Source organism: Mesoplodon bidens (genome assembly GCF_964165515.1).
Source record: "Mesoplodon bidens genome assembly, chromosome: 16".
Classification (NCBI taxonomy): domain Eukaryota; kingdom Metazoa; phylum Chordata; class Mammalia; order Artiodactyla; family Ziphiidae; genus Mesoplodon; species Mesoplodon bidens.
Genome location: NC_138173.1, coordinates 47,489,795 through 47,633,973, shown reverse-complemented (window position 1 = coordinate 47,633,973; position 144,179 = coordinate 47,489,795). Strand labels below are relative to the sequence as shown.

Below are 144,179 nucleotides of genomic sequence, written 5' to 3'. Positions count from 1 at the left end.
TGATGCCACCAGTATAGCTCAGCTGAGGAAGATCTCTCTTTTGCCTCTCTTGCACTTCATCAAGAAAATCACCTGCTAAATTCTGATTCTAGGGTCTTTATTATTGGAGATGATGCGTGAAACAGGAAGACACGAAGTGAATTATACACACTGGGCTGGGCTTTCAGTTGGGGAAATTCAAACCAGAATTGATGTGTCTTCTACTGGAATGTATGTGAGGCAGAAGTCAAGGCTTGAAAAGACACAGGAAATGTCCTAATGACAGTGACACCTTTAGTCTTTCAGGTGTCACTTTTGTATGTTCTGAAGGAAGAGGCAGCTTTGCCCCAGTGGGTAGAACTTAAGGGAACTGTTCCCAAGGCTAGGCACATTGTACAACAATCCCTTGCTACCTTAAGTGCTTTCTTTCTTTTTAAAGACAAGGTCATCCCAAAGAGGAAATGAAACGGAAATTTCTCCAGCTTTCAAACTAAGGTGAAAACCACATTAACATCTGTTCTGTAAAACAAAAGAAGAGCCATTTTGTCTCATATATTTTTTATCTCCTTCTCCTCAAATCAGGCAGAAACAGTAAAAAGCAGATAATTTATACATTAGAAAGAAATAATCACTTACCTTTGACTTTAGTTAAGAAGTATTTACACTTGGTAGAGAGTTAACATCTCTAGTAGAAGTCAGCTTATGTTCTGGTTAAGAATAAAACAGAATTGTATAAATTAGTGACAGGAAAATTATAAATTGATTTCAAATATTATTTTAGTAATTACTATTGTCTTAGGGAGCCCGTCTCTATAGCTCAATGCTTGTCGTTTACATCATTTCTTTGGTTTTCTCTATTTTTTCAGGCTCCTACTCGTCTTTGTCCTATTTCTCTATAGGTTTTTATGAAGACCTCTTCTGCTTCTTTCCATTCCCCTTTTGGTTTTGTTTTGTTTTGTTTGCTTTTATCATTTATCTATTCATTTATTGAGCATCTATTATATACCATCATTGAAGGTGCTCTTGCTTTCTTTCCTTCTCCCACTCTCTTTCTCTACCTCTAAAATTGCATTTTCTATGCCTTTTCTCTTCCCCACTCATCTCACACATCCTCCCTTCCAAAACACATATGCGCATTCACACTCAGACAATCATATACATCCCTCCTTTTGTTAGTATAGTAACTCAGCTGTCACTGGAACAAGATATGGTGTGGATGGCTGACCTATGGTGTAGATTGCCATACCTACTAGGACTGGCCAATATAAAGCAGTAAAGGTCCATCAGGACAGCTCGTACACAAGACTATTTAGGGAACCCAAAGAACAGGCAGTAGTAATCAGAGAATTCTGTGTATTAGAATTTCAGAGGACCATGGATTTAGGAGAGTCAGGGGGGCTCTAGAAAGTGGCAGCCAATGACAACTCAACACTTGGAAATATGTGAGGGACCCAACCACAGTAAATACATGATTTTCCCTATTATCAGTAGGGAGAGTGTCAGTAAAGGGCCTCCAATTTTTGAAAAATCAGGGTCTTATGCAGAAACCAACTCAAGCACAGAAATATCAATAGATGAGAGAGAACTAGGTACACAAATTAGTGTATTGGGGCCAGCTGGGTGGATCTCACTGGCCCAGGTATGCTTAGTTGCCAAGTTTTTGGCTTTCTCCTACCTCTGAGCCTGAGCAGGATAGGAATATGAGTCATGGGTAGAAGTTAAGTGGTCATAGCACAGGGATCAAAAGGGTGCCTTATTAGAGGAGGTGGCCACAAGCACACCTCTCATCTCCACTTGCATCCTTGATGCTTTCTATTCCCAGGGCATGTCAGCCTGTTGCTTCTGTATTGGCCACCTAGAAGTTGGAACTTGAAATTAATATCTAACAAGGAAAAGGAGCTGCTTACCAAAGATTTTTAACAAGGGTAAGGAATATGTCCTGAAACCTTGAACTGCCAAATCTGTAAAACCACTGTGACCCAAATTTTGTGTAGGAACTATTTTCACAAAGCATCCGGTTCTATCTTTATGAGATTTACAGGTTGAGAGTGATGAATAAACTACTGATTTGTGTGGACATAGGGACTTCGGGTGGTTTGTGAAACTCACCTGTAAGCTAAATTAATTTATGCAATACACCTTGGAGTGGAAAACACACCAAACCTTTAAATGTTGGAAATATCTCTTTCCTACTTGCCCTCCTTGAATTACCTTGACCAACTATATACAAGTATGCAAAGAATGCGAAGAAACTGAGTTGAGGGTTTCAGTCTCTTCTATTTCCAGAATTTCCCCAGCCATTGCCTATTGTACATAGCACTCACAGTACCCCTGGCGTTCATTTCCCCCGGGTTCTTTGACTTCTCTTTGGCATTAAAACTTCGTTCCCAATTTTCACTTCAAGCCTCTAGTTCTGATTACCATTTTATGCACAAGACTTGTCCAACCCTGGCCAGAACTCCTTGCTTTCTTATGTTCACATGTTGTGACTTTGGGAAAGACACATTCCCAGTCTTCTTGGCCTTGGCTCTTTGGTAGGAGGCTCCTTGGTCCACCCTCTGCCTGTCATCCTTGACATGCACAAATAGTTCAATTAATAGTTTAACTAATCATGGTAACACGATATTGCCTTACTAAAAATATTCACCCTGGGTGTAAGGGCACAGAAATAATTAGAAAAAAAAATCTCTAAATGTAGGTAGTGGAAAAGGACAACTGAAATGTATTCATATATTCATGGTATGATAATACAATGAATAGTATCCACATACACATACATTTAGTGTGATTAAATACTATATAAATACATATGATTATATAGCTAGAAGTACAATTCGATAATGTCAAATTTTGTTCTTTATGCTCACTTCTCCATTGCTGGTGGGAAAATGAATGGTACAGCACTTTAGAAAACTTTCTTAGAAAGTTATACATACACTTACCATATGAGCCAATAATCCCACTTGTAGGTGTTTACCCCAGATAAATGGAAACATTTGTCCACACAAAGACGTCTGTGTAAATATTCATAAAAGCTTTTTCACAATACCCCAAACTGGAAATAACCCAGAATTCCATCAACTGAAGAATGGATAAAAGTATTGTGCTACATCCATACAATAGAATACTACTCAGCAATAAAAAGCAACAAATTACTAACACACGCAACAACGTGGATGAATATCAAAATTATTTTGCTACATAAAAGTAGTCAGACATGAAAGGTTTTATACCATATATATGACCATTTATATGACATTCTCAAAATGTTAGCTATATCTGTAGATTTTAGTGCCATAGAGCTTCTGGTATCAATTCCTTTGAAAAGAATTATGGACAGTAAAACTTAATATAAATTGGAACACTTATTAACGTCAAAATATGTGGTAAACTAACACAATACACATTTATATTCTGAATACTTTTGAATCCTAGAAACATAGTATTAGAAGTGGAAGGGATCTTAAAAATCAGCTTGTCCAGGGCTCACATTTTAAAATTCTGGAAATAACATCTACAGATTTACTTACAGTCCAATATTTGCAAATATTCTTACTTAAGGGTGTAGACTTTGATAGAATAAATGCTCAGTTTTTATTCAGGAAGGATCACAAGACAGCTTTTAAAGTAGGTTTTCTAAAGTAGGCTTTTCAGGAGGTTTTATTTTTTGAAGATGATCCTAATTTCAGTTGTGGCCACAAATTTTGACTTGGAAGTACAGATTGTGTGTGAAGCAAATAAATAATGAAAAACTGAAAAGATTTGCCGGAAGAAATAAGTAATTCTTGATGTCATACTGGTGGGATGGTAGTTCCATATCTGGTCCCTGTATTAGCACATAGTAAGTACTCAGTAAATGGTTGCTAAGTAACTGAATGAAACCAAAGGCTATTGCTTGACAATTTTACAGAATAGATATTTCACACAAGAAATAATTATGCTAATGGTAAATTTGCTTGGATTCAATACATTTTGGTTTTACTTCTGTTTTTGGCTCTAATTATTTGCATCACATGAGACAGCATGTACATTTATACCTCAGTGGCTTCATCTGTAAAATGGTGATGAAGATGCCTGTACTCACTAAAATAGATTAGGTCAAGGAGAGATATGATTTAGTTAGAAGAATTTTCATAACATTTTGTATTTTTATAAGACATGTGACCTATTCAAGGTTTGTATTAGAAAATCAATCACTACGTTTCCTTCTAACTCTATGAATTTAGTTTAGAAGTAGATATAAAGTCCTGATTATTCATACTCATGAAGAGTTTTGATGTTATTGAGAAAACAAAAATATTGATACAAATATAAATATCAAAACTACTACAATAGTGTGTATACATGAGTACATATACATTATTTTTATATTTTTAATTTGCTACTAACACTTTACTAGTTGAATCTAAAGACGGGTTTGTATTTAATAAACACATTATTTCAGGGCTAGAGATTCACAGAATTAAGCAGAGGGGGAAATCAACCTAACACCTAACATTGAGTTATTTTTGGATGGGATTAATTCTTGGATGGGATTCCAGTGGCTAAGATAAAGAGTAGCTAGTTTCTGAGCTACACACTATCAAAGAAATAATTTACTTTGTGTTTAAACTAAATTATATTTAACTCTTGGGAAGTCTCTATTTTTATAAATTCTCACATTACTTGTCTGTTTCCTCTCCCTCCTTCAGATCTTAGTACAGTGAAATATAGAAATACGAAAATGGCCCACATTGCATTCTTTCCCCTAAACAGATCCGGAGCATGGGAGTGACATTACTGAATAGCTGTTTTTTTTCCCAGGCACTGGCCTAAGCATTCTGCGTGTATCTCTTATTTAATCTCACTACAACTTTATGAACTGGGTATTACCGTCATTTTACAGCTGAGCAAACTGAGGTTTTAAGAGGTTAATAACTTTTTCAAGGTCACGCGGCTACTAAGGGGCAGAGCCAGGTCTAACATACAGGCAAATCCAACTCCATCCTTGGAGCTCTACATAATACACCAGTGGTTCTTAAAGTGTGGTTCTAAGACCAGCAGCAGCAGCATCTTCTGGAAACTTGTTACAAATACAAATTATTGGGTTCCATGATGGAAATACTGAATCAGAAATCTGGTGGTGGAGAGGGTAGGTAGGACCCAATGTTCTGTGTTTGCACAAACATTTTGGATTATTTTGATGCTAAAATTTGAGAAACATACGTCTTCCATAAAAGCAACATGGTTGACATTCATAAACAATTCATATTCAAAAGGCTCCATAACCATTTAACTGGTGGACTTCTTACCTAGAGAAGCTCAGTAAATAGCATCAATAGCACACATTCTTGTAAGAATGGCAGGCGAGAAGCTGCTTGGGATCCAACTGAAGGTTAGTGTCTTTTGCACATCATTTTATTCAGTGATTCTATGGGACTCAAACCACTTTTCCAAGAGGAAACAGATTGGTTATCCATAACTTATGGGAAACCTAAGTGAACATCGTTACCTGATTGATTTGGCCTCAGCCAGTTAGCGTGTCACTAATGAAAACCGTAATAGCCAGTAAGGGTGGTGCAGTAAGTAGATTCACAGTTGACTGGGTTGCTCAGATACTCATAATTTTGATAATTTCACATGGTAAGGGATGGAGAGGGTGGGAGCAGGGACGATTCAACTATTAGAGAAGGAGGCAAGATGCAGTAGGAAATACTTCCTTCCACACAATTAAAATTCCGGCTTCCTTGTTAGGTATGTATGCTTCTGCACTGCCCATCCCCCAGCTCCTGGACACCAGAGTCTGGTCAATACGCTATAAATAACCTATATTAATCTTGGGAATTTCATGCTACTGAAGTGGGTTTGGTGCAACCAGTGTAGTGGTACGTATTTCAGAAAATAAGAGAGAGAGAGAGAAATAGAACACAGTTTTGGTGAAAGCATGCTTCTTAATTCATATTAACTGTCTATTAGGATTGTGCTCACTGATGTGAAAGCTTTGGAAAAACTATGTGAGATATCACATTAAAACAGGAAACAGATGGTGCTTAACTGGGTATGCAGGTGAGGAAGCAGGAGCTTCCTCATTTGGCTGTGGGATGCACGACAAGAACAGCAGCGACCTGTTTGTTCTTTAGTCCGAGTCCGAGGAAAATATCAGTATGTTTGTGAATTACAGTTCATCATGTTTAAGATGTACTAATTTACTTACATAGAATCTAACACGATAACAAGAATATAATCTGACCATGAATTCAGTGAATTGTGGTTTATTCTCGCTATTACAATTATTTCTGAATATCAAAACGGTTCCTTCTGATGTTAATATAGAGCATACTGGGTTTTAGAGCATGAAAGACTCAGTGCAAATTTAACCATTTGCAAGTCAGGTTAATGCTGGAATAAACTAAAATAATTTATAGAATGTACTAAAACTGAATTGCAAGGAAATTTATGATAGGTAGTCACACAATAATAAAAAACAAAGCTTAATTAACATAAAAATTCTAGCTGTCATATTTCTCTAAGTAGAAATAATTGTAATGTAATTTTATTTCACTGATTGAACCTCCAACTAGGTCCTGGGTAAAGTCAATATGAAAATGAAAGACTATGAAGGGCACCTTTAGGCCGGAAGGAAAACAGGACATGATCTCACCAGCTTCAGAGTTAAAACCATTGAATTACTTGCTACACACACACACACACACACACACACACACACACACACAGATATCCTTAATGATATTCATTATTGCTCCCAAAGGATGGGAAATTTGAAAGAAAAATGAATGAGACTTTAAAAAGATCTGTCTAAACTATTTTTGGAAATTGTGAAATAACTGATGTATAGAGTTTCATTTAAAATAACTCAAAAACTTTTGTTCATTTCACGAATTCTTAAAATATCGAAGGATCAGGAGCAAAAAGAATTCTTTTATGGAAACTGTAACCAAGAAACTAAATTATTGAATTAAATTATTGTCACAATCATGTGTGGCATTTTTCTACTCACAAATATTGAGAAATCACACTATACTCAAAAGTTTGAATAATTAAAAAGGTAATAATCTTAGCTTTTCAAGCATAGGACTTTTACTTTCCAAACAAATGTCTAGATTACTGAAGGGACTGTATTTGCTTTCTACTCCATCTTTGTATCTCTGGAACCCAGTGCCTGCTGCACCTTAGCTCCTCAGTAAATGTTGGTTGGATCAGATGAAGTAGTTTTCTCATAGCACATTGGTCCGGCCCACTATATTTAGGACTGTAATGTTTCTGAATGAAGAAAACTCACCTTTCGAGTCATATAGGCATTCATCTGAGGCTCATAAACATACTGCAGGGACCTGGTTGTTTTCCTCTCCGATCCTCTAATGATGGTGAATTATACTGCTTTTCTAGATGTGTGCATTTGCACCTTCTGTATTTAGGATGACTTGGGATGGATTTTTGTGATTTAAGCTTATTGTAGAAGTAGCCACCAGAGGGAACCCACAAAAATGATCCAGAACTTTATAAATATAAAGATAAGGCAATTCTGTGCTTCTTTTGTATTAGATAATAGCATAGTAATCACTATTTTAACTATCATGTGCTTTTTGGTTAACTCTCACATTTTTGGTATAAATTCCTAAGAGTTGGTCTATAAAATGTTTAACTTTGAAGAAATTTAGTCAAACAGCACTATTCAAAGTGACATTTGCCCTTATGTAGTAACTGAAACTAATACTCTTCTCGCCCACCCTCTACCTCCTACCTCCCAAAAGCCTCAAAAATCAAGAGACTTGGATTCCGGTCCTGTATCTTGAGATCTTGGGCAAGGCCATTTACATCCCTGGACTTTTGTTTTTTTTCATCTGTGAAACAGTCCCAACAAAACCTATATCATAGGGTAATGATGAGGTTTAAATAGAATGAGAAACGATATGTAAGAATGCTTAGATATTTAAAATTTTACATAAATGCAAGGTAACATTTTGATGATAAGGTATTAAACCTTGAACATCCAGAACGTCAGTGAATGAAAGGTCTGGGTTCCATTAATTTTCTAGTTAACTGAAGATGAAGGGAAAACTATTTTTCAATCGTTATTTTTTAAAACATATATCTGAAACAAATCAATTTGCTTTCCTGCAGCACTATAAAAAATTAAGTCTTAAGATTAAATGGGATTTAACAATCTGTTAAACAGTAACTCTAACTGTAATATTGTTGTAGTTCATTCTGTAGGAGTTGGATCTGAAACTATCCTGATCAAGGATCCTTAGGAATTTTATTTTTGTTTTGTACTTAATGCCTGAAATCAGCTGATTTTTTAGAACTAATTTCTTTTTTTTTTTTTTTTTTTTTGCTGTACGCGGGCCTCTCACTGCTGTGGCCTCTCCCGTTGCGGAGCACAGGCTCCGGACACACAGGCTCCGCGGCCATGGCTCGCGGGCCCAGCCGCTCCGCGGCATGTGGGATCCTCCGGGATAGGGGCACGAACCCGTGTCCCCTGCATCGGCAGGCGGACTCTCAACCACTGCGCCACCAGGGAAGCCCGAATTTCTTTTTTAATAAAAGTATACTGTAATGAAAAAACTGTTCATGGTGACTTTACCTTTAGCGAACACAGGTTTTTGTAGTGAAATCCTATTCTGTAAATATATCTGATTTATTGTCAAAGCATTGGAAAATATCAAGACATCTGGGGCATTTTGAATTTAGTTTTAAGTTCAAAGAAATTGAAAGAGTGAATCTCTACCTATCACCCCTGTGCAAGAATTTACCAAATTCATGGGCTAATTGGATTCAGTAATTTAAGTAGCATTTTCCAAAGACAGAGAATGGTTTCCACTAAGAAACTAAAATGAATGGACTTGTGTCTGGGTTGGAGGAGCCCACAGTCTTTGTAACACTCAGCTTTTACCAGAAGCAGTTTGTCCACTTGGGGTAACGTAATTTAATTGTGGGATATATGTTACCAGAATGTAAGTTAGATATGTTAAAATTGTGCCCTACTGTATTTAAAAGGAGCTGAGTGGTATTTTATTTTTATTGTTAAAACATCCACATAGTGTTGACAAGAGCATCTGTTTTTAATTATGCCTATAGATAGAACAAGACAGTATCTTTTATCATTAACTTTCTAAGGTGTTTATTTTAAATGGAGCTTTTCTTTTTTAAAAACTTTTTCTTGTGGAGAGATAGATGATAGATAGATTTGTATACAAACACAAATATTTAAAGCACATTGTTTGGTAACTGTATATCTGCTTCCTCTCTAAGAATATGAGCAATTTAAGGTCAGAGACCATTTTCTACTTGCTTGTGTGTCCAGGAAGATATTCAAAATTGTTAACAGGACTTCCCTGGTAGTCCACTGTTTAAGACTCCATGCTCCCACTAGGGGGCACAGGTTCGATCCCTGGTCAGGGAACTAAGATCCCACATGCTACTTGGCGTGGCCAAAGCCAAAAAAAAAACAAAAACAAAATTGGTAATGGACAGTATGTCATGGGCACTAACCCATCAGAGCTAAGAACTGGCCTAGGTGCTAGAGCTGGGGCCTGGAGAACTCCTGCTGTGTGCCTGGTATTAATCTTTTGTTGCTGGACCATAGAAAAGTCTGAATTCCAGGGGGGTGTACAAGATGGCTAAAACAATGGCTGGGGTAGGTGGAGTGCCCAGGGCAAGATTTTAACAACTAGCATGGACATAATGCTGAAAATTTTCACACTGGCTGAAAATCAGCTTTGTTTCTTCAATGCTTAGCACAGTGCCTCATACATAGTAATACTTACTAACTTTGTATAGAATAAAAAATAATAAATTTTTTCCACACTTACCAATTAAAGCTGAGAGAAGCCAGTCTGAGAGTATTCTGGGTAAGAACAGAAATACAGTCATGTTTGAAAATATTGCTGTAGATAACCCACAAGGAAACAGGACACAGTACATATACGCACAGAGGCACACAAACATGGTATTGAAAATGAGTTGTACATAAAGAGAAAAAAGAATGATTATGTACCAATGATACCAACATCCTTTATTTTTATAGTGAGGGGTTTTCAACCAGAAGATCATCCAAAACGTTGGGTGAGCTGTAGACAAAATGGCTGAAAGTTGTCTGGATTCAATTGCCACTATTCTCATGTATCCCGATTTACCATTTGCTAAGACTCAGGAGGAAGACACAAAGTTCTAATTAACACTCAGCCAAAATGAATAGCAAAAGGTGAAAGTTCCTAATGTCTTAAGTTGGGGGCAGAGGCCAAACAACTGACAAATGTTAGAAATAGTAAAGAATTATCATAGCCATATAAGCAACAGAAAATTAGTGATTTTAAGCAAAAGTTACAGAAGGAGTATAATTTGTGCTAAAATTCACTACACTGCTTTGGCCAAAAGAAAAAAGACAAAAACTTATTAAAGAAGAAAGGCTTTCTAAGAACCAACTACTGAAGCCATTTGGGCAATACCTAAGAATTAAAGAATATCTTGTAAAGGAATGATCAGTATCAGTAATAATTATTCTGCTTCACGAACATAAGCTCTAGGTAGATTTCCTGAATTCTGCCCATTTCCAACATAGGCTCAATGTCATTTACATTTTCTAGGTGTCTTCTGAGACAGCTTCATAGACAACAACCTACTCATTGTAAGCTTTAGAGATGAGCACAATTTTACAAATGGCACCTGCATATCCAAGCAGGAAGTGTGAAATGCATATGTCCAATCCACTACATCTATGCCTTTAGGTGAACCAACTTCCAACGCCTCCTTGAACAAGATCTGCACTCTTCACATTTCTACTTAGAATCTTCTTTATCTCTAGAACCTCTTTCCCCATTGTTCATCTCTATCCTTTTATCCTCAGCCTATTCACACCTTTGCTAGGAAAGCCTTCCTGACTTCCCCAGAAAAAAATGTATCCCTCTTGCGCTTTTCTGGATATGGTGCACAGTATGCTCGGCCTTATGTTGTTCCCGTGTGATCGCCCTAAGTTATAAGGGCCATGAGGTCAGAGCCTCCTTCTTCATCTTTGCATCCTTCATTCTATCTTGTAGAGTGTTTATACATAGAAGATTCTTGACCATTTTTACTGTTCAGAGCAGAAAAAAGAGCATGAAAGTCAGCATTTCTAAAGGTTTCTAAGACATGTGCAAACTCAGGACTTCAAAATCCCACATATTTCTGCTCCAGTGGGCAGAGATTTCTTAAAGAATCTCATTGTAATGAATAGAGCACAGGAAGTGGGATGCCACCATGGCTCACAGTCATGCAGTGGACTCATTCTGCAGCCTTGTTGCCAGTCTCAGATTACGACATTCAACAAATCACCTGCTGTCCATAGCGTTGTGTATTTTGTAGAATAATACCTCAGCTACCCCCCACTTGAATGATTTATAACTTATCATTAACAATCACCGTTCATGTTTTTAAAAATCACTTCTATAAGAAGCTTTGATCCAGAAATGAATAAATTCAAGGCTGCTTTCCACAGTTGACCCACTTTCCAGTGACCCATCTTGCTCTTTCACAGACTATACAAATGACTATTTCATACATTAGAAAATAACACAGAAAACAGATATTAAAAAATATAGTAGTTATATAAGTATATATACATATATATGATAATTATGCTTCCCAATGTAGTAATTCCTAATCAGATTTGTTATCCTGTTTGTCTTCTTTGAAATCTTGTTTATGCTTTTTTCCAAATTAAATCATAGCAAAAACTTAGTGATGGACTAAAAATATTCAAATAGACGATATCTCAAATGTATAATTTCTTTATACTTGCATGCCATTTAACTTGACTAATTAACAGCGGTTTTGATGTTTGAAAAGCACTAGTCAATGAATGCTAATCTTTTAAATCATAGATTTGTAATAAATACATGGAAATGGAGTTAAGATATCCAAATAAGCCTATCTGCTTGTGGCACTAAAAAAAATCCTTATAAAGAAGAAAAATAAAGCACAAGCAAGAGTAAATTGCAGGTAAATGACCACATTTTAAAATAATAGCATAGATTCTACATTTGTGTGTGAATGTGCCATCAAGGCTAATATAAACACCTAGCAATTCTCTCCATACAAAATCACACTGTATTTTAAAATCTAGATATTCAACAATGATGAATGTCATCAAAAGCAGCCATGAGAATGACCCTCATGTCTATACTTCAGAACCTTGCCAAGAAATGTATTCCCCATATTGTCATAAACAATCTATTTGACTTCATTATCTCTGATAAACATTTCCCATCAATTCTTTTGAAGTACATAACTATTGACATGCTTCCAGATAACAATAGATAGACTAGAATAACATTTTCTTAACCCTCTTTGTCAAGGTCTTCCTTCATAATAAAATATACTTTTAAAATTCATGAAGAATCATATCATTGAAATATTATTTTAGCCACAAGCTTCTAATAAGTAAAGCTGTGTGTTAAGCAAATCAGTCTTTTCAAATGCTTTCAAACTAAGCATCGCATTTTTTCTTCTGCAATGAAAAGCCCCTGAACAAATTAGCAAGTCTGTCTGAAAGCCTGTTCAGAAGTAGTATTTTATCAAGTAACATTTTAAAAAATTGACTTAACTGTTAAAGATCACATCAGTGTTCCTACCCCAACCTTACCACTAGTTATCAACAGACTGTTCATCTGTAAACTCATAGAGCCCTGAATCTACAGACTCTATTTGTCAATCAATTTACCTACTTTGTATTAACCACAGGCTTTGTGGCTAATGTTTACTATGCTGGGGAATATTTGCTGAATTAAGCAATGTTGTCAAAGTGATAATAACCTTGTGTCATCAGTATTAATATTGACTCATCATATTTCCAAAACATATTTTAATAAATTACTTTTTCCTTGAGGAAAACAGAACATACTATAAGTTTAATTTAACATAAAATCAAGAAAATCCTGTTATGTTTATTATGGGAAAGCATTGGTGGAGCTAGCCTCTAGGAAAAAGGGAGGATGACACATACGCTTTATCCTCTTCTACAGAGGCCTACTGTCAACTGACTGGAAGTTTACTGTCCATCACTGAATGGCTAAGAGAGACACCTAACTTCTAGGCAGGCTACCATCCTGTGTTGTGCGCTTTGACTGTATTTACACAAACACAGATGACACGAACTAAAGTCCTTAGTGAGAAATCCCATGACTGGCTTGCATAAGACTATAGGAAGTTGGCCCAAGGTGAATGAAAACTCTTAAGGAAAGTCATAGCATGGAGGCCAAGTTCCTTCTAGGCAGGACCTGCATTAATGCACTTACCTGAGGAATTGCTGGAACTCTTTACCTTGATGGGTCAGGCATGGTGCCACTAAAGCCCGGGGTTCTTGCTCTGCACACCTTCTGGCAAGTCAAAAGCAGAGACAGTCTAGTTTCACCTGTTTCTCAAGATAGTAACAGCCTGGTGATGGTTAAGAGTATGCATTTGGGTATCACACAGATCTGGGTATAAGTACTAACTCTACCACCTACTAGCTGGGTGGCCTTGAGCAGTTTACCTAATTTCTGAGATTTAGTTTACCACATTTGTAAAATGAGGATAAAAACAGAACTTACTTCATAGGATCACTGTGAGATTAAATGAGATACTGTGTGCAAATCAGTTGTTAGAACCTAGGAAATACTCAAGTTAACTATGATGATAACAATGCCCCAATTTAAAAATGCCATCTAATTCACAAAAGTATTTGTGGTGAATGTTCATAATATGTCTATTTTGATCTCACTGTGTCATAAGACTCAAGATAGGTTACTGAAGATCATAGCACAGGGAATTATCAAGAATACTGGGCAAGGGTTATAATTACAGTGGTGAGCAAGACATTCAAACTCATTTAGAGCTTCTAGTCCCATTGGGAGGAACAGAAGTAAAAGTCAATTTCAAGCCAATGTAATGATGACAAGCACTGTACTCTATGGACAGTTGTAACCGAGACTTGGGTGTTAGTGTGTGGAATGTTCTGGAAGGCTTACTGAGGAAGTGACATGAAGACAAAAGAGACCTGAGAATAAGTAGGGAGTTAGATACACATGCAGCGTTGGGGAGAAGGGGAGTGGGGGATGAAGGATAAAGGTGATGAGAGAGGTTACATATGGCAGGAAGCCACCATTAGAGACAACACGAATAATATATGCAAAGGCCCAGAGAGAAAAGACTGTTGCAAATGTGTGTGGTGGCTGGGAGCTAGGGGGTAAAGCACAGTGGCAGAGTTATGATCTTATGTTTGTTGGTGGCTGACTAGATGGCAATGTGGCCAGGCCCAGACCCTGGAGTCACATTACTTTGTGAGTAGGGGAGGGTCAGGGCTTGGATTCCACCCTCAGAGATTCTTATGCAATTGGTTGTGGATGTGGTCGAAGTGCTTATATTGTTTAAAGACATTCTAGGCAACCAGTATTTAAATTTCAAATAATCCGTATCAACCTATCAAAAGGGAGCTGGAGCATCTGGTAATGGACCTTCATTCTGAGTCAAGGAAAATGGGGTTGTGATGACAGGTAACGCTTTCATGACAACTGCTTACAGGTACCTTCCAAACCTCCTAGGAAAAAATGCCAGTGATGAATCCTCAGGGCCACACAGCAAATACTCACAAACACATCTAGGATTACATCCTTGTTTTCAAAACCAGCCATGGTTGTGTCCCAGGTACCCATTTTCATTTATATCCCAAGATGCATCTTTTGGCTATAAAATAGAAACATTGGAAATTAACTTTGCTAGATAATGATAATCCCATCATTAACCTATTGCAAACAGTTGTTACTGCACAGGTACACTCAAGAAAAACTAACAGAAAAGAGATGCAGGGCGTGAAATTTGCTCTATTATTTTTTGCAATGTGGCCTGTTTACTCTTTCCTTGTTTGTCCATGACCCAGGATCCATGGACATGAGCTAAGTCATAGGCATAATTTATTCTTAGCACTCATGAATTGGCCATAGGTGGTAGCATGTTGCATTTATATGAAGGGAGCTCTGCTTTTAGTTAGGTGGGAAAAGTACCTCCAAATTTGTTTCTCCAGGGTGCCCACTGCACTGGGGTTCTCAGTCATGAATAATTGCTTATGTGAATAGTAACATTCTTTTCTTATACAAATTATCACCACACTCCCACCTATCTACCCTATTTGAGTTAGAAACAGTTTGGTGTGAGATTCAGCTTCCATCCAGACAAAATTATTTCAGCTATATTTTATACTCACTTTTCTTTTTCTTGGAAGTAGAGAAAGGGGCCCTTGAGCTGTCTTCTACGATATTCCCACCATTCATTCTCAGCCTTCAATCTCCCACGCACCTCAGTGCTCTAAACCTTATATCCAGATGCTGCCGGCTCCTGACTGTCCTTCAGAGAGTTGAATATAGAGACCTTGTCATTCTGTGTAAAGTCATTTGTTCACAGTGGGGACCTGGGTCTTGATGTGACTGAGGACAAATTCAAAAAGCAATATACAATCAAATTATTAATGAAATCAGATCATCTTTTTCTGAAATTTTATAAATAAAATATGACTAAGTATTTTAGCTAATATGCTAGGTAATTATTTAAGCAAGAGAAAACAGGTACATTTTGTAATATTTCTGCAAAGGAAGGAAGAAAAGCTGCATAAGACACTTATTTCTGACGTTTAAGTAAATTCACTCAAAAGGAGTTATTTCACTAAGACCATAGCTTTAGTCATCAATCAACAATAACACAAGTCCCTAGAACAGAATAAAAGCTCCAGAACCCACTGCTCAAAACCTGCCAGGAAACACATTCCCCAAGGAAGAAAGGTAAAAATATCAGAGGGAAACTGGCAATATCTCCCAGGGATCTACAAGATGCCTAGAAGTGAATGTCATTTTCTCACCAATAATCTGCACTTTAATCTTACATGAAACAATTTTTCACAAAAAAAATCTCTGTTCCCTTGTGTTTGATAAAGAAAAAGAATTAGAAATAGGCCCAATTTCTTTTAGAAATGTAGGTTTCTTCAGCTTTTGATTGGCCTTTCTCATGACCCCCTATACAAGAAGACAGATAATAAATATAATGATTTATACTGAAAAGAGAGCAGTGAGGATAATGGCCCAAACAGTGCTGTCTTTTATTATGTTACCATAGTAAATAATAGCAGTACACTCACACCGTTATACTTAAGGTTGTAGCCACAATTCCATTATAATTCTTGTTTTTCAGAAGTTTACAACTTGGTCTTGACAATATACTCTAGCCTGAAACTAGCCATGTTTTTGTTTTTGTTTTTGTTTTGTTTTGTTTTCTTCAGTCAAAGGCTGGTTTTCCTTGATTGTCACACGGTTATTGAATAATCAAATTGGAAACTTAAATAATACTTTCACTGTTTTCTGGCTAAACTTTGCATATATCGAAATCCTCTTCTGTAGCACACACACACACACACACACACACACCCTCCATTGGTTTGCCTATACATTCAACACTTGTGTTTAGAAAAATGAAGAACATGCAATGCATTCAATGTTCTTTAATTGGTATGACCACTATAATAACTTACTACAAAATACCTAAAATGACATATATTAAAATGTTTTTATATGCAATTCTGCAAATAATACGATACTTTAAGGTACATAGTCCCAGATGAAAACAGAAACACAATTCTACTAAAGGTGGGCAATCAAATTCAATAGAAGATATTAATAAAGAGGAAATCAAATATTTCGATAAGCCCGAGTGACAATGGGCAGTTTTTTCATTGTGTTCATTTTATACCCTTAACAGGAGGAGAGAATATTTAGACTCTAAGTATAGTTTGCCTTAATTTGTACTGTCCGAAAAATTTACTCAATGGGAGACAAATTCTTCTAGTAAAATAATAAATGTTACCTGTTCAGTAGTAGCAGAAGGAGAATTAGGAACCATGTAGAAACTTATAAACAGTGCGTAACCTGTGTCCCCAAAAGCCTGAAACTTATAACAATTTGGCACTGATGTTAATTCTGCTGACTTAGACCAAAAGAGTCTTTTGGTGAGAGAAAAAATGTCCTGTGAAAGAATAATTAGGAGGAAAAATTCTGACACTGTAGCTCTTGTTTGGACCTAAGAAAGCAAATGCCTAAATCCACATAGTTCATTGCTGAAAAGAGAGATTCTCTTTAGACTAAGAGCTACCTCAAATATTCTGTCTTATTCATTCTTTTTTTTCACGCCTAAGAAATACAATTTTGTCTTATGGAAGAATGGAAAATGGAAACTTGACTTTTATAGTAGGTTGCCCAAGATTTAATTTGCAAGCCTTAACAACTCTACCGTAGTTTTCTAAGTCAAACAGGAAAAAAAAGAAAATTTCTCAATTTGAGCAATTCTTTGAAATATTTTAAGTTGAAAAAGAATTGGCTAATTTTTTGTTTCAATTCCAAACTCAAGAGATCCTTAAAAATGGAGGAAAAATAATTAGCTTGAAAAGAGTGAAAAAAATCTATTAAAATGGCAACATTCTTCTAGCTATTGCTTATCAGACCCCAGCTTATAAGAACTATAAATACAGGTAATACTTGTAATTTGGATAGAAACTTACCAAAAGATCTAAATGAAGGAAATCAGCATCTACTAGAGATTCTATTCAGAGAGTGATCCAGAAAAATCAAAGACACTGGAGAGAAAATAGGCAGCATCTACAATGGCTGCATTGGAACCATGAAAGGGAAATATCTGAAATCAGAAATTTTAAAATATCCTATTTTGTAAAAGTCTTTTGTATAAAGCAATAGGATACTAAAATATGAAGGTAAATTAGGACGAGTGTTCAGTAATAAACAATACATATGTAAAATAATCTGTATTTTAAATCACAAAGTCTCATTTACTTGTCCTTTTCCAACTACCCAAATCCATTGTGATAAGCAATAGAGGAAGACCATCAGGAGTGCTTTGCCTGCCTTCATGATGCCAACACCAGAACATGCAAAAGCACACCTGAAATCTCATGAATAACTTAATGGGTATGATAAGGAGACTCAGATATGTCCCAAGTGTGGTTTTAAATTTGGGAGTAAAAATGAGATTAAAAAACAATAGCAACAGACAAACAATTAAAGCACTAAAAAGCCAAAGCAGAGAATGGAGCAAAAGACATGGTTAATCAAAGAGAACTCTCACCTGTGGGGGGCAGGATGGTTTAGTGATTATCAGTACAACCTCTGCAGTCATGCTGCCTCCTGAGACTTTGTACTACTACACACTACCTCTTTCATTTTTCTACCATCAGACACTTGAGAGTGAACAAAAATGACCCTTGAAATTTTGTCATCTTCAAAAGTTTGGGGATAAAAGAAGAAAAATGACATAAAATGGAGCTTCCCAAGACCTAAGTCTTCTGGAGGACCTGACAACAGTTCTTTCACTGTCTGTCCTGAGGGACTGGCCTCTGGACACCATTTGGGGCTCAGTGGGATGCAACCTCCAACTATATAAGGAGTCAAAAGCCACCCTTGGAAGGGAAAATGTTAACTCACCAATCTCCCCCAGAAAGAAGCTATTATCCTCAACTTCTGGCTGTGAAATGTTCACTATTAATAGTCACATAATACTAGTAACACTCTTCACCAAAAATTATTATTTGCTTTAGAAATATATTTCTGGTGCTTCCCTGGTGGTACAGTGGTTGAGAATCCTCCTGCCAATGCAGGGGACATGGGTTCGCTCCCTGGTCCGGGAAGATCCAACATGCTGAAAAGCAACTAAGCCTGTGTGCCACAACTACTGAGCCTGCTCTCTAGAGCCCGCAAGCCACACTACTGAGCCTGTGTGCCACAACTACTGAAGCCCAAGCACCTAGAGCCCGTGCTCTGCAACAAGAGAAGCCACAGCAATGAGAAGCCCGTGCACCACAATGAAGAATAGCCCCCGCTCGCCACAACTAGAGAAAGCCCACGCACAGCAACGAAGACCCAATGCAGCCAAAAATAAATAAATAAATTTATTTTTAAAAAAAAAAATATATTTCTGCAGAAGAGCTAATATTGGTTATGAATATGTTTCTGTTATTACTTTGATTCTATCACACAATATTATGATTCTTTGGACAGTACTGGAAAGATGCACTGCATTTTAAAAATGATCATTAAGACAGCATAATTACCATCAATTGTTTAAAGAAATGAACAGCTATTTATTATACAACACCCTGGCACATGCGTGTGTTTTCATGTTCAATTTGTGTTGATTTAAGTGCTTATTATAGGTGAAGGATATTGATAGAATACTTTGCAAATGGCCTCAAAACATGGAGAGAATTTCTTTTTGTTTTTTACTACCACAAATTTCAACATGAAATATTTTGCCAGTATGCTATGAGCACCAATAGTATAACATAAACCATGGAAGAATTCCAGGCTGTGTTGACGTATTTTATGAATGTTATGGGATGGCAGATTGGAGGTGTACATCTGCGGGGGTTGGCCAGTCATCCCACTGCCGTCTGTGTATCTGTATGCTTAAATGAATTAGCTAATATAAAAACAGTGCATAAACAAGTTCAATGCCATAGAATTTCCTTTATAAGGTACAGAATATTCAAATCTGAGTAAAGGAAGAGAAAATTATGTTCAATTGCTATTACTTGGGAATCTGGTATGTATAAAATGGAAAAGCTACAGCACCCAAACGGAAAGGCCTTATGAATACTGCTTGGCTGTTCTCCTTTTTCTCCCTTTCATTGTATCGCCCTGTTTTACTGGCAGCATTGTTTTTGCAACCTAGGATGTGGGCAATGATCTTTTATCAAAGGACTGGGGAGACCATTCCACACCTCAAGGTCATTCAGTGACTACCAAATCCCTTCTTGGGGAAAAAACAAACCATAATATGCAACCCTCAACCCTAGATTCCCATCTCTGAATTACGCTTTATACAACATACATTGTAGTCACTTGTCAACAGAGGCCCCCCTGGTAGCTGAACTAAGAAAAGAATCACTTAGCAATGCAACATTCTTGTCCTATCCTTTACATACATATAAAAATCCCTCAACGATAAGCTCCAGCTACAGGGCTTGATGTCAACAGCTTCACACTGAATTCTCTTTTCGCCCCTTGAATTTAATTCCTTCATGATGCCTCTTACTGGTTAACTAGTGTAAATGATTTTTCTGGTATATTAGCTGTCTCCAACTTTCATTATGTTTTCTCTTAATTCTTAAACATTATTTTGCTTGTCATTATTTCTCCATGGGTTCATTATTCGCTAAACAATTGTGTGTGTGTGTGTGTGTGTGTGTGTAATAACTACAAAAATGAATAAAAAGAAGCAATAAATGATCCCTTAGGGAAAACTATACATACAAATATACAGTACGTATAATTGGTGTTAATTTTGATGGTGGGATTTTTAAGTTAGACAAGAAACAATAAAACTTTTATTTTTAGCTAACAGTTTGTGGGCTAATTTAGTCCTTGAAATCCTTCCAAGCATGATAGCTTAAAATTTGCCCCAGATGGACTTTCTCTTCTGTTCAAATTGCTCGACAGCAACATAACAGCCATTTATAACAAAGTCTGCAGAAATGGGCTGGCGCTTCTAGTCTCCCAAATACAAATACATCGGTCTGTTTGTAAGGAGAGTGCCCCCATAAATCACCATGAATTAAAGAGGAATGCACCCGTCCCAATCAAAACATCAGGAAGAAACCATTGCGCAATAGATAAGAACACAAACAAGTGCAAAGCATCACTTGAGTTTTTATAGAAGGCCCATATTTTTGGAAGGCAACCAGTGCTGTTTCACATGCTGTACTTTTTCTAATCTGACTGACTCACAGTCTTGTGATAGTGAGATAAGCTAGGTAGGCAAATTTTTATAGAGTTGCAATTACTGAAATTGTCATTACGCTGCTCACTGTAAAATAAATATAGATAGAAGTGAAATTATGCACAGGCTAGAAGTAGAAAGTGTTTTGCTTCTGTTTGCTAAATTAATCTCTTCCTAAATGGCTGCAGGCCAGGTAGGTTAGCATTTGTGGTTTCAAAGGTTTTCAGCGCTTGCAATGAGCCATGAAATTACTGCATGCTGCTGAAAATGGCAGCTGATGAAAGGAAAAGAGTGAATCCCAAAGGCAGAAAGACAGGAGGAAGCAAAATTACAGGCAGAAAGTCTGATTTTTGATGTTGCTCATTGTGAAATGTACACCCAAACTTTTAATAAAACATAAAACATTAATAAACCTGCTAACAATTCCTTACAATTTCTTTTGAAGTCTGAGTATAATTTCTGAATACTTATTAAAACAGGCAACGATTCAGAGGGGGCTGAGCAGTTTTCTGTCTATGGTATGTGCTGTATTGGTAGAGACTCTCCTTGTGACTTTTGAAATAAGATTTTTATTGATGTTTTTAATTGAATCACACAAAAGGATTGATTTTCAGTTAATAAAAGTACCCAGATCCTTTTAGTTTTCTGTTAGGATTAGCTAGTCTTAGTTATGATACTGTCACCAGCATATACTATCATCAGGGCTGCTATCCTGTTTTAAATCGTCTGAATTTCCTCAGAATAAGAGGATACCTGAGTCTTCATACATAGGTTTGAAAACTCTCCAGGCCAGAACACTGTGTCCCAACAGTCTTCACCCAATTCTCAGAAAGAATGTGAATCAGTTGGATTTTATAAAACCACACATGCTACTACATCTTGCCATAGACAGGCAGATTATTCAGGCCCAAAGTAAACATTTTCCCAATCCCCAGACTTTGCCTCTTGAGCACCAATTTCAAATTGAAGGTTGTAACAGTTCTTAAATATATTTATAAAGGTATTTCCCATCTTGCAATGAAAACCAGTCTTTAAGACTTTAAGGCATTCCATAGCCAGGAGAGGTTCCTGAAAAGTGAAATGATCAGCATTTGGAAATCCAAATTTCTGTATATTTGACAGCCTCAGTCTCTGTACAACTGGAGTTCATCCATACTAAAACAATCATGCCACAGCTAAGGAATGCAAAATCGTTACACATTCTCAGAGATTCAAGGCACTTATACTTGCCTGATTTCATAGATTAATTACTAGGAAGACAGAGGATTGTAAAAATCTTTGGATGAAATTCTGTTATGGAAGGCATAAATAATCTAATGATTACTATGCATGTCTGGTCAAACAGTTCCTGTCACCAAGTTATTGGAGTGCTTTTTTCACTTCTAGCGAGGAAATGATCTGAACTGCAAATTGAGCTCAGCTGTAAGGAAGAGATGCTTCAATCTTAGCCCTCAATTCTTCCACAAAGAGGGGAGTGGCCAAGTTAGCAACAAAAACACAAGAAGCATTCACTTATTCATACAATATTTAAAAATAAAGCCCCCATATGGGAAATACCTAACTACCTCCTGCAGTAGTCTTTGCATTCATTTTTAAATGGCCATAAAAAACTTTCCTTCCAATATTCATAGTGTAACCCCATTTAAAAATAATAGTCACAGTTATGTGATTTCAGGCAGAAGTGGTTTATCGGAAAGTGTATTCGGTGTGGAGTGGAAAGAACACAGATTTGTCACTTAATAGCCATGTGATCATATGGCAAAGGGCACTACCTTCCTGGGTCTGATTTTTTTTTTTTTTTGGCATCCAAATAACAATAGAAATATTTAACCTAATAGAATTAAATGAGTGCACTTTCCACTTTGTAAACTAGAAACTTCTATACAATTGTGAGAAATGATTTGAAAATGAATTGTTTGAGACATCATTGGTTTTCAAATAAGATTGATGAGGAAAGTAACCAAGGAGTCTGGAAAATTAATGAAGCTGAGGATATAGACTAAGTGGCCATGTGTAACGGGGCTTCTTAGGAGGAAAGTGACACTGTCACATACCTGAACTGCTATTCCCACCTTACTGAATTTTGAATTGAGCTACAATTTTCAAGCAGTCAAATTCAAACTGAGTTGCCATAATTCCTGATTTACCCCATCTTGTGTCAGCCCCAAAGCTTCAGTGACAAAAAAAAAGAAAGCTATCATGCTCGTCCCTTGCTCAAGCCATCTTGAAAGCACATTTCCCCACATCGTATTCACACAGGAATCAGAAAAGATGTTGACCTTAGAAAGATGGGCTGTAAGTTTTACCATCCAGTTCAACTTATTCTCTGTCATACCTACCGTCAAGTTTGATCTAAAGTCAAATTGTAAATTCAGAAGGAGTGGAACTAAAGGATACTAATCATACTGATGACAACGGAGGTATTTGAAAATACAGCCATTTCCCATTAATGCTTCTGCTGTAATTGGTATGTTCACAATGATTCAACAGAATTCTATTTTCAAGTAAAAAAAAAAAAAAGTCTGTTACAGAAAACCCCCAACATCCAAATAACATCAAAAGCAAAGATTTCCCTCAACCTCAGAACTAATGATTAGGAAGTTAAATGCTCAGTGATAGACAATCCATGAATTAAAATTAAAATTCTGTTGTCAATGTGAAGGATATGTGAACCTGCCTTGGAAAATTTCTGTCTAAAGGGATTATTTGTACATTCATTCAACAAATGTTTATTGAGAGTCTAGTATGTCCCAAGTGTTGTTGTAAACACTGGGAAGCATATCAGACAAACTCATCTCTATTGGACCTTAAATTCTAATGAGCCTGGGTATATGACAGGGACATAAATCAATTTCATTTTGATTGTCTATGCACATTGATTAAAGATGAGCCTAGGGAACTATGTTACAAAGAACTATGATAATATATGCAAGTTCGAGAGGAAAGACTGCCAGAATTGACTAGTGATGTCTGTCGTGGGAGCAGGATAGAGAAGTATTGGCACGCATGCCATGCTTTTGCTACTCCTACATTCTAGGAAATGACCATGGGGCTAAAAGCCTCAAATTCAGAACTTTTACCCATGGAAAATATTGGTGCTAACCACATATGCCAGATCGACCTTCTTTTGTGCTGTCTTTTTCAAGGGAAATAAGAGAAAATTACCTACTTACATTTCTATGTACCCCAAGGAAGGCTCCTGAGTTTTCACAAAAGAAACCTTTTCTTTCTTTTGGTTGTTCATCAAAACATAAGTCTATGCCCTTATAGAAAATATTTGCCCTTCACAGTCTTACCAAATTATGCCAATTTCAAACTCTCTGCTATCTTATAGTAACCAAATCCTTGATCACACTTTCAGGTTAATCTTACATTTGGTGGGTAGCCACAAACCAAATTTCAGCCAACTTGATAATAAAATACCTATGAAAACATAAAGGCAAAGGATATTCAACTGACGATTCAAAGAAATATAGAGGCAATGAAACAAATTTTTTAAATCTTTGACCACACTAGTAACCAGGAAAATGCACACTGAACAATAATGAGTCACCATTTTTCCATATCAAATCGGCAAACATTTTAAAAGAATGGATCATATAGCATTGGCAAGAGTGTGAGATAAAGAGCACACTCACACTTAAGCAATACCAGCAATACTGCTGCTTTGGAAAACAATTTGTCAGCACTTAAAAACATCTAAAATATGTATACTCTTAGCATTTCCATTTTTAGGAAGCACACAGGTACGTTTGCACAAGCATATTTATTATCATGTAATTTACAAGAATAACAACTTGTTCATCAATATCAGATTGGTAAGACATAGCATAGTAAATCCATACTATGGAATAAAATGCACTCACTGAAAAAATAAGTTCAGTAGACTTGTAGTGAGATAATATTCACTATATATCACTGAGAAAAAGTGGATAGAAATACCATCTTTAGCGACATTAAAGTCTCATTCAACCTTTCACATTTCAAATTGACCAAAAGTAGTGACATAGTAAGTAAATGAAAAGACTTAACTTTATCATTTTTTCTATATGAATTTTACCTCAAAGTAACCAAAAAGATGATGAGGGGAATTTTCTTTACATGAGAAGTAAATTAATAAGTAAAGATAAAATAAGATAAAAATATAGTAAATAGGGCTTCCCTGGTAGTGCAGTGGTTGAGAGTCCACCTGTCAATGCAGGGGAGATGGGTTTGTGCCCCCGGTCCAGGAAGATCCCACATACCACGGAGCGGCTAGGCCTGTGAGCCATGGCCACTGAGCCTGCGCGTCCAGAGCCTGTGCTCCACAACGGGAGAGGCCACAACAGTTAGAGGCCTGCGTACCGCAAAAAAAAAAAAATATATATATATATATATATATATATATACACACACATATATATATAGTAAATAAATTTTTAAAAATAAAAAATAAATATGTAGAATAAAGTAAAAATATTACTATTTTGCAACTCCTAATGAATGGAGCTGGGTAATGATTAAAGACCGCTAACATCACAAAAAGCAGCAACCAGGCACTATGTGCCTTCTGCTGGAAGAACTTACCACCACCAGTGAAATAGTCCTGCTTGAAAAGAGAAATTGAACCTGAATCTGATAAAGCATTTCTATCTAATTACCAAATTACAGGAGATAGAGGACAGAGAAACATTTTAAACCAGACCACAGGGATGCAATCAGCAAAGTACAGACTGTGGGAAACTATAAACAAACAATTTGATTTCTTCAACAAACAAATTGAGAGGAAAAAAATACCAAGATATGAAGGAGGAATGTATAGCTTAAAAGAAGTGTGGGAAGCACAAAATCCAGTCACAATGCTTAAATCCAACAAACTGTTAAAAAAAAAAAGAAAAAATTATGAGGCAGTTGGAAATTTGAACACTGACTGGGGGATATTTGATATTGAATAATTATTGCTAGTTTTATTTAGTTGAAATACTAATATTATGTTTTCAGAGTCCTACATTTTAGACATATACACTGAAGTCATTATAAATAACATTTTGTAATGTCTAGGATTTACTTAAAAAGAATCCAGAAATGGGGTACATATTGAGGTAAGGATGAAACAAAACCAGCTGTGAGTTGGTAGTTATTGAAGCTGGGTGTTAGGGAAAAAAACAAACAAAAAAAAAGGATGTTTATGGTACTATTCTATATGCTTCTCGAAATGTTCAGATTTTTAAAATAATACCACAGCTTAAAATAGGAATATAGAAAATTCAAAAAATAAAAATGACATGGTTGTACCAGTGCAAATATTTCCCTTTCAAATACCTTTGGCGCATTTACAAAATTAATCATTTTAAGGGTACAAAGATGATCTTAATTCAAAAAAAGAAACTATTTCACAAGCACTATTCACTGGCAATAATACAATATTACAAGAAATTAATATCATTGGGGAAAATGTCATTTTTTCCCAAATTAATTAACAGATTTGACCATTTCAATGAGATTTTTATTGAGAGAAGCCTTTAGAAAATTCCTCTATATTTCATCCCGAATTAAAGTTTAAAAATAGTAACAAATGCAATTATAAAAAATGAGAGAAAAAGAGGGTTGCTTCCAACAATTATGTAATAAAATTAAAATATTATGTAACTGGCATAAGATTGACAGATCAGTGATATAGAATAGATAACCTCAAAATAGACCTTAGTGTAAAGAAGGTTTTAATTTTTTTCTTTTTTTTTTTTTTGCGGTACGCGGGCCTCTAACTGTTGTGGCCTCTCCTGTTGCGGAGCACAGGCTCTGGATGCACAGGCTCAGTGGCCATGGCTCACGGGCCCAGCTGCTCCGCGGCATGTGGAATCTTCCTGGACCGGGGCACAACATCGGCAGGCGGACTCTCAACCACTGTGCCACCAGGGAATCCCTCTTCCTGATTTTTTTCCAGATTTTCCAAAGCTATCATCTCCCAGATTTTCCATAGTAATGGTCAAAATAGTTGGCTGCTCACTGTACAAAGAGGAGTCAAGGCTTGAGAGAGTATAGGTTCTGATATGTGAGTTCATACCGATTTCCTCCATGCCTCCTGAATGAATGCTGGGAGTAAGTGCCAGCTCACAGCTCATCAATTTCTTTCCTCCTGTGATTGAAAATGTTTAAAATTTACATTTCTGTCAAGAATCCTAAACTCATCTTCTCAAACAGAAAGAAAGTGCTCTTCCTTCTTCACTGATTCCTAATCTAAATGCAGTTTATAGCTTGCTCTATACCAGACCTGCTATATACTATCCATGAAATATAGAGGAGTATAACATATATTAAACTCACTGCTTTGAATATGTTGTATAAGTCAAGGTGCTCTGTTCATATAGAGCCCAGCATCATGCAGATACACAGCACAGTCAATGCTTCCTTAAGCAGTCAGTGCTTTCAAATCCACACAGGCTTTGGGAAATCATGTAGCGAAGTCTTTGTGAATATTTACTGGAAGCCAGGTATCTTTTCTTAGCTTTGAGAATGGGGGAAATATTTAGTGGCATAAAGTCAATATTGATTTCTTCAGGACCTCTGCAGCATTTCTTTAGCCTTGTTGTAAACCAAGCACCCAGAAGTGGGTTCCATGATGCATTGTAGCAGTCACATTCCTTCCAAAAGTAATCCACACAGACAGTTGCTTTCAGTGAACAAAATCATTCTGGGAACATGCTAAATTAGTTCATTCTCCTGTATTATCTTCACCTTCTATGATTTAAGAGGGATGGAGGGAGGGAGGATAGAGAAATGGGGGGAGAAAGGAAGGAAAGAAGAAGGGAAGGAAGGAAGGAAAGAAGGGAGGGAGGGAGAAAGGGAGGGAGAAAGAGAAGGAGGAGAGGGGAAGGAGAGAAGGGAAGGGGGAGGGGGAGAGAAGGTAAAAAAACAAATTGCCCTCCAATAGGTTAATAAGAACTGCTTGATTTCAAATCTGAAGACAAGACTACTTCTCTAATGTTTGAATACCTCACTGTACAATGAGAATAGTAATAGATTGAAGGCATGCAAAGTTCTAGTGTAGTGCTTGGCATATAATAAGCAGAAACAAATGTGGTATCTCTTTGCACCTCCTCAGATTCTTCTGAGGCTCAGCCACTTGCTCTGATACAGTCACAACCATCCAACTCAGCTTATGCTCTGGTGCTCCCTTGTCTAGAGTCAACCAATCTGACCAGACGCAAACCTGGAATCTGTGGTTTTTCTCACCACTTCCAGACTTGAATGTAACGGCACACTGAGGAGTATAAAATCTAGGTTCTGAGCAGCTGTCTAATGGGTAAGTGTGTTGGCTGGGGTGGGGTGTTTTAGTGGAAGAAATTTGACCAATAAGAAAGAAGAGAGAGGAGATGCAGACATCAGTCAGAAAAATTCTGTCTCCCTCTTTTCTTCCCACCTACTCTTCTAAGGCACTTTCACCAAGTCGTCTGATCAGAGATACCAAGTGACCAAGTGGATGCACCTCCCAAGCCACTGTCTTTGTCTCTTTTAGGTTTATCCTAAAGCAGAAGCCCGCGAGGTAACACTTCACCTACTATTGCTTCCCACCCTTAGCAACTTCACTTCCCCCTTTCTCACTTTCACTACCCTGAAAATTGTACCCCCCAAATGAAGCATCACCTCTCAATCCTTGACTCAGGCTCTGTTTTCTATGGACAGTTGAATATGACTATTTTTATTAATAAAATATTTCTACCATTTACACTCCCATGCCCAGCCCTCAACAATTGGTCAGGCCATCTTTATTTTTAACTGTACTTAAACCAGTTAAAGTCCTATAAAATATCTGCCATGTCATGAATCTAGTGCTCCTTGGGGCATTATGCTAGAATCCCACCCACATATTAATATCAAAGAAAAAAAAAAGCTTTCTTCTGTTTCAAAATATTTCATTTAGGAGACGCAAAATTCACACTTTCCCTGTCTTTTCCAGATGTGATTAACTACCCCTACTAATCCCTTTTGCTCTTTTAAACACTTTTTTCAAAGCCCTTTACTAACTCCCACCTTCAAGTCCTAGCCGCTGCCAAAAATAACACCCCTGCCCACCTCTGCCAGCTATCTGCTTCCCATCATTCAGTCAGGCTCTGAGATAAGACCTATTCCAGAAGGCCTCTCCTGCCTAAAATGATAGGGATTATGTAATCACTACCCATGCTGCCCCTAGCACTAATTTATACTTTTCCTTTATATACATATCACATATGTCCTTGCTCCAGTGTTTCATGTATTGATTCTAGTAAAATACAAAACATTTTTGTAGTTTCTATGAGTTATACTTAGATACTCACCTTCCATGATCGCCAGCACTGGAGCTACCAAGACCTTGATAATAGAGGGAAAAAGCAGCCTTCTGGAAAGACTCTCCAGATATTATGATTAAAATTCAGTGCATAAAAGCTAAACAATTATAATTCTTTCATTGATGACCATCTTGAAATATCTCTTTTCTATTAGAATTCTGACAGACTGAGTAGAGATCAAATACAGTGCAGGCTCTACCACTTATCAACTCCTTCCTGACAGAAGGCAAATCACTCAACATTTCTCAGCCTCAGTTTCCTCCTTTGCAAATAGAGATGATTGTACGTACTTATGCACCTGCTGTGAGGAAAAAATGTACCTTAAATTTAAAGCACTTGGGGACTTCCTTGGAAGTCCAGTGGTTGGGACTTTGCCTTCCAATGCAGGGGTTGTGAGTTCAATCCCTGGTCGGGGAACTAGGATCCCACATGCCTCGTGGCCAAAAAAACAAAACAAAACATAGAACAGAAGCAATATTGTAACAGATTCAATCAAGACTTTAAAAATGGTCCACATCAAAAAAAATCTTTAAAAAAAATGTAAAGCACTTGGCAGTCATTATTAGTGGTATGACTGGTAATAGTAGCATTTTCAGAAATCACCCAATTTCTTAACTATCACTAAAAATTTTAATGACTTCATCTCAGTGAAATATTCTAATAAACGTCCTATTCATCATTTGAATTTAGACTGTGCTGTTTTTAAGTTTACGGACTTGTATCTTGTTTATTTTGCTATTTTTTTTGAATTGAATTGATTCCGTATTTAATGAATTAGATAATACTTGAAAGTTTCCCTTATTTTAGGCTGGCTCTGAATCTAAGACCACACTGCAATGGACTATTTCCTTATCTGTTGGATAATTATTCTTACCAACTAATGGACTTTGACAGCTCTGTAAGACAGCTAAGTATAAAATGCTAGACTTTAAGAATCCATGAAGAGGACTTCCCTGGTGGTGCAGTGGTTAAGAATCCACCTGCCAATGCAGGGGACACGGTTCGAGCCCTGGTCTGGGAAGATCCCACATGCCACAGAGCAAGTAAGCCTGTGCACCACAACTACTGAGCCTGCGCCCTAGAGCCCATGAGTCACAACTACTGAAGCCTGCACGCGAGGAGCCCATGCTCTGCAAGAGAGAGAAGCCACTGCAATGAGAAACCCATGCACCGCAATGAAGAGTAGCTCTCACTCACCACAACTAGAGAAAGCCCGCACGCAGCAACGAAGACCCAACGCAGCCAAAAATTAATTAATTAATTAATTAATTAATTAATTAATTTTTAAAAAAAGGCCTCCCGCGTCATGTCGGCCCAGGGCGACTGCGTGTTCCTGGTGCAGCGAGCCCGCGAGCTGGTGCAGCAGGACCTATGGGCTGCCAAGGCTTGGCTAATGGCCTGCAGCCTCTACTCCGCTGACTTCAACATCCAGGTTTATTTGAAACTCTTCCTGGTCGGGTCCAGTGTGAAATGTTACTACAGGTTACAGAACAATGCTTCAACACTTTGGAACGATCAGAAATGTTGGTTCTACTTTTGAGACGATTCCCTGAAACAGTGGTACAGCATGGGGTTGGCCTTGGGGAGGCACTATTGGAGGCTGAAACTATTGAAGAGCAAGAATCTCCTGTTAACTGTTTTAGAAAATTATTTGTGTGTGATGTCCTTCCTCTAATAATTAACAACCATGACGTTCGGTTGCCCGCCAATTTGGTGTATAAGTACTTGAACAAAGCAGCTGAATTTAATATCAATTATGTCACTAGATCTACTCAAATAGAGAGTCGGCGTCAAGGTGCCCAAGGAACGTCTGATTTAATGTCACCGAACAAACGTAGCTCTCAGAAGTACATAACAGAGGGGCTGACTGAAAAATCATCCCAGATCGTGGACCCTTGGGAGAGGTTGTTGAAGATTTTGAATGTTGTTGGAATGAGATGTGACTGGCAGATGGATAAAGGAAGACGAAGCTATGGTGATATTTTGCATAGAATGAAGGATCTCTGCAGATACGTGAACAACTTTGATAACGAAGCTCATGCAAAATATAAAAACCAAGTGGTTTATTCTGCTATGTTGGTCTTCTTTAAGAATGCATTTCAGTATGTCAACAGCATACAGCAATCTCTGTTCTAAGGTCCTAATAGCCCTAGCCAAGTTCCACTGGTTCTTCTGGAAGACATATCCAATGTATACAGTGATGTAGAAATTGATCGCAATAAACACATACATAAAAAGAGGAAACTAGCTGAGGGAAGAGAAAAAACCATGAGTTCGGACGATGAAGACTGTTCAGCAAAAGGAAGGAACTGTCACATTGTTGTCAATAAGGCAGAACTTGCTAACTCAATCGAGGTGTTGGAAAGCTTTAAGCTGGCCAGAGAGAGCTGGGAGCTGCTCTGTTCCCTGGAATTCCTTGACAAGGAATTTATAAGAATTTGTTTGGCGTGGAAGACGGATACTCGGCTTTGGTTGAGAATCTTCCTCAATGATATGATCATCAATCAGGGTCAATATAAAAAGGCCATAGCGAGCCTGCACCACTTGGTGGCTCTCCAGGGACCACTTCCTCAGCCACAGATCTCGGGACAGGGGACCTTGGAGCATCAGAGGGCACTCATCCAGCTGGTGACCTTCCACTTTGCCTTGGGGGAGTACAGAATGACCTATGAGAAAGTCCTTGATTTTTTTTTTAATTTTATTTATTTATTTATTTATTTATTTATTTATTTTTGGCTGTGTTGGGTCTTCGTTTCTGTGCAAGGGCTTTCTCTAGTTGCGGCAAGCGGGGGCCACTCTTCATCGCGGTGCGCGGGCCTCTCACTGTTGCAGCCTCTCTTGTTGCGGAGCACAAGCTCCAGACACGCAGGCTCAGTAGTTGTGGCTCACGGGCTTAGTTGCTCTGTGGCATGTGGGATCTTCCCAGACTAGGTCTCGAACCTGTGCCCCTGCATTGGCAGGCAGACTCTCAACCACTGTGCCACCAGGGAAGGCCCAAGTCCTTGATTTGATGTGCTACATGGTCCTTCCCATCCAGGACGAAGGCAAGTCACAGGAAGAACCCTCAAAAATAAAGCCCAAGTGTATAAAAGGTTCATATCTGAAGCTTCAGCCTTGTACCAGCAAGGCTATCGTGCCCTATTGCCTGCACTTAATGTTAGCTTGTTTTAAGCTTAGAGCCTTCTCAGACAGCAGAGACGACATGGTGCTGGGGCACATGATCGTGCTGCTTCAGCAGGAGTGACCGTGGGGAGAGACCCCCTTTTCTTGAAAGCTGTCAATAAGATTTGCCAGCAAGGAAACTTCCAATATGAGAATTTTTTCAATTATGTTACAAATATCAACATGCTGGAGGAATTCGCCTATCTGAGAACTCAGGAAGGTGGGAAGATCCATCTGGAACTATAGCCCAATCAAGGAATGCTGATCAAGCACCACACGGTCACCCAGGGCATCACCAAGGGCTTGAAGGAGGACTTCCGCCTGGCCATGGAGCGCCAGGTGTCCCGCTGTGGGGAGAAGTTGATGCTGGTGCTGCACAGGTTCTGTGTCAACGAGAAGATCTTGCTGCTCCAGACTCTGGCCTCACCGGCCCTCCCGCCAGAGGCAGCCCACAGTCGCGGGGCTCTGAGGAGACATAAAGCGCCGCTGAGCGTTGCAGTCATCGCTCTTCAAAAGAAGAAGACCATCGGTGTTTTAACTCATTGGCTGCTTAGAAGTAGTTCCCAACAGTCCAAGAAGCTATTTCTATTTTTGTCATATTTTGTAATTTTTGTAAAACAAAAGAACCTGTTTTGTAAATAAAATCATCCTAAATTTGAAAAAAAAATAAAAGAATCCATGAAGAAATAAATTGTACTTGTTTGTTCCCAAATCAACCAAAAAATTTTGTACAGAGCCTGTCTGGCACATACATTAATGACTGAATAAATAAAAGAATAAATGAGCAATTGAAAAAAATATATCCTAAGTGTAGGGGGAACCAGTTTGTGCTTACATCCATTATTAATTATTTGTGATTTAGAGTATCTTCCAAATCCATTTTTGAAACAAACTAAGGACACCAAAGTGTCAGTCAAAAAGACTGTCCCCACAGACTCCTGGTTGAATGATACTTATCTTTGCAATTTTTACTCACTGATCATAGCTTTAGATTCAGTGGAAAGGAAAAAGCTGTGAAGCACTCTGAATTGACCCCAAATTAAAACTTTATTTGGCTTCTATTCAGGAATGCAGAGAATGAAAAACCCTGGCTCTTCTCTGAAGCTTTCCCTGACACATACACTCCCACCCACTCCCCCATTCATCACACCTCTGGCTTACTCTTATCTTTGCATGTATTATAAAGCAGAACAAATACTTGTTCCATGTTCTGTGAGCAGCTGGAGGCCAGGAACCAACAATGAATCCATTTCTTTCTCCCTAGTGGCTGGGATATATATTGAATTTTGGAGGTGGGGGGAGATTGACTGGGTCCTCAATAAACATAGAACTGTTGAAACGATCAAGCTTGTGATCTATCTTCTACTACTAATTCCACCTGCTTCTTGATGAAAGCTCAGTAAGCTTACTGCAGGGTGGATGTGAACAGTAATTAAGCATGATGGCAACTGTTGAGCCCTTAAGGTATACCCATCTCCAAATTAACATGTAGATCACTTATTAACACTTATGGAACAGTCTAAGAGATGAAGCCTGCCTGGAACTCAATCTTCAAAATGTTCCCAAGGTCCACCTCCTTCATGAAGCCCTCGTAGACCAACCCAACCACTTTACTCCTATCTAAACGCTTAGCATGGAATCTTTACATATTTATGAAACAAGAAGGTTATTAAACAAACAAATATAAAATAAGCAAACACATTTATTGTTTATATCATCTTTTAAATGTTTAATTGTATGCTATCTTATGATGACTTTTTTCATTATTATAACTTCTTGAAATGTCTGTTTTTTTTTTTAATCTTATGATTAACTTTTGATGTATTAGGATGGCTGTTGCTAACTACCGGATAACTGAGGATAAGGACCGTATCTCCTCTTACTATGTTTCCCTGCCTAGAGTCAGCGCAAAGCCTTGTCTATATTGAGAGCTGGTGTTAAATGCATGTTTGTTGAAAGAAAAACATGCATGAGAAATCTCTCTTTTTTAGTAATTCACATCGAATGGAAGAAACAGCTGTCTGTAATGAAGAATTTTACATTCTTTCCCAAATTCTATTTCTATAGATAATGCAAAGTAAAGAGATATTTGACTCTTGCTCTTAGGTTAGCAAATCAAATCGAAATTATTGTCAAATCCTTTGAAAATTCACTTAAGTAATATTGCTAACGTTTTCTCAGTGAAGGGAAAAATGTTCAAGGTAATAATAATGCATTAATAGTTGTTGTGTCCTTGCTATGGATCGGTACTTTATTAGTGTTTCATAGTTCTCATAACAACTCTATGAGATAGCTACTATTATTGATGTCATTTTCACAGATGAAGAAACTGAGACCCAGGAAGGTTAAGGAATTTGTCTGAGATAGTAAAGCTCAGACCTGATAGGACTGGCATTCATTCAAACCCAGCAGTCACACTCTACCACTCTTGTTCTTAACACCACACTAAATCTGTCTCAGAGAAGTTTCATTCTTCTCAGATTATGCCGATTATAGTCACAATATTATTTAAAATTCCCAAATCAAATTTGCAAAATCACTAATGTACAAGGCTGAATGCTATGTTCACTGCTGTCTGGGTGGGGATGTTACATAAGGTTTACAATTGTCCAACTAGCAATGTGATATACATTCTTTTTGTTTGTTTGTTTTTGTTTTGACTGCACAGCCTGGCTTGTAGGATTTTAGTTCCCTGACCAGGGAATGAACCTGGGCCCTCGTCAGTGAGAGCGCCAAGTCCTAACCACTGGACTGCCAGGGAATTCCCAAGCATATGATATACATTCTGCTTTGAGAATCAACAGTGAAGGTAAGCTTGTACAATTAAGTTTACATACCCCTTAATTAGACTTGTCTTTAAATTGTGGTAAGGAAACATCTATAAGCACTTTTAAGTTTAGAAAGTCAGAGCAGTGATATAAATTCAAAATCTGAGAGTTTATACAGACCAAAATTGAAAAGCATAAAGAGTCTGTCTACATGAACAGTCTCCATGGTGATAATTTTGCAAAATACTGGAAAAAACATTCAAGGTATTTAGAAAGACTATAAAGATGTTTTAGGAAGATGGCACAAAAAATACTTTCTCATGAGCAGATAGGGAGTCTAACTTGGAATTTCAAATTACCTTTTTGTATGATGCATTATTTAATAAATGTTAGCATTAATTTTTAAAGAGTTTAATTTGCATACCATTACTGGGCCAAATGGTTGACGAGGATCACAATTAAAGAAAGATGCACCATTCATTTTACTAAGAAGAAAAAATCCAACGAAGTCAAATCTTCATCATTAAACTGAATAAAGGCAGCCTATAACTGCCAAAAATGTAGAACTCCCTGGCAGATGCAATTTAACTCCCGTGATTATTTAAATCAAACACTTTTATGTATGACCCTAAGCAAAAGCTCAATATCTTCTCAAGGAATATGTATTTTTTAAAATACTATGGACTTCAGAGGGGAAGAAAAGGCATTAGAAAAGAAAAGCAAATTAGGGAATAGGGTCTGGGAATATAAATATAATTTGAAAGAATATGCCATCACAGTGTTACACCATGGACAGAAAGCACTCATGCAAAATGGAAGACACTTCAGTAGCACATTAAATAACATTTAGTTCCAACATGATTCAGTCTGTGTTTAGTCCAGAGAAGTTATACAGGAAACAGACCTAAAAACCACTGTCATGTAGTTTATCATCTAAACAAAATTTATTGTTATTACATGCACCCCTCCCATAATCTTCTAAAGGAAAACTTACTATTTACAGAGTTACTATGTGCTAGGCAAAGGACTGATATTTATATGCTGAATGACAAACACATGGTATATATGTGGTATAAGTTACTGTATAAATAACTAACTAACTAACACATGGTATAAGTTAGTGTACGACCTGCTTGTAATAAGCTGCCAACCAAGCATACCTGGAGGGCTGGGGCAGGGTCTGGAAGTACCTGTCCTGCAAGATGTCAATCCTTCACAAGGATAATCGTTCACACCCTGGTTCTGAACATTTGTTGGGCACTAAGTACAATTTGCCTGCTGTAATGGATGCTTGTTTTCATCATGAGCTTTGTGTAGTTGCTAGACTTAAAAAAAACTCAGGATGCATTGTCTCAACTTTAGCTGTGTCTATCAGAACACAGAATAGGTGGAGATTCCAATGGTATGGAAGCAAACATCTCAAGCTCACACCACATTGGAACCACAATGGCAATGACCCCATATTTAGGCAAAAAGCCCAATACCTTTTGTGGGGGAGGGGTTGGAGAGGTCCTTTTTTGTTTCAAATAACTTTAAATTGTGAACAAAGTAATTCATTTTCACTCTAGGAAAATTGAAAAATAAATGTTTGAAGAAAAAACAAATCATGATAGCTATCAAGAGACAACTACTAAAACATTTTGGTGTTAAGACTCCCAAGATTTTTTCTATACACACATGTGCAGTAGAATCACTTCTATCTGATAGCCAGCAGTCTTTGGTTAATCAGAAAAAGGTTTTATAAGGTACAGAACCTTTAAAAATTATACATACATGATATGTAAGTTTAATTTAATTAATAAATAAGTGTTTCTTCACTAATTTTAATCTGTAATTAGGCTTTGTAATTATAGGACCAAGGAAAATGATATTAAGATATAAAAACACATCTGACTCCAAATCTATATATAAATCAACAGGTGTAATAAAAATGTGGCTATCCTAGGGAGCTGCCAGCTCTCCATAAGTATTGACATCAGTAAAGATAAGTTACAAAAGAAAGAGGGAACATTTGATGCTTCTGTTAAGTAGAGGTCAGGTAAAAGAGCTTCTCTACATTTAATTTTATAAATTGGGATCATATGCTCTATCATATATCAACATCAACATATTCTTTTTAATCATCCACATATTTTGTGAGAGTTTTCCCACATCACTGATTATATAAATGTGATTTTTTACACAGCAGTGTAGAATCTGTTACTATACTATACTATACTATACTATATAAAATATTATACACTATAAAATATTCAACTAATCCCCTATTGTTGGGTATTTAAGTTACTGCTGCTTTTTCTATCACATAATACTACAGTCTGATGTGTACTTCTATTTTCTTAAACTATATTCCTAGAATATTGAATTAATCAATGAAGTAAATATTTTAAAGGCATTTGATACCCATTTCCAAATTGATTATCAGATATTTTTATTATCTATCATCACTACTCTGTGAGATTGCATGTTTACAAACCTTAATATCTAGTATTAATCTATTTCTTGCCTTTTCCAATTTAGTATTGAAAAGACTGCGACACTAAATTTGCATTTTAATTAAAATGAGTTTTTTCATTTTCTTGTTAGATATATGTTATAAATATGTATTTTCAGGTGGTTCTTTGCTTTTAGTTTTACCTATGGTGAATTTTATTTTTATGTCAATAATATTTTAGATTTAGATTTTACTTTTATGTTATGAATTTTTAGATTTCTTAGATAGTCAAATGCCCATCAATCTTTTTCTTTCCGTTTTCTTTTTAAGCTTTGAAAAGCATACTCAAAATCAGATAAATACATCCCACATTTTCTAATAATTGTATAGTGTTATCATTTTAACTCTGTAACACATTTTGAATGCATTCTGTCATAAGCTATAGGGTAGAGATAATTTGACTTTTTCCAAATTAATAAATTAATTTGGGGCAAGTTGACATGCTTACTGTATTATATTCTCATTCAAGAACAAGAAATTTCTGTCTTAGCCAAGAATATGTGGAATAATTATCTATAAATATTAGGCCCCAAAATAAATTTTAGTTAAGTAAAATTTAATAAATTTAATAAAATTTAAAATTGTTAAAGTATTTTAAACTCATGTAAATTTTCTTATTTTTCTATGTCTGAACTAAGTTCTATTTCAAACCACTATTCTCAGTCTCTTTAAGGGGGTCTCAACACAAACACTCTTTTCGGCTTACAACCAAGGACTTGCAGGTCTGGAATCTTTTCTATTTCCAATCTCCTCTCAGAGGATGAGGAATGAGAGGGCTTTTAAATTCACCCTCACCAGGAGGGGCTCAAGGACTCTGCAGTGCCTCAGGCCCATCTGCCTAGAAATCCCTTTCTTTCTGCTCCTCTGATAAGCTAAGTATTGGGAACTCTATAAGGCTGGCTACTTCTCAGAGTTCCACCCAGAAAGATATGCACAAGTCACATTGTCTTTTTAATTGTAAATCTACCGGGGTTCTATTGGTTCACCCGAACTCTGGGATTTGGCCTGGGAGGAGCTGAGCACATAGTCCCTTCTCAAGGATTCATCACCTCAGAGCCCTTTCACTCTTCTCTGCCTTTTTCTTGCACCACCCATGAAATCCTTATCTAGACTGGATGTGAGACCATCTGGCTCTTCATCTATTTACTCCAAATACTGTTTTTTTGCATAAACTTTGATTGCTTTGAGTCCTTTAACGTTAAGAACTTGAAATTTGAAAAAACCTAGTTTCTTGTGATTTAAATTCCTTTTCTCTCAACACTGTTAGCTCTGTCATGAGTTCCAAAACCAAAACTTGACAACTTTGATTTCTGTTCTGTTTTGGTGTTGATGATCTGAAATAATGAGCATGGAATAGCTCACTCTTTTATGGACTGGAGTGGGAGGAGTGAGAAGGGTCATCAACTAATAGGAATTACCAGGAATATAGAACACATTATTAAGATAAACTATTGCAGACATATCAATTATCTCTTAAAACTGAACTATAGATTCAATGCTTTACCAGTCAAAATCCTACCAGATATTTGAAAGAAATTGACCAGTTGATTCTAAACTTGACATGGAAATGCAAAAGGCCAAGTTTAACCAAGAAAACTCTAAAGAAGTTCATGTGGGTGAATTAAAGACATTTTATTAAAAGGCCTTCTCTAATGTCAACATAATTTACCTTAGAAAGGAAAGGTCTTTCTCCCTGCTTGCCCCTATTTGAGCTGAACCCAGCCATGGAGGTAAAGAAGAGACAGAAGTAGTGGCAGGTGTAATATCAGTAGCAGAAAGAAGGGTAGAGGCAGAAACTGACACACCTATGATAAAGATACGTGATTAATTAAGGGTCTCAGGGCACCATTACTCTCCAGGGTCAATAACTTTTCCTCTCTAAACTTCATTCAGTAACCTCACACTTCTACTTTACCTTCAAGCTGTAGTCTCAGAGAAGGTCCCAATACATTTACATTATGTTGTGAAAGAATGAAATTGATCATAATCCTTCCATTCCTCTCTATCCCTACCCTGCATTCCTTTGTTTATCTCTTCTACAAACATTGAGGAAATAATGTTCATTCTATGTCCTTCATTGCTTCCATTATAACCCACTTTATTATTTCTGAATAAAAGATGTGGAATTCGAATTTAGAGCAATAACATACTCAGAAAATACAATCCTTTGAATTCCATTCTTATAATTAAAAGATATAAACCAAAATGTTCAACTTTAAAATCTGAGGTAATGTCTTAACTACTGATGGTTTCAAGTTGCCAACAACAGATGAGTGGATAGCCAAAATAAGCAAGTAAACATTGGGAAATTCTGAATCGCATCACTTACGTCCCTCATAAAGAATGTAACTCTTCAAAAGTAAATTCATTTTCCATAGGGAAAATATGACTCACACTGACCACATTAATATAAGGACAATATTAGAGGTATCTATGGAGTACTATGCTTTTTCCTGAAGCTTGTCAGACCAAGAATCATTCTCATTACTTCTATGGAAAAACAACCTAAGTTACGAATAACCAACTTGAAGTAAAATTTTTAAATTATTTTTTCTGATTTGCCAGTGGATAGTTGTCTAACCAGCTGGAGCTTAAAATTTTCTCTGTTGAATTAAAGTTAGAAGCCAGCTTGTTTTTAAGGCAGCCACTGTGCAAATCAACAATCGCTTTTGTGTGTATGTGACTTTATTCCATAGTTAAGGGTGTACAGGCAGAGAACCAATGCTTTAAAGTATGAAGGCAGAACAAATATCCAGTTTTACTTACCTCCATAAAACAATTCATTTCTCTATTTTATTGTCTAAGTTTCTTGAGTTACTATTATGATAGTAAGATAATAATTTTAGTCAATTACAAAGTTGCAGCACAATTTACATGCAGGCATGGAAATGTTTTTAATTTGAACTAGTTACTGGATGAAGCTTTTAAGTGTCTGTAATATCACAGAGACAAGATATATGACAAATGAAAAATGAATTAAATTTTGTATTATTGAAGAAGTTGACACAATTACCAGAGTTGCAGTCTGGTCATCTTTCCTTAAAAATAACTGAACTTGCATAACAGAGGGCAAAAGTTCACCAGTTTCTGAACTGGAGGAAATTCATTTCAATGAAATCAGGAGAGATATGTATTCAACTACCAGTGGTGCCAAGGAAATTTTTCAATATTTGGCTTACAATTTTAGAAATTACTGTAAAATATTTTAAATATGCACAGTAATTTTAAGAATAAATTAATTAACCTTAAGGAGAAAGAACAGAGACCAGGAATCAAATTCTTATTTTGGCAGCAAGAATCTGTGTGACTTTGGAAAATTTCTCAAGAGGTCTGGTCTTAAATGTCTTTATTTGTATAACTAAATAATCTTTTAGGTCCAATGAAGCTTTAACATGTCAGGATTAGAACAAATTATACATTCTAAAGGAAGGGGAAAATAACATATATAAATGGTGGTTTCTGTAACATAGGAAAGACAGTCAATCTTTATGGGAATACCTAATATTCTGAAATATGTTTGTCTCTAAAAAATTACTTATGATATTAGCAGCCACAACAATAATAATTATAATAATAATGGCAGCAGCATTATTGCATGTCATTTATGTGCCAGGCACTTCAATAACCATTTCACATAGGATACCTTTTTAAATCTTCGTAATGCAATATGAGGTAAGTAAATTAATATCTCTATTTTATAGATGTATAAACTGAGGCTTGGAGAGGTTAAGTAAGCTTCCTAAAGTCAGCCAGACAGAAAGTAGCAGAAACAGTTCTTAATCCATATCTCTCTGACCCAAAATTCTTTTATCACTGATGTCAGTAGCCTCTCTGCAGAGAAAATTTTAGTATTTAGTATTTAGTATATACCTTATTTATTCATTGGCTTTCATCAAAAAAAGTAGGCATCTCTACTCTGAAAGTTAAATTTTCTCTACAACTTAGTATTATGTTTTGTTACTAAGCCTCTAAAAGAATATTTAAAGAGAGAATAATAATTTTTAAATATATAAGGATGTTCAAAAAAGTAAAATATACTAATTTTAAGGTAGTATAACGTTTAGTTGAAAAAATGTCAAGTCAAAATGGTATCAGTTATCTGAATACAACATAGCAGAACTTAAATATCCATTTTTATCAAACTGTTATGTGTGATCAGAGTTTGAATTCCAAGTCAACCACTTAGCATCTGTGTGATTTTGAACAAGTAATTGATCTTCTCACACCTAAATTTGCTCCTATATGAAGTGAAGATGAAAAAATGTATTTCAAAAAATTCTTTTGAAGATTTAGTGGCATAATATATATAAAAGCTCTTTGCAAAAGTTAAAGCACTAACCACACTGTTAATTGAGAGAACACCATGCAAGACTTTTTGTCTTTCTGACACTATTTCTCTGTAGAGGTTTCTGACTTAGAATGAATAGATTAATCATTAAAAATATTGACAAAGCTAGAGTGAATCTGAGGACATTAGTGTTCTCCTAAACTGTTGCTGGGGTCTCAATTGATATAAACTTTTGACAATGTCTTTTGAAATTTTGAAATATGCCTAGCCTTTGATCCATCATTTCCACTATGTGAATTTATCCTAAAGGAGCATTTGCCAAGTTTTCAAAGTACTGAAAGGTTTTTTATAATAACAAGAAAAAAAGGAAATGACATAAATGTTCATTAAAAATTACAATGCGGCCATATAATGGAACATGATACAATATCTAAGAAAGAGGAGGATCTTATAAACACTATAAATATGAAGTCCAAAATGTATTTTTAAGTAAAAAAAGAAAGTTATAGATTTGTATGTATATCATAATGTAATTTTTGAAAAACATTTTTTTTCTTGGGTTTGCTTATTTATTGGCAATGGTCTAGAAGGCTATACAGCAAGTCATTAACAGTGTCTGCCTGTGTGAACTGAGATGCGTGATATAGGGGGGAGAGTACGGAGAACACTTGCTATCTTATATGTCCTGGTTTTGCTTAATTTTCTTTATTATGGACGTGTATTTTTTTGAGAATAAACTATTTTAAATAGGTTGCTGCTATTAAATAAAATGTACAAATGGTAAAGATAAATGAATACGTTGACCAAGAATGAGGCAAGAGGAGGAGAATGGTGGAATGGGGTTCAGTGAAGAAAATGCAGTATATGGATGAGAATATAGAAGAGTCCAGATGAAGAAGAGGTTTGCCTTTGGATGATGGACCAGAAGTTCCGGGATTTAAGGCATCATGCCATTACTGGATTCCAAACAGAACTTCCCTCATCACTGATGCTTTCCTCTCCTAATACAAACACGCCCATGTTAAGTCATTCATAGAACAATTCCACCTAAGTGCAATTTCTTTCCTTCCAAATAGAGCTTATCTTCTTTATGTATAATCTAGAATCACCACCTTGGGTGCACTGACACCCTCACAAATTACCTATCAGCCATGCCTGATGTCTTAAAATAGCAACTGTGGCTATGGTCTCATAGTGCCAGGAAAATTTCAAGGCTCTACTTCTCAATCTCTTCCAAAGCCCCCACTCAGCTCTTGTTGACCTGAGCATTGGTTATCAGGTTAACCAATGCTACACTCTCAGATGTAGCTGACCCTGCTTGTCTGGTTAAGTTTAGGATCAGACTTTCACTGCTTCCTCATCTTTCCTTCCTTCAACTGATCACCCCTCTGCAATGTGACTTTTGCTCATATCAGTCATCACCTCTTCTGAAAACTTTTGCAATAACCTCTTAAACCTCATCCTAAGTGTCACTTTATTGCAATACATTCTCCATAATGCTGTCAGGTACTTCTCTATAGATCTAAACATATCACTTCCTTGGTCAAAATCTTTACTATCTCCCCACTGTTTAAATAATAAGGAAAAAATCAATTTTTGAGGAAATAAAACTCTTAATAATTATATTGTTTAAGAGACAGTCTTTCAGAAAAAGAACTATATATTAAAATACATAGAATGTGGTCAAAGCTATTTTTTGTGATAATTAAATGTCTTACTATAAAATAAAAAGAATGAATACAAATACTAGGAATTAAAAATAGGAGCTAGAAAAATAGAAATAAAAACCTAAAATATAAGAAGAAATTACAGAAAATGGTAAATAAATGTAATAGCTGCCTCTTTGAAAAAAGAACAATAAAGAGGATGTACTCTGGTAAGCTTAATTTAATAAAAAAGAGAAAACACTAACAATATAACAAAATATGCAGAGCATATTTGAAATTATAGCAGAATAACAGATTTAAATCAATTTAACTTTGTTCTTACAAAGCAGGAAATCTTGGCAAAAACAAACCATCCCTAATAAACAATCTCATGAGAAAATACAAATTAACAAAACTAACTCAATAATCCTAGGAGAACTAGGGAAATTTGTCAAATACCCCCAAGAAGGTGAATGACCCAGGTAGTTTCAAAAGCCAATTATCTTAAAATATCCAATGAATTTATGCAATTTTATTAAAATGTTTCAAAGCATATGATAAGAAGGAAAACTTCCCAATTTATTTCATAAATTAATTAAAACTCTAATAACAGAATTTAATAAAGATAGAGCAAAGAAGAAAACAAGTGCTTAATCTCACTTTTAAAAATAGAGGCTGAGGTCTCACATTTAAAAAACAATACATAAAAAGCAAGCATATTTTTTTTACCAGTATTGCATCACAGATGATTTAACATAGAAAATCTATTAATATAATTTATCCTATTCAAAAACCAAATTTAAAAATCCATATGATCATATAGTTATGTGCCAGCAGATATTGCTTGTGAAAACACTTGGCAAAACAAGAATATAATATACTTAGTAAACATGGTAAGGACGTTCTATTCCAAACCAACAGTCCATCATCATACCTAATAGTGAAACAGTGGATACACAAGTCATGAAATCAGGAAAAAGCCTAGGGTCATTCTGTTACCACTATTATTTACTATAATTCTAAAAGTACTAGTCAATATTATCAGGCCAGAAAAGAAAAGAAAAAAAGTTTTTAAAAAGGTATAAATTTATATTTACTAGTGACATTGACATTATTTACATGAAATAAAATTTGCCAATTTTAAGTGTACAATTCAGCAAGACTTGACAGACTTACATAATTTTGTAAGTCTTTTGTACATAATTTTGTAAGTTTTCCTGAAGAATATTAAGTTAGGGAATATTATGTTTCCAGGTGGCAATACCAATAGTATAAAATAAATTTTCTCTCCAAATAGCTCTACAAATTTTATTTAGCACTTAAAATAGCAAAGCCAAGCAATTGCCTTGAGTGACACTAAAATGCCACATGATAATACTTTATATTTTTTCTGAAAAAAACTCAGAAAATAGGAATAAAATAATATTGCTTTACATAATAAACATATACCTCAAAACAACCACTGTATGGTAATAATGACAAAACAATAAACGTATGGCCATTTTTCAGGAAAAAAAACCTGGAATTCTCACTATTGCCATTATTTATCATTGTTGCCTTAGCTCTAACCAATGCTATCAGACTAAGAGCTGGAAAAGACGACCCTATAGGTTTAAATAAGAATTATAGACATTGGAAAGGAAAAGATAAATAACGTAATTTACTGATGAGGTAAGACAAATTACTTCTTTAAAAAAAGATCATCAACTAAAATATTGAACAGAGTATCAGCTAAAGTATAAAAGTAACAAATCAATTACACCAGAAAATATAATGGTTATTTTAGTTCAACAAGAAGGAAAACTACACTGTGTTATTTACAGATGTATAGTTCTAACATAAGAACTATAAATAAGGCCAAGGCAATAATCATCACAAGTCAAGTTACTGACCATCTTGGAGGAGGAAGAGGGTCATGGTAGGGGAGGGGCACATAGTGGGTTTCTAGAACACTTAGAAGTTATGTCTTGACCTCAGTGGTGGTTCAATGAGTGAACACTTTATAAATAGTAGTTACATTTTCTGTAACTTTTTATTTTATTTTTATTTATTTATTTTTTGCGGTACACAGGCCTCTCACTGTTGTGACCTCTCCCGTTGCGGAGCACAGGCTCCGGACACGCAGGCTCAGTGGCCATGGATCACGGGCCTAGCTGCTCCGTGGCATGTGGGATCTTCCCAGACCGGGGCACAAACCCGTGTCCCCTGCATCGGCAGGCAGACTCTCAACCACTGCGCCACCAGGGAAGCCCTGTAACTTTTTTAAATGAATGTTTCATTTTTCAATGCAAAATTAAATATACATATATGTGTGTATATCTGTGTATGTATATACAGAAAAAACCTCATTCATAATAACCCCATACACAAAAAAACATGAGAATAAACAACAGCATTGATTTGCATTTCTCTAATAATTAGTGATGTTGAGCCTCTTTTCATGTGTTTGTTGGCCATCTGCATGTCTTCTCTGGAGAAATGTCTATTTATTGTAGGTCTTCCACCCTTTTACACTGTTGGTAGGAATGTAAATTGATACGGCCACCATGGTGAACAGTATGGAGGTTCCTTAAAAAACTAAAAATAGAAATACCATATGACCCAGCAATCTCACTCCTGGGTGTATATCTGGAAAAAACCATGGTTCGAAAGGATATGTGCACCCCAGTGTTCATTACAGCACTATTTACAATAGCCGGGACATAGAAGCAACTTAAATGTCCATCAACAACAGAATGGATAAAGAAGATGTGGTACATATATACAATGGAATATTACTTAGCCATAAAAAGGAACGAAATTGTGCCATTTGCAGAGACATGGATGGACCTAAAGACTGTCATTCAGAGTGAAGTAAGTCAGAAAGTGAAAAACAAATATCGTATAATATCGCCTATATGTGGAATCTAGAAAAAATGATACAGGTAAACTTATTTGCAAAGCAGAAATAGAGACACAGTTGTAGAGAACAAACGTATGGATACCAAGCGGGGATGTAGGGGATGGGATGAATTGGGAGATTGGGATTGACAAATATACACTACCATGTATAAAATAGATAACTAATGAGAACCTACTGTATAGCACAGGGAACTCTACTCAATGCTCTGTGGTGATCTAAATGGGAAGGAAATCCAAAAAAGAGAGGATATATGTATACGTATAGCTGATTCACTTTGCTGTACAGCAGAAACTAACACAACATTGAAAAGCAACTATAATCCAATAAAAATTAATAAAAAAAGAAAAAGTAAATGGGTAAAATAACTGTAAATTATGTAAACTTTTCATGAGCATCATGAAAGAATCCTTGACTAAATGAAGAATTCTTTTTTAGATTAGCAAGATCAATATTATGTAGCTAAAGATTCTCACTAAATTTATAAATTTCATGTAGAGTCTCTGAAAATCTTAATGGATTTAAAATTGGAATGAGGGAAAAGTATTCCAAAATGTATATGATAGACTAAATACTGTAGAGACATGTTCTATCTGTTATTAATATTTATTTTTAAACACTACTGAGAGAACATATCTATATACAAGAAAATATTTCAAATTGATAGAGGAAGTAGAAGGGTTAAAATGGATTTGGGAAAATGCAGAAAAAAAAGAGAAAAACTCTAAATGAATTAATGACCGACTTCTAGTTTAAAAGAAAACACTCTAAGAAATTTTTTAAAATAGTTCAATAATTTTAGGGTGAAGAAAAATCCTATAACAGAAAGGATATCAAAAGAGATTTGTAGATTTTTCTACTTATTTTTTAAATTTAGCTCAGTAAAATCACCATAATCAAAATTAAAAGTCAAGTAAAAATCATGTATCAGACAAATCCTATAATATATAAAGAATTCTTCATTAAAGGAAAGATAGGAAAGATGAACAGTCTAATAAAAAAATGGGCAAAGTACGTTAGAGGGCAACTTACAAGTGAAGAAATAATAGTCAATAAATATTAAAGAATAATCAATCTCACTGAATCTAAGGTGTATACTTTAAAATATATTTCACCTATCTTATTGGTAAAGGTTTAAAATATTGTTATATCTAGTGTTGTTAGAGTGTAGGGAAATGGATATTTGTATATAGTACTGATAAAGGCAGGAATTGGTATTTATAAGAGACAATGTGACTATATGCATAATTTTTGGCCAAACAATTCCATTTTCAGAGAAGAATATTAAGGAAATAATTGGACAAGTGAGCAACACTCTATATAAGGATGTTCATCACAGCATTATTATGTAATAGCAAAAAGATAAGAAACAACATAAATATTCAACAATAGGGAAATCGTGAAATACACACAATAGAACATCATTTTCTCATTAAAAAATTTTAGAGGAATATATTGTTGGTGAAAAGTAGCATGAACTGTATAGTCCAATTTATTTTTAAAACTCATATGCATATATGCATTGAAAATTTTCAGAAGGCTAAGCAGCAAGATTTTTTTTTAGCACCAGGATTTTAACATAGTTATGTCTATATGGCAGCATTTTGAGTGATACTTTCTTCTTTATAATTTTCCATTTAATGTAAAGAGTATTAGAAAATACAAATATCAAAAAAATGTCTTCCATCTACTAAGCTGACAAAAGGTTTTTAAAACGTAAATTCAGTGTTGGTGGGAGAATGGGTAGGTATGCTCTCTCATATGCTACTTGTGGAATTATAAATTGATAATTTTCAGAAAAGCAATTTTTCACATGTATCAAAAACAGTATTGAAATTAATAGTGAAAAATTAGCAATTGTATTGTTAGGAGATTGGTTAAATAATGTAATAGCCACACAGTGGAATTCTATGCAGCCATTAAAAATCATGATGCATATTTATTCTTAGCAACATGGTAGAATATTCACAGCACATGTGAGAAAAGTCATACATAAAAGAGTACATTTATGAAATCTAACGATTAAATATATATCACTATCAAGTATGTGTTAATAATTATCTCTAGATTGTGGACACTGGTGGCTTTAGTTTTAATTTTCATGATCATACTGTGAAAATGAAATACTTATGATAAAAAATAATTACATGTGAAGCTCTTGTTATCTCCGATTCCAGCTCTGTTCTACTAACAGCAGTGGTCTTGAGTTCAGATCAACATCCAATTCACAAGATAGAACTAATTTCACCTGGCACTGTTTGGTAAGTGTTAGAAAACAGAGAAGGAAAAAGTGCTGCATGCAAAGCAGAGCATAAAAAGGGGTCTGGTGACTTCCAGGCAGAGTTTCTAATGTCTTGGTCATTCAACAGTCTAGTTGTTTGTATTCACAATAGACAAGGCTCATTGTGTGTGGATAATTAGGAAACACATGGGCTCTGGGGTGTCTCTGGATTTTACACCTAGCTGGCCATGTAGCTCCCTCAAAGGTGCAGAACTAGCACTTACTCTCTAGTGTAGCTCCATCTTATCAATACTGGCCACTCGGTACTAAATAAACATCTGGACAAAACGTACAGGTGTTTCTTCTGATACCTAACCCTCAAATAGCTTCTCATTCATCTTGGATCCAATAAAGGTAAGCACCTGACAATTACTTGAGTTAATGTTTTAAGAGAGATTCAGACCTCCTGTGTCCTTGAAGCTAGGGTAAAAGCCACAGCATCAACTGCCTACCCTTTCCTTCTGATATGTCACTGAAGTCATTTGAAAAATCAGATTTCACTCTTTCCCACATACTGCCCGTCTCATGCATTTAATATGTGATTAGATTCTGGAGCTAGTCTCATATGGCCAGGATATTTTCATATTGCTCACTCTCCCAAGAAGACTATTCCATCCTAGTCTGATTAGCATGAACATCTGGCTTAAATCTAACCTCCTCTAAACCCACCTCACCAAAATGATCACTTCTTACTCCATGTTCCCATCCGTCTCTGTTCCTACTTTATATTAGAGGCTAATTCATATTTTCATGCTAGCATCATCACACAACCTGGCAAACAGCTCCACCAATGTTTATTTTATAAATTATGAAAGACAGTAGAAAAAATAATTCCATAATACAAGCAGTAATCACAATAAATACTGGTTTCAGAAAGATGTTGATGGTTTGTTACATTATTTCATAAACATATACAATATGTGTTTTTATACTCCTCTTCCCTCTGTCCTAATTATGAGTTCTCAAAAAAATGCAGTAACTGTGAAAGATACATTAGCTTTTAGGTCTTCAGCTTCACTTAAGCTAAGGGACATAATAAAAAATATAAAACAAAACAAACACACAATTGGCTTGTATTCTTAGGCTGTGGTTTTGCACATTTCATTACTTGGCCAATGTTTCTACTTTGACAGGAGTGAGGATTGCAAGATTAGGTCCAGAGAGAAAATACGTTTAGCTGAGGTCTGGAGAATCACTTAATGAAGCAGACAGTGGAGGAATCAGAAAGATTTTGTATTGTTATTTGGTTGGCTTTTTTTTTTTTTTGCCTTTGGCAAACATTCTTGTAGTAATAATAGTAATGCCATGTCTCCAAAAGAAATTCATGATTATAGCTCACATTAGTTTGTATTAGCATCTGTAGAGGACAGGTCCCTCCCTGCCAGTGCTCACACACTCATAAGCACAGAAGCAGCTGAGAGAAACCTTCTCACTATTTGTTAGTTAGTGATACTGCCTCTGGCAGGGTAGAAACAAGTCTCAGGGGAAATTGCTGATGTTACTATTTTAATTTGCAAACCACATTTCTCTGGATGATGATGACATTGCAAATAACCTAGACAAAACAGACCCTAGCTTAACTAGCTGAAAAAATACAAGCAAAAAAAGCGAATTAAAATATTTTTAGCCTTTCTCTCTAATGGTATAATTGAAAATCAACTCTTCCAAAAGCGTCTTGCAAGGGTAATATCATAGATACAGGCACTGATTTAAAATAGCATCTATGGTGAGTCCCAATCCATCCACTCTATTGTTTAACCTAGTGCCCCCAAAACTGAAAGGTAAGTACAAAGGTGGATGATATTTAAGCATGATGAAGAAATATACATTTTAAGGAATACTCCAATTATAACAGATGTTTCATATGATACAGCTCATTTATGGTATCTACTGACTGGAAGAGGATTGAAATATTTTACTTTTAGAATAATAAACAGTTTATGCCTGAATTTTATATGCATATTTATATGCATATTTTATATGCATATTATGTATTTGTATTATTTTCACAAAATGCATATTCTACCAAAACCAATTAAACCATAATATGAAATAGTCACATTTATGGGAATGAAAAGCATATCAAAAGATCATTAAGTACATCTATCCAAACTTTACACTGAATAATCTTTGAAATAATATAATTAGAAAATGTGCCTAACAAAATAAGATACAATGCAATATGAAAGATTAGTTATAGAAACAAAATGCTCTTGATTTAAGCTTTGAGTTACATAAATTTGTCACAACACAACTACAGTAAGTCCCCTACCTATGAACCTTCAAGTTGCGAACTGTCCAATCACGTAAGTTAGTTGTGTCTAGCGTACATTGTCACACGTGTGCCTCCTCTACAAGTGATTATGCTTTTTGTGTACTGTACTGTATAGAGTACAGTAGTAGTACAGTATCTTTATTTCAAGCCCAGGATGTCCAGAAGCAAGTGTAAAAACAGCGGTGATATAGCTGGTACTGCTAAGAAGCACCAAGCCATAAGGATGGAAACAAAAGTGAAAATAATTGAGAGTGGAGTGAGGTGAAAAGATGGTAGACATAGTTCGTTCTTATAACATGAATCATTCAACCATCAGCATGATTCTAAAGAACAAGGACAACATCATGGCACATGTGAAGTCTGCTGTGCCGATGATGTTGACAATAATATCGAAGAAGCGTGGAAAAGTGATGGAGGACATGGAGAAACTTCTCAGTGTGTAGATGCAGGATCAGCATCAGTGTCGAGTCCAACTCAGCTTAATACTGATCCAAGAGAAAGCTGAAAGCCTTTATGAAGACTTGAAGAAAAAACACGGTGAAGAATCAGCACATCTTTTAATGCCAGCCATGGCTGGTTTCATTGGTTCAAGGCTAGAGCCAACCCTCACAATGTAAAAGTAAGTGGCGAGACAGCAAGTACAGATATGGTAGCTGCCCGGGAATTTCCTGAAATGCTTTGAGAAATTATTGATGAAGGTACTTATTTACCAGAGCAGGTCCTGTCTCATCCACATTAAAAACCTACTCAGGTAAATAAGCACCTTCAAGAAACATTTAACAAGGACCTAGAAGAACTAAAGAGCAAACAAACAATGATGAACAACACAATAAATGAAATTAAAAATTCTCTAAAAGGAATCAATAGCAGAATAACTGAGGCAGAAGAACGGATAAGTGACCTGGAAGATAAAAGAGTGGAAATAACTACCACAGAGCAGAATAAAAAAACAATGAAAAGAATTGAGGACAGTCTCAGAGACATCTGGGACAACATTAAATGCACCAACATTTGAATTATAGGGTTTGCAGAAGAAGAAGAGAAAAAGAAAAGGACTGAGAAAATATTTGAAGAGATTATAGTTCACAACTTCCCTAATATGGGTAAGGAAATAGTCAATCAAGTCCAGGAAGCACAGAGAGTCCCATTCAGGATAAATCCAAGGAGAAACATGCAAAGACACATATTAATCAAACTATCAAAAGTTAAATACAAAGAAAAAATATTAAAAGCAGCAAGGGACAAGCAACATATAACATACAAGGGAATCCCCATAAGGTTAACAGCTGATCTTTCACCAGAAGCTCTGCAAGCGAGAAGGAAGTGGCAGGACATATTTAAAGTGATAAAAGGGAAAAACCTACAACCAACATTACTCTATCCACCAAGGATCTCATTCACATTTGATGGAGAAATTAAAACCTTTACAGACAAGCAAAAGGTAAGACGAATCAGCCCTACCAAATCAGCTTTACAACAAATGCTAAAGGAATGTCTCTAGGCAGGAAACACAAAGAGGAAAAGACCTACTATAACAAGCCCAAAACAATTAAGAAAATGATAATAGGAAGATACATATTGATAATTACCTTAAATGTAAATGAATTAAATGCTCCAACCAAAAGATATAGAATGGTTGAATGGACACAAAAACAAGATCCGTATATATGCTGTCTATAAGAGACCCAACTTCAGACCTTGGGACACATATAGACTGGAAGTCAGGGGATGGAAAAAGATATTCCATGCAAATGGAAATCAAAAGAAAGCTGGAGTAGCAATTCTCATATCAAACAAAATCAACTTTAAAATAAGGAGTATTACAAGAGACAAAGAAGGACACTACTTAATGATCAAGGGATCAATCCAAGAAGAAGATATAACAATTGTAAATATATATGCACCCAACATAGGAGCACCTCAATACATAAGGCAAATGCTAACAGCCATAATAGGGGAAATTGACAGTAACACAATAACAAGAGGGAACTTTTAACACCTCACTTTCACCAATGGACAAATCATCCAAAATGAAAATAAATAAGGAAACACAAGCTTTAAGTGACACATTAAACAGGATAGATTTAATTGATATTTATCGGACATTCCATCCAAAAAAAACCAGAATACACTTTCTTCTCAACTGCTCATGGAACATTCTCCAGGATCATATCTTGGGTTACAAGTCAAACCTTGGTAAATTTAGGAAAATTGAAATCATATCAAGTATCTTTTCCGACCACAACACTGTGAAACAAGATATCAATTACAGGAAAAAAATCTGTAAAAAACACAAACACATGGATCCTAAACAATACACTACTGAATAACCAAGAGATCACTGAAGAAGTCAAAGAGGAAATGAAAAAAATGCCTAGAAACAAATGACGATGAAAACACCATGACTGAAAACCTATGGGATGCAGCAAAAGCAGTTCTAAGAGGGAAGTTTATAGGAATACAACCCTACCTCAAGAAACAAGAGAAATGTCAAACAACGTAGACTTACACCTCAAGCAATTAGAGAAAAAAGAACAAAAAACCCCCCCCAAACTTAGCAGAAGGAAAGAAATCATAAAGATCAGATCAGAAATAAATGAAAAAGAAATGAAGGAAATGATAGCAAAGATCAATAGAACTAAAAGCTTGTTCTTTGAGAAGAAAATTGATAAACCATTAGACTCATTAAGAAAAAGGGAAGAGACTCAAATCACAGAATTAGAAGTGAAAAAGGAGAAATAACAACTGACACTGCAGAAATACAAAGGATCATGAGAGATTACTTTAAACAACTATATGCCAATAAAATGGACACCCTGGAAGAAATGGATAAATTCTTAGAAGAGCACAACCTTCCAAGACTGAACCAGGAAGAAATAGAAAATATAAACAGACCAATCACAAGCACTGAAATTGAAACTGTGATTATAAATCTTCCAACAAACAAAAGCTCAATACTAGATGGCTTCACAGGCAAATTCTACCAACCATTTAGAGAAGAGCTAACACCTATCCATCTCAAACTCTTCCAAAATATAGCAGAGGGAGGAACACTCCCAAACTCATTCTATGAGGCCACCATCACCCTGATACCAAAACCAGACAAAGATGTCACAAAGAAAGAAAACTACAGGCCAATATCACTGATGAACATAGATGCAAAAATCCTCAACAAAATACTAGCAAACTGAATCCAACAGCACATTAAAATGATCATGCACCATGATCAAGTGGGGTTTATCCCAGGAATGCAAGCATTCTTTAATATATCCAAATCAATCAATGTGATACACCATATTAACAAATTGAAGGAGAAAAACCATATGATCATCTCAATACATGCAGAAAAAGCTTTTGACAAAATTCAACACCCATTTATGATTAAAACTCTCCAGAAAGTAGGCATAGAGGGAACTTACCTCACCATAATGAAGGCCATATATGACAAACCCACAACCAACATTGTTCTCAATGGTGAAAAACGGAAACCATTTCCACTAAGATCAGGAACAAGACAAGGTTGTCAACTCTCACCACTATTACTCAACATAGTTTTGGAAGTTTTAGCCACAGCAATCAGAGAAGATAATGAAATAAAAGGAATCCAAATCAGAAAAGAGGAAGTAAAATTTTCACTGTTTGCTGATGACATGATACTATACATAGAGAATCCTAAAAAGGCTACCAGAAAACTACTAGAGCTAATCAATGAATTTGGTAAAGTAGCCAGATACAAAATTAATGCACAGAAATCTCTTGTATTCCTATACACTAATGATGAAAAAATCTGAAAGAGTAATTAAGGAAACACTCCCATTTACCACTGCAACAAAAAGAAAAAAATACCTAGGATTAAGCCTACTTAAGGAGGCAAAAGACCTGTATGCAGAAAACTATAAGACATTGCTGAGAGAAATGAAAGATGATACAAACAGTTGCAGAGACGTATAACACATTCTTGGATTGGAAGAATCAACATTGTGAAAATGACTATACTACCCAAAGCAATCTACACATTCAATGCAATCCTTAACAAACTACCAATCACCTTTTTCACAGAACTAGAACAAAAAATTTCACAACTTGTATGGAAACACAAAAGACCCCGAATAGCCAAAGCAACCTTGAGAAAGAAAAACGGAGCTGGAGGAATCAGGAGCCCTGACTTCAGACTACAGTACAGAGCTACAGTTATCAAGACAGTATGGTACTGGCACAAAAACAAATATAGGTGAATGGAACAGGATAGAAAGCTCAGAGATAAACCCACGCATATATGGTCACCTTATCTTTGATAAAGGAGGCAAGAATATACAATGGAGAAAAGACAGCCTCTTCAATAAGTGGTGCTGGGAAAATTGGATAGCTACATATAAAAGAACGAAGTTAGAACACTCCCTCACACCATACACAAAAATAAACTCAAAATGGATTAAAGACCTAAATGTAAGATCAGGCAGTATAAAACTCTTAGAGGAAAACAGGCAGAACACTCTATGACATAAATCACAGCAAGATCCTTTTTGACCCACCTCCTAGAGAAATGGAAATAAAAACACAAATAAAAAAATGGGACCGAATGAAACTTAAAAGCTTTTGCGCAGCAAAGGAAACCATAAACAAGATGAAAAGACAACCCTCAGAACGGGAGAAAATATTTGCAAATGAAGCAACTGACAGAGGATTAATCTCCAAAATATACAAGCAGCTCATGCAGCTCAATATCAAAAAAACAAACAACCTAATCCAAAAATGGGCAGAAGACCTAAATAGACATTTATCCAGTGAAGAGATACAGATTGTCAACCAACACATGAAAGGATGCTCAACATCACTAATCCTTAGAGAAATGCAAATCAAAACTACAATGAGGTATCACCTCACACTGGTCCGAATGGCCATCATCAAAAAATCTACAAACAATAAAGGCTGGAGAGGGTGTGGAGAAAAGGGAATCCTCTTGCACTGTTGGTGGGAATGTACATTGATACAGTCACTATGGAGAACAGAATGGAGGTTCCTTAAAAAACTAAAAATAGAACTACCATATGACCCAGCAATCCCACTACTGGGCATATACCCTGAGAAAACCATAATTCAAAAAGAATCATGTACCACAGTGTTCATTGCAGCACTATTTACAATAGCCAGGTCATGGAAGCAACCTAAGTGTCCATCGACAGATGAATGGATAAAGAAGATGTGGCACATAGATACAATGGAATATTAGTCATAAAAAAGAAATGAAATTGACTTATTTGTAGTGAGGTGGGTGGACCTAGAGTCTGTCATACAGAGTGATGTAAGTCAGAAAGAGAAAAACACATACCATATGCTAACACATATATATGGAATCTAAAAAAAGAAATGGTTCTGAAGAACCTAGGGGCAGGACAGGAATAAAGATGCAGACATAGAGAATGGACTTGAGGACATGGGGAGGGGGAAGGGTAAGCTGGGAAGAAGTGAGAGAGTGGCATGGACATATATACACTACCAAATGTAAAATAGATAGCTAGTGGGAAGCAGCTGCATAGCACAGCGAGATCAGCTCGGTGCTTTGTGACCACCTAGAGGGGTGGGATAGGGACGGTGGGAGGGAGATGCAAGAGGGAGGAGATATGGGGATATATGTATATGTATAGCTGATACACTTTGTTACACAGCAGAAACTAACACAACAATGTAAAGCAATTATACTCCAGTAAAGATGTTTAAAAAAAAAAAAAGTGGATGAGGAGTCCAAAGAGCAACTTAGTGACCCTCAGCGAAAAGCTGGAGCTAGATCTGAAGGAGGACGACTTCATTGAACTCCTTGCTGTGCAACGCGAGGAGCTTACTAATGAAGCCCTGATGGAACGGAGGCCCAGAAAAAGGACATAGAGAGACAAGAGGAAGAAGTAACTGAAGAACTGAAGAGTTTCACAACGCAGGAAATGGCAAGAGAATTATCTTTATTTGAGGAGGCACTATTAGTTTTTGAGGCACAGGACCCGAACGTAGAATGGTACACGAGGGTTGCAGCAGCGGTTCAGAATGCAATCCAGTGCTACCATGTCATCTATGAAGAGAAAAAAAGAGCTACTACCCAGACATAACTCGATCGTTTTTTCAAGAGGGTAGATAGGATTGAATCCAGCAAGGAACCAGAACCTGTGCCATCAGCGTCAGGCGTGAGTGAAATTGCAGCTTGCCCTCCGTCTCCTACTGCTGACGATCCTTCAGCTCTACCATCTCCCACCTCCTCTCCCTCCTCCAGTCAGTAACTCTTCTTGCCTCTTCACTCGAGGCCAGTCCCTGTATGCCAGCTGTTGTACTGTACTACTGTACTTTTCAAGGTACTGTACTGTAAGATTAAAAATGTTTTCTTTATTTTTTGTTTTTTTGCTTTTTATGTATTATTTGAGTGAAAAGTATTATAAACCTATTACAATACAGTACTATATAGCCGATTGTGCTAGTTAGGTACCTAGGCTAACTTTGTTGGACTCAGGAATAAATTGGACTTACGAATGTGCTCTTGGAATGGAACTCGTTCGTATGTAGGGGACTTGTATAATGTATTTATTACTATAAATTAATAAATACAAACATACATACAAACACATGGAATTGAATCTGCAATTTTATTGAGAAGTCACTCATCATCATTAATTTTCAGTGAATTTAAGGAGTAAGGTTCAGGCATGAAATAACTGCTTAATACCACTTGGCATTTACTCATGATCATCATAGGAGCAAAACAATTAGATACACCATTTTCTCTGTATTAACACCTTAACAGCCTGTGGTGAAGTCTGAGAGCCTGCTGTCTATCTGGAAATATGCATTTGATCAGTTTTGTCTTGGTAAAGCAGATTGTTTCCCTCCCGAGAGGAAACATTTTCTACAGATACCTGTGCAATATTTACATGACTTATCATAATCAGAAATGCCCTTTACAATATGGTTGGTTCTTCCTGGCTCTATTCTGGGAAGTAACATTCCTCAGGTAGGAACTTCTTCTGCCTTTTCCCAGACTCCCTTCCTGGTCTGGGCATATGTTCAGGTGAAAAGAACAATGGTTTGGTTTCTGTTAGTCTCCTACAGTTATTCAGCTCTTCAAATGCAGAACTCTTCTGTCATTTTCCCAGCCACCTATACCTACTAATCAATGCTTTCCAACTTGTGAGATGGGTCTTCTTGGTATATCCCAAAGTTTTCATTTAGCTGATCAAATGACATGGATTTTCTCATTTTCCTTAGTTGAGTTTTTACTGTGAATATTGTAAAAAGATGATACCCGTGGAAGAGAGGAGGAAAACTGGCTGGCGTATATACACATGTATGTGCATGCTGGTGGCTATGAAAATGACTCAGTGCAAAATCACGAATGCTGTCAATCTGGCTTGCCTGAAGTGTCTTACCCCTTTCTGGCATTTTCTGGGAACTAGATCCCTTGTTCCCCTTGGCTATTTGGTCTTACCTCATGGTCCCTGGCTCTGGGATAGCCCTCTTCGAATGACAGAGCTACACACTTTTATAGATATTCTTTTGTGTTTGTTTGTTTAGGAATTTTACTAACTGAAGCAGAATAGTAAGGAGATATTTGTACTAGGGAATTTCTTTCCTCAAATATGAAAATCTATTTGCATATGGTTGACTCTAAATGTGGATGTATGTTGTCTGAGAACAAAGATGTGGTCCAGGGTTTGAATGAGCAGAAAGCCAAATCTTCCATCCTCTTTGTTTTCTCCTGTATCCCAACAAATTCATCGATTAAATTCAATCTAACCAAAACTTTTACTGAGCATATAGTTTTGTCTCCAAGGAACTCAGTGTCAAAGGACTGGAAAAGACTAGGAAGCACTAGTACAAGCTACCCAGCAGTCCTACAGAGACCTGCCCTAAGCACAAAGAGTAGAAAGAAACTCCAGGCCATTTCCAGATTAGGTATTCAGGAGGAAAGGCAGGCAATTCTCTTCTTAACCTCCAAAGAATTGTGAGTACATCAAGCACACAGGTTAGACAGAAACATTCAGTTGAAAATTGCTCCTGGATGACACCACAGTTAGTATAACAGAAGAAAGAGCACAGGTATGCATATCTGCCACCCAAGGAATTTGTAAACCCTTATGGAAGTTTCATGGAGAGTGAGACTGTTAGGAATTTGTATGTAAAAGCTCAGAATTTAAATACTCTACATAGAGAAAAGTACAGTGTTAAAAATGATTCTTCTCTGTGAAAAAAATACTTCATAAGTAAAAGGCTGCAGTATAGCAAAGACAGAAAGAGAAGCCTGAATAATATTGAAGGGCAGTATCTATTCTTGAAATAATTCTGCAAAGTAGAGGCATCAGAAGAAGGTAGAAATTGTGCTAGGGGCAGTAGAAACAAAACAACAGTAATACAGGAAAGCAAACTTACTACCACTCTACATTTTAAAAAAGAAAGATAAAGAATTCAATCCATGAACATTGGAGTCGACTGAGAAATGTCCGCAGCAAAAGGGAGCTCCAATGAACTGTGTGTGGCAGAAGCTAACTGATAGATGCTCCCATAGAAGTGCCAGAATTTGTTGCCCTGTCTCTTCTCCCCCAGAGTTAACCTAAAGCCTGCCTTCCCATCCATATCAGTCAAGGACCAATCAAGAGACGGAATCACTCAAGTCATTTTAATCAGGGCCAGCTCCATGGACAAGTGACCAATGCACCTGCGCAGAGCCGCCTGCTCAGAAGAGTCCCACACTTGGATTTCAGTGCTCTGTTGTCACTATACTGAACTACTTAATAATTTTACATTTGAATTTGTTTTATAAATGAAGTCCAGTGGGACAATAGAGCAAGTTCCAAGGGCTTAGAGTATCAGCTCCCACCCCGTCCCACCTCCTGTTACCTCCCCAGACTGACTCCCACCCCTCCTCAGTCTGAGGCTCCCGACTGGCCTCCCTCTCCCCACTGCTGCCCGGTGACTACTCTCACCCTCCACCCCCAGCCTGCGCCTGGGCACAGGAGCTGAAAGGTCAGGGTTGGACTCATGTATCCCACAGACTCAGGGAACAGGTATGGCGGCAGCCATCCCCTCCCTAGGCTGGCCAGCCCTGTCTGGATGGAGAAAGCCTCTAACCCACCCCCATCTAAGTACCAAGTGTGTTCCCAGTACTGAGGTTTAAAGTTCCTTGGAGGCCACTCATCTGCCAGGGTGCGCCACGTCAGTTCAAGGGCCATAGAGAGGGGATGTCCAATTGCCATCAGGCCCAGCATTCTGTATAGTGGGGCTGGTCCTGGGCTCCTGTCTGCCTTCACCCTGAGTATCCCCATGCCTGAAAGCCCTCCCTTAACTGGCTCTCTGCCTGGTCATTTTTCCTTCTACAGTCTTCCTGAGTATCACTCGCATCAGTTCCTTCTGGCCAGCTCAAGGCACCCTCCAGGAATGAGCCACAAAATACAAAGTGTGCAGTGTTGGGAGATTCCACATTTTAATAAAAGATCTGATATTTATAGTTAAAACTGACATTGTACAATATAAAGATACATAGTAAAATTCATACTAATTTTTAAATTTTGAATTTCATTTTTACTTAGAATGACATTAAATAGAATAAAAACAACATGACAAATAGACCAAAGAAGAAAGAAAAAAAAATTATATGTACTTTTAATGATACTTTTACCCTACTTTTTGAACGAGGGGACCTGGATTTTCTTTTTGCACTAGTCCCCCGATTATGTAACTGGGCTTGATTTGATATGAAGAATTGTTACCACGGTACCAGAGAACTGAAGAGGCAAAAAAGGAAATAAGGAATGGAGGCAGCACAGGGAAGAGGTTGAGATTATCAAAATATAGAAGCTTGGAGAAGCCGCACAGAACAAAAGCTCAGACCTCAGAAAGGTCAGCACTGCTCAACTAGTGCGAGACCTCACGGCTGTTCAACACAACTTTCTGCAGTGGTGGAATGTTCTGTGCTCTCCACATAAGAGAACTGGACCTTGAAATGTGCCTGAGAAACTGAATTTTAACTGTGTCTAATTTTAAGTTTAAATTCCACAAGCAGTTAGTGGCTACCATATTGGTTAACACAGTGCTAGAGCCTCTGAGTTTAGAGAAGAAATCCTGTGCCTGAGATGCAGACCTTGGAGGAAGATGCATTGGCCAACTAGTGCTGGTGGCCCTAGAGGGTGTGATTTTGTGAGTGTTGAGAAAACTGGATAGTAAATCAACAGCTGCTACTGGAGTGAACAGCAGCTGCTGGGGTGAAGCTGCATTGCTCTGGTGATGCTGACAAGAACAGGGAGTAACAGAAATGAACAAATCTCACCTTCCTCTTGGAGTTTTCCAGTCTCCCTTTAGCGCCCACTATTGGGAAGTGTCTGAGAGGGCAACTGGAAAAGCAGAAAGGAAGTGTGCAGAAATGAAGTGTGAATAAGATCACAAAGCTGAAAGTGGAAGGGTGAGATGCTAACACACTAGCTCAGCATCTTCCATGGATTATGACTTCTGGAACTTCTTTGATAAAACTGTCTTCCTTCTTCATGAACTCCTTCATGAACTCCTGTACCAACCTCCTCCCCAAGTCTGCATCTCCTCTCAGACTGCACTTATTTTCAGTTGTACCTTAGTGGGCACTGACCTTGCTCAACTTTTAGTTGCGTCTCTGCTCGGTCCCCAGGATGTGACAAGGTATGACAAATAAAGAAGGCAAAACAGAAACAAAAGAAAAACGACTAAAACATGAATGAAGATCTTAGATGTGAAGGGGGAAAAGCAATGATGGTATGAGGGAGTTTAGCCTACAACTACATAAACCTACTTTTCCATTTCTAACAGTTTTTTCCTGAATAACCCAATCTTGATTCCATACCCATAAATACAGTTTCTTGTAATTTGTAATATTGTAATTGCAGTTTACAACTTGAATATGGTCATTGCTAAAATCTGCAAAGCAAACCAGAAGTTTCTTAGAAAATTCTTAAGTAATTAAAGAGTTAGCCCCAGAAACTAGGCCCATATGGTATTGATAAACTCTATTTCCTACACTTGTGAAACTTGCAATATAGAAAGAAATTTAGGAATAAAAATGAAAATGGATTTTAATTAGTAGAGACTGGACACTCTAAAAGAGGCCAGAACAATCTTTTAATTTGTCTACCATCTTGCAGATTCAAAACTAGTCACTTGAAACAAAAAATGCATGAGGAGGTTATGTACCTGAACTGAGAAATGCCACAGTTCATCTCAATTTGTCCCTAAAGAACAATTAATTTCAATTTCCTGCAACTGATATCTTAACTTCGAAAATGTATTACTTCAACAACACCTGGTTATTAAAACCCTGTGAGATGATACTCAGGTTTATTCTACTCCATGGTGTCAGTTCTTCTCTGAAATATATATCACTTCCTATCTTTAAAAGTCGACTGTGTGCTCAGTCACATTACCCTCCTTTTCCAAAATGTGTCACAGCCCATGCTGCATCTCAACTGGTTAAATTAAACTCTGTTTCCTGTGTCAGACAGGAGAAGATAAGACAGTGCTCACTGGGGAAAAAACTACCGCTCTGAACCACACATGCAACTTCTATTGCTGTTTGTGGAGGCTGCACAAACACGGGAGATGATTCTGAGCCATTTCATGAGAAATTAGCTTTATTCTAATCCAGACATTCTACCAAGGGTCAGATATAACAATCAATTTTTCAGTGTATTTTTTCATAAAAGAATTTCCCCAAATAATATTTGATTACACCTTATTATTATTTCCAAAGATCTAATATAAATTAAAATCTAGGGTTATAAGTGAGATATCAATTAACATAAGAATCAATTTAATGGTAATTTAAATAGCTGTTATAATCTTTGCATAATGAAATGGCCTCTGGGCTTGAAGTCCTAATCATGTCTAATTAATTTAAAGGATGTTACTTTTTATTATCATTGAAATTTCTGACAGGTGATAAAACATTTAGGGTTGCCATCACAAACTCTTTACATCAGCTGTACTGTAAGTTGGCAAGCTATATAGATCATCCCTCTGAAAATGACTATTAGGCGGAAAAAAAAACTCAGCTACATTTGTAAAGTTATAACATGGAACTGCTATTTTACCCATGTAAATGAAAACAATCCTATTCACTAAATAATAAAATAGTTGACATTTTGTTTTCATGATCTCAATAGTTATAATCAACCTTCATGGGGAATAATCAATTTCAGTTTTAGAAAATAATCTTCATAACCTTCCTATAGGTTTATATAGTACCTATATTGCCAAAACATTAATATACTTTCCATTGTCAATATTAAAAAAAAATAATCTCTTGATTTTTTGAGGCTCAGGGAGCAAAGAAATTGAACTGCAAGCATATTAGCTAAAGGGAGTGTCATTTCTTTACAATAGAACATTAAAATATCCACCATTAAAGTATACTCAGTAATGTAAATTAATGTGAAGAAAATTATTTTTCAGAGACTATAGCTTCTATGGTCATAGAAAAACCAAACCCAAGGCACAGAAAGCAAATAGATAAGTATAAAGCAGATACAGAGTAACATAATTCCAGTAAAGATGGAAAGTGGAAGACTCCAGCCAGCATAACCCCAAGATCTGTACTACTGGGCTATTCTTTTAAAGGGGAAAGAAAAGAATTATTTTAGAAATCCCCAAGAAAGATTTTACGTAAGATAAGTACAGTAAAAAAACAGAGTGAGGGACTTCTCTGGGGGTCCAGTGGTTCAGACCCCGTGCTTCCACTGCAGGGGGCATGGGTTCCATCCCTGGTCAGGGAGCTAAGATCCCACATGCCATGGGACTCAGCCAAAAAAACAAACAAACAGAAAAACACATTAAGCACTAGAAAACTAAAACTAAACTAAAGAATAAAATAAAGTGATTTTTTAAAAAAACCAGAGTGAACAGTGAGTAGCTATAATCTGAAGGTCTGCCTGCTGGGCAGACCTTGTCAAGATGAGGGTAAAGGCTTGAGGAGGAGACATGAAGAAAGCTGTGCATAAAGGCAGCATGGCAAAGTTGTTGGGAACATGGACTTGGGCTCTGACTATGGGACCTTGGCAGGTTATTCAAACTCTTTGTGTTCCTGCTTCTCTCTCTGTAAGAGGTGACTAATGATAGCACCTACTTGGGTGGTTGGTAGAAGAATTAAATAAGTTAAATGTTTATAGTACTTTGGAAGAGTGTCAAGTACATAGTAAGTGCTTCATACATGTATGCTATAATAATATATCTTAGGTTAATCCTTTTACTGCAGTCCAAGAACTTCTGGAGCTCTCAGCTTGAAACCTGTAGTAAGAATATGCTCTAAAACTATAGAGACAACACTTTTTTAACATTGGGGTCAAATGTGATCTGTCTAGATTCAGGCTAAGTCTACTTTGATAACAGAAAGATAATAGAAATCTCTTATGATGGTAACACAGCAAAAATCCTGGACTGCAAGTCACAAGGCCGCCGATCTCCCACTTGTTATTATTGTAAGCTTTAAGAGATACTAAAAAAACCAGGGCTTTGGAGTGAGTCAAAGTAGTTTGAATCCCATTTTCACCACTTCTGGCTATTTGACCTTAGACAAGGTAGTTACCTTTCTGATGTTAAGTTTTCTCATCCATAAAATAGGAATGATAATTCCTAATTCATATAGCTTTTGTGAATAATTCTCAACACAACATCCCAGGTAGCCACTACAATTCAAATGTATTTGTCAAGCTAAGCAACTCCCCTACCAGGCCATGACTAGAACAGAGGGGACCAAAGTGAGGACTCAAAGTCAACAGTGGGGGTAAGACTAAAACCACATCGCTGGGAACCATCCTACCTCTCCTTCCCTCTGGCTTTATCCCCATCCCTGTGACCTCCTGATCATCTCCAGGGTTGCGGGATTGGGCAGTGCACCATGTGACTGCTCAGCAGAAGGTTAAAGTAGGTACTAGAATCAGGGCCAGGCTCATGACACAAGGTTACCAGGTCTTGTGGAGGAAGAACTCCCTCTTTCTAACCCACCAGAAATGCTAATCGACTATCAGTGGTGCTGCCAGCCCAGCATTAATTCAGGGCTACAGTGTTTTCCAAGTAGATACTGCAATAGTCTCCTAAACCAGTGGATTTCAAAAGTTACTGCCTATAAATATTATCTTGGGAATTAAAAAATATTCCAATGCCCAGGCCACACTCTACACTGAGTAACTCCAAAGCTTGGGATGGGACCCAAGCATGAGTATTTTTTTTAAAGCTTTCCAGATGATTCTTATGTGCAGACAAGTTTGAGAACCAGTGTTCTAAATATTTCCTTGCCTCTAATTTAGTATCCCTGTAGCCCATTCTCAACATTATCCAAGAATAATGAAACTCACCTGCAAAATATTCTTTCAAAATCTTCCCATTGCCTTCTGCAGTGTTCTCAAAGTATGGACTGGAGACCAAAAGAATAACTTAAGGTGCTTATTAAAATACAGATTGCAGGCCCCTCATTTCAGAGTGCAGGGTGAGGGCAATAATATACATTTTCAATAGTCATAACAAATATCTTTCATGAATCTTAAATTTGAGAACCACTGACCTCCAGGACAAAGACCAAGTCCTTTAGCATGGCAGAAAGGCATTCCATATTATGGTCCTTGCCTAGCTTTTCAGATCCTACTTTGCTGAATCTTCACTTTGCTCTCTTCCCAACACCCCATGCTCCAAAAATTCCAAATTTACCTCTCTATATGTTGGCCCCTCCACCGAGAATAGCCTTAGGTAAATCACTTAACCTCTCTGAGCCTGTTTCCTCATCTGTAAAATGGGGATTATACTATGCATCCTTGGGTCTATTTGAAGATTAAGTGAAATAATATATTTGAAAATGTCTAGCTCTGGGCCTGGTCCAAAGTTAATGCTTAACGTTCATTCATTCACTAATTCTAGGACTTGTAAATTCAGAGTGTCTGGGCAGAATTGTGCTTAAATAATGCTGACGAAGTACTGTCTGCAGAACCACTGCCTGAACACAGAAATGACAATCCTACTACACTAGAGTAAGCATATTTGCAATATGAAAAAATGGGGGGAGAAATTGCCATACTCTTAGGATTTCACAGGCCACACATCAAATGTACTAAAAAAATAAAATAATCCCTCAAAAAATGGGATGCTTGATCTCCTTAGCTCCAAGGCAGCTTATTCAAGAGTGAAGTTTTAAGAACTGAATAAATAAATGCCCATATTAAACACTAGGTTAAATTCAGTCCCTGGCCTAAAGGTTGCAAGTTCCTTGCAATCTAAAGGAAGCAGCATACAAAGATGGACACATGCACAAGGAGGAATTTATGAAGTTATTTTTAAAGCTGTGTTATTTTTCTCATTCAATCCAATATTTTTGCCTGGTAAATGGAAGGAGAAAAAAATGGCAAAAGGAAATTTCCTCCTGGTCCCTACTGATGCCAAATATTTATTTAGTTTTCATCTGACACTTATTAACATAAACTTGTAATTACATCTATTGTTTTATATGCACCTAATAAATACCTAGTTTCTTACTACTAACTAATGATGCTGATGCTGATAGGATGGCTGCCAGTTTTGAACACTTACTAGTGCTGGGCATTTAGCAAATGCTTTAAATATGCCATATAATCTACAGAACATCAGTCAGAGATAAATAGATCAATTTTCCCATTTTCTTTTCAGATGAGCAAAGGGAAATGAATATAAGCTATTGGACTTGTCATAGGTTCTTATGTTATCCCAGAAGATCAAAGATCTGAAGTAATGTCTCTTTAGCCTCAAGCCCCAAGATTTGAACCCCAACAAAATCAGTGTCACCTCTAGAAATACTGGTTTAATTATCTCCTCAACAGCAAAACCAGTTTAAAAAGAGGCAACCACTAATCAACATGAGTAAACTTCTTTCTTAACAAGTGGTGACCCAACATAGATCTGCCCACTAACTTGTTGGATATAGTAACTATGGCTCTGACGTTGGAAGAATCCTAAAAGTCTTCCAAAACCTCATCACAGAGTCTGGAAGAAATGAAGTTCCCATTACTCCTTTGGGTGTATTCTTATGTTTTGTTGAGATGTTGGTTTACAGCTGCTCAAGAAGAAGAGTATTTTGCAGCTGGTGGCAACTTAGTTTTGCCCTGTAAAAGCTGATGAATAATTATATGTAAAATTTTAAAATTCTGCAGTCCCCTTTATAGCAAGAATATGGAATCTTGCTTGTTTTGCTTTGTGTTTTATACCACTTTTCTCTAAGAAGCCCATTGCCGTAAAAATGGTCATAGAGCTGGGAGATTTTTTTCAAATAAATTAATTTTGAAGTATTTTGTTTACACTTACTGTTTAAGATACCATACTGGGAAGTACAAGGTGACTATGATATGGCATCTTAAGTAGGTTAAAATTTTGGTTAATAGTAGAGACATAGGGCTTTCCTGGTGGTGCAGTGATTGGGAGTCCGCCTGCCGATGCAGGGGACACGGGTTCGTGCCCCGGTCCGGGAAGATCCCACATGCCGTGGAGCGGCTGGGCCCGTGAGCCATGGCCGCTGAGCCTGCGCGTCCGGAGCCTGTGCTCCGCAACGGGAGAGGCCACAACAGTGAGAGGCCCGCATACCACAAAAAAAAAAAAAAAAATAGTAGAGACATAAATGTTTATACAACTAACCATGCCTAATGTGATAATTTTTATACTGATGCTTAAGACAATTTCCCATGTTACCAAAGAGAGAGCAATTATTTTTTCTGAGAGAAGGAATGTCAAAAATTATTTATAATAACCAAGGAACACTAGTGGAACACACATAGAATAAATAAAATTTAATTTTATTTTTCAAATATTGGTATGATTGTGTCTTGTAAAGGCAGCAAAAAGCATTCTAAGCAGAAAGAACACAACACATTAGGCTTGTTTCAACAATGCAAGGGATAAGACTAGAAAAAATGGTAGGTATATGAGAACAGGAGGTGAATTGACAATACCATTACTAGCATTCAGAGGTTGATGGTTTCCATTTGGTAGGAATGTTGCTGGGAAAACTCAAATATTAGATGTGTAATTGGACCAGATAATTCATTTTATTTGAAACCTGACATTTATTAGTGTATGCTACACAGTCAAAGGAACATGCAAAATCACAAACTTAAAGGGAACACCCAATTTCATGACTCAGACTCATAATGAAACATAATAAATTAAACTTGCAGATTTCCCAAATAATCATGCTAAAAAATAACACATAAATTGTACCCTCACGGATGTGACTTCCCTGGTCTCCTTATTATCCGTTTCTTCAAGCAAGAGAACAGAAATACCAGCAACAGAAAAAATTGAGAATTCCTCAATTAAGACCAGCTTACGTCAAAATAAATAAAACACAAAGGAAAAAAGGAAAAGAATGATATAATCCCATACTCAGTTCCTCCGATCTAATTCTTCTAATTTCCTACCTGATTAAAGTTCACATTACATAAATTTAGACATTTTGTGTGTGGTCCTATAATACACCATACACATGGGAAAAGTCTTTGCTCTCTTTTTTGTTATGCTACTTAGTAAAATGTCTACTTCCTCATCATTTGGAAGCTTATAATTACTTAAAGAAGCTACAGTCTTGATTTATTATAAGGCTGATTACTGAGTATAATAAAGTTTATATTATTTTAGCAAAGTAAAAATCTTGAGTCAATGAGCTTTTAATCTGGACTGATGCTGGAGGAGCACACAGGAAAGGATCTAGATGCCACCACACTCCATCCATGTCAGAATGTCAACCTCTGTATATAGTTTTCACTATGATTTATAATCTGAATTCTATTTTTTTGTAGAAGTCTTTTTAAACTACACGTTTATAGTCCATCATTTTTAGTCAGCCTTTTTCCCCACTTGTTCTAGAATTATGTGGTTTACTCAAAGTTCCATGTGTTCTTTATTTTATTTTTATTTTTATTTTTATTTTTTACCATACCACAAGGCATGTGGGATCTTAGTTCCCTGACCAGGGATCGAATCCGTGCCCCCTGCAGTGGAAGCACAGAGTCCTAACCACTGTACTGCCAGGGAATTCCTATTTTTTGATCACCAAAATATGAGCAATTACATATGTTCATAGTTTAGAAACAACCTATCCACATATAAACCCTTTTCTAATTGTTAAAATCAATAAAAATAAAACATATCCCATTATATTTATTCCTATTTGAATTACAATTTTCTAATTTTTTACACTTTATATTCTCTCTTATATGAGAATCATTAAGGATCTGTGACCTTTCACAGACTCAACTTGTTCCAATTAACCATAATAATAACATTAATTATTACATTTAGTATTGATATTATTTTATGTACAAATTTTTCACAATTTGACTAGTAGGAATCCATTTAAGTTAGCAACTTTGTCTTTTCAGTACTGCCCTGATATTTGAAAACTATCCTTGCATTTAATTCCTTTATGAAACCCCACTTAAATGATGCTAAAGATATCAAAAGGGCAAAAAGTCCACAAGAGAAAAGAAGGAGAAATGATGATGTTGATAAAATGTTTGAACTGGGAAGCAGAGGGGTAGACTAATGCAGAGCCAAAAATAAGCCAGTTCATGCCTCCGAGCCCTGAAAAACAGGACTTAGAGACACATTATATTTTCAAGATGTCAGTGGGACTAAGAGGCAGATTGATTGAAATTTTGCATTTGCAGACATTAGAGTCCTACATACCCTCATCAACGCACAGAGCAGCATTGCCATCCACCTAGTCTTAGACAACTGGCTGAAGATGTTTACTCTCTTAAACAAGAGGGAGCATGAACACAAACATTAGAGCTAAGGGAACTGTCTTGGAAATAAAAGGCTCAGTGAATGTTTATATCTTAATATGTGAGAATACTAGCCTCCTCTCCCTTTGCCCCTGGGAGAGAAACTTTCAATCCTCAGGCAGAGAATTAGGAGACTCCTCTCTGATGAAACTAGTCTGCCTAAAAGAAAAACTTACAATAACGGTCCCGTAACTTTATAATAAACTCACTGCCCAACATCTTCATATCTGGTTAGTGCCTTTTTGTGTTTCATACTTTAACATGGGCAAATATTGACAGATCACCAGACTTTGGAGAAAGAGAAACAAATAAATAAGGCAAAAAAAGAAAAGTGGAGGATTCAGAGACGAAGCACAAGAAAACATAAAAAAATAATAATTTAATAATATCAAAGATAAGGGAAGATACTGCATTCCTGAAACAAGAATAGGAAGTCTTATAAAAGAAACACTCAGAAGTCCTGAGAGAGGTCTTTGAAATTTAAAAAAAGTGATATCAGAAATAAAACATTAATAGAAGAGTTGAAAGATAAAGTTGGAAAAATCTCCTAGAAAATAGAACAAAAACCCAAAGAGGCTTTAAAAAATAAGGAAGAAAAGATTTTTAAAAGATTATCTGAACTAATGAAAGTTCAGAAAAAGCAGAAGAACAGGAGGGAGAAAATTATCAAAGGATAAAGAAAAGGATTTCCTAGAACTGCAGACTTTGAGCCACATTATCATGAGATTTCAAGGCACTAAGGATAAAGAGAACTTATAAGCTTCTAGTAAGAAAAAACAGTTTCTAATGTAAAAAAAATCATAGAAAAAGTATTAATTAAAATAACATCAGACATTTAATAGCAGCACTGGCAACTAGAAGGCAATGCAAAAATTCTTCCACAGTTCTGAGGGAGTGTTTTTATATTCTAGAATTCTCTTTCCATCCAGATTTACAATCAAGTACGAGGGTAGAAATAAAAAATTTTACAGATGGTAGAGATCTAAAATATGTACTACCTGCCACAGGCATCCTTTTTTGGGAAACTATTGGAGGATGTGCTCCACAAAAGCAAAGGGGAAATGGAACGGAGTTATACAAGAGAATAAAGGCACACATAGCATACTACATAGCTTAGCTGTCATATATACATTATTTTATGTTATTACATATACATTATTGAGATATGTATTCTATATATAATAACACTGAATATTGTGTTAACTGAAAATTTTATATATCTATCATAAGAAAGGGGTAGGGAAAGTGTGAATGGAGTAGAGAAGAGAGAGTTAAATCCTCAGCTCCTCTAGCAGGAAGTCTAAACTAACACTAAAAAAATCAAGAAATAGTCATGTTAGCATATTATTCAGAAATATGAAGGAAGTTCTAAAAGGAAGGATGGAGAAAGCCAAAATTGGTGATATCTTGGCATAAGAATCAGAGTTAGGAGTGGTATTGCTATTTTTCATTAAAAGTTCAGCAGAAAAATTTGCAACTTATTACCAATTTTAAAAATTATTTTAACAGTGAAAGGATAGAAAAAAGAAAATCCTTAATCTCATGAAGGGTTTTTACTAAAGATATGTTAAACATTTTGCTATATTCTCATTAAAGTTAAACTATGTTAGCTCCCTCTTTCCCTTTCCTTTACATTATACTGGAGTTTACATTCAATCATTAAATAAGAAAAAGAAATAATTGACATAGAGTTTGATAAGGAAGTGATAACCTCCCATCATTTATAAATCATGCTGTACTTATGTGCAGAAATGCAATAGAAACTCTAGGTAAATAATTGAAATAAATAATGGAGTGCATCTGTATTTCAGGATAAAATATCAGTATACTGAGGATTTTTCTGTCTCAGGGCCTTAATATTTTCTATTCCCTTAGCCAGGATGTCTTCCTCCAAGATATTTGAACAGCTTTCTTCCTCACCATATTCATGTTCTTTCCCCTTGTACCATTATTTTTATTCATAGCATTTATGAATAACCACTAATATAAGGCATCTTTCCCCATTGGTCTATAAGCTCATATATATGAGAAACTCTCAAATATTTGTATAAAACGTATAAGGATATCATTGTGGCATTATTTTAAATAGTATAAACTTGGAAATAGCTTAGTTGTCCATTCATGGGTTAACTAATAATTAAATCTTATAATACTAATGTATTAGATTATTATTCAATGATTAGGTAACTGACATTACTCAACAGAGATCTCAAACCCATAATACTGAGTAGCAAATAGCATAGCATTATGTATGGTATGATACAAATGATGTAAAGTTAAAATTATGTACACAGTCAGCCCAACAGAATGTATTTGTGGTAAAGGCTAACATCATGGACTGTATACATACTGTCCTCTGGTGAGGGGGAGGGAGGGGGCCTTAAGAAGAGAGTATGAAGGACTTCAACATTGTCTCTGATGTTTTAGTTCCTAAAGATGTTCTGAATCAAATATGAGTAAATGCCAATGTTTATTCACTTTGGATGGCATGTGCACAGGTGTTATATAGTATCCTTTATACCTTTTTGTTTGGCTTGGTTTGGGTTTGATTTACAGGGATTTTTGGTTTGTTTGTTTTTTGCCTTCAAAATTTAAAGGAAAAAGCAGAATAACAAAGACAGAACCCTATTCTCAAGAACAAGAGTAGAAAAAAATGGTACACAGGGCGAAGAAGATGGACATTATAAAGGAGAACTGGTTAAAACCAACAGAGACCTGGAGTAAGATACAAAAGTTCAAGAACCATTTCGAGACAATTTCTGCTACAATTACAACTCCCTTATAATAAGCAGAATCTTATCACTTTATCTCAATCTATCAAAACATGGCAGAATGGAATGCTCTGGACCCTTAGTTTTTAGGAATTGACCTTGAGATTCTGAACAGAGGGCACACTATAAAAAGTAAAATGCAATTATGAACTGTTTCATGGTTAAAAGCATGGGCTTTGTAGGCCCAAAGCCCACAGAATGAATCTAAGCTAGGCCCCTTCATGACTGAGCAATTTTGAGATGGCTTTTGCCCTCTCTAAACCTCCGTTTCATCATGTAATAATAATGTTAGTATTGGAGCTCATCATCATCCTTTTCTTTCATTATATGGGGATAATACTATTTTCCACTCTATAACATTGTTGTGAAAATTAAATTTGATCATGCTTCTAAAGCATTTAGCACAGTGCCTTGCTCTGTGGAAATAGCTCAATAATAGCAACTACTGTTATTACTTCACTGCATTTAGTGAAACCATGGTCCTTTCTTCTTTCACTATAGCATGTTTGGTTTTCATGTAATCTGAGGACATGACATTAAGCAGGCAATGTTATTGGAAATACATTTTGGTCATTTAAATATACCATTAATTTGTATATGCTCATTTGCACACGTGTGTAAGTAGTGGATAGGAGTGCCTGCCCAGAATACCTGTTCCTAGGAATATCTCTTCATAATCACAACTGTGCAATCAATCCACAAGATTACAGAAGGAGCTGCCATGTTGGAACAAGATGGCCCACCCAGCAAGTTCCACCCCCTGGCCACAGCTGACTGGGTGATCAAAGCAGAATAAGGCAGAATGTGGAGAGGAGAGATGAATGAAGCAGAAACTGAGAACAGAGGACCCAAATCAGATTAGCTTTAAGTTCCTGGTCAATTCATATGTTAGGTTCATTTGCAGTCTGATGTTTGAGTTCTATGTGAAACCCCAAATTCTTTACATTAATTCACGTTTTTACTTATTCAACTTGAGTTGAATTTCTGTTACTTACCACCCAAAAAGTTCTGGTTGATATAATGTGAATACAACACAAACAAATATAGTTACTTTCCCACTTACCTATGGCTGGCAAGCAGTAAAGAGATTTTATTCATCAGTCAGATTTGTAAAACTATATAATTTATTTGCAAAGCTCTATCATGCACACATATCATCAATTTAAAAATAATCACCACAAATCTGAAGATTGGGAGCTTTAGAAGATTCAGAAAATTAACCAACTGAGCAAGGCATATGTCTGCTGATCTTCACCTCACCCAGCTCTGTTTATTTAGACATCATAAAAGCACTTATATAAAATAAGACAGATTTCTTCTAGATGGAAAAAAGGTAACAGAGAAATGACATGACTTGGCCTAAATACAGTTAGAGACAGAATGCAAATGAATATATTTTGTGTGTGGAATAGATATGCTGCTAATTGCGTTCACTTGTTATCATAGAAATGACATGTTTTCAGCTTTAGTTATATGCCGCCACAGTTAATAATTGAAACACAAACACATGAAACAGTAATTTAGTGGCAGACTTTGTAATTACAAAAGTATATTAAGGGTTTGTTTTGTAAACATATGTGAAACTCCTTTGTACGTGGTGCAATTAATGTGAACATAAAAATATAAGAAAACCTCACAGAAGAAATTCAGCCGTAGTCTAACTAAAGCAGTGGTCAAAATAAAGCCGTGTAAAGCTTCATGGAGCCAAAGGTTTTCAAAAGCTCTTTCTCAGGACATAAACTGGTTAAAGCTCTTAAAAATAGAATGTATGCTTTGAAATATACAAGTAATATTTATTTTAGAAATAAAGGCTATGATTCTATATTGTGAGCAGTCCTACAATTGTTTTTTAGTTTCTCTAATGGGTTGACAATGGAAGATAGTGGCTAAGTCAGACCCTGTTTTTAAATTCTTGCTCTGCCATTAACTATTTGATCATGAGCAAGACCTTCATTGTCTATGAGCCTCTGTGGTTTCTTCATCTATAAAGTTGAGATTGGTGACTAGAAGGGTTCATTTAGATAATATATCTTTTAAAACCCAGTTACATTGGTTCCCACAAATATATTAGGTCCTTAATAAATAATAATTATGGGCCATAGATGTTTCTTCTGGATACCTATATTTGTAGGCTAGAGGAAATAGATTGTTTTGCATAACTAATTTATAATTGTAATATATTCTGGTACTACATCCAGATGATTTTCTTTGTCCTTGTGAATTCAAATAGTCAAGGGGCACAGGCTGTAAAATGTAACTCTACTAGGCTCCATGCTAAGCATTTTATAGACCATCTCATTGAATTTTCAAAACAAGTGTACCAAATAAGCATTATCTTTCCCCATTTCATGACTAAAAACTAAGATTCAGAAACACTAGATATCTTAACCATGATTAAACATAGTAACTCATGAGGCTGGAACTTGAAACCAGGTAAGCCAAAACCCAAACAATTATAAAAAGTGATTCTTTCCTTTATATGCTAGCTTTAATCACTTCAATAGCTTGTTCATGTGCTAGATCTTTCAAAAACATAGATTTATTCTCATATAAAATAATATGGTCTGGAACAATGACATTTGCCCCAAAAATAATAATAAAAAAAGAAAAAAGAGATTCAGGGGAGTAATAGGAATTTGAATACAAAAAAAAAGGTAGAATTTAGTATTTGGGGTTGCTTCCTCTGTGGCCCAAAGAATATGACATCCAATTTCTAAACAACAAGCCTAAGTAAGCTCTACAGCTTCCCAGGTTTATAGTTAAGAACGTAATTAAAAAAATTAAAAAGATTAAAAAAAAGAACGTAGAGGATGGGATATAATTCCGGTAGGCCAGCAACTCACTGGTCTGCCCTCACAAATATTTAGACTCTTCACTGTTCCTGGTCCAGCCCTTTGATCCCCCCAAGAACAGCCTCAAAAACAACATGTAAATCAAGATAACCCCAGCCTGGGAACCATAAGTGGGTTATCTCATCATGAGAACACAGAGAAAAGGAAAACCATCAAGAGAGGAAGATGATTTTTCAGCTAATCCAAGTAAAGCACATTATTATTTTTTGACAGAGATGAATATTTAGTAAAGGAATATTTGGGGAACCTGTGAAAAACCCTTCATTTTCTTTGGTGAGCACATGCACATGTCTTAAGAAATCCCTATCTACAAGCTCTCCATTTCCGAACATGCTCAACAAAGAGTGCACTCAGATGGAACATCAGTTAGCTTTTTCTTTCATTGGGAATGTGCTTATTAACTGTTGTTCAAATAGTTTGTAGACATAACAGCCCTGGGAGTGAATGTGGCTTTGTATTTACAAGGTAGTCATTTGTTGTTATTTATAGTTCTTTTAATTTTCACCTTTTTACATTTAAATTTTCTTCCAAAGGTTATGATTAAAATAGGCACTACGTAAGAGAGGAAAAACTCCCTTTAATGTGGTTTTTTTTCACAAAGATTTTCAAGCTTCAGAAAGAATCTAGGGGTGCCCAATTTGTTCCTTTGTCAATTTTATGGACATTTATAATTTGTTTTCCAAGAAAAACAATCATGGTGTCATTATGCAAAACTACGACAGAGCCTCTTTTAGCAGAGGTCATCATTCTAAACAGATGTTCTTCCTTTCAACTGTTAGTTAAATGGCTCCAAAAAAGAGAAGTAATGGGAATTAACATTTATTTTAAGTGTTAACAGTACAAGACTCTGCTGGCTAATAGATGTTCGTTTTCATATGTAATTCTCTAACTACTAATATCAGCATTATTATGGGTTGCTACATAGCAGAATGGTTAAGGGGATAACTTTACTGTTACACGCATTTGGGCTTACACACATTTGGGCTTGCATCTGAACTTTATGATTTATCAGCTGTATAACCTTGAACAGATTACTTAAACTCTTTTTATCTCAAATTCATTTCCTTATTTTTAAACATATAGAAAATACTAGTACACATGGCAAAAGCTTACTATAAAAATTAAATGATGGAATGTAGGCGGAGCTTAACACAGTGCCTAATATACTTACTACTTTTCACTTATCAGAGGGACAAAGTGAGGCATAAGACTCCACCCAGCAAGTAAGGAACAGTGTTATTTGAAACTCGGTCTTTTTTACCTCAAAAATTAATGCTTTTTGCGCTACACTGCAATAGGATAAGTGGTGACCAAATGCGATTTTGTGAAATATGATAGAGAAGAAAAATATTTTTCAGACTAGGGAGATGAAACTGGGTCTTTCTTCTAGAAATTACCATGCCAAGTGCACAATAGTCTCATCAAGATATTGTTACAAATACTAGGAATTTATTCATATAGTCATGTGTCTAAAAACAATTGAGTACCCCCCAAAAGACCCATACCACCGATGGAAATGCTCTCTGAAAGAAAGAGTCAAGGACAGAAAAAGCATTCCCCACGAGGGCCCCTGCAAAACACTCATCCCATTCTAATGGAGGAGAAAATAACTCATCCCTTATCAACTCAGTATCATTCATAGAAATGACTAATTGTAGTCAATACTCCTGCAATATGTCAACATGCCAAAAACGATCTTAAAAACATCAATCTTAAAGGAGAAGCCAAATCTAGTAAAGAAGGTATTGTCCCTCATGATCTGTGCACAATCCATGTCAAAGTAACTATCATGTGTCTCCTCCTTCACCTCTTCTTAGCCATTATTAGGGCCAAAAAGCATGCAGCAAGGAAAACTACAAATAGACCATTGGGAATTAACAGAAGCATTTATGGAAAGCCTAATGTTGCCTATTTATTGGCCAAAGAAAAAGAAATCTTAATTTTTAGAATTGAAATACAGATATTTAGAAACCAATCAGGTTAGAAATCATCTGACTATTTTTCAAGATGAGAACTGGACCAGTCCCATCTTAGCTCGACCTTCAGTGTTCAATGTAGGTCCACACACACCAACAGCACCCTCTACTGTCCAGTAACACTGTGAAAAGAGCATTGGTCACATTTTCTGAAGAAACAAATCATTTAAAATTTTCAAATGAAAACCTTTCTGTCAAGCAATGAAAATTGATGATATATGTAGACAAATAGCAATGAAGCAGAACTGTTACCAGTTGGCAACTAACAATCCATTCCAAAGGGAGAGGTTTCAAAAAGAGGAGGAAAGTTAAGAGGGAGGGGAGATGTGGTAGCCAACCTCCAAGATTACCCACAACGATCCCTGTCTCCTGGTATTCACATCCTTGTGTCGTCTCCTCACACACTGTACCAGGTGGGTCTGTGTGATCCATATATTGGATTATAAATGACACTGGCTCCATTTTCTTTGTGACGTCCCTCTATCATTTTCTCTCTCTCACACACACACACACAAACACACACACACACGCACAAATACACAGATACACACACTCATCCTCCCCACCCCCTCATCACTTGCTCTGAGGAAAGCCATGTGTGGACAGCCATATGGAGGATCCCACATGGTGAAGAGCTGAAGCCTCCTGCCAACAGCCACATGAATGAGCTGGGAAGGAAGCCCTCCAACCCCAGTCAAGCCTTCAGATGACTTCGGCCCCCATGGACCACTTAACTACAACCTCATAAGACACCCTGAGCCAGAAGTAAGAGGCTAAGACTCTCTCAGAAACTGTGTGAATTAATAAGCTGTTAAAGAGATCCTCCAAGCTGTTAAGATTGGGAATAATTTGTTACATAGCAACAATCAACTAATACAATAGAGGAAAGGTGGAAGAACAATATGAGGAGATATGGTATTAGGATAATCAAGTTAAGACTGGAGAACATGAGAATTATTTAAGTTTCCCCTCTCATTTTTGTGCTTTTTTTACTTGGGTTTTGTCAACCTCCATGCCCCCACATTATATATTCTAACCTAAATGACAATATTTGTACTGAATGCTTTCTGACATAGCATTTTATTACACTGGGACAAACAAATGTAAAGAATAATGATAAGAATGTTGCTTATCAGGGCTTCCCTGGTGGCGCAGTGGCTGAGAGTCTGCCTGCCGATTCAGGGGACACAGGTTCGTGCCCCGGTCCGGGAGGATCTTACATGCCGCAGAGCGGCTGGGCCCGTGAGCCATGGCCGCTGAGCCTGTGCATCCAGAGCCTGTGCTCCGCAACGGGAGAGGCCACAACAGTGAGAGGCCCGTGTACCGCAAAAAAAAAAAGAATGTTGCTTATCACAGAGAAGAGATTTGAGAAGTGTGTGTGCATGTTTGCATATATACACATTTATATTCATACATATGCATATATGCAGGCATATGTGTGTTCTTCTCAAGTTTAGAAATGTAAAATAAAATTAATTTCACAACACAAAGCCTTACTGTGAATTGCTCCATAGAACCCTAACAAAATTTAATTGAGCCCAATCGAAATCCCTGCTTAAACATATATTTCATCTCTGTGAAATGTAACTTTCTTAAATGATTTGAATGGGGGAAAATAAGAGATAATAATAAGGCAGTGTATATAGATGGTCAGCTAGAGAGTCATCTTTCATTAAGGGTGAAAAGCCATGAGAACCCTGAGCTTGAAGTCCTCTGAGTCTTGGACATCAAACCTCACTTAATTATTATCACTACAGTATTGGGGCTAACATTGTCCTCATGGTTCAAATGTGGACATTAAATAAAATAATTGTAAAGAGGCCATCTAAGTCAAGGGTCTATGAATTTTTATGAAGGAGAGGACAGTGAGGCTAAATTGTGGAAAAGTAACAAGGAAAATGTAGATATTCCTTATACATCTGGAAGAAAATTTATTATCTATTGAGGAAAGAAAAAAACCCTGCCCCTTTAATGGACTTTCTCTGGTACAAGAAACTTAAGGCTACTACTCTTTTCATCTCCTCATTATGTGTTTGGTTTAGGGTTTCTGTGTTTGCTCAAACACCCAATGTCCTATGGTGAATATATAAGAAGTATAAGGCAAGTTTCTTTTACTCAAGGAAACCTTGATCTCATTTGGAAACCACACCTCCAGGAAGTAATCAGAGGACATACCAAATGGTGTATAATTTATTGCCTTAATTCAATAGAAAAGGAGGTCATTGTTAGATCAGAATCCTAGAAAAAGATAACTCAGGTAGCCTCTGAAAAATGAGTTGAACTTGGGAAAAGGAGAGAGAGGTTATTTCAGGTTAACATAGCTTCACACTACCTTACATTCCTGTCTTTGAGAGGCAAAGTTTCTGTGGGATCAAGATGGTCAAGTTGCTCCATCACTTTATAGAGAGGTATTAGAGCATCTTCTGAATTGTCAAGCATTGCAGCTGATGGCTCTTTACCCCATGGTTTTCCATCGTTCCTGCTTCATCTTTATTCCACTCTTTCACTGTTATTAATATTACTACTACTAATAATAGCACCCATCCCCATGTATTAATCACCTACAATATGATCTATATGTTCATTTCATTTAATTCTCCCAAATATCCTATGGTGTAAGTTTTGTTATCCTCATTTCACAGATGATAAAGCTGAGATACAAAATCATTAAATAACTTGCCCCAAGTTACACAGTCAGTAAGTTCACATTACTGTCTCATTCCATCATTCATGCCCCTCCCACTATGTTTTTTTTTTTTTTTTTTTTTTGTGGTATGCGGGCCTCTCACCGTTGTGGCCTCTCCCGTTGCGGAGCACAGGCTCCGGATGCGCAGGCCCAGCGGCCATGGCTCACGGGCCCAGCCGCTCCGCGGCATATGGGATCCTCCCAGACCGGGGCACGAACCCGTATCCCCTGCATCGGCAGGCGGACTCTCAACCACTGCGCCACCAGGGAGGCCCCCACTATGTTAAAACACCTCCTAGTCTTAAGATTTGTTTAACTATGTTCACTCTCTTCCCATCTTCTGTTTCTGCGGAAGTGCTGCAGAACACAAACAAGCAAAAATACAGACTAGATACTAGAGAGGGTTTGAGCAGAGTGACAAACTCTTGCTCAAAACAGTCACAGTTGCTGGAATTAAAATGGCAGCCAGAATAGAAGCTGGTTAGAATGGAATAAAGGAGGGAACATATTTCCAGGTTTTAAGGTGGAGTTAGAAACAGACGTCAGCCTCAGATTTCCTCACAATTGGTAATTACAAGAGGGCAGTGCTGTCAGAGCTGCCAGGGGCCAGAAGACCTTGACCTTCACCCATGGGGTCCTGGCTCTTCATAGGAGTGAACGTTGAAACAAGTCATTCTGTGTCAGACAGCCTGCATCGTCAGGGATGTGAATGGGGCAGCCTTCCGTAATTGGGATTTCCTTAAAAATATTGAACATGTTTCACTATTAAACACTATCTTCAAAATCCTAGGGCAATGTTCCAAGAGCTTTGATTCACCCTGAAATGATTTGGTTCTCAGAATGTTTCAATTTCTGGATTTAGCAACTCTGAGCTGTGGTGCAGAAAAATATATTTTGAAAAATCCTTGAAGCTAAGGGCTCAGAAGAGCCAAGTAGCCAGCTAGAAATTGCAGAATATTTCATTTCATTTTCTGTTTCAGCATCAGGATTTCTGCATGATGGTTATCCAAACAAATACCGGACCAAAAAAAAAAAAAAAACATTTCACAAATTAGATATCAGGATTCAAACTTTTTTTTGTATTTATCATTTTTAACAGAAAATGAAACTGCTGATGATGAGTGCTAATACCAATTCCTGTATGATCTATATGATCTGCATTCTCATTGTGCATATAAGCCACTCTGGAGCAGTCCCTGGCACATACCAAATGCTCCATAAATGTTAGTTGTCATTTTTATTATTAAAATAAGGAAATACTTTTATAATCTTTTCTTGCATCAAAGAAACATATATTTGGCTCTAAGAAATGAAGAAATCTGGTTTTGAAGAAATCTGATTTGTGGGACCAGTTTTTAGTTCTGCAGTTAACAAATTGGGTTGACCTTATTCACTGATAGAAATTCCTCTTTTCCACTTTGTAAGCAATTTATTATGATTGTGGTATTATCTCTAACAGTTACTAAAACAGCTCTCTTAAAAATTATCAAAAACTTAACTAATTGCAAAATCCAATATGCTATAGAATATAGTACTCAGTCATAGAATACAGGTATTAGAAAATGCCCCATTTGAGCTTCCCTCTCATTTCACTCACAAATTCCACACCACTACCATCTGATTGGTCCAAAATCTCTATTGTTTTTGCCTCAATTCACTTTTTCCAATCTATCTCCTCCTTTCAATAATCACTTCCTCAGCCCTAGTTAGATATCTCATTATCTCTCACCCAAACAATTAAGGTTGTTGCCTAACCTATATCCAGGCTCTTTCCCTTTCAATACATCTTAAGTATTGCCACCAACATTATTTTCTGAAACAGGTCAAACCAATGTCACTCCGTTGCTGGAAAAGCTTCCTTTAGGTCTCTTCCACATGCTCCATAATGTCCAACTTGCTCAACCTATTATTTAAATTCCTTCACAACACAGCCTTTACTCGCGTTTCTGGATTGAACTCTCCATCTACAGCAATTTTTCTTACTGTTCATGGAAACTGACCTTACTTGCTTATCTTTTTTTTTGTTTGAATTTAATTTTATTTACTTTTTTATACAGCAGGTGCTTATTAGTCATCCATTTTATACACATCAGTGTATACATGTCAATCCCAATATCCCAATTCATCTCACCCCCACTCCCACCCCCCACCGCTTTCCCCCCTTGATGTCCATACATTTGTTCTCTACATCTGTGTCTCAATTTCTGTCCTGCAAACCGGTTCATCTGTACCATTTTTCTAGGCTCCACATATATGCGTTAATATATGAAATTTGTTTTTCTCTTTCTGACTTTCTTCACTCTGTATGACAGTCTCTAGATCCACCCATGTCTCTACAAATGACCCAATTTCGTTCCTTATTATGGCTGAATAATATTCCATTGTATAAATGTACCACATCTTTATCCATTCATCTGTCGATGGGCATTTAGGTTACTTCCATGACCTGGCTATTGTAAATAGTGCTGCAATGAACATTGGGATGCATGTGTCTTTTTGAATTATGGTTTTCTCTGGGTATATGCCTGGTAGTGGGATTGCTGGGTCATATGGTAATTCTATTTTTAGTTTTTTAAGGAACTTCCATACTGTTCTCCATAGTGGCTGTATCAATTTACATTCCCACTAACAGAGCAAGAGGGTTCCCTTTTCTCCACACCCTCTCCAGCATTTGTTGCTTGTAGATTTTCTGATGATGCCCATTCTAACAGGTGTGAGGTGATACCTCATTGTAGTTTAGATTTGCATTTCTCTAATAATTAGTGATGTTGAGCAGCTTTTCATGTGCTTCTTGGCCATCTGTATGTCTTCTTTGGAGAAATGTCTATTTAGGTCTTCTGCCCATTTTTGGATTGGGTTTTTTGTTTCTTTAATATTGAGCTGCATGAGCTGTTTATATATTTTGGAGATTAATCCTTTGTCCGTTGATGCACTTGCAAATATTTTCTCCCATTTTGAGGGCTGTCTTTTCATCTTGTTTATGGTTTCCTTTGCTGTGCAAAAGCTTTTAAGTTTCATTAGGTCCCATTTGTTTATTTGTGTTTTTATTTCCATTACTCTAGGAGGTGGATCAAAAAAGATCTTGCTGTGATTTATGTCAAAGAGTGTTCTTCATGTTTTCCTCTAAGAGTTTTATAGTGTCCAGTCTTACATTTAGGTCTCGAATCCATTTTGAGTTTATTTTTGTGTATGGTGTTATGGAGTGTTCTAATTTCATTCTTTTACATGAAGCTGTCCAGTTTTCCCAGCATCACTTATTGAAGAGACTGTCTTTTCTCCATTGTATATATTTGCCTCCTTTGTCATAGATTAGTTGACGATAGGTGCGTGGGTTTATCTCTGGGCTTTCTATCTTGTTCCATTGATCTATGTTTTGTTTTTGTGCCAGTACCATATTGTCTTGATTACTGTAGCTTTGTAGTATAGTCTGAAGTCAGGGAGTCTGATTCCTCCAGCTCCGTTTTCTTCCCTCAAGGCTGCTTTGGCTATTCAGAGTCTTTTGTGTCTCCATATAAATTTTAAGAGTTTGTGTTCTAGTTCTGTAAAAAATACCATTGGTAATTTGATAGGGATTGCATTGAATCTGTTGATTGCTTTGGGTAGTATAGTCATTTTCACAATATTGATTCTTCCAACCCAAGAACATGTATACCTCTCCATCTATTGGTATCGTCTTTAATTTCTTTCATCAGTGTCTTATAGTTTTCTGCATACATGTCTTTTGTCTCCCTAGGTAGGTTTATTCCTAGGTATTTTATTCTTTTTGTTGCAGTGGTAAATGGGAGTGTTTCCTTAATTTCTTTTTCAGATTTTTCATCATTAGTGTATAGGAATGCAAGAGATTTCTGTGCATTAATTTTGTATCCTGCAACTTTACCAAATTCATTGGTTAGTTCTAGTAGTTTTCTGGTGGCATCTTTAGGATTCTCTGTGTATAGTATCATGTCACCTGCAAACAGTGACAGTTTACTTCTTCTTTTCCAATTTATATTCCTTTTATTTCTTTTTCCTCTCTGATTTCCATGGCTAGGACTTCCAAAACTATGTTGAGTAATAGTAGTGAGAGTGGACATCCTTGTCTTGTTCCTGATCTTAGAGGAAGTGCTTTCAGTTTTTCACCATTGAGAATGATGTTTGCTATGGGTTTGTTGTATATGGCCTTTATTATGTTGAGGTAGGTTCCCTTTGTGCCCCCTTTCTGGAGAGTTTTTATCATAAATGGGTGTTGAATTTTGTCAAAAGCTTTTTCTGCATCCATTGAGATGATTATATGGTTTTTCTTCCTCAATTTGTTAATATGGTGTATCACATTGATTGATTTGCATATAATGAAGAATCCTTGCATCCCTGGGATAAATCCCATTTGATCATGGTGTATGATCCTTTTAATGTGCTGTGGATTCTGTTTGCTAGTATTTTGTTGAGGATTTTTGCATCTATATTCATCAGCGATATTGCTCTGTAATTTTCTTTTTTTGTAGTATTTTTGTCTGGTTTTGGTATCAGGCTTACTTGCTTATCTTAACATCTAGGTTGTTGGTTGGTTGGTTGGTTGGTTGGTTATTTGGTTGTTTGGTTGGTTGGTTGGTTTTAATCTGTTAGGAAAGACTTGCCCTCTCTTCCCAATTCCCCTCCACCTTTTCAGTGTGTGTTAGTTTCAATTCCAACCCTTTCTCTTTCAAGACATCTTCCCAAATTTTCTCTCTCTCTTTCTCCCTCCCTCCCTCTCCCCTCCCTCCCTCATTTTCTCTCTTCCCTTACCTCCCATAGCACTTCATTTATTCCTACAATATCTTACTTCTAAGAATAATGTTAAATATGCTTGTATCTGGGATCACATTAGGATTCCTAGAAGGGAAGAACCACAGTGCATTCCTTTCATAGCACTCAGTGTTGTATCTAGAACTGCCTATGAGTTCACAGAGTAGACACTTCATAATGCTTAATGAATGGAAATAACCTTATACTACTGTAGTTGAAAGTCAAAAATTACTCTGTAATGCAGATCTCCAGTACCACAGTTAAGTTTCATTGCATCTGGTAACCTGTTTGTCATCTCTTCATTGCTTGAATTCCCAGCAGTGAGCACAAAACTTGCCAAATAATAGACTTTTAAATGACTGTTGAATAAATGGCTAGTGGAATGAATAAACAAATGAATAACTAAAGTGGAAAACTAAGATGAATCATCGAATAATTTTAAGTAAACATGAATTGTCTCACTTGCACAGTTGAATGTACCTCCTGAATCAGGATCCAATAATTTTCCCAAAAAGTCTAATTAAGAAAATGATGCTAAAAGGAGTACTCAGAGTGGTTGTCTGTGCTGGTAATCACACTGGAAAATCCTGAACGTCAATTGGCAACTCAACAAATGAAGCAATGAGGTGTATTGAGGTCTTTCCTAGTTGGTTGATGCGTGGGTCTCTCAGGAAACAAAGGACTGTGTCAGGGGGCCAGTTTCAGAAACCAATATTTGGCATCACTTTGTTGAAGTAAGAAGAAGCTCATCCAGCTGTTGTCATGAGAAAGAAGACCTATGAGAATAAGTCAAGAGCAAGAATAGAGTATGCAGCCGTATCAATGCACCGTACATACACCTTCTGGCATCCTTCCCCAAAGCACCTAGTGTACTGTTCAGCACAGAGAGAGATAAAAAATGCTGTTGATTATTTGCCTAGCCCAGTTCTATGTGGCCAAGAAAGGTGGGTAGCCTTTGGAAGGGATTCAAAAATGTCATTCGCTGCCTGAAATTGTAGGGCTGATTCCCTTGAGAAACACAGATGATCAGTCCACAGTTGCCCATATTTTACCATGGGGAAGGTATGAATCACTTCCCACATTTCTTTCATTTCTTCCCATTTACTAAAGCCATTTCAGTCCACACAAATGCTTAAGATTTGGAAGATTAGCAGATATTTCAGAAAGTTACTCCCTTGCTAATATTCACTTTGGATGTAACTTTGGCATGACAGTTTTGAGATGGAAAAAAATTAAGAAAATCATCAAAAAGACATATCAGCACGGCATGAATGAAAAAAAGAAGGTGAACTATTATTAGGGAAACAAACATTTTTGCATCATTCTTTTGCACACACAGTCTCTAGTATAATAAATCATGTAGCTCCCTAAATTAATATTTTATTCTCCCTCATTTTTCAACTACTTGAAAGTAGTATATGCATGGGTTGGTGCCATGCCTAAGAGTGAGTAGTTAAATGAACTTTCTCTAATTCCTCACCATTCTATATTCCAAGCAACATTTTACTTAATTTTGTCCTGACAGTAAAGAGTTTGTTTCCTACTCTTTCCTCCTTTTTCTTGCCATTTTAAAACAGAGCTTCAGCTAAAGTGAGAGGATGATAATAGTCCTGCCAAATAGCAATACTGCACATGGTCAAGGTCACAGTCATGAATAAATCTTCGACTTAACATGCTCACTATTAATATTTATTGATGATGAATAAAGTCAATGAGGTGAGCTATAAATGCCCCATCATATCCAGCAGCTCTATAGACAGATTCCAAAAAAAACCTATCATTTCTTCCTAGGATGTTTCCTTCTTTCTTTATCCTTTCCCATGGCTGTTTCCTGGAAAGATTTTTTCCTTTCCTCAAATCAAAATTTCATCTTTTAGAAATCAAGCAACAGAAGAACTGAGAAGTATTTTAATTTTGATCTGCCCAATTTTATATCCAGATGAGATATGCTCAACTACAGAATCTTGAGACCCTTTGCCTCTCTAAATGAGATGCTAACTGAGATTACATCTCCAGGGATTTTTCTTTTCTGCTGTCATATTACCAAGACAGATGGTCACTCTAGCAACAAGGGCATAATCACCCGAGAAGAAAGATCAATGTGATCCAGAGACATTTGGGGAAACTTCATGCTGCATGAAAGAAATAGGATTTGAGCTAGCTCTGAAGGATAAAATTGGGAGTAACAGGATTTGATGGTTCAGGTAAGCATCCAGACATGGTGAGGCTGGGTTTTCCAGTGTAGTTTAAGATGGACAGATATGGGAAAATGCCAGACAGGACAGAAAGAGCACAAAGATAAAACAACAGGGGTAGCAAAATACATTTCACATTTTCTGTCAACTCAAATCAGTTGAAATAGCTGCCAAGAGCCAATATCTGGTCTCAATTATGAGCTGTGTGCTATAATCATTTAGCAACGTCAGCCATGAGTATGGGAAGGGAGCACAGCAATCCAACTACCACTTACAATATTTGTCATCCATATTGGATGGCTTTATTGAGGTAACCAGTCTTTAATACCTTGGTAAGAATAATCTTAAAAAAAATTAAACTTGATTTCATGTAAGACATTTGTTGATTTTATTTGATTATTTAAGGCAAGACTTAGTCAAAGATATACTTTTCATGGATAAGAAAGAACACCTTAACAATAGCCTATACAAAATGACCCACATCATACTAGAAAAGTTAAACTCTCTTGCAGAACATTCCTAAAAAAAGATGAAAAAGTTGTTGGGAGAGAGGGCACAGACTAGCATACTATGTTAAAATATTAATGTTGATAAACATTCATTTATTTAGATTTAATATAAAGCATAGAAAATAGATTGTAGAAATAGGAAGGAAGCTGTGCCCCTAAGGTAAAATGCAGTTTTATAGTTATGAAACTTTAATTTGACTGCTTTCCCAATAATTGCTCATATTTGTAGCAGCAGCATGCCAGCAAGATAACGGTCAATCAAATGGACATCACCCTGTAAATGCTCTTTAAAAGCCTGTGCTGTGTTTCCTGGTGGGAGAATGGCAATGCTTCCAATTGTTAAAAGATGCCCGGCTGAAAAGCAGAATAAGAAATTGGACAGTAGGAAATCTTTATATATTGCCATTTCCCTCCCTCTCCCAAATTAAATTCCTGTTGGGAGCTGGAACTATTTTTTTTCTTCCTGAAAATAGAAAATCTGTCACATCAGAAACCAAACCTTGAGCATAGAATGTGTGAGGTTCTCTTTTTAAAATTCTGTTTGTGATCAAGAAAAATTAGGATATGTTACGAATATGGGCTGGGCAAATATTTCTTTCATAGGTGAGTAAAGGACGGCAGTAGGTCCCTCAATGTATGAAAAATTTCCCTGGATCCTGTTTGAAGAACAGCAGGAGAAAGCTTCCTCTCTGTCTCTGTCGCCCACTGAGCCTCCTCTAATTCCTCTCTTCCTTTTGTTCTCTTCCTCGTTCCCTATTTCCCACACTCTTCATGACCGTTGAGAAAACGCCATTAATAACTGGTACAAAGAATCGTGCTCGGTGCATGGAGATAAACCGGGGATGACAAAATATCAACTTCCTGCTGCTCAATTGAAAGCCCTATCTGTACAACTGGTAATTACTTTTAATTTAATTAGGACTCCTGGTATTGTTTCTATCTCATAGATTACATTATAACATGTAATGTGTTAAAGCAACAAGACAAATTGAGGCGAGAAAACACAGAAAATATTACCTTTTTGTCTATAGATAATACCACAGTTTAACTCTTCAAAAAGCCCTCAAGTAGCTTTACTATGGGCTAATTATTGTTTTCCATATTCTTTTGGCTTAAGTAAGCAAAAATCTTATATAATCTAATGAAAAACTACATCTTGTGGCTCTTTGAAAAGAATTTTTTGAACTCTACACTTTCTCCTTTCCTTTCTCAGGCAGAACAAATAAATGATTTATGCTGTTGCTTGCTAAAACAAGACTCATATGACTGGAAATAACAATACTTGGTGCTAGAGGGAGAACATGACATTGACTCTTAAATGTCGGGGTGTGAGAGTGGCTTTGGAAAGGCACCGTTTTTAGGCAGAAACACACTGCTGTGAAAAAGACAAGGAAGCCCAGCTGAGATCTTTGCTGACTCAAAGGAATATGAGGGATCCATTTCTTTGTGAAAGACATACATTCTGAGTTTCTATATGGAATTCGTGAACTACTAAATGACTTCACATGACCATCTAAATAGTTAAATTGTATAATAAGGAGTGTTGATTAGGACTCTGAATATCTCTCTTTTCAAATTGCTAAACTACAGAACAGGTAGTGAAATGAGGTGAGAGAGAGACAGACAGACAGACAGAAACACAGAGATACACAGCAACAGAGAGAAAATATAGAGGCACAAATACAAGGAGACAGATGCCTCCATTGAAAGAAGATTCCCCACACTGAGCTTGCAATTGCTGTCCACTTAAATGAAAAAATCTGAGTGAATGGCAAGGTAAAATATGATTGTAAACTTCTCTAATAATATTTCATCTTTTCATCTTGTAAATTAGAGGTGGAGACTTACTAGCATAGGTAGATTTACTGGCTTAACAAAAACTTACCTGCAAATTTCATAGCACACAGAAAAAAAAAAAAGACCTCCCCATCAATAGACTGCCCTTTTCTAAAATTAGAGGTACATGTTCACAGATAATTTTAGAACCCAAAGACCTTAAATATCATCTGTACAATAACCCCACTTTATATATGGCAAAACAAAATTCTCTAAAAGGAAATTAGAATATATATCCCAGCAAGGCAGAGCAATCCCGAGGACCAAATTCTCATTTTCAATCCAGAGGTTTTTTTCCCTACACAACATTGTCAACTACAGTTCAAACTAGTGAACTTCAGAGGCTTAACAAAAGTTACACAAAATTAAATAATACCTATTTTTAGTCCAAAATTTCCTGTCATTCCAAGAGATAAAAGCACTTAAGTTCACCTGGACGGCTGAGCTGATTATGATAGTGTGTCGGTGTCTAGAACAGTTCCTCTCTGGCAACCTTATATCCACAGTCTGGTATAAAGGTAGAGCTGTTGCCCTATTTGCAGCCCAAGAAAATAGCACTGGTAGCCAGTTCCTGAAAGACAGAAGACTTTTGGAGAAATGGCAGTGTTCTCTTGCGAAAATAGCAAACCATCATCTGGGTAAATTCAGGAAAGCTTATGACTTCTGCCAAAGTGAAATTGTGCAGTGCTGATGGCAAGTCAGGACTGTGTTGGGATAGAGATCTAGATAAAGGTCAACTTAGATTTAAAGAAGATATAGAGAGTGGTAGGTGTTCAGAATAGGAAACAATTCCTTAGGCAAGCTATGACTTTTCTTTCTTCAAACATTCACATAATTCTTGTTAAATAGACAACTGTAAAATGGTATCTTTGAAAGTATAATAATATTTTCAAATAAAGCCAAATAGCTATATACACATACTTCTGGGTAAAGTTACGTACCATTTTACAAAGAGGTGGGATGGGAAGTGGGAGGAAAGGTAACGGATAGGAGTGGGGTTGAGGCTGAGTCATATTATGGATAAATATCGCTTTCGATGTGTAGCATAGTATATTGATGCCCTACAGATCTGGGGATAAAATAAATACAGTGCCTGTCCCCATGGAGCAAACAGTCAGGCAGCAAAGTTGAGTAAGTAATGCTGGGCAGGGGTGAGGGGAGCAAGGGGACAATTATTAATTTAAAAAATTGTTACCATAGCTGAGAAAGGAGAGTCTCATAGAACATGGTTCTAATAAAATCCCACAAAGCTTTATGGAACTAGAACATAATATTGAAATACATCCTAATTTCTTCCTGTGAGATTGTGTACAAGTCATGCTAAGAATGAAAATGAAACTCTTGTAAGTTTCTTGCTAGTAGTTGGGAATTCACTGAGGTTTTCACCTCTCATGCACTAGCAAAAGAGAGAAATAAGATTTCCCGCCAAGAAATCAAGAATGATATCAACTGTGGAGCAAAGCAGAGATGTGTAAAGTCACACCAAGGAGAAAAAGTGATTCTCAAGTCAGCAAGACTGGACTGTATCCTGCTTCAGTAAACAAAACTATCTGAAAAATAAAATAGCAACTAATAAAGGTTCAGTCAGCAAAGAACACATACGAAAGGAGAATCATAGAGCAAACACTGGCTGTGCCTATTTAAGCACTGTCCAAAAGAAAGGGGGTTTGGGATGTCAGTGTGGCCTTGCCAAATGGGATGGAAGGCCATCTCGAGCATGAAGATGAATGCATGGAGTTAAAAATCAAAAGATTCAGCAGATTTCAGGTCCCATTAGCAGTAAACTCACCCTGAAATGGATGCATCAGAATGTCTCTTCTTGATTTTTTTAAAGTTCAGTTTATCTAACACTACATCTTCTTCATCTTATTTTTCTATCCTAAGTTACCTTCTGATATACATTAGATCTGTCTGGAGGGATAAAATATCCTGATATACCAAATCAAGTTTTCCCATTTGTGTGACAATTTTATTTTTTTCATTCTCTATTTGGTCCTTATTGATCTGCTTTCTGTATGTGTCTAGGAACTGTAGGAAAGCAGGACCTATGATGGGAAAATGTGGAAGGGGACTGACAGTTTGATCTGCTAAAAATTGTATTTGGTGGCAGTAGCCCAATCTTGCCCATATATCTTCACAATAATTTATATTGCTCAAGAACCTACCGTGGCTCCCTATCACCTCTCATGGATGATTAGAATCTTAGTGCTGAAAAACATTTGTAATCCTCTAGCAGGAACACACCACTCTATGGAGAAAGAAAATGAGGCATAGAGAAGTTAAATCCTTTGCCTATAACAAAACTCTGCTCAGTCTAGAAATACAGATCAGTGTTCTTTCAGCACCAGGTACTGCTGCCTCCAAAGCCTGTTTTCTTGAGAAGAACCTGAGCCACAGGTGTGGCAGATGGGAGGGTCCTCGAGAGGAGTCTTTGTGTGAGATTGTAGAGGTTCACTTTGACCCTGGCTTCCAAGTCAGAAGAAAGCATTGACCTTTTCTTCAGCAAACCAAAGATGCCTCTTTCTTGGGATATGTCCAGTCCAAGAAGAGTCCCCTCTGAATTCAGCCCCTCACTACAATCTGGATCAGTCAACCCCAGAGACTGAGTTGGAACTTGACTAAGGAACCCTTACTCTGAACCAGGCAGGTGAAGCCTGACATCTGAATATGACCAGTGGATTGCAGAGACAGGGACTGATGGAGACATATTTTGAGAGAAGCTCAGCATCTGTATGGAAAAAATTAGGATTTGGAGCAAAAAATTAATCTCCTGTGGCTTCAAGTGGATATTATAATAAACATGCTACCTGGAACCACTGCCAACTCCCACTTAATGGAGAAGGAATAGGATGAACTCAAAAGTATCACTTATAAGAAAAAATAAAGGATGCTAAGGAGATTTACTAGAAGGGTGAGATGAAATCCACCAACCAAAGGAGGAGGATGTGGCTGAGGCTTTTAGACTAACTTAATAGATTGGTCTTGGGAGGGAGTATCATATAATAGAGCCATAGTGCATGGCTATTCATGGATTGGCTTTAGGAAGATGACACACTCTAATGAAAACCAAATTTTCAAGCCAGAGGAATATTCAGGAATATATGTAGATTTACCACAAAAGGACAGTAATCTGTATGCAGGACTTCCGGGAGTGTCTGTAGGTGATGTTAAACCTTTCAGTTTTGTCTGCACATATACACTGAAATGCATATGTCCCAGACTCACTCTTCACTGGATGGATACTATGGAGAAAAAACGGCTGGCATTCCCTGTTACAAAGAATGACTTATTGCGTACGTTGATGCTTCATTGTGGCACATCTAAAGAGGGTTTTAGTGAGGAATGTGGAATCCCTAGCATTGCTGGGCCTCTGCGCCTCAGGCCACTCTCTTCTGCCTTCAAAGAATACTCACTCCCCAAATCCACAGCTTCTTCCTCGGACCTCAACTTCTTAGCAGCAAACAACAACTTTCCTGGTAATCTTTATTCTTTATCTGCTATTCACTGGTCTATATTATTTCTTCTCTTTTTTTTATTAAATGTAGTTAAATGAAGAAATAAGTCACCTTTACCATTGAATCAGTATCACCATGTTAAATCCAAATTATCTTACTAAGACATCAGTCTCAAATTCAAGAGTGTCTATAGTTATCTCACTACTTGAATCATGTTTATTTTCTATTCCTCTAACCTATCTCATTACCTTCTGAAAAAGCTGTGATCATAAGAAATGGCCTTTTTTCTCTTTCCACCACAATACCAAAACCACTTCTACTGAGAGTGGCCTTCTTATGTGTAGGTGGTGCTCCAGTTCACCAGAGTATCCAGATCTCTAATGAATTACACCCTATTTGCTTCTCTCATTTGTGTTACTAGCCAGGCCTTGGGGACATTTGAGTTTGTGGTCCTTGGTCTCTTAGAGCAATGATTTTTCAAGCTGGGCTCCTTGGAAAGTTTAGTTGATAGACAAAAATTCGTCACCTTTACTATAAAAAAAATGACTCAAAATGATTGTCTTGCTCAAAACTGTCTCATATGAAGGGAAAGAAGGTTGTTTCTGTTTTAAAAGCTCTATATCCTTCAATATCCTTCAGGAAATCATCCTATTCTATTTAGGTTAGCAAGGGCAAATAATAACGATAATGAAGCTAATGATAATAAAACAACAGTAATTAACAGCTGCTCATCACGTATTTTATGCAAGATCCTGTTCTATGTGTCTTTCTTAACTTAATCCTCATGAGACTCACATGTAGACTCACAAGTAGAAACTATAATTGTCCACATATTAAAGATGAAGAAACTATACATAAGGTACTGCAATTAAATGGGCACTAGCCCATCCTCAAATCAATGTGATACACCACATTAACAAAACAAAGGATAAAAATCATATAATCATTTCAATAAATGCAGAAAAAGCATCTGACAAAATTCAACATCCATTTATAATAAAACTCACAACAAAGTGGGTATAGAGAGAACATACCTTAACATAACAAAGGCCATATATGACACGTTCACAGCTAACATCATACTCAGTGGTGAAAAGCTGAAAGCTTTTCCTCTAAGATCAGGAACAAGACAAGGATGCCCTCTTGCCACTTTTATTCAACATAGTGTTGGAAGTCCTAGACAGAGCTATTAAGGAAGAAAAAGAAATAAAAACACCCAAATTGGAAAGGAAGAAGTAAACCTGTCACTATTTATGTATGACATGATTTTATTTACAGAAAATCCTTAAAACTCCACCAAGAAGCTGTTAGAACTAATAAATAAATTTATTAAATTTCAGGGTCCAAAATCAATATACAAAAATTGGTTGCATTTATTTTTTACCATTTTTTAAATTGAGGTATAGGTAATTTACAACACTGAATTAGTTTCAGGTGTATAGCAAAGTGATTCAGTTATATATGTATATATGTGTATATATAGAGAGATATATATAAAACTTTTTCAGATTCTTTTCCATTATAGGTTATTATAAGATATTGAATATAGTTCCCTATGCTATAGAGTAGGTCCTTGTTTATCTATCTTATATATAGTAGTGTGAAGTTGGTTGCATTCCTATACACTAAAAAAAACCTATCAAAAAGAAAAATTAAGAAAACAATCCCATTTACAATTGCATCAGAAAAAGTAAATACCTAGGATTAAGTTTAACCAAGAAGGTGAAAGATCTGTACAGTGAAAACTATAAGACATTGATGAACAAAACTGAAAAAGACATAAAATAAATGGGAAAATATTCCATTCTCATAGATCTAAAGAATTAATATTGTTAAAATGTCCATACTATCCAAAGCAATCTAAAAATTCAATGCAATCTCTTCAAAATTTCAATAGCACTTTTCACAGAAATAGAAAAAACAATCCTAAAAATTTTGTGGAACCACAAAAGACGCCAAATAGTCAAAGCAATCTTGAGAAAGAATCTTGAGAAAAAAGAATACAAAGCTAGAGTAATCAAAACAGCATGGTACTGGCATAAAAACAGACACATAGATCAATGAAACAGAAGAGAGAGGCCAGAAATAAATCCATATATGGCCAATTAATTTACTACAGAGTAGGCAAGAATATACAATGGAGAAAGAACAATCTTTTCAATAAATGGTGTTGGGAAAACTGGACAGCCACATGCAAAGGAATGAAACTAGACCACTATCTTACACCATACACAAAAATTAACTTAATATGGCTTAAGGACTTGAATGTAAGACCTGAAATTATAAAATTCCTAGAAGAAAACCTAGGTGTTAAGCTACTTGACATTGGTCTTGGTGATGATTTTTTTAATCTGACTCCAAAAACAAAGGCAAAAAAAAGCAACTATAAACAAGTGGGACTACATCAAAATAAAAAACTTTGAGACAGCAAAGGAAACCATCAACACAATGAAAATGCAACCTACTAAATGGGACAAAATATTTGCCAATCATATATCTGATGAGGGGCTAATATCCAAAATATATAAAGAACTCAGACAACTGAACAGCAAAAAAATCTCATTAAAAATGGGCAGAGGATCTGAGTAGACAATTTTCCAAAGACATGCAGATGGCCAACAGGCACATGAAAAATGCTCAACATCACTAGTCATCAGGGAAATGCAAATCAAAATCACAGTGAGATATCACTTCACACCTGTTAGAATTGGCTATTATCAAAAGGACAACAAATAACAAGTGTTGGCAAGGGTGTGGAGAAAAGAGAACCCTCATGCACTGTTGGTGAGAATGTAAATTTGTATTGTCACTATGGCATGGAGGTTTCTCAAAAAATTAAAAATAGAACTACCATATGATCCAGCATTTCCACTTCTGGATATTTTTGAAAGAAAATGAAAACACTAATTTGTAAATATATGTGCACCCTAATGTCCATTGCAGCAACATTTACAATAACCAAGATGTGGAACCAACCTAAGTGTCCATCCATGGGTGAATGGTTAAAGAAGATGTGGTATATATAAATACAATGGAATACTACTTAACCATAAAAATGAAATCTTAACCATTTGTGACAACTTGGATGGATCTTGAGGGTATCATGCTAAGTGAAATAAATCAGAGAAAGACAAATACCTAATGATTTAACTTATGTGTGGAATCTAAAAAAACAAAATGAATGAACTAAACAAAATCTTGCTTGTTGCCTTTATCTTTGTTTTGTAGACACTGTACTCTACAGCTAGATCTGTCTTTCAGTACTACAAAGGAGAGACCAATTCTTGAAGCCGGTCCCTATATTTGTCACTTCATAAATTTAAAGGATCACTCTCCATCCTATCCTTATGATTAACAAGGAGTATTTATTTCTGCCCAGGAGAGATAGTCCTGGGAAAGGAACAAGCCCTTGGGGCCAGAGAGAGCAAAAGCAGCAGAAGAGGGTGACAAACAGCCTATTTCACAATTTTCCAGAACTCCTTGAGAATCTTGCCTTATTCATCTCTATATGTGCTTAAAATAATGCCTCATGAATGTTTTGTACCCAATAATTTTTTAATTTATTTTTTAAAATTTATTTTACTTATTTATTTTTGGCTGTGTTGGGTCTTTGTTGCTGCATGAAGGCTTTCTCTAGTTGTGGTGAGTGGGGGCTAGTCTTCATTGTGGTGTGCAGGCTTCTCATTGTGGTGGCTTCTCTTGTTGTGGATCACAGGCTCCTGGTGCACGGGCTTCAGTAATTGTGGCTCACGGGCTCTAGAGTGCAGGCTCAGTAGTTGTGGCGCATGGGTTTAATTGCTCCGCGGCACGTGAGATCTTCCCAGACCAGGGCTCAAACCTGTGTCCCCTGCATTGACAGGCAGATTCTTAACCACTGTGCCACCAGGGAAGCCCTATACTCGATAATTTAAAAAATAAAATAAAATTGGCCACTAGCATCATCTTCTTATATGAAGGAGAACGTATTTTCTTCCAAAGAGAATTTTATACTATTTATCCTCTTTTTTAAAAAATACATTTCAATTTGGTAACTTGGAAAAATGCAAAGTATCTTAGAGTCTTTTGATTATTTGCTTTCAGTGAAAATGAAACGTAAACAAAACAAAACCAAAGGGGGAAGTGACCTTTAAATCATATGGAAAATAACATATTTTTCTTTTATTCTTTCAATACAAAGATGAATAGAGCATTATTCCTGTCCTTCAGAAACATACAGTCTAATAATGAAGGGGGAAAAAAGATTAAAAGCAGCTATCAAATTAAATATTTTGTACCTTAATTGAGTTGCCCATCATTTCTCACCTGCCAAATAGGAATAATGAGAACTGTTTTACTGAGTGGTTGCCAGGGTTAAGGAAAATTACAGATTTGAAAATGCATGTGTCTGGCACATAGTAGGTACTCAGAAAATGAGTTTTAAATACACTTGTAAGGATCAAGTGTTTACTACAATGTGATTTACCAGGGGCAATGCTAGAAGTTAAAAAAGAAATAGGTGTATTTCCAAGTATATTTTAGAAATTTAACTGGGAAGCTTCCCTTGAATATTCGTTTTGTCACTGTTTATTATAGCTTTCACTAGTCATGAAGTAGTCATGAGATTAGAAATGCACTGCCTTGTCTTAGTTCTCTGGAACAAGTTTCATAAATGTAGAGACATATTACTTGGATAATTCTGCTACATCACATTTCTATAAGTACATTTATAAAACTTAATTAGGAATAATATACACAGTTTGGCAGGTAGTTACTGAAACAGCTCTATAGTTTTGTAAAATAGATTTGGTACATAAATAATGTAATCATTTAATGGGTCAATTTCAATTACACTTTTCTACTAGGCACCCTGGAAATAGATTTCTTTAACATAGGGACGTTAGTCTTTTCCATATTCCTACATATATTTCAGTTCCATGGATGGAACTGAAACTAAATTTAATAAATCTTTTCTTCATTTTCAGCCAAATGTCCTCTGTTTGATGGATATTAATGACAAAGCAGCTTATAACTCTCACAAATGTTAAAAACTTAGGCCAAAATACTTTGTTGCATGTTCACAATATCTTGAAAGGACTTTGAGATCCTTTAGAATACAGTTTGGAAGATGAATCAACCACCAACCTATTAAATATTGTGATAACATTTCTCAAAGGAAGACCACATAAGCCCTTCAGTGTTACTCATACCGATTTATGAAATGAGAGCCGCATATGCAATGGCAGGCAGTTTTCATTCTTTTCCAGTGTTCACCCATTTGGTGCTGTGGATGTGGCAGAGTATTCATAATGGATAAGTGTACAATGGCACATGGGGGTCTTAAGTAAAGGAACAATGACAGCTCTAAAAAAGAGGTTTTATTTTTTCCATTCAATTTCAACTTTTTCAAAACCAAGACATTCTTTCTTTCCTGCCGTTTGGGGTGGGCCTTTGGGTACAAGTGTAATAGCTTAAAAACCAGCTACTTCCTAGGCTAAATACGTGCAGCTTATATAAATTCCACCAAGGGGCCATGTTCCCAGTCGCCTTTTTTCCGAAAACACAGGGAAAGATGCATTACTCAAGGTTTCACGTTTAACAAAAGAAAAGAAAAAAATTGTTTACTTTGGCTTCTCTTTTTCTTTTTCATCTTTATGAATGTGTGTGTAAGAGAAAGAAAGACTGTTTTTCCTCTTAGTCATACTCTGCCATTGGAGGTAAATGTTCATGAAAAGAGGCTTGGTCCAACCCCAGGAAATCACTTGGGGGTAATTACCACTTGGCACTAGAGCGACATTTAACAAGCTTGCCTTTTTCTACTGAGAGATGAAATAGTCAAGCATGGCTTTCATTGAATGCCAAACTGGACTTTCCTTATTCAGGCAGGTTTTTACATTGCTCTTGGTTCAGATTAGTTGGAGTGGCAATTCAGAAGTTAAGAAAGTAGACTTGGTAATTTAACAGAGTAGAGAATATTAATTCAACAATCCCAGACTGTTATTTTGCGTACTGGCTGTACTTGCCATTATATGGGAATGCCTGCCTTCTCTGAAGAGGACTAAATACAACATTGAAAGTAAGATAATTAACACATATCAGTTAACTACATGTATTGGTGCTTATATATGTCACACACACATACACACACATACACATACATATATACATACATACATCTCCTTTCTTATATGCACACTGTTTACTACTTGGAATCCTTGGGTGTTTAGACAATTGGGTTCCCCCCTACCAAATTCGCCTTTCGGGACACTTCTTTTGTTATTTTGGGGTGTGGCTCTTAGGATAGATAGTAATAAAATAAAAGTTGAGCTGAGCAAGTGATAAAAGAGCAAGGAATGCTTAAACATAGCAGGAAAAAGAAGATACAGTCAGAAGCCAAGAAAAGAGAAATGGAGAGTAGATGGAAACCTGCAAAGAAAGGAGAGCTGATGGGAGGTGGCTGGGAGAGAGCCAGTCAAAATTATATAGTTTTCAGATGGACACAAAACTCCAAAGGAATCCTGGGACTGTGTTTTTCAGTAATTTCAATCATGACGACGGCAGGGGTTGAACCTCTATTATGTCAAGTATTCAAAATCAGATGCAGTTTAACAAGGACAATACAGCCCTTTGCTTGATATTTATTTACCAGGGAAAGGCTTCATAAACAACCAGGAACAATGTGTAACAAAGAAAGATCTGTGCTTATGTAAGCGCACATGCTTGTGTCTATGAGGAAATTGTTGTATCCTAGAGATTTCCTTCTCTGCATCCGCAGCACCCCTCCCTTCCTATATCCACTGCACCCCCAGCCAGATATGTGCCTTTTCCTTTTTCCTGCTCTTTGAAAAATGATGTTTGGGCAACATAGCTAGTCAGTAACCATTAATGGGTTAAGAGGGTTGGAAACTCATTTGATTTCATAGTTGACTGTTTGCATGACTACAGGTTAAGCTGTGATTAGATTTCCATTTACAGCTCCCTCATTTTCAGGCATTTAAAAATAACTCAGCCCTAAAAGATCCCTCTAAATTGATTGAACCGGAGCTTGCCAATGAGTCATAGATAACCCTCGACCTCAAAAACACAAACAAAAAGCAATACCAAAGTTGGGGGAGGGGAGCATATCAACTCAAAGCTAATTTTTTTAAAGCTTTCTTATTCTGGAAAAAAAAGAATCATTTTAGGAAGGCAAGCTAATAAATTTATGTCACTTCTGTATAACTGTTTTTAAGTTATTTTGCAAGGACCCCAAAAATGGTAAAACATTCAACTGCTGCACTTGCTAAAGACAACATACACACACACACACACACACACACAACACACACACGTGTCTGTCTGAATATAAATAGATAAGAATTCAGTGGCCTCTTGGAGGTTGTGTAAGACATATTCAGTGTCAAAATGGGTGTTTTGTGATGGTCTGGTCTCTGAGGAAAATCCAAGTAAGTTTCCAAGACCTGATAAAATATCCTTTTTTTCCTCCTTTTTCGACCTTAAATTCAAGGCTATTCAGGACGCTTGCCAATTTGCCAATTTACAGCTGTAGAATTACCTAAGAGTGCAAGTTTTTTCAAAGCATTCAGAAAGTGACATGCAAGTCCAGCAGGAGACCCCTGCTGGTGGCATCTCCTTAGACCTCCAGCACAATGCAGCCATTTTTCCTTCTACCCAGGCTCCTTAGAGAGGAACTGATCTCTTGACCCATCCTATGACTTCTAGATTCCAATTTCCTAAAGCACTACAGCCTCTTATTATTGCATTTGATAGATTTAAAGTATTACTTTTCCTCATGCCAAGGAACACAATGAAGCTTTCAATAAATTTAAGACCAGTGTGAGTCACTACTGTTTACAGGCATATTTTTTACATATACTGGTATTTCTGTCATTTGGGAAGGTCACTTGTTAAGTAATTTTCCTTTGTGATGGAGGGGTTCATCCTTACCAAAAATAAGACAAATAAACCTGGGAATGGTAGAAAAAATAAGATACAGATTTAGTCTGGTAAAACGTTATTAACTAGGCTTACACTAATGCATAATTTGTGATAGTGTGTCCTGGGCTAGACTATAGATTAAGAAAAATCTTGCTATGCAAATTTTAAAAAGAAACCAAGACTGGGCTGGTGGTGAGGGGTTAGTGGAGTAGGATTCATATTAAGCCTACTTATGAAAACATAAAGCCTCTACAAGCAGCATGCTTCAAAACACGTGTTACACTTCCCACACTGGCACATACTTTGGAATCTATTGAAACAAGGTAAGGTGCTGCCTTCAAGGAGGTAGGATCCAGTTGACTCTGGAGTGGCATGGATATGAATGGTTCGGATATTCAGATACAGGCAAAACCAACCTAGCTGTTGGTTTAAAAGTAGCTATGATAGAAGCTAGTTTGGGTATTGAGTGGGAAACAATAATACGGGATTTAGGGCTTCCCTGGTGGCACAGTGGTTGAGAGTCTGCCTGCCGATTCAGGGGACACGGGTTCGTGCCCCGGTCCGGGAAGATCCCACATGCCGCGGAGCGGCTGGGCCCGTGAGCCATGGCCGCTGAGCCTGCGCGTCCGGAGCCTGTGCTCCGCCACGGGAGAGGCCACAACAGTGAGAGGCCCGCGTAACGCAAAAAAAAAAAAATAATAATACAGGATTTAAACGTATATAATATATAACATTAAAACTATGTATATATATGCCTGTGTACACACACACACAGACATAAAGTGAATGTCCCCAAAGCTATCCAGTAGTTGTAGAAGTTATTAGGTACTTCCCTGCAGCGCTGGTTTCCCTCAGAGTACAAATAAATTATGGTCACTTGCAGGATGGGCTCCTTTTGATCAGCTCTCAGTCCAATAAGAACAAAAAACTCATTACTGAAAGTAACTCACTTTATAAAAATGTCTGCCTGGCGACTGGTTTAGTCTAACCCTCTATATTGACCAAGGAGTGGCATGTCATAGTCAGTAAAATGTGATAGTGAATTCATAGACTCCTTCCAACCTCTCCCAGGTCGTTGGTGATCGTTTACATGTAAATTTGAAGACAAGTGTGTTTTACTAAGGATCCACCTGCTTCTTTTTACAGTTGGACATATCAAGTTCCTTTTCACTTTTAGGTCTAACATGTTAGGCTGTCCAGTTTAACGTGTGAAAATATTACCGTGATTACATACTTTATTTCAATGCCTTTTTGATATTTTTCGTTAGGTACTATTTATATCATTGCATTATTTAGTCCTCTAACCTTAAAAATTAAGCAAACTTCTAACACCTTCCCGTTTTAAAAAATCTCATTCAGTCTGTACATCTAACTGTGTTAGAAACTTATAGTAAGAAGAGTAACAGGTACAATTTCTTAAACATTTACATTGTGCCAATGCCATTATTGGAACTTGACATAAATTGATCCCAGCTTTATAAACCCATTTCATAGATGAGGATGCCAAAGCTCAGAAAATTTAAAATAATGTTCACATGCAAATAACTAGTCATTGGCAAGTCCAATGTGTAAGCTCTGATCTGCGACAGTGCAGAAGCCATCTTCTTCCCACTGTGACCATTCAGTCACTGTCTTCAGGTCACTTCCACTGCTCTTCCTAAAGTGGGGAAAGTATTGACTTCATAGCTCAATGTCTGCCATCACCTTTCAATTATCCAGGATTTATTTTCCAATTTCTAAATTATCCATGCCTTTTATTGATCCTTCTGTTTCATATTATTTGCTCTTTATATATTCAATGTCTTATTAGTAAGTTTCCTGGGCCATGAAATATAGAAGGACTGAAGTTGGAAATCAGTGAATATTCTTATTCAAAATTCTAAAGCAATTCTAATGTAGAAGAATGATGACATAAGGACTAAAGTGAGCTCTGAATGTTACCTGTGCATTCCTGCCCTTGGTTCCTCCTAAGATAAAGAAGCAAGCACTACTGCCAAATGTAGCTGTTCATTTTATTTATCCCAAACACACACACACACCATTTACTATGTGTTAGGCATTATTCTAAGGGCTTTACAAATATTAACTTATTTAATTCTCATAACAACCCCATATGGTAGGTAACTATTACTCTCATTTTACACATGAGGAAATGAAACTCAGAAAAGAATAGGTGGGTTTCCCCATGTTACACAGACATTAGCTGGCAGTTGTGGAATTCACATGCAGGTATTCTCACACTAGCATCAGACTAGCTTTTAACTCAGGCAGAAAACTGTTGATTGCTGATTCATTGACATCACCTCTTCTCAGGGTATGTAATTCATGGACCCTCTCAGCTTGGGACTGGGGGTCCATGGGGACGGTGCTTTCACCATCAAGTGATGTGTTTGAGTATATGTTTACCTCGTGTCCACCGTTGTTAGAAAGTGGGAGAATACACCAAAAATAATGTCACTTGCTCAGGTGTGTTCATGCCTTTTTTATAATATGCTGCCTAAGAGGAGGGAAACGCCTGGCATCACAGCTTTACTACATTTTTTTCTGGCTTTGATGTTTCTCCACTGTGCCCATGAAAATTCAGGTTTATAGCTTCATCACTGGGTGGAGATTTGTCTTATTCATCTTTTATTTCTATAATTAGCACAGTTCTTGGCTCATAGTAGAAGCTCAATAAATATTGATTTGAAATAATGAACAAAACTATGTGAAAACCCAGTAAAGGTTATCATTCTTAAACCTACTCTTCTGGTTTTTCATATGAAATGAATTCATATCTCTCAGTTTTTCACCAGAAATTAAATTCTATAATGTTTAATGAATCAGAAAGTATACCACATCTTGCCGAACTCCTGTACCATTTTTCCCTGTTTCTGAAATTTTCTTCATTATTGCTGACATTTTACCTATGATAATATTCTCAACAAAGAAAATAGAATAGCCGAGCTGCTGTTAATAGCCTTTGAAGTGAATCAATTTATTGTCATAGCAACCAAAATTTACAAAACAGATCAATTTAAAAAAAAAGATTTAAATTCAAACTAGGAAGTGAATGTTCCTAGAAAAAAAGAGATAAACTATTCCATTTTTCAAAAAGTTACAACGATAAGCCTTTCTCTGCCTCTGACAGATTTTCCACAGTAAAGAATACAACCTATCCAGAGTTGAAATTGCATACAGGAATTGAGGAAAGGTAAAGAAACAATAATGATACCCAAGTGCCAGCAAATTTGTAGATGTAAGTCCCTGCCCTGCCCCTATGGGCACTTACTCCCATTCATGCTTTAGCTCTCCAATCATCCTACAAGTTCCAGAAAAGCCTCCCTGGCCTCTACTCCTCCCTGGATTAGGGGAGAACCCCTTGTGAAAGACTGAGTATGTCTTTTCTTTATAACAAATAATTTGTCATCAAACGTTTATTTTTTGTGATTACTTGATTACGACTGTCCTCTAGAATGTGTTTCATAAGCTCAGCAACTGGATCTGTCCTCATTCTCATTGTGCACCCAAAGATTATCATGGGATCTAAAACATAGAAAGTACTCAAAAAATATTCAGCAATATTTGTACAGCATATGCCGTAAGAACTTGGTGGATTTTTTTTTCTCATGTTTCCTTAAAATTAGAAACATAGAGAGCAAAATCTTAAAGTGCATGTTACGTAGCCTCAAGTGTAGGCTGGGAAACTTTATCCCAGGATGGAATTTAGATTCCTGAAGGTAATATTACCTGTCAGCTGGCCTTTTAATAAGAACCGATGGCCTCACTATGCTCTTGAAAGCAGTCAGTCCATACAGGAGGGATTCCCATGCATGACACATTCCCATCGGCCTGTACCAGAGTATGAATAATTCCACTAACTACCGGTCACTCCAGACTTTTCTCTCCCACTTAAGAAAGCCTTTTGAAACTGAGTGTGAGTGACCTTATTATGAGAGAGAGCCTTGTATCTGATTTAATTTATAAGAAAACTTAAACCATTCATAAACACCACTACTTTACAGAAACAAATCATTCATGGCACCCAACACAACGGATAGTGATAGACAAATGTGTCAAAATGATTTGGTGGAGAATGGCAGTCTTGAGGTGGCCTCTCAGGGAACCTATAGGAAAAGCCGAAATGTTCTTCAGAAAGCAGCTTGAAGTCCGTTTTGGTATACAAACAACTACCCGAGTACATTTCTGACAATGGTATGCCAGAGTTTTGCACCAAATTTCCTTTCTCCCAGCAGAAAATAACTTCCTTGGAAGGCTACATGATAAACAGGAAGTCAGGAAGACGAGGCTCAGAAAAGTAAGGACTTCAACAAACCTCTTGAGGGACCAAAAATGAAAAAAGAAAGTGATTTAACTAGACTTTTATTTGTTTTTGCATTTCACCTTGCTTAAAGCTCAAAGTCTAGACAGAGTCCAGTGGCTTGTCGTGGGTCATGTGCTCACACTGGTCAGAGGTGGGAAGGTGGCCTGGCTTGTAGTCCCACCAAGACTGTAGTGTGTGAGATGAAATTCCCAAATAGAAATCAGATTAATGCTGCCGAAAGAGAGATACGTGAATGCTGCTGTTCATCACTCAAAAGTCCAAGCTTAGGCTCAGCCAAATAAAAGAACTACTGTTCTAGAAGGAACAGTGCTTCCATATGTTTACTCTCATCATATAGTCTCTGGTCAATCCCTGACCCTTTTCTCTTGCCTCTACTGAGTTGATCAATAAAAGAGGTACATAAGTTTCACTCTGTTATTTCAGCTATAACCCCAGTTGTAGCACTCCAGTCCCATCCATGGGCGCCTATATGCTGGCTAATTTTCACTGTGTTTCCTTTTGCTATACTTCCCTCAACAATTCTTTCTACAAGACAGATTTCTCAGAATCATGAACTGATTCTCTCTCTGGTATTCTAAATATCCACACAATGGCCAGATTTCTCCAACAGCTATTCTCTACTCTGAGCAGGATGCCCTGGAACTGACTGGAATGAAAATTGAGACTACGATATTTCACACGCACCTGAACCTCCCCCAGAGATGATATCTAATGGCTAATGATTTTTAACCTCAACATTTTATAAGGTAGACATTGCCAATTTCATACCATCAACAATACAATCCCTTAATGGTGCTTCCACACCATTAAGTCAAGTGCCTGCTACAAGACTTCCTGTTGAACCAACCTGAATAAAATAGTTTCAAGTTCAATTCCCCATAACTGCATGACTTATATCCAATTAAATCCAATCTTGTTAGATTCCAGTCAAATAGACTGCAGCCTATTATTCTATTTGGTTATGTTCCCTTTGATCCTGATTCTATCATCCTTTGTACTAAACCTTTCTTCTAGTCTCTTGTCACCTGAAAATTTGATCAGAACTGTTTGATAATAAAGTCAGCTAGGACAAGACAAAGAGGAAAACCCAATTGCACCATTGTAGACCTCTCTTCAGGCTGATACTCCTCCTCTGGTTCCTCTGCTCTGAATATAGCCCTTCCATCCGTGTCAGCTCCTTCTAGCCATATTAGCATGTTTCCTCATTTTGTCCACCAGAATATCATGAGAGATATACTAGAGTTACCCTGAACATTTCCTGTGTTTCAGAATCATATTAAAAAATCACAACAAGAAGAGGGAGGATGTGAGGTTGTTTTCGTGTGATTTCTAAATCATCACTGATTTTGTTTCTAAATTATCATAAATAATATATTAAATAATTGATTCCAGTATTTTCCTAGGCGTAGAATCAAATGTACTGATCTTTAATATGTAGCATCCAAATTCTTCCCTTTTGGAAACTTGGAACAAGTCCTCTATCATTTCTTCCATTTTTCATTATGCTCTAATGTTCAACAAGAACTCCTCTTGAAACCCTTAGGATGAATTCATTAAAGCCAGAAGAGTTGAACTTTTAAAAACATCTTGGCATACTTTTCACATTGCATTGTTTGTTTAACCCCCTCTTCACTAGGATTGCTCTATTATTCTTGGTGCAAAGAGTGCTCACTGTTCTTGACAGAGAGAGAGAACAGAAATAGAGTTGGGTAGTGCTTCTCTGTCCACTTCACCAGTTTTCCTAACACAAACTGTCCTGTAGAGAAGACTTGCTCCTTCTCATTGCTTTTACTCTGAATATAGTGTAGAAACCCCTTAATTAATGTGACTCAGCTGTAGTAGTTGATGGATTAAGTGTGTGTTTTACACTTAAACTCTCTAAGGGTACCTTGTTTCACCATTTCTTCGATACAAGGTGAGGCTTATTCTTCGAGTGTGAATCCCTTGTTTGGAGTTCTGGATTACTTTTTTGCATATACCATACATCTAAAACGTAGGCTACAATCTTCCACTTTTATTTCCTTAAAGTGCAATAAAAATTTAGAGCACTAGCAAAATCATCTGAATGCAGTAATCTTCCAAATTTTCACATTTTTCCCAATCTCTTTTAATTACAATGTAATTTTTAATTATTATTTTTTAGCCACTCATTTTATAGCCTTTCTAAAGCATTTAATTTAGTAGTAATTTCTTTAAAAAAAACACTTTCCCAGTCATTTCATGAATTTTCATAATATTTAACTATCACAACATATAAAACTGGCATAAATTGAGGAGAAAAACAATTGAGCCTTGGGATATACATAGCTCCAATGGCAGGTTTTGCCTGGTACTCATAGGCATTCTAGAAAGAACCCAGGAACCATGAGCCTGCAGTCTTTATCAAGGATGTTTTAAAAACAGGATGAAGTGTGTCTGTTAATCTGGCATGCCATTAGGCAGAGGTCAGTTAGGAGAGTTTATTCCATAACTTTTGGAAACTCCTTTTTATGGATCTTAGCAGTTTTCACAAACCCCAGAATCTTAAAGTTTTGTTCTATAGTATAATGGAATTCTTACAGACTGTTCTCTGTTGTTTTCCTTCTGGGCTATGGTTGCCCCTTTCTCTTTTCTATGAATGCTTAAAGACTGAGAGTTTCCTCTAGCAATCACCTCATCTTCCTTAAAAGTGTCTTAAATCCTGCCATTTGTGACAACATGGATGAAGCTTGAAGGCAGTATGCCTAGTGAGATAAATCACACAGAGAAAGACAAATACCGTATGACCTTAATTATACATGGAATCTTCAAAAAAATAAACCAAACTCATAGAAAAAGAGATCAGACATGTGGGTACCAGAGGAGGGATTGTGGAGAAGGGGAATTGGAGGAAGGTGGTCAAAATGTGCAAACTTCCAGCTATAAGATAAATAAATATTAGGGAATTAATGTACAACACGATGACTATAGTTAATACTGCTGTATGAGATCTAGGAAAGTTGTTAAGAGAGTATGTTCTTAGAGTTCTCATCACAAGGAGAAAAATAATTTTTTCTTTTCTTTTTTTTATATTGTATCTATATGAGATGATGGATATTAGCTGACCCTATTGTGATAATCATTTCACAATATATGTAAATTAAATCATCATGCAGTACACATAAAGCTTCTACAGCCATGTATGTCAATTCTCAATAAAACTGGGTGAAAAAAATATCCTTTTTACTATAGCAGCAGATTTCCAATATTGGTAAATTTAACTCTGTATTCAACGAAAACAATGTTTATTGCATGCCTTTGCATGCCTGCTATGTGAAAGGCACTGGGCCTCCTTTTTTGTTTGTTTGTTTGTTTGCTTGCTTGTTTTGCAGTACACGGGCCTCTCACTGTTGTGGCCTCTCCTGTTGCAGAGCACAGGCTCTGGACGCGCAGGCTCAGCAGCCATGGCTCACGGGCCCAGCCGCTCCGCGGCATGTGGGATCTTCCTGGACCGGGGCACGAACCCGTGTCCCCTTCATCGGCAGGCGGATTCTCAACCACTGCGCCACCAGGGAAGCCCTGTTTGTTTGTTTTTGAGCAACTTCCCTTTCTGGTCTTTAGACTATTGGGAACATGCTTACATTTCCTGTTACTAATTTATTTATTTTCCTAATTTACCATCCCTAAATCTGATATACATCTGGCATTCTCTTATTTTCTTTTTCTCTTGATATAGAATTCATCTGGTTTCAAGTGTCAGAACACTTTAGCTGGCTTAAAGAAAAGGAGAGTGAGTGTGTGTGTGTGAGTGTGTGTGTGAGTGTGTGTGTGTGTGTGTGTGTGTAGGAAAACCTCTTCCCTCCTGTAGCTGGAAATCCAGGGGATTTAATCAAAACTTTCATGGTGTCATCAGGCCTCTGGCTCCACCTCTCTTCAGTTCCCTTGGCTGTGACCTCATCTATGAGTCAGGTTTGTCCTGAGACTGGCTCCCTTCATGAAACTAAAAATCAGTTGGGTATTTAGTCATCTAATATGTCCCTCTCCCCCTAGGTAACCTCCACAAGCAGAGGGGCTGCATCTTGTTATTACACCTCACTCTACCTGACATCTAGCATGGGGTCTGGCACAGGGTAGCTACCAATAAACATGTACTGAAGGAATAATGATTGCCTGTCATTAGCCATGCACTGAACTAGGTGCTTTGTACTTCTCACCTCCAAGACATGTATGAATTTAAGCCTGAAACATCAGAGTTTAAGGGTGTCACTTTTTTTCTTTTTTATTTCTCTGAATCAAATTGTGTCTGCTTCAAGCCCACAACCACTGGGCTGAGGAGAATTTCAATCTTAGTCATCAGGGCACCCGTCGCCACTCTATTTTGTACCATGCAAATCTATTGGACATACGCAGCGCCAGGAAACTGGATAAGAAGCAGCTTCTTTTACCCATGGTTACTGCAGGCCTGATATTTCTTGGTCCGTGTCACATGTCACACAGGTGAACATTTGCCGATGCTCTCTGACTTAATCACCGCCATTCTACATGGACTCTCAGAGATCTGCCTTCCTCACAATTGGCTCCATTTCTCACACCATTCCCTGAGGTTCTTTGTGCCACTGGCCTTTGTCATAGCATCTCCCATCCCCAGACTGGAGAAATGGATCCCCCAACCGCCCGCAGGTGTCACTACTTCTACTTCTACCACTCAAAGCACTTTGACATTTCTGGGACAAACCATATAATTCCCCTCAATGAACCATTCTTGGGTGGAAGTGGGCAAAGGTGATGTTAACACAAGCTATTCCTTTATTTTTTGATAACTCATTCTTATATTTAACGAGTCTGTGTTTTACATAAGACGGTTCTCAAAATAAAGGGTAACAAGCAGGGAAGTTGGCAACTCTGACCCCTATCCAGCAGGTTCATGGCAGAATCTATGTATGCATCCATCAGTCTTGAACACGTTCTCCCCATTCTAGGTCAGAACAAAATGTGAAGTGGTCACCTGACCCCATTAGTTGGCTTTTATACTTTTTTTCCTGCCCTTACTAGAGGAAGCAACACTAAGCACACCCACCTAATTAGCTAGGGACAAAAAAAGCTTCTCAAGCGGACTCTTCACTCAAAATACATGCCAACACTAACACACTTCTAATCCCAGTGGGCAGAATTTGACTGGTATCCCGACTGCCCGGGGTTGTATTTTTCTCCTAGTTCAGTATTTATTGGAAATTTTATCATCAGTTTTGTTTTGTCCGTCCCATAATGTACTAATATCAACTACCAGTCTGATTTTACCACAGACAATGAAAGAATCCTGCCTGTTCAATCACAGTGCCAGCCACAAAGAGACTGGACCTTTCTTTTCCAGGAAAGACATTAGCATGACCATTTCTCCCATAGCAGTGGTCCCTAAATCCAATATAAATCCATCTCTTATACCTTTAAGTCAAAATATGTAGTATACAAAACCACTGACTAATGATATTGAATATATTTTAAACATGAATTAGGGAAATAAAGTCCTTGTTGTTTGTTTTTAATGTCTTGACAGATTTACAAAGCTAAAGAGACGTGAGGTAGAGTGCACTAATCTGGTCAACCCAGGTCAGTCTAGAAAGTTGTATGAATCATCTAAGCACTCACACTCAAACCACCTAAATGAGCTGGATAATCTATGCAAGCTCAGGTCCAGTTAGGTACTGCCTTGACTGACTTGCTTCCTGTAAACAAAAAAGAAAGGAAAAATAACGATGCTCAAGTTCACACAATTGGTTTGGACTACTCACAACCATTCTCTGAGAGGTGACTGTTGGCAATGCTTCTTTCCCGTTATGCTGGAAAGGCTCTAAGAGAAGCTTTCTCGTGTTATCCTGGTCCTTATGGCCTAGAAAAATTGTGCAGAGGAAGACAAAATGGGTAAATAATATTTTTAAGTTCATCCAAATTTTAAAATTCCCAATCAGCCTACTTTAGTGCTAAAGGAATACCTAGTCACTCGTATGATTTATTATTGTTTCCTCAGCTCTGGTTCCATGAACATAAATATGTTTATATTTTTAATCATGGAGAAATCCTTTGGGGTGAATACTAGCAACTTTGGTAATACTTTGTATCTGAGGTTTCTATTAAAGGTTGGCTAGAACCATTGCAAAAGAAAGAGCCTTCCCTGTGTGCTACTGTTAAGACCTGCAGTCCTCTTAGATAAGAGGCCTGCCTTCGTTAGCTCCCTTCTTCTGCCTTCTAGGTTTAGAAAGTATGAATAGTCTTCATCCTCACTTTAAAATCCATTCAAAACTGCCTTGAATAAAGTAAGGCAACTAAATTTGAAGTTTAAAATAAGACAATCCTTGCAGAGAAAATCAGTCAGTTATCAGTAGAGTTCCATGCAGCTCATTGGAAATTCAGAATTTGGAACACAAATTTAGAATATTGAACATGGCATTATTCATTGCCTGGCACAGAGTCATGCAAGGCAGTTAGCCAAACAAGCTATCTCTCTACTTACAGGTGAAACAACGGTTTGGAGAATCTTAAAAATTTGAAAACAGTCATAAATCAAAATAGGAGGTTTTCTAAGAGGGAAGTTAACATGTTGCCAAGTTAAGCAAACTAAAGAAGAAAACAAGCTGGCCGTTAAAATGGTTTTCATGACAGATACTTACACTTCCTCAAACAATATCAATTAGTGTGTTTAGAACAGACTTCCCAAAGATGATATTTCAATCAGTATATTTTCTGGATGTACAGAGCTTTCTTTCATTGTTTCAGACAGCAGAAAATAGGATGATGGTTAGCACTGCTGACAATGGTAGAGCTGGGGCTCCCTGTGTATACAAACGCCTGAGCTGATATAAAAATTACAGTACTTCTAGAACCTCAAAGGAAAACTTTTCCCTACCTATCAACAATAAAACTTGTTCATGTGTGAGTGTTCTCAGCTTACAGGTATACTTCCCTCTTTTCCAAAACTAATTTTGTCTTTTGAGGATCAGCTAAATTTGCCCTTGTTTTCTAAGGCCTGGTCTAGTCTTACCACGTTGTTATGAGGCTACATCAAGAACATGGGTAGGGCTTCCCTGGTGGCGCAGTGGTTTAGAGTCCACCTGCCGATGCGGAGGACGCGGGTTCGTGCCCCGGTCTGGGAGGATCCCACGTGCCGAGGAGCGGCTGGGCCCGTGAGCCATGGCCGCTGAGCCTGCGCGTCTGGAGCCTGTGCTCTGCAAAGGGAGAGGCCGCAGCAGTGAGAGGCCCGCGTACCGCAAAAAAAAAAAAAAAAAAAAAAAAAGAACATGGGTAAAAAGTTATGGGATTCTAAAAGAAGAGAAAAATGGAAGAAAACTTTCCTACTGAGTCAGTTATTGAGTTCTCCTCTGTTATTGAAAACCTAGACAGTGAATTAAGCCAAGGGACTTAAACTGATCTACAGTATAAAGACTTGAGGAGGAAAAGCAACCAGAGGTGTAACACAGAGAACCTTCCTGGACTGGGTTTTGGGGAGAATTTTTAAAGTTTGGTGTTTGAGCAGCTCCAGAGCTGCAGAGTTAGGGAAAAGAGAGAACACAATTAAGATGTGTAGGATGCATCATGAATTGAATCCCTTCAATATGCGAAAGATGCAAGTAAAAAGGCAAAGTATTGTGTTTACTGTATCTATTTCTTTGATATCCCTCTATGAAAAGTCTGTGCAATGCAGTGCACTGGTTATACGCGCACCACAAGCTAACTCACTCATGTCCAAAAAAGAGTATGCTCATTCTGGATCCTCAACAAATTGTCCACAGAAAAAAGGCACAAAAATCCTCCTTCAATGGCCATAACACCAACTATGACCAAGTTGTACGGCTTGCAGTTGCATTTGAGTTCATTTTGTGAACACACCACTTGACATGGGTTTTGACTGAGAGGGCTTTCACAGAATTTTGTCAGTAAGCTTCCAGGTCAGTTGTTGAAAAGCCTAAAGTCATTTCTATCCCTGCTGCTTTCCTTATATGTGACCACGTGACCTATTCATTTGTGTATTTCTCTCTGGAATCTGTTAGGATTTGCTTTTTATCTCTGCTGTTCTGAATGTCATAAATGGTCCTGGACATTTTGCATTTTTATGGGTCTGTGCCATGGTGGGCATTTCACTTGGTAAGACTTTTAGGTCTAGAAATTATTATCCTTTGGTTCTGGAAAAGTTCCTTGTACATTTATTTGATAATTTCTTTCCCTCTATTTCCTTTGTTACCTTTTGCAGTAACTTCTGTTTTTTGGATATTGGAACTACTAGAATGATATAACTTTCTTGTCCTTTTTTCCTATATATTTATATATTTGACTTTTTGTTACTTCTTCTAGAAGGTTTGCTCAAGTATATTAATCAGCCCTTAAGTTGAATTTTAATATCTATTTCATATTTGTTTTAATTTCCAAAAACTCTCTTTTATACTCTAACACTGAATCACTTTTTACTTTTTTTTACTTTATACTGATTTCATTTTCATGAATGTAGTATCTTCTCTTATCTCTCTTGGGATAGTAAACATAGTTTCTTTGAGATTTTGTTAGCTCCCTGTATGGTCTCTTTATCCCCGACTTCCTGTTTCCTGTTTGTTTCAGTCTCTGTCTTTACGTTAGAGTCTTATCTCAAAACTCAGGTAATCTTTTGGGTCCACTTCAACTTCAGCAAATAGTACAATGCTGGTTGGACTATATCTGTGTTCATGGGTGGGATTTGTCAAATAGTGGGCTTCGGTAAAGGAAGTTGGGTGGAGGGCATTCAACAGACTGCCAGTGTTCCAGGGAAATCTTAAATGTCCATTCTTGTAAACCTTGAGTGGGTCCATTTCCTCAGAATGAAATCCTTCCCTCTCCTGTGTCAGTGGGAAAAGAGGGACTTCCTGTGCTCTGGGGGGTAAAAATGGAAAAGAGGCATGGGGACTTCTTCGTTTAGTATAAAACTTTCACTTAATCTCCCTGTTTCCATGTAGCACCTACCCCTACCTCTGCTTTGCCTCTTGGTGCAGACACCAGACTCTATTGTGCATCTCCTGAAACGAAAGCTCCAGTCTTCAGCCTGGGTGGAGGAGGGAGTATAAAAAGTCTCATCACCTCATTTAAAAGCAGGCAACCACACCATTACTGGACACATACCTCTCCTCTTCCCTTGAGGGGTACATACTACCTACAACTCCTGGCTCTCAGGAGAGAGTGGGCACTGTGTTGTCCCTTCTGGATGTTCCGTGCTACCCCTCCACACACTTAGCTGTCAACTTTTTCTGTTCAACACGGTCTCTTACCATTTACTTAACTGCTTTCCAACTTCCAGCTTTTTTGACATGAACCATCTACGCTCATTTCCTCTCACAATCTCTTTCCCTTGTGTTTCCATAGCTTTCCTGCCATTTAATGAGGTTCGTAGAGGAAGGGTGAATACACACGTGGTCAGTCTGCCATGTTAAACTGGAAATCTATGGTAGCTTTTAAACAAGTTTACCCTCTAACAATGCAAGTAAGGCTGCAAAGAGACATGAGAGTTCAGAGTCAAGTGAGGCAACCTTATGTGTGAGAGAAGCCCAGGTGTGGTCAAGTTATTTGCTGCAGCTCTAATTGATATTGGTGTTAATAACAATGACCTTTAGAGATGCTGATGAAGATGTGGATGAGGAAATGTTTGTAGAGATGTGACATAAACTGTAAAGTTTGTTCATCATCACCCCTCATAGGTAGAGACTAAATTTGTATCAACTCACCGATAATTCTATGCTAAAAACTTTTTCTGGCTTTTGTCATCAAGGCAGCAAATTATCCAGTAGCAAAGACAAAAGCATTTATATAGCCAAGAAAAAAAAAAATGCCGGACTACTAAAAGGGTCAAAATATATCAGACCAAATATCTGAATCTGATCTTATCCTTTCCTTCACCTCTGGACCTTCACACAGGCCATTTCCTCCCTAAGGATATGCTTTGTCACCTCATTTCACTTTGCTTGACTAATTATCAACTTCCCTTTTTTGTTTTATCAATAATAATTATAATAAGAATGTTACTAACTACTTACAGTGACTGGATGTATTATATTATTGACTTCACATATATTATCTCATTTATTGTTTGGAGCAAACCTAGGAGGTAGAAATTCCCTTTGTCTCCATTTTATACATAAGAAAACTGAGGCATAATTTATATGCACTTTCTCAAAGAATTCCCCAGTCTCTTAGTTGTGTCTTACAACGCAGTGGTTAGGATATATACTCTGGAGCGAGTTCCTTAGGAAATCTGATTAACCTCTCTGTTCTCTGGAATCCCTGTCGGAAAATAAAAATGTAGATAATAGCAGTTTTCATCTTACATGGTTGTCCTGAAGATTAAATAAATTAATCCAAGAGAAGCCCCTTGAACAGAACCTGGTGTGTGGTAAAACAGTGACTACATACAAGCTATTACTGTATGCTGCCTGAGCCCCCAGAAAATTCCCTATTTTAACACTTATTACACCATATTGGAATCTGAGGGGTTTTTTTTTTAACTACATCAGTTTAGTTCAGTAAATACGCACACAAACACATACTATTCCCATTACACAAACAATTTAGAAGCAACTTATTTAGCAGTTGAAATGATAGTTCCACAAGCCATTACTTAGCAACTGAAATGACAGTTTCAGGGTCCTCGGCACAACTTGGCAGCCAAAAACGTTTAGGTATGGTCTATGGCTCGCTTATTCGTCTGTGATGGGTTTAAGTGGAACTGCAGAGGCTGCCTCTGCAGTGCATGGGCACAATCCGAGTTTTGCATTTTCTGTATCCCACTCCTCACTTTCCAGGGGACTATGAGCCCTGGGAGGGCCATGATTGTGTCTGTGCTCTTTAGCGTGGTATCCTACCACTCAGTACAGTGCCTAGAATGTAAAGTGTTCTTAATAAATAGTTGTTGAAAATGAGAATCAATGAATGAAGGCTTGTAGGAATTCAACTCCTTTGGGTGAGTTTTACACGTGCAGAAAATAAGCGAGGGTAGAATACTCAATTAGCTTCCGGCAGAAACATAGTCATTATAAGGAGCAAAGGCAGATCTTCTAACAGCTCTAACTTGGAATCAGAAGTGCAGGCTGTAAGGACCGTGTTCTTGATTTCCTGACCATGGGATCCTAATCTCATTATCAAATGAGATAAGGTACATGCAAGCACTCTGTAAACTGGATATCCCTGTAAAGGGTTACTCTAAAAGATTTCTCCCCAGACCATATCAATCTGGAAGTACAGTTGGGATATTAGTTTAATAGGCCTGTCATTCTCCAGGGTGTTTCTGAACTGTTGCCATCTTCACCATCCTAAGTGCCTGTTAGATTCCTTGTTGATGACGAATATATGTAGATTGTGTGAGGGGGGAAAATGGGGGGTGGGGACAGAAAGCAGAGACTATTTGTGCTTCACTTTGTCCCCAGGTTCCTAGAGGACAAAGAGAATTGAAATGCTCAGAAAAGTTTTAGAACAGGCAAAAGTACATAAAGTCACCTACAGAACCTATAAACATAAGTAATGATTCTATTTGTTTTGGCAATGGTGCTAGGAGAAGAAAAATCTCAAATTGCTTAATAAGATAGGAAAAAAAGAGAAATATGAATAGTTTCATCTTATTTAGAGACCAGCCACCACCTCCTGCCACCAACCAGTTTGGTTGGTTGATTTATTGTTTAATTAAATAATTTGTTTATTTGTTCAACCAATATCATAGATATACATCATCTAATATGCGCAGGGCCTTATGGCTACATTGGCAAGCAAAAGGGAGCAAAACGTTACATCTTGAAGCTTACAGCCTGGGGGACACAGAGGCTGTCCCTATGCCTCTGCTTCTGGTTTGGACCAACTCTCATATCTGAACTGGAGAGAGTCTTTCTTCATTTAAGAAGCCATGACTGTCAACAGTAGGAGATGGTGTCCTTTCTATAGAGAAATATTAGACAGACATTTATTAGAGCATACCAGTTTGCAATACCATTTCTGAAAAAGAAAGTGAGTGCTGGAAAGAAGGATAAAAGTATTTAAATTTAAAAAGATACATCCTGTAAAGAAAAATTAAATGATTTAAAAAATCTAAACAGCAGAAACCAAAGTCTGATTTAATATCTGCATTCAACAAAAGGTTTTCATGTAGGAAATAACCTTGAATAATGTAGGGGAACTGTAGTCCTTACCTAAGAAAGACCTGCCTGGCATTGGATGATAAAGAACTGGACTGGGGAACCGAGGAAACCTAGAGACTCATACTTCCAGGAGACCCATGGATTAAACATCAAGTTGCTTCATCACAGAAGCATCAGTAAAACCATCTCTCCCAGTGCTTTTCAGCTTTATAGATAAGTGAGAGGCCAATTACAATAGGTGGCTATTAATTCCATGTAGAGAAAATAGAACAGAGAAAATGAATTTGTTTGATTCTATTTATACTTTTATTGCAAAAGCCAGACAAGCTCTTATAGATCACTTCAACATTATTGGACCCTTTTCATGTGTCAGGCCCTGTATTCGGTGATGGAAATCTACAAAGATTCTTCTATTTTCAGTAAATATATAATTTACTGGGGAAACAGAGCTCATAACTACTCACCGTCAAATAATCCCTTCCTATATTCCAGGCATTTTGTTAAGTATTTTATATGCCTGATTTTATTTAATTTTTACAGCAGCCCTAGGAGGTATGTATTATCGTCTGCAGATACAACAATTCAAAACTTTTGAGATGTTAACTAAATCACCAAGTGTTCAGAGCCAAATCATGGAGCTAGGATTCAAACCCAGTCTTACCTGATCCAAAGCCTGTGTACTCTTTTTTTTTTTTTTTTACATCTTTATTGGAGTATAACTGCTTTACAATGGTGTGTTAGTTTCTGCTTTATAACAAAGTGAATCAGTTATACATATACATATGTTCCCATATCTCTTCCCTCTTACGTCTCCCTCCCTCCCTCCCTCCCACCCTCCCTATCCCACCCCTCTAGGTGGTCACAAAGCACCGAGCTGATCTCCCTGTGCTATGCGGCTGCTTCCCACTAGCTATCTATTTTACGTTTGGTAGTGTATATATGTCCATGCCACTCTCTCGCTTTGTCACAGCTTACCCTTCCCCGCCTGTGTACTCTTGATTACTACTTCCCACTTTGTGCTATACTCCAAAACAAAGGATAGTGATAACGATAGTAATAACAGTAGCAGTAACAAATAAAAGTAACAATGATAGTAAAAATGATAATAATAACATAATGCTTATTATAAGAAACATAAACAATAGTGTTTGGCGATTAGAGAAAATGGAGACATTGCTTTCAACTGGAGATCATTGGAAATCTTTGACAGGTCATTTTAGAAAGACAATTGTCCACCAGTATAGGTGGCCCCACTTCTGTAGCAGAGCAGTCATTTTTGAGGAGCTACCCAACCAACCAATATTTCTCAGCCCCTCCGCCATGACTAGTTCTCATCAGTGGAATCTGAGTGAAAGTGATGTGGGTCCCTCCACTGCCAAGGCAGTGTAGACACAGGTTTGTTTTTCCCACATTCTCTTTCTTCTTGCTGACCAGAATACCTATATAAATACTGCTTTATAAATACTGCTTTGTATTTATACAAAACATAAACTTTTATTCTACTAAGCCACTGACATTTTAGGGACTTACTCATTGAAGCCACCGGCATTACACTAACTAATACAGAAATTATTCTGAGCAAGGGATAGAAAATAAGCAATATCATAGAGGCATGGTGTGTGCAGGGAGAGTGAACAATTCAGGTCTTTGGAGGATAGATATTAGAAGGAGAATGACTGGAAAAGTCATTTAGGACCATGAATACCAGGCACGGAGTTTCAACTCTCAGTGATGGAGATCCCCTGAGACAAGGGAGGTCATAAGTGAAACCTATCCCATTTAAACCTAAAAAAAAAAATGTTTGTAGTTTCCATTAGAAATATGAGCAGAAAGAATTTTGGATCATGGATGGCTAACTGCCCTCCCCTGTTAAATAAATATGTTTGGTTTTAAGTGGAATATACACACTCGCAAGCTCACACATATGCTCACTTGCACACACAAACATGCACACATACACACTTGCATGCCTGCAAAGCACAGACATGCACACACATACACTATTCACACACATGTGCACACACTTATTCACACCTGTGAATTCACACACCATTTTCTCCTCAAGCAGTGTTAGATGTTATCTAAATAATCTTCTAACTGTATGTTTATATAGCTATCTATTCATTTCTAGAACTGCATCTGTTTGGACACCTGGCTTATGTATTTTTGTGAGGAAGAAAAACTAGAGTGCATGGCTGAATACTTGTATTCTCATTGCCTTTGTGCTCTCTGTTTCCCCTTCTTTGCCTCGTGGAAGTAAGTCAGAAATGGAAGGGGCATAACTCAAGGAAAGAGAGAAAGCACATCTTTTTCACTTCTCTGTCTTCTTTTCTTCTTATTCTTTAAACACTTTCTTCTGTGGGTCTCCACACACTCTCCTCAGGTGGGTTCAGAAGGTCCTGAGAGCTGCCAGACTTCCCCTCCCATAAGAAACTTGTGCAAAAGGCCAGCTGCTTCCCAGAGGGATGCGACAGATGGAGAGATCACTGTGCAGGGCTCAGATGGCTCACTCAGGTGGAGAGGCATCAGGGAGCTGGAAGCAGAGCTCTGGAAATTATTCCTGTCCTGCTTCAGCTTCTCATGTTAACAATTCCACACCCTTCTAAGCTGTGAATTTTGGAGGTTGCAGAGCCCAGAGGCATGCTTTTTTTTTTCTCCTGAAAGAGCAAATCTGTTTGAGTTCTCTAAAGCCACCATGTCATTGGGGATATTGTCTTTATTGCACTGTACACTATTTTCTAGCATTCACTGATGCCTAACTCAGTCTAATTTTCTCAGCTGGGTGTGATGCTGACTTACCAATGGTAACACCAGAGTAACCTCAACCAGCTTATAAAGGGGGCTGGCTCTTCAACAACCACAGTGCAGCCAGAGCCAAGATGGCACGTGGAATGCCATTCATGGGTGTGGCCCGATGTGATAGTTTAGACTTTGCAACTGGCCTGATGGAGGAGTGGCAAGTGTGGAGTGCTCAGAAACTGTAGCTTGGTTAGAGACAACGAATATTTCCCCTATAGGATACGTTGCTCGTGGTTCTCCCTTCCTCCCAGGAGCCACGAGGCAGTGCCATGCAGCCAGCTTTACTCTCGGATACCATCACTGGATGGGAAAGCGTGACAAGGCAGATGTTGAAGTTCCACATCTAACCTTTACCTTCAAAGAACAGAAAAATTAGCAACTACCAACCCCCTCATCACCGTAGGGTTGATTAGGCTAACATTAGCATCTGTACAAGTTACTAGATTGAAGATGTTTATTGCCAGAAAGCAGGAATTCTGTTTAACTGTTTCTTTCTTGTTAGTGGGATGCTGACTACCATAGTTTTGCTGTGTCCAGTAGTTGTACCCTGTCTCTTTGTCACCAAAGGAACATCAGCAGAAAAACAAGTGACTAATACCCCCCAGGGTAGCACCTAGAGACCTGTATCAAGATGATGAGCATCTGTGTTAAATTTCAGACCCTTGGTATCTGAAGAAGCTCCACAACAGAGCCTTGATGTGCTTTTTGCCCCAAAGTTGAGGTGACATTGAGCTTTTGAACAGTGTACATATACATATGAGAAGATTTTACTAATATATGTTCCAAGACACCTGGCGAAGTTAGAGCACAATTCATGGACTTGGAAAAGTTCTGTTTATATTGGATTTTTTTAATGCTTAGCTAAGTGGCCTCCAAGTGGATCAAACCCACAACTTTGGCAACAGTATAACTATAGTCTACCTAAAAGACTTTCATATTCTTTTCTACATAGAAGCATCTGAGGAACTTGATAAACTGCAGATTCTAGGGCTTCACTTTAGAGTCTCTGATTCAGCCAGTCTGAAGTGGGACCCAAGAATCTGCATCCCAATAAGGCTCCCAGGAGATTCTGATGCAGTAGTCTTGAAACCAAACCCAGAAATAATGTTAATTGAGGCAAATGCCAATTTGAAAGTTTGAAGTCTTCTTTGAGGTTATAGAGAGGACTACACCTCATCATGGGTTAATCTTATTTGCCATGATGAAAGTGGGAAAGAGAAAGAAAGTAGGAAAATGACAAAGAGAGAAAGTGGGATGTTTTACATTGGGTTCCCCGGAGGCCAAGGCTGAGACAGGAATTCTTGTGCAGGCGAAAGGGGTGAGGGAGGCAAGCTAGCAGACGAGAAGGAGCTAATCAGAGAGGGGGTCTCCGCTGGAGTCTAGCCTCAGCCTGACCCCTCAGGGAGCTCTAGGGCATGAGTCACACACACATTTTGAGGCCAGGTCTCCGTTTCTTGTAACCCCGTATCACTTCATCTTTAGCTGTGGGCTACCCCTGGATGTGGGGCTCCAGCTCCCAGGCATCTCTGTTTGGGGTGGTTCCTTCCAGCAGGGAACAATATTCTGGAGGAAGAAACGGCTGTGAGCTTAGCCAGCCAACACTTCTGGCCGGTGGGGGAAGGATGCACCAGCCCAATAAAGGACATTTTGGTGGAGTACCAACAGCATCAGATACAGGGAGGAACGGAAGTAGGGGAATGAGAAAAAGAATGATAAATAAACACTTCTCAACTAAGGATGATCCAAACAAAAGTTCTGTTCCAGTCAACAACCTGAATGGCACTAAAAAGCCAACAAGTCACTTTCTGTGGTACATTCCACTGAGTGTTCACAAATTGCAGCATTCTTGAGCATCTGCAGACTTGAGGCTAGTGTCTAGATAGCTGCGTCCAGAGTAATCTGTGGTTATAAGGGCACGAAGGTACAGGAGGAGATGAGACCACACACCAAATCACAGAATCTTAGAGATGAACAACTGAGCAGTCCAACAATTCCTCTCCGAAGCACAGGCCATTATACTCAGCTTCATGCCATCTGCAAATGTAGTAAACACACATTTTCACCATAGTTAAACTAAAATGTAGTATATCAATCAAGACCACTGATTAAATCAAAAGTTCAAAACCCTTTGTGTAGGATAAAGCACCACTAGGATAAACCAATCCAAGTCATATTTTCCATCTTACCCAAAATTCCATGAATTATTTTGTCCAATAAATGCCTTCTGAAATCAAAGATGCCATTACTATGCCATTTCTCTATCACTCCAATTGCTTCATTTTAGAAGGAAATTAATCGGATAGTATCAATGAGTCAATATTTGCTTCAAGTATCAATACTTTTTAAAAAATAGGTGTTAATAAACCACAGATATGATCATTTATTCCAAAAACATTGCCAGGTTTTGATAGTATTTTACTGAACAAAAAATTTTAGAAATTCCACCATTTGCCCCTTTTTAAAAGCATGTCATATACCCATCTACAGTGCTTTGGTAAGTCTCTCTACCACCATGATTTCTAAAAGGATGATTTCTAAAAGCACCAGGACTAACACTATGGTGTTCTCTGCATGATCTTCCAGTACCTTACAATTTAATTCCTCTGAGACTTTACCCACATTAAGCTAATAGATTTTTCTTTACAATTTATTTGCTCATCTAACCTGGGCCTCTACATCCTCTTAATGATCTTTGTTCTGACTAGTCGAGCTTGAAGATGGTCTTGCTTGCTGGAAAACATATAATCAAAGTAGGGTCTAAATAATTTCTCTATTACCTTGTGCATATATCTATTGGAGCACTTACAGATGCACTTATCTTTTCCTTATTCTCCTTGCTCTACAGAGCAAGAAGGCCTTTGGGTTGTATGCAACTCTTATTGAAACTTACTTTTCACCCTGGACTTTAGCCTTCCTGATACTCTTCTCCAGATGCACTTCCTACTCCCATGTGCATCTGGGCCAAGGCCTCCCTCCATTTTTGTAGATGCCCTTCTACTAGATGACTTTATCAGAGGGCTTCTTTTTGGCTGCATTGTTAACTTTAGCTATCACATAATTATGCTCGTTTGTGTTAAGCTGTTACAAATTCTACTTTTCAAAGATTCCTCTAGAGCCACATGAACTTTTGACTTTCCTGACCATGCAACAAGGCTTGCCCTTGTTATAAACTCTAGGCAATGTATTTCCTAAAGCCTAAGATATAGTATTGAGTGTCTCCTATGATTTTTTTATTTAGTATCTCAAATGATTTGACTACTTCCTACAAAAGTCCCTATCACGTCTCTATCACAAACAGTTCTTTCATAATTTGGTCCAGAATATTGTTTTCTTTCCTTGCTTCTTCATCTTTCTGAGTTGTCAGCAAGTCTAGAATTTATCAGATGCCCTGCCTTTGGTAGAATAAGACTTCAGCAGACATTCCGACGGGTGTATTTTCCCTTCTCTTCAAGGCCAGTTTTGTAATCTGCGTTCGGAAACCTTTATCCATATCCTCTGTCTGGTCTGTTGGTCTGCAGAATACTTCAAGAATAATATCACTTCTAATTCTCTTTTATCTTATCCTCCCTGAGAGGAAAATTTGCAATGTCCATTCTTTGTGCAGAAGGGAAAAGAACGTTTTGAGTCATAGCTGTCACCTGGGTTTCCATGTGCTGCTGAATATTTGAATGCTCAAAAGAGAGGGAACTCAAAGGTCAATAAAATATATTTTTTTGGACAAAGCAGCAAAAAGATCACTTGTCTTTTTCTCTTGAAAGTTCCCCATACCAATGACAACCTCTGTCCCAAGTTGTACTAAAACATACACTTATCTAATAAAAGTAGAATTAATTGAAGTATTATACATAGGAAAACAGAGAGTTATTAAGAATAGGAGTTTTGAAGCCCTGAGCTGACTTGACGTTGATTCCCAGCTGCAGTGCCTATGCTGTGTGTCACTGATAATTTCTCTAAGTCTTAGATGTTAATCTATAAAATGGATTTATTAGTAGTACCTATCTTATTGGATTGCTGTGAAAATTATTTTTAAAAGGCTGACCCCAGTACCTGGATTTCAATAAATGTATTTATTTAATAAAAACCAATTAACAATTGCTTAGTATGAACCAAGAAATATTCTCTATATTGTTATTATAACAGTGAACAAGTATAAAATTCCTGGCCTCACTAGGAGGGAGTCAGATGCAAACTATAAAATCATCCATCCATAAAATGTATATAAATTATGGCCAAGAGTAAATGCAATGAAGTAAATAAAAATACATAAAACAAGAACCAGAAATAAACTATGTATGTGAGGGAAGGGCCACTACTTTAGCTAGGATGGTCAGGAAAAGCTTAAGACTTCTCTAAACAGGGGCCATTTCAGTTGAGCCCGAATGATGAGAAAGCACCAGCAATACAAAAATCTGGGAGAAAAGTATTCTAGACAGAGGGATGGGCAAGTGTAGATAATAGTAAACTACTTCTCAGTACATGTCTTTCCCTTAAATAGATTTTGGCCAAGTGGTTGACATGATTTTATATTTTCTGTTTGGGCATTATCAATTTTCACATAAAAATGAGCAGATTCCTCTTGATCATCCTCTGTAATGCCATTCAATCAATCATCGATATTTTAAGCTTTTGCAAAGTGCAAGTTGATGATTTACACACCCATGTTTTATCGCTGCGAGACTGTGGCTGAATGACATGTAGATGAATTTGACTCTGGAAAGCATGTCCCTTCAATTACCTGTTAAATGCCTCTTTTTACACCCAACCTGCTGACAAAAATGAGAAGGCAAACAAATGAGATGAGTTGCAGTGAGGACACAAGAAGCCAAGAGAGCAGAGTATCTAATTGGAAGAGCACAGGAGAATGTTTAAAATAAGTTTCAGAATAGCGATAAGGATGAAGATGATGTTATCTCTTGGATAGAAGAAGCTATTAAAATACACCAGAATGTTTTGAATCACTTAATCAGAAAGCCCTTTTCCTGAGAACTGTCTTTTGTCCGTGTGCCATGTACAAACATAAATATTTTGGATTTCCTGCATCCTTCACCCTGATAATGGGCTCTTAACTATAAGCTCTTCCCACCTCAAAGAAAAAGCTAAAAACAATGATAAAACATGAAAGATGGATGTAATGTCTTTTCCAGATGAATTATTGAATCCCACAAATAGTTTTTAGTGTTATTCCTTTTCTAGCTCTTGTTTTTTTAAATAGGAGATTTTACATTTTTTATATATAATACATGATGCACCCTGGATTTAGAGCATAGCACATAAGGTAAACATGTACACAAGAGCTGAACTTAGGTAAAAGAAATAAGCTTTTTGAAAATTTCATGTGAATTCCTTTTAAGATGCCACATAATTGTACCCTTTTGTTTATATATAAATTTTCATCTCACATTTAATATTTGACAAATTCTTAAAGAAATAATTTCATAAGATACTTTTATAAAATGTTCATTTAAGACTTAAACACTTTTAAATTCTTAAGATCAATAGGAGTAATTGTGTCTACATGTATTTAACAAGATAATTTATGTTGAAATCAAAAAACAAAAAAGAACCCTTATGATAACAGGCCTATCTAGGAAAAAATTTAAACTATGAATTTTTTTAAATGATAATTAAAACAAATAATTTGACAGAAAGTTCTCTTGTTGTTATGGGAATAAAGTTTCACGAGATGTTTACGTACTTATGAGATTTTAAATAACATTTTCTGGATCCAAATAGAGATGTGTCAATCATTTGAATCATAATAAACCAGAAGTTCTCTTTTGTGTTAAACAAATAAACCAAAATGAAATTCTACTTGGGCAAAGGGTGAAATTAAGTTGAAGTGACCATATTCATGAATAAAATCACTATGAGGTACAATTAAATGCATTTTTGCTGCTATTATAAATGACAAATTTTTCCATTATACCTATATTTTAATTTATAATTGGAAATTGAAATCCTAGTACTCCAGTTGATCCCATCCAGAGTTTTACTTTGAAGTTTGACCTCAGAATTTGAGCAATAATATCAAGTAGCTGATAAAATTTCAGGGAAAATTGTGTAATAATGGCCCTCCTGTAGAACTCTTACACGGCCCTGAGCCTTGTATACCAACCCGGCTTTGCTTTCCATAAGGATATAATACCCCTATCTATTTGAACCTCATGTTACCAAGGCACTAAAATACAAATCTGGTTTAATTAAATGGCCAAGACCAACAGAAAGGGTCCAGTCAATATGAATAATATTCCTGCTTCTCTCTCCAAAACAAAATAGACTGCTTGAGTGTTTTATGTCCAGGCACAGCAAGCCAGTGAGTGCCGGATTCTGATAATTCAAGGGTTAAAAAGGACAAAATTATCATTCATGTATGAGAGAAGCTGCTATCAGCTTGCTTACTGACCTTACGTGTGCTCATGGGTAAGATGCACTTTACTTATAATAAGATGAGAAATGGATTTATCTGGCTAAACCCTTAGAGGAATCTGATGGTCTCATTAGTAAGGTGGCTTCCTAGCCATCAACACAGCCTCCCCTTACCAAGGAAACAGCTGCTAATCAAATGTGCTTCTGGAGAACTACAACAGGATTTGGCACTACATTTCGAAATAATGATGGTCAAGTAGGGCTTGATTTATCCTGTGCCGTGCTTTTATTCTCTTTATTGATTCCTACAAAATAAAGATGGCCGTGCCTATTACCGAATCTGAAATAATTGGAAACGGTGTTATTTACATATGATTTCATTTTTGCAGAAGTTGGGGAGTGGATGGGGAGGGGATGGCAGGCAAGGGGAGAAGTGTCCTTTGAACAGCTGCCTTTGGAAGAAATGTTCGGTAATAAACTGCCTCCAGTGTTTGTCTAAAATAAAGAAATAAATAAATGCCGCGTCGGGTGAATCACATCAAAATCTCAAGACAATTCCAAGATGAACCAACTCGGGGAGTAAATGACCTATTCATCTGGGTGATAAAGTTCCAGCCAAAATATTCTCTGGGCCCGAGACGTGATTCATTAGAAATATGTGCATGGTGGGGCGCTCCTCTCTCTATCTGGCAGAGTCCGGTCTGCACACTGATAAGAAGCAAATGCAAATGTCCTGATAAGAACTGAATGCAAATATTTATGATATGATATTCCCTGGGAATTATGTGCAGATAAAACAAAGTGTATTATTTTCCTGCTTCTCTTTCAGGTTTGCCAAAATGCCCTTTTTCACTTTTGGAATTTGCATTTCTTCAAAATTGATTCGGCTTGCGTATTATGTTAAGCTATTTGTTTGCTAAGGATGGTAATTAGTTACTGTAATTACAGCAATGACAGTTGCTAAATTGTTTTTAAAGCATTACAGTGGGCCTGTGCCAGAAGATTGCAGTATTTTTTTGGATTTAAGCAGAGGCTGGAAAAACTCCCACTCTAGGGCCAGCATGGGATTTTCAACTACAAAGCTGCTTTTCCTGATTGAAATTTTTTTGAGTCATTAATTTGCATTGATTGCAAGTGCTAACTTTACATTTAGGTTTATTCACATATCACAGAAATATTAGTGATAGTGGACTTTGGTGTAAAAGAGACATGGGGACACCCATCGTAAATAAAAGTGAAGGCTGATAGCAGAGGAAAAATGGTACAACTATTACTTGGAGGCTGTTAATTAAACTTTTTAGCCTGTTTTTAGATAAATTAAAAACAATTTAAAATGTTTCTCTGAAAGCTATTCCCAAACTTTTCTGAGTGCTCCTGGTTAAAATGAGTAATGTGGAAAAAAATAGTTTGGCTATACTCCTCTATGTTTGACATTTGGAAATTTCCAAAAAAAAAAAAAAAAGGCGGGGGGGAAAGGTTATTTACCCAAATACTTCTTACAGATTTAGTTTAAAAGAAAATCATTGAGGAGGAGAGACTTGAGCTGTAGTGCACATCCAAGATGGTTCAGATGATTGATGTTTTATATTAGCATCCGTTAAAGACAGAGGTTAAAGGCAGAGAATGTGGTTCTCTCCGCTGTCTGTTGTTCCAAGACTGATACTACTTTCTAAAGTCTAGAAAATTCACGTGAGCTCAGAGTTTGTCCACAGCCACTTGAAGTCAAAATAATCCAAAATATGGATGTATATGGGAAGGTTGCAGTGTTTTATACTCATATATCCCCACTCACAAATCCTTCATAAATAGTAAATACAACTACCTTTTAAATGTTGAGCTTGCTCTGCTGGAGGGAAATAGTTACTTTCATAACAACGACAGTCATAATAGCAACTAGCATTTCTTGAGATCTTTGCACATTCCAGGCACGGTGCCGAGCACTTTATACGCATTCTCTCAACAACTTACAGGGCATTATCATTATCGCCTCCATTTTACAGGAAGAGATTCTGGGGCTTAGAGATGTTAGAACTTCCCAAAGTCACACTTCTGGTAAAAATCGAACATGGAATCCAAACCCCAGGCAGGCTAAGTTCACAGCCTGTGCTCTCATTGTGAGAGGATGTGACTTTGTATTTGAATGTAAATAAATACATAATCTTTTAAAGCCTTGACCTCCTCCTTTAATCAAAAACTAAACTGAAAGCTAAAGCACATAGGAAGATGTCAGAAATCAAATTCTCATTTCAAAGCTTTTTCTCCTGCCATTTTATTCGATTTCCTTGTTATATGTATAAATATGATTTCCTTGATAATGACTCCAGAAGTACTAGTACTTGATGAGAAGTTTGATGTTTTACACAAGGAATAGCCTCCTAGGAGTTGACTACTTTTGCTCCAAAAAAGACTCAACAATTTAGTTTGAATATTTGTCATCATTTGAGAACTATAAATCCCAGTTTGTGTAATATGGTTCTTATATTTATATGAATACAGATGAAATTGATAAATAGGCATTTTGTCTCATTTTGAAATTGTTCTGAAACTTATCTCATGCTGTGCATACTTATGTATGATCCTCATTCTATAACAGCTGCTTCACGCATGACCCCAGATACATATCCCCAGTGTGGGATGCAAGTATCTCACATGGGTACACACACATGAAAGCACACATCAATAAAACTTACACAAGTGATGTCTCCAATTAATATATTCAAAAATCCCTCTTTATCATTCCTGATATACTTTTACCCCCTCCAAGCTGGACATTATCTCTTCAGCTTCCCAACCACATGGCACTATAATTTTAGCCCTTATAACACTAATCATGGTGACTTATATGAACCCGGCTCACTGTGTATCTATCTGTCTCTTCAAACAGCCTAGAGACTCTTTGAGGACTGGGTCTTTTGTATCTCCTGGATCTAGCACAGAGCTTATTACATAGTAAATAGCTGATAAAGACTTACTGAATGAGGGAACTCCCTGTCGGTCCAGTGGTTAGGACTTGCCGGGACCCAGGTTCAGTCCCTGATCAGGTAACTAAGATCCCACAAGCCCTGCAGCACAGGCAAAAAAGAAAAAAAGGCCATGCTCCCCATGCCTCAGACCAGCCTGCTTCTTCATTTATTATCCCCAATCTGCCAGCCCTAGCTTTGGGGAGGTGGGTGTGAGGCGTGTTCACCAGTCTCTTCGCGTGGCTGCCTTGCTAAACCTAGGCAACTCAGCATTTGGCTTGCTGCCCATTGTGCAAAACAGAACTGGTTCAGGAAGACCCCAATGCTAGATGAGTAAGACATGACCAGAAAGGTCTGGACTCAAAGAGGGCTAAAAATCCTCAATAGAAACTCTCCAGTAATTAAGCAGCACCGAGCAACAAATGAGTACAGACTCCCCAGTCAGAAATAGATTTCCAGAGAGGATCTTCAAGATGGTGGAGGAGTAAGACATGGAGATCACCTTCCTCCCCACAAATACGTCAAAAATACATCTACATGTGGAACAACTCCTACTGAACACATACTGAATGCTGACAGAAGACCTCAGACTTCACAAAAGCCATGTGGCTGAGAGGGTCTTGGTGCTCTGGCCGGATGTCAGGACTGAGCCTCTGAGAGGAGAGCAGAGTTCAGGACATTGGACCACCAGAGACCTCCCGGCCCCACATAAAATCAATCAGCGAGAGCTCTCCCAGAGATCTCCGTCTCAATGCTAAGACACACCTCCACTCAACAACCAGCAAGCTCCAGTGCTGGACACCACATGCCAAACAACTAACAAGATAGGAAAACAACCCCACGCATTAGCAGAGAGGCTGCCTAAAATCATAATAAGTTCACAGACACCCCAAAACACACCACTGGATGCAGTCCTGCCCACAAGAAAGACAAGATCCAGCCTTATCCACCAGAACACAAGCACCAGTCCCCTCCACCAGGAAGCCTACACAACCCACTAAACCAACCTTAGCCAAAAAAAGTTATCCAAATCAGAAAAGAAGAAGTAAAACTGTTACTGTTTGCAGATGACATGATGCTATATAGAGAGAATACTAAAGATGTTACCAGAAAACTGCTAGAGCTAATCAAAGAATTTTGTAAAGTAGCAGGATGCAAAATTAATGCACAGAAATCTCTTCCATTCCTATACACTAATGATGAAAAATCTGAAAGAGAAATTAAGGAACACTCCCATTTACCACTGCAACAAAAAGAATAAAATACCTAGGAATAAACCTACCTAAGGAGACAGAAGACCTGTATACAGATAACTATAAGACACTGATGAAAGAAATTAAAGATTATACAAACAGATGGAGAGATATACCATGTTCTTGGATTGGAAGAATCAACATTGTGAAAATGACCATACTACCCAAAGCAATCTACAGATTCAATGCAATCCTTATCAAACTACGAGTGGCATTTTTCACAGAACTAGAACAAAACATGGCACAATTTGTATGGAAACACAAAAGACCCCAAATAGCAAAAGCAATCTTGAGAAAAAAAAACGGATCTGGAGGAATCAGGCTCCCTGACTTCAGACTATACTACAAAGCTACAGTAATGAAGAAAACACGGTATTGGCACAAAAATAGAAATATAGATCAATGGAACAGGATAGAAAACCCAGAGATAACCCCACGCACATATGGTCACCTTATTTTTGATAAAGGAGGCAAGAATATACAATGGAGAAGAGACAGCCTCTTCAATAACTGGTCTGGGAAAACTGGACAGCTACATGTAAAAGAATGAAATTGGAACACTCCCTAACACCATACACAAAAATAAACTCAAAATGGATTAAAGACCTAAACGTAAGGCCAGACACTATAAAAATCTTAGAGGAAAACACAGGCAGAACACTCTATGACATAAATCACAGCAAGATCCTTTTTGATCCACCTCCTAGAGAAATGGAAATAAAAACAAAAATGGGACCTAATGAAACTTAAAAGCTTTTGCACAACAAAGGAAACCATAAAGAAGACAAAAAGACAACTCTCAGAATGAGAGAAAATATTTGCAAATGAAGCAACTGACAAAGGATTAATCTCCAAAATATACAAGCAGTTCATGCAGCTCAATATCAAAAAAACAAACAACCCAATCCAAAAATGGGCAGAAGACCTAAATAGACATTTCTCCAAAGAAGATATGCAGATTGCCAACAAACACATGAAAAGATGCTCAACATTGCTAATCATTAGAGAAATGCAAATCAAAACTACTATGAGATATCGCCTCCACCGGTCAGAATAGCCATCATCAAAAAATCTACAAACAATAAATGCTGGAGAGGGTGTGGAGAAATGGGAACCCTCCTACACTGCTGGTGGGAATGTAAATTGTTACAGCCACTATGGAGAGCAGTATGGAGGTTCCTTAAAGAACTAAAATTAGAGTTACCATATGACCCAGCAATCCCACTACTGGGCATATACCCTGAGAAAACCATAACTCAAAAAGAGTCATGTACCACAATGTTCATTGCAGCACTATTTACAATAGCCAGGACATGGAAGCAACCTAAGTGTCCCTGGACAGATGAATGGTTAAAGAAGATGTGACACATATAACAATGGAATATTACTCAGCCATAAAAAGAAACAAAATTGAGTTACTTGTAGTGAGATGGATGGACCTAGATTCTATAATACAGAGTGAAGTAAGTCAGAAAGAGAAAAACAAATACCGTATGCTAACACATATATATGGAATCAAAAAAATGGTTCTGAAGAAGTTAGGGGTGGGACAGGAATAAACACACAGACGTAGAGAAACGACTTAAGGACACGTGGAGGGGGAAGGGTAGGCTGGGACAAAGTGAAAGAGTAGCATGGACATATATACTCTACCAAATGTAAAATAGATAGCTAGTGGGAAGCAGCTGCATAGCACAGGGAGATCAGCTTGGAGCTTTGTGACCACGAAGAGGGGTGGGACAGGGAGTATGAGAGAGAGATGCAAGTGGGAGGGGATATGTTGATAAAAGTATACGTATAGCTGATTCACTTTGTTATACGGCAGAAACTAACACAACAATGTAAAGCAATTATACTCCAATAAAGATGTTTAAAAAAAGGCTTACTGAATGAATAAGCACTGGACCCATTCAAACAACTCCAAAATTTCAGTGGCACACACAGTGAGCCTTGATGTCTCACCCATGGGCCTAGAGTGTACCTAGGACACCTGTGCTTCAGACTGGGGCTCAGTTGGGTCTGTATACTCTCTCAGTTTGGGTCCAGGTTACAGAGGCACAGCTACCTAGGGCATGTTTTTCTCATATGAAGGTCAGAAGATGCCAGATGGGTAAGTGGAAATTTGTGATGTCTTTTAAAGCCTAGGCTCAGAACTAGTACCTTTTATTTTTATCCACATTTTATTCTCCAAAGCAGTGAAGAGCCAAGCCCAAAATCAGTGTGTGGGCAAACTCTTCCCATGAAACTGTGGGGCGTAGATGGTGGGAGAGGGGTAAATGATTGCTGAATAATAATATAAACAACAAACAACAAATATTCATAGAGTAAAAAGTTTACATTTCTTTAATGTAAGACTTCTAAAACATCTAAAAGAGAAAAGAAAGGTGGACAACTGCTACATTATCAAGACCCTGGAAACCATTTCATGATTTCCATTGATAATTATTTTTTAATTCAGTAAACTGACATGAATTTTCTTTGTAGGTTCAGCATTAACATAACAACAGCTACAGCTTCGTGCTTTTCTCATTTTATCCTTTGTATGTCTGGAGAAGTAATCAACCCTCTTCTTTCATACTTGAGGACCATTAGTCAATTGTTTGCTATGTTCTCTCCTCCAGTCTGACGTTTCTTTCATCTTCCCATCTATGTTTCACTTGTCAAACCATAACCCACCTTTGTGGCTCTTCTTTGGGACTCTCCCCAATCCATGTGGAGCCAAAAGCTATATCCAAATCTCTTCTTACCATCGATCAGTCAAAACTGGAAAGGGAATCTTATTTCCTTAGAGAAAGATGTTGGCAAATTTCCAGCTGAAGAGAAACATATGGGTTCACACTCCCACTCCCACATTTCCCTAACCCCCACTCCAATCTGCAAACATATCAGAGTCAATTTGACTGAACTGTATTGGATCAAAGAGGAGCTCCAAAGAGTGTGAAGTCAGGCTTCAAATATCAGCTAAGCTCAGTTTGGTTACAGAAAGGAAAACATCCCTCCTGGAGTGAGACATCTTTCTTGTCCAGACGTTCAAAGAGTGTTATTCATTACGAAGTTTATGGTGCCTGCACTGGGAGCACAGTTCATTACGTCGGAATTCCTGCCCGTTTACAAGGAAGGTCTCCTGTTAGCCTCGTGCTTTCCATGGCAGATTCAGCCTCAGAGAATATAAAATAGATCATTAGACACTCCCTAGTTGCCCTTGGTCATATGGTGACTGTAAACACTTATCCCAGAGCCTGGAACTTTTAAGATTTTCATTTAAGTTTTCAAATTAGGAGGGTAATTTATTTTGTGTTCTGGAAAGTAAGATTTAGTCACACTTTTTTCATGTAATTCACCTGTTTAACCAAATTCCACTGAAGTAGAGAGGTGATATGTTAATGTAAGGGGAAAAAATCACACTTTGGAACATAATTTAGTATAACTGGTGGTGAGATGAAATGAAAGGGTATCTCAAATTCAAACTTTTATCAGTAATTCATATACTCAAGTTCCAGATCACAAAATAGGGACCACATGGCATATTAGTCAGGGTTCTCCAGAGAAACAGAACTGATAAGATATGTAAATATACAGAGAGAGATTTATTTTAAGGAACTGGCTCATGCAATTGTTAGAGCTGGCAAGCCTGAAATATACAGGGCAGACTGGCAGGCTGGAGACCAGGGAAGAGGTGATATTGCAGCTCAGACCCAAAGGTGGTCTAGAGGCAGAATCTCCCCCTTACTCAGGGGACCTCAGTCTTTTTTCTAAGGATGAGGCCTGCCCACATTATGGAGAATAATCTGCAATCTGCTTTACTTAAATGTTAATTTCTTTAAAAAAAAAATCCTTCACAGCTACATCTAGACTGGTTTTTGACCAAATATCTTGGTATTATGGCCTAGCCAAGTTGACTCATAAAATTAACCATCACACGTGGCTTACAATTATCTTTACTCTATCACTTACTTGATCAATAGGCATCTACTGAACATCTACTACATGCTTGGTGGTACCCAGGAATCCTGGGAAAGTTACAAAATCCACGATTCTGAATTATTGTTCAAATGTATTGATTTTCAGAAACATCAGGAAATAGACTTGGAATCATACCTAAATATGGTCTTTCCTGAAACCTAAAAGAAATTAGCACAAACATGCAAAAAATTAGTCATCCCCAGACTCAAATCTCCTGGCACTTTTATCTTGAAATTTCCAGCCTCCATAACCATTAATGTTTGTTAGTTAAGCCACCCAATCTATGGTATTTTTGTTGTAGCAGCCTGAGCAGACTAAGACAATATGGGTATGGATGTATAATATATATGTATGTGTGTATATTTGATAAAATGTTCAACTGAAATTTATTGAAGGACTACTAAGTTTGAGATACTTTCTAGACACTGACAGCCTAGTGGTAGACCAAAAATCATAGTCTTATTTCTCATGAAATTAATAGTCTAATGTGGGAGAGAGGAAATAAAATGTATACTTTATTTAAGATCCTAATAAAGCATCTGAGAGAGAAGGGTAAATGCCTTTAGCAGGGAAAGCTAATTTAGCCAGGGAAGTTTGAAAAAGTTTCCCTGAAAAAGTAATATATTGATTCTATGCTGAAAGTTAAAGAATAATTGTCAGGTGATAAGAAAATCTGGAGGTAGTGTATTCCAGGCAGTGGGAACAGCATATGAAAAACATATTTGAGAAACACACAAAAATCCAGAGTATCCACAAAAGACTTTTTAGGTCACAGTAACAATTTTAGTGCACAGGGGAGTTAGTCCAGGGTTTGAAATAGGTGAGTGACATGGTAATATTCTGCATTCTTGAATGACCATTCTAGCTACTGTATAATGATCTGAAGGAAGCAAAGATGTGTACTAGGAGGGCAGTGAAGTGGCTACTGCAGCAGTTCAGATAAAAGAAAAAATAGGAAAAAAATAACAGCATACTTATGAGGTGAATTTTGTTGGACAAATTTGCAAAAATTAGGTCATTTTTGAATGAAGGTATAATGCAGAGGAAGAAGCTAAGGTTGACTTCCTGGATTCTAGCATAAACAACTAAGAGAACACAGGGTAAAGATCAATACTAAAGATACGGGTTCAGTTTAATAAAATTGAGATGCCTGTGAGACATCATATGTCCAGTAGTTGAGACAAATGAGTTACAGTTATACATTTAGAAGTCATCAGATAATATTTGAAGGCATGAGGTAGAATTCACTCATGTTGAGTAAGGAGAAATAAAGGTCCAGGGAAATCTCTATGAAATTCAAGTCTAGAAGGAAGACCCTCAGAGAGGATGGAAGAAGAAAAAAAAATGGTGTGGCAGGGGGCATCTTCAAGATGGAGGAGGAGCAAGATGTAGAGATCACCTTCCTCCCCACAAATACATCAGAAATACATCTACATGTGGAACAACTCCTACAGAACACCTACTGAATGCTGGCAGAAGACCTCAGACTTCCCAAAAGGCAAGAAACTCCCAACGTACCTGGGTAGGGCAAAAGAAAAAACGGAGACAAAAAAAATAGGGACAGGACCTGCCCCTCTGGGAGGGAGCTGTGAAGGAGGAAAAGTTTCCACACACTAAGAAGCCCCTTCGCTGGTGGAGACGGGGGTGGGGTGGGGTGGGGAGGAAGCTTCAGAGCCATGGAGGAGAACGCAGCAACAGGGGTGCAGAGGGCAAAATGGAGAGATTCCCGCACAGAGGATCAGTGCCGACCAGCACTCACCAGCCACAGAGGCTTGTCTGCTCACCCACTGGGGTGGATGGGGGCTGGGAGCTGAGACTCCAGCTTCGGAGGTCGGATCCCAGGGAGAGGACTGGGGTTGGCTGCGTGAACACAGCCTCAAGGGAGCTAGTGCACCACAGCTAGCTGGGAAGGAGTCCGGGGGAAAGTCTGCACCTGCCTAAGAGCCAAGAGAACATTGTTTCAGGGTACACAAGGAGAGGGATTCAGAGCACCACCTAAACGAGTTCCTGAGATGGGTGTGAGCCGTGGCTATCAGCCTGGACACCAGAGACGAGCATAAAATGCTAAGGCTGCTGCTGCAGCCACCAAGAAGCCTATGTGCCAGCACAGGTCACGATCCACACCTCCCCTCCCAGGAGCCTGTGTAGCCTGTGTCCCAGGGTCCCGTGATCCAGGGACAACTTCCCTGAGAGAAAACACAGCATGCCTGAGGCTGTTGCAACGTCACGCTGGCCTCTGCTGCTGCAGGCTCGCCCCACATTCTGTACCCCTCCATCCCCCTGGCCTGAGTGAGCCAGAGCCCCCTAATCAGCTGCTACTTTAACCCCATCCTGTCTGAGTGAAGAACAGATGCCCTCAGATGACCTACATGCAGAGGCTGGGCCAAATCCAAAGCTGAACTGCAGGAGCTGTGTGAACAAAGAAGAGAAAGGGTAATCTCTCCCAACAGTGTCAGGAGCAGCAGATTAAATCTCCACAATCAACTTGATATACCCTGCGTTGGTGGAATACCTGAATAGACAATGAATCATCCCAAAATTGAGGAGGTCGATTTGGGGAGCAACTGTGGACTTGGGGTTTGCTTTCTGCAACTAATTTGTTTCTGGTTTTATGTTTACCTTAGTTTAGTATTTAGAGCTTATTATCACTGGTAGATTTGTTTATTGATTTGGTTGCTCTCTTCCCTTTTTTAAAAAATATATATATTGTTTTCCTTTTTCTCTTTTTGTGAGTGTGTATATGTATGCCTCTTTGTGTGATTTTGTCTGTATAACTTTCCTTTTACCATTTGTCTGAGGGTTCTTCTGTCTGTCCGTTTATTTATTTTTTATAGTATAGTTTTTAGTGCTTATTATCATTGGTGGATTTGTTTTTTCGTTTGGTTGCTCTCTTCTTTCTTTCTTTCCTTTTCTTAATTACTTTTTTATTTTTAATAATATTTTTTATTTTAATAACTTTATTTTCTTCCTTTCTTTCTTTTTTTTCCTCCCTTTTCTTCTGAGCCATGTGGCTGAGAGGGTCTTGGTGCTATGGCCAGGTGTCAGGCCTGAGCCTCTGAGGTAGGAGAGCCAAGTTAAAGACGTTGGTCCACCAGAGACTTCCCAGCCCCAAATGATATCAAACAGAGAAAGCTGTCCCAGAGATCACCATCACAAGTCTAAGACTCAGCTCCACTCAATGACCAGCAAGATACAGTGGTGGACACCCCATGCCAAACAACTAGAAAGACAGGAACACAATGCCACCATTAGCAGAGAAGTGGCCAAAAATCATAATAAGGTTACAGACGCCCCAAAACACACCACCAGCACCCTCCTGGCCACCAGAAAGACAAGATCCATCCTCATCCACCAGAACACAAACTCTAGTCTCCTCCACCAGGAAGCCTACACAACCTACTGAACCAACCTTACCCACTAAGGGCAGACACCAAAAACAATGGGAACTATGAACCCACAACCTGCAAAAAGGAGACCCCAAATGCAGTAGGTTAAGCAAAATGAGAAGACAGAGAAATACACAACAGATGAAGGAGAGAGGTAAAAACTCACCAGACCAAACAAATGAAGAGGAAATAGGAAGGCTACCTGAAAAAGAATTCAGAGAAATGATAGTAAAGATGATCCAAAACCTTGGAAATAGAATGTAGAAAATACAAGAAACGTTTAACAAGGACCTAAAAGAACTAAAGAGCAGCAAACAATAATGAACAACACAATAAATGAAATTAAAAATTCTCTAGAAGGAATCAGTAGCAGAAAAACTGAGGCAGAAGAACAGATAAGTGACCTGGAAGATAAAATAGTGGAAATAACTACCGCAGAGCAGAATAAAGAAAAAAGAATGAAAAGTGTTGAGGACAGTCTCAGAGACCTCTGGGACAACATTAAACACACCAATATTCGAATTATAGGGATCCCAGAAGAAGAAAGGAAAAAGAACAGGAATGAGAAAATATTTGAAGAGATTATAGTTGAAAACTTCCCTAATATGGGAAAGGAAGTGTTCAATCAAGTCATGGAAGCACAGAGAGTCCCATACAGGATAAATCGAAGGAGAAACATGCCAAGACACATACTAATCAAACTATCAAAAATTAAATACAAAGAAAAAATGTTGAAAGCAGCAAGGGAAGAACAACAAATAATATACAAGGGAATGCCCATAAGGTTAACAGCAGCTCTTTCAGCAGAAACTCTGCAAGCCAGAAGGGAGTAGCAGGACATATTTAAAGTGATGACAGGGAAAAACCTACACAAAAGATTACTCTATGCAGCAAGGATCTCATTCAAAGTTGTTTTTTGTTGTTGTTGTTTTTGTTTGTTTTTTGTGGCTGCGTAGGGTCTTCATTTATGTGGGCTGGCTTTCTCTGGGACGGTGGCAGGGGGCTACTCTTCGTTGTGGTGCACAGGCTCCTCATTGTGGTGGTTTCTCTTCTTGCAGAACATGGGCTCTGGCGTGCGGGCTCAGTAGTTGTGGCTCCCAGGCTCTATAGCACAGGCTTAGTAGTTGTGGTGAACAGGCTTAGTTGCTCCACAGCATGTGGGATCTTCCAAGACCAGGGCTCGAACCCATATACCCTACATTGTCAGGCAGATTGTTAACCACTGCACCACCAGGGAAGCCCTCTCATTGAGATTTGACAGAGAAATTAAAACTTTTACCAACAAGAAAAAGCTAAGAGAATACAGCCCCACCAAAGCAGCTTTACAGCAAATGCTCCAGGAACCTCTCTAGGCAGGAAACACAAGAGAAGGAAAACACCTACAATAACAAACACAAAACAATTAAGAAAATGGTAATAGGAACATACATATCAATAATTACCTTTAATGTAAATGGATTAAATGCTCCAACCAAAAGATATAGACTGGCTGAATGGGTACAAAACCAAGACCCATATATATGCTGTCTACAAGAGACCCACTTCAGACCTAGGGACACATCCAGACTGAAAGTGAGGGGATGGAAAAAGATATTCCATGCAAATGGAAATGAAAAGAAAGTTGGAGTAGCAATTCTCATATCACACAAAATAGACTTCAAAATAAAGACTATTACAAGGGAAAAAGAAGGACACTACCTGATGATGAAGGGACCAATCCAAGAAGAAGATATAACAATTGTAAATATTATGCACCCAACATAGGGACACCTCAATACATAAGGCAAATGCTAACGGCCAGAAAAGGTGAAATTGACAGTAAAACAATCATAGCAGGGAACTTTTAACACCCTACGTTCACCAATGGACAGATCAACCAAAATGAAAATAAATAAGGAAACGCAAGCTTTAAATGACACATTAAACATGATGGATTTGATTGATACTTATAGGACATTCCATCCAAAAACAACAAAATACACTTTCTTCTCAAGTGCTCATGAAACACTTTCCAGGATAGATCATATCTTGGGTCACAAAACAAGCCTTGGAAAATTTAAGAAAAATTGAAATTGTATCAAATACCTTTTCCGACCACACACTGTGAGATTAGATATCAATTACAGGAAAAAATCTGTAAAAAACACAAACACATGGAGACTAGACAATACATTACTAAATAACTAGGAGATTACTGAAGAAATAAAAGAGGAAATCAAAATATACCTAGAAACAAATGACAATGAAAACATGATGACCCAAAACCTATGGGATGCCAAAAAAGCAGTTCTAAGAGGGAAGTTTATAGTAATACAATCCTACCTTAAGACACAAGAAACATCTCAAATAAACAACCTAATCTTACACCTCAAGCAATTAGAGAAAGAAGAACAAATATTCCCAAACTTAGCAGAAGGAAAGAAATCATAAAGATCGGATCAGAAATAAATGAAAAACAAATGAAGGAAATGATAGCAAAGATCAATATAACTAAAAGCTTGTTCTTAGAGAAGATAAACAAAATTGATAAACCATTAGCCAGACTCATCAAGAAAAAAAAAGGGAGAAGACTCATATCAATAGAATTAGAAATGAAAAAGGAGAAGTAACAACTGACACTGAAAAAATACAAAGGATCATGAGAGATTACTAGAAGCAACTATATGCCAATAAAATGGACAACCTGGAACAAATGGACAAATTCTTAGAAAACCTTCTGAGACTGAACCAGGAAGAAGTAGAAAATATAAACAAACCAATCACAAGCACTGAAATTGAAACTGTAAGAAACAAAAGCCCAGGACCAGATGGCTTCACAGGTGAATTCCTTGAAACATTTAGAGAAGAGCTAACACCTAACCTTCTCAAGCTATTCCAAAATATGGCAGAGGGAGGAATACTCCCAAACTCATTCTATGAGGCTACCATCACCCTGATACCAAAACCAGAAAAAGATGTCACAAAAAAAAAAACTACAGGCCAATATTACTGTTGAACATAGATGCAAAAATCCTCAGCAAAATACTCGCAGACAGAATCCAACTTCACATTAAAACTATCATACACCATGATTAAGTGGGGTTTATTCCAGTAATGCAAGGATTCTTCAATATATGCAAATCAATCAGTGTGATACACCATATTAACAAATTGAAGGATAAAAACCATATGATCATCTCAATACATGCAGAAAAAGCTTTTGACAACATTCAACACCAATTTATGTTAAAAACCCTCCAGAAAGTAGGCATAGAAGGAACTTACCTCAACATAATAAAGGCCATATATGACAAACCCACAGCCAACATCCTTCTCAATGGTGAAAAACTGAAACCATTTCCACTAAGACCAGGAAAAAGATAAGGTTGCCCACTCTCACCACTATTATTCAACATAGTTTTGGAAGTTTTAGCCACAACAATCAGAGAAGAAAAAGAAATAAAAGTTATTCAAATCAGGAAAGAAGAAGTAAAACTGTCACTGTTTGTACATGACATAATGCTATACATAGAGAATCCTAGAGATGCTACCAGAAAACTACTAGAGCTAGTCAATGAATTTCATAAAGTAGCAGGAAACAAAATTAATGCACGGAAATCTCTTGCATTCCTATACACTAATGATGAAAAATCTGAAAGAGAAATTAAGGAAACTCTCCCATTTACCACTGCAACAAAAAGAATAAAATATCTAGGAATAAACCTACATAAGGAGATAGAAGACCACTATGCAGGAAACTATCAGACATTGATGAAAGAAATTAAAGATTACACACGCAGACGGAGAGATATACCATGTTCTTAGACTGGAAGAATCAACGCTGTGAAAATGACTATACTACCCAAAGCAATCTACACATTCAATGCAATCCCTATCAACCTACCAATGGCATTTTTCACAGAGCTAGAACAAAACATTGCACAGTTTGTATGGAAACACAAAGACCCCAAATAGCCAAAGCAATCTTGAGAAAGAAAAATGGAGCTGGAGGAATCAGGCTCCTGGACTTCAGACTATACAAAGCTGCAGTAATCAAGACAGTATGGTACTGGCACAAAAACAGAAGTATAGATCAATGGAACAGGATAGAAAGCCCAGAGATAAACCCATGCACGTATGGTCACCTTATCTTTGATAAAGGAGGCAAGAATATACAATGGAGAAAAGACAGCCTCCTCAATAAGTGGTGCTGGGAAAACTGAACAGCTACATGTAAAACAATGAAGTTAGAACACTCCCTAACACCATACACAAAAATAAACTCAAAATGGATTAAAGACCTCAATATAAGGCCAGACACTCTAAAACTCTTAGAGGAAAACATAGGCAGAACACTCTATGATATAAATCACAGCCAGATCCTTTTTGACCGACCTCCTAGGGAAATGGAAATAAAAGCAAAAATAAACAAATGGGACCTAATGAAACTTAAAAGCTTTTGCACAACAAAGGAAAACATAAACAAGATGAAAAGACAGATCTCAGAATGGGAGAAAATATTAGCAAATGAAGCAACTGACAAAGGATTAATCTCCAAAATATACAAGCAGTTCATGCAACTCAATATCAAAAAAACAACCCATTCCAAAAATGGGCAGAAGACCTAAATAGGCATTTCTCCAAAGAAGATATACAGATTGCCAACAAACACATGAAAGGATGCTCAACATCACTAATCATTAGAGAAATGCGAATCAAAACTACAGTGAGGTATCACCTCACACCAGTCAGAATAGCCATCATCAAAAAATCGACAGGGGCTTCCCTGGTGGCGCAGTGGTTGAGAGTCCGCTTGCTGATGCAGGGGACACAGGTTCATGCCCCGGTCCGGGAGGATCCCACATGCCGCGGAGTGGCTGGGTGCGTGAGCCATGGCCACTGAGCCTGCGCGTCTGGAGCCTGTGCTCCGCAACGGGAGAGGCCACAACAGTGAGAGGCCCGCGTACCGCAAAAAAAAAAAAAAAAAAAGGACAAACAATGCTGGAGAGGGTGTGGAGTAACGGGAACCCTCTTGCACTGTTGGTGGGAATGTAAATTGATACAGCCACTATGGAAAACAGTATGAGGGTTCCTTAAAAAACTCAAAATAAAACTGCCGTAGGACCCAGCAATCCCACTACTTGGAGTATACCCTGAGATAACCATAATTCAAAAAGACTCATGTACCACAATGTTCATTGCAGCACTATTTCCAATAGCCAGGGCATGGGAGCAACCTAAGTGTTCATCGACAGATGAATGGATAAATAAGATGTGGCACATGTATACAATGGGATATTAGTCAGCCATAAAAAGAAATGCAATTGAATTATTTGTAGTGAGGTGGAGGGACCTAGAATCTGTCATACAGAGTGTAGTAAGTAGGAGAAAAACAAATAATACCTTATGCTAACATATATGTATGGAATCTAAAAAAAAAGTAGTTCTGAAGAACCTAGGGGCAGGATAGGAATAAAGACACAGATGTAGAGAATGGACTTGAGGACACGGAGAGAGGAAAGTGTAAGCTGGGACAAAGTGAGAGAGTGGCATGGACATATATACACTACCAAACGTAAAATAGATAGCTAGTGGGAAGCAGCCGCATAGCACAGGGAGATCAGCTCGGTGCTTTTTGACCACCTAGAGGGGTGGGATAGGGAGGGTGGAAAGGAGACACAAGATGGAGGGGATATGGGGATATATGTATATGTATAGCTGATTCACTTTGTTATACAGCAGAAACTAAGACAACATTGTAAAACAATTATACTCCAATAAAAATGTTAAAAAAAAAAAAAAAAGTGTGGCAACCCAGAAGCCAGGAAAGAGTATTTCAAATGAGGAGTGGCCAATCATGATGGTAACAAGCAAATTCGGGGTAGTAGTTGACTTGGTGTGTCACCAGATCCCCCTTCCAGGGCTGAACCCCTCATTCCTCCAGCTTCTAGGAGTTCGGGCAGCAAACAGCTCTCGGCTGACCCCTCCCTGAGAATTGCCTTCAACTGTGAGAGAACCACTTGACCTAAGAACTCTATTCCCAGGGTAGCCAGCATTTGATGACTGGACAAGAGGGGGGGAAAAGGCCCCCTCTCACCCAATCCAGGACAATGCTGAAGGGCCATGTCAGTTCCAGAGCTCCCCTTTCGGACTGGCTGATGCCTTTGTTAACACAAATGCATCACAGTCTAACTTCTCCCTCTGCCCAGTCTTGCTCCCTTCACTCCCCCACTGCTGTTGATCCTCCTTATTGACCTCCTTCTATGCAATCTTTATTTTAGAATCTCTTACGGGCTTCCCTGGTGGCGCAGTGGTTGAGAGTCCGCCTGCCGATGCAGGGGACGCGGGTTTGTGCCCCGGTCCGGGAAGATCCCACATGCCGCGGAGCAGCTGGGCCTGTGAGCCATGGCTGCTGAGTCTGCGCATCCGGAGCCT

General features: G+C 37.4%; 1 pseudogene across 1 annotated transcript; it reads left to right on the top strand.

Moving 5' to 3' along the window:
* The first annotated feature begins 30,364 nt into the window (after window positions 1–30,364).
* Window positions 30,365–121,687, top strand: LOC308630029 (integrator complex subunit 10-like; annotated as a pseudogene). Its single transcript has 3 exons — window positions 30,365–31,742; window positions 32,065–32,784; window positions 121,320–121,687. The product of its transcript is annotated as an integrator complex subunit 10-like (transcript).
* The last annotated feature ends 22,492 nt before the right edge of the window (window positions 121,688–144,179 follow it).